The sequence below is a fragment of the Vanellus vanellus genome (assembly GCF_965231255.1).
Source record: "Vanellus vanellus genome assembly, chromosome: 1".
NCBI classification, from domain to species: Eukaryota; Metazoa; Chordata; class Aves; order Charadriiformes; family Charadriidae; genus Vanellus; species Vanellus vanellus.
The window spans coordinates 222,766,439-222,885,625 of NC_138905.1; the positions used below are offsets into that span (position 1 = coordinate 222,766,439).

General features: G+C 65.4%; 13 protein-coding genes across 19 annotated transcripts; 5 read left to right on the forward strand and 8 right to left on the reverse strand.

Moving 5' to 3' along the window:
• Positions 1–4,458: 4,458 nt before the first annotated feature.
• Positions 4,459–14,329, reverse strand: FHIP1B (FHF complex subunit HOOK interacting protein 1B). Its single transcript, XM_082492111.1, has 13 exons — positions 14,296–14,329; positions 13,865–13,908; positions 9,700–9,949; positions 9,000–9,602; positions 8,319–8,477; positions 8,160–8,246; positions 7,889–8,056; positions 7,590–7,669; positions 7,222–7,391; positions 6,120–7,130; positions 5,854–6,032; positions 5,605–5,767; positions 4,459–5,196 (listed from the first exon to the last, which is right to left on the reverse strand). Exons 3-13 carry the CDS (start codon positions 9,835–9,837, stop codon positions 4,901–4,903), a joined length of 3,054 nt encoding a protein of 1,017 aa, XP_082348237.1. The 5' UTR covers positions 9,838–9,949; positions 13,865–13,908; positions 14,296–14,329; the 3' UTR covers positions 4,459–4,900.
• On the forward strand, positions 13,824–18,708 carry CNGA4 (cyclic nucleotide gated channel subunit alpha 4; the record flags this gene model as incomplete). The annotated part of the gene is made up of 8 exons (XM_082498298.1): positions 13,824–14,140; positions 14,618–14,742; positions 15,203–15,611; positions 15,838–15,948; positions 16,049–16,155; positions 16,728–17,723; positions 17,804–18,134; positions 18,618–18,708. The coding sequence occupies 8 exons, from the start codon at positions 13,824–13,826 to the stop codon at positions 18,706–18,708; spliced, it is 2,487 nt and encodes an 828-aa protein (XP_082354424.1).
• A 1,639-nt stretch (positions 18,709–20,347) lies between these two features.
• On the forward strand, positions 20,348–23,226 carry CCKBR (cholecystokinin B receptor; the record flags this gene model as incomplete). Its single annotated transcript, XM_082496391.1, has 5 exons — positions 20,348–20,510; positions 21,625–21,876; positions 21,971–22,235; positions 22,368–22,495; positions 22,712–23,226. The coding sequence occupies 5 exons, from the start codon at positions 20,348–20,350 to the stop codon at positions 23,224–23,226; spliced, it is 1,323 nt and encodes a 440-aa protein (XP_082352517.1).
• Positions 23,227–26,663: 3,437 nt separating this feature from the next.
• SMPD1 (sphingomyelin phosphodiesterase 1) lies at positions 26,664–29,998 on the forward strand. The gene is made up of 6 exons (XM_082481109.1): positions 26,664–26,888; positions 27,473–28,236; positions 28,611–28,782; positions 28,862–28,938; positions 29,282–29,427; positions 29,510–29,998. The coding sequence occupies exons 1-6, from the start codon at positions 26,670–26,672 to the stop codon at positions 29,917–29,919; spliced, it is 1,788 nt and encodes a 595-aa protein (XP_082337235.1). The 5' UTR covers positions 26,664–26,669; the 3' UTR covers positions 29,920–29,998.
• Positions 29,999–30,082: 84 nt separating this feature from the next.
• On the reverse strand, positions 30,083–36,579 carry APBB1 (amyloid beta precursor protein binding family B member 1). Of its 3 annotated transcripts, none has more exons than XM_082481078.1 (13): positions 35,846–36,579; positions 34,113–34,303; positions 33,785–33,841; positions 33,617–33,702; positions 33,332–33,368; positions 32,943–33,071; positions 32,744–32,871; positions 31,857–31,971; positions 31,534–31,618; positions 31,216–31,299; positions 30,998–31,113; positions 30,743–30,919; positions 30,083–30,554 (listed from the first exon to the last, which is right to left on the reverse strand). In XM_082481078.1, exons 1-13 carry the CDS (start codon positions 36,435–36,437, stop codon positions 30,399–30,401), a joined length of 1,953 nt encoding a protein of 650 aa, XP_082337204.1. In that variant the 5' UTR covers positions 36,438–36,579; the 3' UTR covers positions 30,083–30,398. The 3 variants fall into 3 exon arrangements, with proteins under 3 accessions (XP_082337204.1, XP_082337203.1, XP_082337205.1); XM_082481077.1 differs by having other exon boundaries at positions 30,083–30,661; XM_082481079.1 differs by lacking the exon at positions 31,216–31,299 and having other exon boundaries at positions 30,083–30,661.
• Positions 36,580–37,695: 1,116 nt separating this feature from the next.
• HPX (hemopexin) lies at positions 37,696–41,156 on the reverse strand. The gene is made up of 10 exons (XM_082498279.1): positions 41,060–41,156; positions 40,743–40,831; positions 40,519–40,599; positions 39,828–39,982; positions 39,413–39,566; positions 39,109–39,321; positions 38,851–38,958; positions 38,626–38,756; positions 38,101–38,245; positions 37,696–38,021 (listed from the first exon to the last, which is right to left on the reverse strand). The coding sequence occupies exons 1-10, from the start codon at positions 41,122–41,124 to the stop codon at positions 37,795–37,797; spliced, it is 1,368 nt and encodes a 455-aa protein (XP_082354405.1). The 5' UTR covers positions 41,125–41,156; the 3' UTR covers positions 37,696–37,794.
• Positions 41,157–42,080: 924 nt separating this feature from the next.
• Positions 42,081–54,825, reverse strand: TRIM3 (tripartite motif containing 3). Of its 3 annotated transcripts, none has more exons than XM_082481813.1 (12): positions 54,790–54,825; positions 53,456–53,618; positions 50,835–51,072; positions 50,002–50,153; positions 49,738–49,918; positions 48,332–49,055; positions 47,373–47,476; positions 47,128–47,295; positions 46,888–47,056; positions 46,196–46,266; positions 45,923–46,063; positions 42,081–42,807 (listed from the first exon to the last, which is right to left on the reverse strand). In XM_082481813.1, exons 2-12 carry the CDS (start codon positions 53,584–53,586, stop codon positions 42,655–42,657), a joined length of 2,232 nt encoding a protein of 743 aa, XP_082337939.1. In that variant the 5' UTR covers positions 53,587–53,618; positions 54,790–54,825; the 3' UTR covers positions 42,081–42,654. The 3 variants fall into 3 exon arrangements, with proteins under 3 accessions (XP_082337939.1, XP_082337937.1, XP_082337938.1); XM_082481811.1 differs by having other exon boundaries at positions 46,876–47,056; XM_082481812.1 differs by lacking the exon at positions 54,790–54,825 and having other exon boundaries at positions 46,876–47,056; positions 53,456–53,739.
• An 8,381-nt stretch (positions 54,826–63,206) lies between these two features.
• On the reverse strand, positions 63,207–71,238 carry ARFIP2 (ARF interacting protein 2). The gene is made up of 8 exons (XM_082495813.1): positions 71,149–71,238; positions 69,092–69,199; positions 68,810–68,918; positions 66,095–66,210; positions 65,624–65,845; positions 65,163–65,320; positions 64,875–65,049; positions 63,207–64,549 (listed from the first exon to the last, which is right to left on the reverse strand). Exons 2-8 carry the CDS (start codon positions 69,188–69,190, stop codon positions 64,394–64,396), a joined length of 1,035 nt encoding a protein of 344 aa, XP_082351939.1. The 5' UTR covers positions 69,191–69,199; positions 71,149–71,238; the 3' UTR covers positions 63,207–64,393.
• A 74-nt stretch (positions 71,239–71,312) lies between these two features.
• Positions 71,313–72,504, forward strand: TIMM10B (translocase of inner mitochondrial membrane 10B). Its single transcript, XM_082498423.1, has 3 exons — positions 71,313–71,428; positions 71,654–71,749; positions 71,829–72,504. The coding sequence occupies exons 1-3, from the start codon at positions 71,390–71,392 to the stop codon at positions 72,072–72,074; spliced, it is 381 nt and encodes a 126-aa protein (XP_082354549.1). The 5' UTR covers positions 71,313–71,389; the 3' UTR covers positions 72,075–72,504.
• Positions 72,505–82,298: 9,794 nt separating this feature from the next.
• RRP8 (ribosomal RNA processing 8) lies at positions 82,299–97,891 on the reverse strand. Its single transcript, XM_082486580.1, has 18 exons — positions 97,719–97,891; positions 97,490–97,640; positions 96,975–97,401; positions 96,718–96,847; positions 96,293–96,399; positions 96,031–96,127; positions 92,960–93,130; positions 89,543–89,845; positions 88,143–88,225; positions 87,576–87,714; positions 86,990–87,124; positions 86,768–86,891; positions 86,468–86,604; positions 84,780–84,893; positions 84,080–84,261; positions 83,559–83,784; positions 82,984–83,194; positions 82,299–82,805 (listed from the first exon to the last, which is right to left on the reverse strand). The coding sequence occupies exons 1-18, from the start codon at positions 97,815–97,817 to the stop codon at positions 82,537–82,539; spliced, it is 3,105 nt and encodes a 1,034-aa protein (XP_082342706.1). The 5' UTR covers positions 97,818–97,891; the 3' UTR covers positions 82,299–82,536.
• A 314-nt stretch (positions 97,892–98,205) lies between these two features.
• On the forward strand, positions 98,206–105,410 carry ILK (integrin linked kinase). Of its 3 annotated transcripts, none has more exons than XM_082488780.1 (13): positions 98,206–98,264; positions 100,246–100,345; positions 101,572–101,737; positions 102,078–102,173; positions 102,334–102,430; positions 102,540–102,623; positions 102,881–102,966; positions 103,304–103,413; positions 103,625–103,752; positions 104,011–104,132; positions 104,219–104,318; positions 104,408–104,538; positions 104,725–105,410. In XM_082488780.1, the coding sequence occupies exons 2-13, from the start codon at positions 100,257–100,259 to the stop codon at positions 104,872–104,874; spliced, it is 1,359 nt and encodes a 452-aa protein (XP_082344906.1). In that variant the 5' UTR covers positions 98,206–98,264; positions 100,246–100,256; the 3' UTR covers positions 104,875–105,410. The 3 variants fall into 3 exon arrangements, with proteins under 3 accessions (XP_082344906.1, XP_082344904.1, XP_082344905.1); XM_082488778.1 differs by lacking the exon at positions 98,206–98,264 and adding an exon at positions 99,090–99,232; XM_082488779.1 differs by lacking the exons at positions 98,206–98,264; positions 100,246–100,345 and adding an exon at positions 100,402–100,523.
• Positions 105,411–105,854: 444 nt separating this feature from the next.
• TAF10 (TATA-box binding protein associated factor 10) lies at positions 105,855–107,762 on the reverse strand (the record flags this gene model as incomplete). The annotated part of the gene is made up of 5 exons (XM_082498558.1): positions 105,855–106,087; positions 106,750–106,864; positions 106,990–107,054; positions 107,135–107,292; positions 107,564–107,762. The coding sequence occupies 5 exons, from the start codon at positions 107,760–107,762 to the stop codon at positions 105,998–106,000; spliced, it is 627 nt and encodes a 208-aa protein (XP_082354684.1). The 3' UTR covers positions 105,855–105,997.
• A 136-nt stretch (positions 107,763–107,898) lies between these two features.
• Positions 107,899–115,048, reverse strand: TPP1 (tripeptidyl peptidase 1). The gene is made up of 13 exons (XM_082488894.1): positions 115,007–115,048; positions 114,623–114,712; positions 114,414–114,553; positions 114,182–114,332; positions 113,471–113,592; positions 112,500–112,699; positions 112,065–112,263; positions 110,652–110,840; positions 110,345–110,417; positions 109,898–110,018; positions 108,771–108,929; positions 108,560–108,697; positions 107,899–108,089 (listed from the first exon to the last, which is right to left on the reverse strand). Exons 1-13 carry the CDS (start codon positions 115,015–115,017, stop codon positions 107,940–107,942), a joined length of 1,743 nt encoding a protein of 580 aa, XP_082345020.1. The 5' UTR covers positions 115,018–115,048; the 3' UTR covers positions 107,899–107,939.
• Positions 115,049–119,187: the final 4,139 nt, after the last annotated feature.

A 119,187-nucleotide genomic window follows, 5' to 3' on the forward strand; every position in this document is an offset into this window, starting at 1 on the left:
GGTGGTGTGCCCACATGGAGAACAATGGGGAGATGTCTTGGAGCCCGCACTTGGGCAGCTCTCGGCTCTGCACGGGGTGCCGGGTATGCCTGCAGAACCCCTGACCATGCACAAAGCCACGGCGGTTCCTGCGCCCACACAGACCTCAGAACTGCATCTGAGTGGGACAAGGGCGGCTCCTGCTCTGCCCTCCTGCTTTGCCCCGGCACGGCCATCCTGCCTGGCATCCCCGCTGCCCCACAGGGGATGCGATGGACCAGCTCTCAGCAGCCCAACAGCGTCCTCCCTGCAAGGCCAAGCGGCTGCTGTACAGCAGCACCAACCGGATCAGGCAGGGGGTAAATGGCGCAAACTGCCCCCAAAGCTCTTGTTCCCCTGTGACCTCATGAAGTTCAACCAGGCCAAGTGCAGAGTCCTGCAGGTGGGTCGAGGCAATCCCAAAAGCAAACACAGGCTGAACAGAGAATGGATGGGGAGCAGCCCTGAGGAGAAGGGCTTGGGGGTGTTGGTGGGTGAGAAGCCCCCCAGGAGCCGGCAATGTGCGCTGGAGCCCAGCGAGCCCCCAGCATCCCGGGCTGCATCCCCCGCAGCGTGGCCAGCAGGGCCAGGGGGGGACTGTGCCCCTCTGCTGCGCTCTGCTCTGCTCTGCTCTGGGGAGACCCCCCCCAGTGCTGCCTCCAGCTCGGGGGCCTCAGCACAGGAGAGACATGGAGCTGGTGGAGCGGGGCCAGAGGGGGCCCCGGAGCTGCTGGGAGGGCTGGAGCCCCTCTGCTGGGAGGACAGGCTGGGAGAGGTAGGGGGGTCAGCGTGGAGAAGAGAAGGCTCTGGGAAGACCTTCCAGTCCCTAAAGAGGCTCCAGGAAAGCTGGAGAGGGACTTTTGATCCGGAAATTCTCTCCTGTGGGGGCGGTGAGCCCCTGGCACAGGGTGCCCAGAGAAGCTGTGGCTGCCCCATCCCTGGAGGTGTTCAAGGCCAGGTTGGACGGGGCTGGGAGCAACCTGGGCTGGGGGGAGGTGTCCCTGCCCAGGGCAGGGGGTGGCACTGGACGGCCTCTAAGGTCCCTTCTAACCCAAAGTATTCCATGATTCCCTCCCTGTCAGATGCACAGGGAACATTTTTCACCCAGAGCCAAGGCTCTCTGCTGCTCCGCTGTTACCAAACGTGTCCCTAAATCCTCTCCAGCTTTGAGATATTTGCAAATAATCACCCATCTTCCCACAGCCCGGCGAGACATCAGCGCTCCGTCTGACAGCTCACACACATGGCATGGAAAAAAAACATGCCTCCACCACGGCCCAGGAGGGCATTTATGAACTGTTTCTGCAAAATTTCTGCCGAGGTTCCCCCTTTGCCGGGGGCACATCTGCTGCCTGCGGGCACGTGGCTGAGCGGGGGCTGCGAGAGCCTTTCAGAAAGGGGGAGAGAAGAACAGTTTATATTTAGCAGTGGTTATTTATGAATTAGGAAAATGAATGCTTTCAGTGCTGGCTCTGGGGCGAGCAGGTGTGGTGGGTAACGCCTTTGCCAGCGCCGCAGGAGGAAGAGCCAAAGCCGGGAGATGCCGCCAACGTAGACAAAGGGCTGAGTATCGCTCAGAAATAACTGAGATGGTGGAGGGTGGATTAACTGGATTGAGATTAAATTTAACCATGTGTGGAACAAGGCCATGCTCTGCCAACTAATGGAAAGATGCTTTTCACTGCACCAGGCTCGTGCCGGCTGGAAATGGGTAGTACAGCTGCAAGAAGAGGGCAACAATTTCTCCAGGGTGGCTACTGCAGATTTCGTATTAGCTGAAGGCGGCGTTGGAACTGCTGCCGGGGGCGGTGGTGGGACTTCACCTGGACCGGCACCTGCTGTTCCCACATCCCAGGTACCAGAGAGGGTAACCCAAACCCCAGCGGCACCACAGAAATGCCGCCAAAACAGCAGGGGAAAGCGACTGCCCACTCCGGAGCCATGACATACTGCCCAGCCTGCACCGCTGCTGGTAGCTGCTGTGGAGAGTCAACGGGAGCAGAAACTGGGGGAAATGGGGAAAACATCATGCAGTTCAGCCAGGTGATCATCTCGGAGCAGAAATGAATGAGTTTAAATTGGTCACAAATCGATCCGAGCTGGAAATGAGAAAAAAAGGTCTGGGCACCAGGGATGCGAGGTGGGACACCTGGGGGGATGGGGGCAGAGACCCTCCTGGATTTCGGCCTGGGTGAGCTGGAGGTGGCAATGGACCTGAGGCCACCAGCTCCACCGCGGTGGCTGCATGGCCGGCGGATACCCGGGCCAGGCCGGCAGCATCGCCTTCAGCTGGATCAGGAGGTGCGGAGGGCAGAGGCGACAGTGTCCCTGCACAGGATGTCCTCGTCCCGGAGGAGGTGCGGGTGCAGCCAGACCCTCCCACGGCACGCGGTCCCAGAGCAGGAAGGAAGAGATGATTCCACGCTGGGATCCCATCCATGATGGAGAAGGCAGAGGCTTCCCAGCGTGGCCACGCTGTGGATCCCCACAGCTTTCTGAAACGTTCCTGTTTGGTCTGAACTTTGCCATCTCTGTCACGTTGCTTCCAGGCGGAAAATCAAGGGAAAGCCTGTTCAAATGTGTCCCAGAGAGGAAATCCTCATCTGCCCGCTACGTTTCTTGAAGAGACAACAGACTACTGCAATCTGGAAGCTGCTTTGCGAGGCCATTAACAAAGGGTTTTGTTGTGTCAGGCATCTAGGAAAGCCAAAGGCATAAATAAGCTAAAGAGGGATGAGTGAGTCCAATCAATGGTTTGCAAACGGCGCGTTCTGCACTCAGCCTCCAGCGCCGGCAGATGTGGGTTAGTGCCGCTCGTCCCCGCGCTGCAGAGCAGGAGCAGCGAGACACCACAGGTCAGGAGGGGACCGGGGACAGGGCGGGACATTGCACTCAAACCACGAAGAGCCTTTTGGGGAATGTCAGGACTGTGCCCTGTGTGCCACAGCCACTGCACCACCTCGGGGACTGTGTCCCTGTGCCAGCGGTGGTCGTGGGAGTCCCTGCGCAGCGAGGGATGGAGAGACACCCCCAGCCCAGGACACGCAGCACGAGTCTGGCAGCTCTGTGGTGGCAGCAGGGAAGGAGCAGGACCCCCACTGGCACCGGGGATGGCTCCGTGCCCCAACACACCACGGGCCGGTCTGAGACCCCCCAGCGGGGACACCATCCCGTACGGTCAACCTGTGTCAGCGCTCCTGACCATGGCGACATCAGGAGTAGCACGGTCTGGGCGATTTTCCCACCTCATCCATTGGGTTTGATTAGAGCTTTTCAGTGCCCGAGGCAGCCGGGCAGGCAGGATGAGCACCAAAACACTGCCAAAATCAGCTGGAGTGAGCGGGAACTTACAATGAAGGATTAAAGGATTGCAAAGATAGCGGACATCCATCGACACCACTGTGCAAAGAGCGGCTCTGACAGAGGTTTGGGTTGATGGATGCAACATGGATGCAACCTGTGCTGCCGGGGGGGGGGAGCCCTGCACAGTGTCACCAGGACATTACTGTGTCCCCCCACAACCTGATAAAACCTATTTCCATGTAGACCAGAGAAGAGATGGATCCCACGGGAAAAGCCGCTGGTGGCAAGGAGCCCGCTCCAGCGTGGCTTTCCTGGCCTGGAGTCATAGCCCGTCGGGGTCGTTGGCAGCATTTTAATTGCCCCAACAGGTCCCGTGGGTGCCCCCAGCCCGGCAGCAGCAGCGGGCAGCACAGGGTCTGGCACCCGCACTGCTGCCTGGGGATCCCACCGACCCCCCCCCGAGCCTCCCCTGGAGACTGCCCAGTTCCCCGGGAGCCTTTTCTGCGGCTGACAACCCTGTGCCCCCCCCATAGATATGTGTGGGGCCGGTGGCCAAGGGGCAGTGCCATGGGGTGGGCTCATGGCAGACCCCAGGCCAAGTAGGACAGGGGACGGCAGGGACGCAACCACCTGTGTCCACGGGCTGCCCATGGCGTGCAATTCAGCCATGAGAGCCCGGTGCAGCCCCATCCTGCCCCCCACAACCTGCGTCACCCCCTTGGACCCTCCCTGCACTCGCTTGTACCCCTCTGCAAGGTGCATCCCGCACCTTTGTGCGCTCCCCACACCCACATCACCTCCCACCATCCTTATGTCCCCCCTTGCACCCCCTGCACTGCTCAGCTGCACCCCTGACCCCCCCACATGCTCCCCATGACCCCACAACCCCACCAGCCCCCCCACTGCCCCTGGGACCCCTCAGCCCCTCCTGGGGCTGCCACACTCCCGCACCTCCCCGGCCCGGTGTCTGGCCCCCAGCCCATGCAGCGCTGGGCACCCCACCACAGCTGTGGCAGCACCATACCTGCATGATGCTGTCTGCACCTCAGGGAATGGGCCACACCGGGGGGAGATGACAGACCCCAACGTCCAGCCCAGCCCCCTTCCGCCCCAGCAGCAGTCAGCGATGCCCTCGACCAGACCCTTTATTACAGAAGGGCTTTTACACAGCACAGACACACGCAGCACCCCCCCCATGCACTGCCCCAGCCCCCCCAGCCCCACACCCCCGGGGCCCCACAGCATGGGTGGTGGGTGTTGCATAGAGAGCGGCTGGGTGGGCGAGGGCCGGCAGCAGGGCCGGGACCCCCCCCGCACCCCGGGGGGGGGGGGGGGGGGGCAAAGGGGGGGCAGAGCCAGCCCACCCCACACCCCTACCACCCCGCTGATACCCCTGGGGCCGCCCAGGGTCCTGCCCTGCCGCCCCGCCCCCTCCCCCCCTTGAGCCACAGGGGCAGTGGGCCGCCGGTCACTCCTGTACATATTGCAGCAAGTTCTCAGCCAAACATTCGTCCCCAATAAATTAAAAAGGTCCGTGTCCTGGGGGTGTTTAAAAAGGCGCCGGCCAGGGGTGGGGGGGTCACTCCTCGGGGGGCTCTGTCAGAAAGGGGGAGGTGACGGCGTGGGCCTGGGCGATGGCGGCCAGCTCCTTCAGGAACTCGCTGAAGATGACGGCGCAGTAGACGGCGTTCTTGACACGCAGCGCCTCACTCTGCCGCTCGGCCGAGCCACGGAAGATGGCGGCCCCCGCCAGCGCCTGCAGCACCGGCCCGTCCCGCACGTGCTGGAAGGCGAGCTGCGCCGCCTGGCGCGCCCGCGTCGGGCTGTTGGCGTGCCGCAGGATCAGCTCTCCAATGGACGGCTTGCGGCTCTTCACTGCGGGCACTGGGTCAGGCCTGCGCCCGCGGGATGGGGCAGGGGGACAGGCAGCCCCCACCGCTCTGTGCAACACCCCCGGACCCCCCATAGCACCCCCAGCCCCCCCATGTCTTGCCATGTGCAGCTCCCAGACCCCACATACCACCCCCAGCCCTCTACACACTCAATGTGTAGCCCCCCCACCCTCCATCCAATGCAACATGCAGCCCCCAGGGCCCCCATACCACCCCCAGCCCCTCCACGCCATGCAACGTGCAGCCCCCAGAACCCCCATACCATCCCCAACCCCCCCCATGCAATGGAAGGTGCAGCCCCCCACCCTCACTGCAGCACAACATACCATCCCCAGCCCTCTGCCCAACACCTGACCCCCCTGCGCAATGCACCCCCAGTGCCCCCTCTCACCCAGGGTCTCAGCGCGGCGCAGTGAGGGCACCGCGCTCGGCGTGTCCGACCAGTCCAGCTTCCCGCGGGCGATCAGGTACTTCTTGGCTTTGAAGAGCAGAGCTGGGAAGTCCTCCTGGCTGGCGGCGAAGCTTTCTATCTTGTTCTTCACCGAGCCCAGGACCTGAGGGGAGAAGGATGGCCATGAAGGAAGACACACACACCCCTCAGCACTGGGGGTCCCAGGGGTCGGAGGGTCCAGGGGGGTACCTGCAGCAGGGACTTGACACTGGGCTGGAAGACCATGTTGGTGTTGAGAAGGAAGGAGCGGAGCAGGGGCTGGGGGTAGCAGGCCAGCTGGGCCACCAGCCCCGTCAGGAGAAAGTTGACGTAGAGCGAGTTGTGCAGCATGTTCTCCAGCTTCCCAAAGAGCACTGAGACAAAGGGGCCTGTAGGGAGGGGGGACACATGCATGTCGGGCCAGGTCGGGGGCAGCTGGCACCATCCCCACCATGGCACCGTCCCCACGGCCCCACCTGTGAAGGGTTGGCTGGGTGGGGGTCCCACCGCCCGCGGTGGGCTGGCCACCAGCTGGGACAGGGGGTCTGGCAGCCGTGGCAGCGCCCGTCCCGTGGCATCCCCCCCCTCAGGCAGGGCAGCGAAGCTGGCGAAGGCCTCCTCTTCCTCACGGGACAGGGGCGGCTCGGAGGGCTCCGGGGGGGCTGGCGGGGCCCCACCACCACCGCCATTCTTCATCTCGGCCTCAATCTCCCGCAGCTCCTCGGTGAAGGCCTCAATGGTGACGCCGGCGCCGTTGGGCTCGGCTGGCGCCCGGGCCAGCAGCTCCTCAATCAGAGAGTCCACTGAGGGCAGCGGCTCCCAGCCTGGGGGCTGTGGCCGGGGGGCCGCAGCACCGTTCTGCGCCAGCACTGGCCGGTGCTCCCGCTCAGGGGGGCTCTCCGCACCATTGCCCTCACCATGGGGGCTCCGGCGCACCTTCTTCACTGCCACGTCCCCCTCTGGCCGCCCCGGCTCTGCCGGCCCATGCGCCCCGTTCACCAGTGTCCCCGAGTCCCGGGTCTCAGGGCCGGAACCCCCTGCGCTAGGCTCACCACACCCGCTGCCGGGGGGGCCCCCCTGCCCCTCCCTCACCCCCTCCTCCGGCAGCCCCCGCTTTTTAGTCCGCGGGGTGGGGGGTCCTGGGGGCCGTGGGGCATCAGGGGCAAGCGGGGGGCCGCCGTCGGCACTGGGCTCCTCGCCATCATAGGGTGCCGACCAGACGCGGCAGGCCCAGGCGCAGCGGTCGATGCTGCGCCGCGCGTCCCGCAGGTACTCCAGGTAATTCCGGTCCAGCTCCGACACCTCCTCCCACCGGCCGACACGGTGGCAGGGGCTGCCGGACGGCGTGCCGGGTGAGCGCGGTGTGGGGCTGGCCGCCTCGGGGGGTGCTGCACTCTGCTGCCGCATGAAGAAGGAGAGGCGGGAGGGAGTGGAGGGCTTCGGCACCGTCACCACCGATGAGGTGTCCACGTTGGGGCTGCCATGACCTGCGGGCAATGGCACAGAGCGGGCTCAGCGTGGGGCTGCGATGGAGGCGGCAGCCACACAGCAAGGGCGGCGGAGCCCCCGGCACTATACCCTTGGACCAGGTGGCGTGTTCCTCCTCCCGGTCGGGTGGCAGCAGGCTCTCGGGACGGCAGCACCGCGGGATGAGGGAGAGGAACTTGGCGGCCGTCTTGCCATAGATGTCCAGGTCCCTGACGGCACGCTTCTGGCTCAGCATGACGTGGCTGCAGGGCAGCAGGTACCTGGGGGGGCACGGGGGCTGCAGGCAGGGGGGGACGCACAACGGGGACGGGGATGCCTCGCTAGACCCCTCAGCAGCGGGGCAGATGATCCGGCTGCCCCACGTGGTGTGACACTGTGGGACACGTCCTGGAGGAGCCTCCCTGGAGCGGGGGCAGCCCAGGTCGGCCCCCCCGCACCAGCGGCACCGTGCCAGTTACCTGAGCACCAGCTGGAGCATGACATCCTCGCAATTGAGGCTGAGCAGCGTCCGGAAGAGGCTCAGGGACACCATGCAGAGCTGGGGACAGGTTGGAGGTGAGGGGGCAGCCATGGGGCAGGAGGGCAGTGCCATGGGGCAGTCCCATGGGGCAGCAGTAGGGCAGGAGGGCAGCAACAGAGGGCTGAAGTGGGGCAGGAGAGCAGTGCCATGGCTGGGCAGCTCTGTGGGGCAGCAGTGGGGCAGGAGGGCAGCCCCACAGCAGGGCAGGAGCTCAGGGGACAGCGGGGCACCTCTCACCCGTGAGTTGCTGTTGATACGCCCCACCAGGGTGTCGAGGATGGTGCTATTGTCGTGGCGGTGCAGCAGGACAAAGCGCAGGAAGGTTTTCAGCAGCGCCGTCTCGCTGACACTGCGCAGGAACAGGTCCAGGTAGGCTGTGCTGGCGATCATCTCCTCGATGGAGGTCTGCGGGCGGCAGCAGCTCAGCGTGGGGCTGGTCCATGGGGGCAGCCACGAGACCCCCGCTCGGCCCCATGGGCAGAGGCGCAGGCAGGAGACCCACCCTCACCTTGTGCAGTGCCGGCCCCATGACGGGCACCAGGAACCCGTTGTGGACGTAGTCCACCAGCTGCTTCTGCACCAGGGGGTGGGCGACCTGCAGAGCGGAGAAGGGGTCAGGGCCACGGCTGGCCCCGCGCAGGGCAGGCGGTGTCCCCCCCGGCCCTACCTGGATGACGGCGTTGCAGAATTCCAGCGAGTTCATGAAGAGGACAAGGGAGGAGACGCCAATCCAGTCCTCGCGGCGCAGGAAGTGCCAGTCGTCCCCCCGCACCTCGATCTTGCGGGGCAGAGAGGAGTAGAGAGCGCTCAGACCCGTGGCCAGGACCTGGGGGGAGGGGGACACAGGCACTCAGCTCCCCCCGTGCTGCCAGGAATGTGCCAGGAAGACACGCTGCTGCGACAGCCGCCGCAGTGCCCTGCTCAGCCGGGACGTGGCACTGGTGCTGCGCTTTACCGGAGCCGGGAGGGCGGCAGTGGGAGCAAAGCTGGTGCACATGCCACAGCACGCGCCATGGAGCCCCAGCATCAGCCCTGCCAGCCCCGTCCTCCCGCAGGCTCCGGCTCTTGTGCCACCGGACCCAACCATCCTCCACGCACCAGCCCCATGGGGAAACCCACCCTCCTCCATCCCAGTTCAGAGAGGGGCTTTGCTGCGCCCTACATCCCTCGCTGTCCCCAGGGCACCCATCCTTGTCCCCAGCCCACCTCCAACCCCTCCCTTCCTCCAGGGACAGCCGTGGCTCCTGCCCCAACAGCCAAACCCGTCCCTGTGCCGGCACCGATGCTCCCGGCCACCAGCACCCCTCCAGGGACCACACTGGGTCAGCCCAGCCACCCCAAGCCATACCGGGCAGAAGTAGGAGTTGTCGGTGATGGACTTGGCCACGGCATGGTTGCTGGCAGACATGGCCATGATGAGCAGCAGCGCGTCCCTGGCCTGCTGCCCCAGGACACCCTCGTGGTGGATGAAGGGGATGAGGAGGGAGAAGATGATGAGGTTGGCGGGGCCCTGGTCTGTGTGGCTGTGGAAGAAGAGCTCCAGGATGGAGGGCTCCTTGGCCACGGAGACGCAGAGCTGGTTGAGGAGCAGGACGAGGCTGTTCTCCAGCGGGGCGGAGGTGGGCTCGGCGCAGAGGCTGAGCAGCCGCAGCAGCGGCGTCAGCACCGGCTTGTGCCGCAGCAGGGGCTGCCGGGCCTGGCTGATGAGCATCTCATAGAGCTTCAGCTGCTCCACCTTGCGCTCCTCGGTGAAGTCACCCTGCAGGTGCCAGCACAGCAGCCGCTCCAGAAGGTTCTCGGAGGCCACGAAGTCCAGGATGGGCCCCCGTGCCGCCTCCCCCCGCGGCCGGTCCTCCGCCAGCAGGTTCAGCATCTGGTAGGTATTGTTGCGGACGGCGCTGAGGTCATCGGGGGCTGGTTTGCAGCCGCGCCGCTCCAGGATGCGCAGGACCTGCCGGGGAACATGGCGGCAGCACTGAGTGCCGGGCATGGCGCAGGGAGGGTCCCCATTGTCAGCCCCACCGCCAGCCCCCCACACTGCAGCTCACCTGGGACCAGTGGTTCTTGAAGACCATGAGGCAGGTCTCGGGGTCGGCAGTGACGGGGCTCTGCAGGCTGGCGCTGCGGGGGGCACGCTGCCCAGCCGCCCGCGGGTTCAGCTTGCTCAGCCAGCTCATCCTCTCCATCGGCACGGCCGGGGACGGTCACGGGCAGCGGCGGGGCGCCCCGCCGGATCCCAGTGCTGCCTGGCAGCGCTGCCGGGTCCCCCTCTCCATCCTGCTGCCGACCCGGGCTGGGCTGAGGGAGAGCGGCGGCTCAGAGCCTACATGGTGGCAGGGGGCAGCCGGTACCCCCGTGCCCAGGGGATGGGATGGGGTGGGGGAGGGCAGCTGGGTCCAGCAGAGCATCAACCACGCGGCTGGGATGCATGGCACGGTTTTGGATGCCCCTTGACACCCCCACAGCAAAGGCGCCAGCCCCATCCTGCCCGACCCCCTGCATCGCCCCCCACCACCAACACCCCCAGCAAGGCGGACCCGGTGCCCAGAGGTGCCAGGATGGCACTGTGGCAGGCAGCGATGCTGCTGCACCGTCGCATTTGTCCCAGCCAGGCGGCATGGCCGCGCTCCTGCCAGAGCAGCAGTGGGGAACGGACCCGGCCGGGACCAGGCCAGCCAGTGCCCTGCGGTGCCTGGGAGGGCAGTGCCGCGGTGCTGCCACACCATCCCGGAGCCAGAGCTGCCACAATGGCCACAGGACACGCAGGTGGAGAGCACAGGAGTGGAGTGGCTCGGGGATACCCCTCGCAGGGATGGGCAGCGACCACCATGCTGGCACTGCCGGCTCAGCCACAGCCACCAGCAGGGCAGGGCAGGTCACCACGGGAGGAGTGAGCCCTCGAGGGCTGATCAGTGTCGGGATGGCACACAGCCAGCACGGTGCCAGCCCCAGGCATCGGAGCAGAGGCCAGTGCAGCCACACAGCCGTGGCCCAGCACTACTGAGCAGGTCAGGGAGCACCGCAGCGAGCCAGGCAGCCAGGCTGGAGGAGGCGCGGAGCACGCGGAGGCAAAGTCGGTGCTGACACCGTCCCACAGCCCCACACTGGGCACAGCTCCCCGGGTCCCTCCCCACAGGGCAGCAGGACGGGATGGGTCACAGCAGAGCAGCCACGTCACCGAGCCTGGCCACAGTGCCACGCAGAGCCAGTAGCAGCATCGTGCCTGGCAGCTTTGCCCCAGGAGGTGCTGCCAGACCCACGGCAGCCCCAAAACGACGACGACACGGAAGGTGCCGGCTGCCGGGGAGGCTGACACCAGGCCCAGCAGGAGGAAGGAGCTCCGGAGAGCTGGGAGCTGAGCCGAGGAAGAGGAAGGGCGAGCATGCCGGGTCGGCACGGGCCGGGAAGACTCTGGCTGCTGGCCCTGCTTCCACACCCAGCTACGCACTTTGAACCCAGCAGACGGCTCAGCCCCGGTGTGCCGGGAGCACCCAGCACCCAATCGGGACAGCCACCCACCCCCACGGCTGGTGGGACGACGGCCTGGCAACAGCCAGCCTGGGGGGCATGGGGCCCCCAACAACTGCACCAGCGCCTGGCTGCCGTGGCAGTGATGGGGAGCAGCAGACACCCCCAGAACCCACGCGGGGCTGTCCCTGTCCCTCAGAGCTGGGATCCCCCGTCCCCAGCTGGAGCCACCGGCAGCCCTGCGGTGGGGACGCACCAACACTGACACCGACACCCGCACCCCCTGTCCCCCCAGCCCAGCCCAAAGCAAAATCCTCCGTGTCACAAACATGAGCTCGCCCAGCACAAGGGCCGACAGGCACTGCGGCACGAGGCAATGCTGCAAGTGGCACCGACCACACCAGGGCAGCGCGCAGGACGGGGCTCCCACAGGCCCCAATGCCACTGCCACCCAGGGATGGTGAACACCGGCAGCATCGGCCTTTAAAAACTGGTGGGGAAAAGCCCAGCCTGGCAGCTGTGGCACTGACAGCGCACCCACAGACAGTGCGGCACGACACCACTGCCGGGGAGCAGTGGGATATTTATAGGGCCCCACGCCCCAGCACTGCTCGGGCCCACCGCGGCACGGGACTAAGCCGGGCTGCCTGCTCCCACTGCCAGGTCCTGGGGGAGCCTGGGGGGGGTCTGGCCCCAGAGAAGCCATTGCAGCCCCACAGCGCCAGTCGGTGCTGGAGCGTGGCACCCCTGCGGGAGCCTGACAACCCCCTCAGCAGTGCGTGGAAAGAGCCACAGCGCAGAGCCGGTGCTTGCAGCCCCCGCACCATCAGCCCCCGCCAGAAATAACCTCCCTGGGCAGCACATGCCGCGGGGACAGCCGGAGCGGGACCGGGTGCCACACGTGCCAAGTGCGGCAGGCATGCCGGAGTGTGCCAGGGGCAGCGGGGCAGGCGCAGAGTCCTCCCCAGGGACAGCAGCCCGGCACAGGGGACACGGCCGGGAGCAGCCCTGCACCGCACCACAGCACAGCCCGTCACCACTGGCAGCACATGCACACCAGGGCCCGGCAAGAAGCCGGTACCCGGCACGTCACCAGGAGAAGGTGGGCCAAGGAGCTCCCAGGGCAGGAGGGAAATAAAAGCAGCCATTAAAGAAAACCCAAACCGCAGGAGGCAGAAAGGGGGAAGTGGCCAGCGGCCGGGCTGGAGCAGGCATAGCTGAAAGCCGACACAGGCAGCGCCCCAGCACCAGTGCTTTCTCAAAGCACATTAACGAGGGGGATGAAATGGTGCCACAGAGGAGGCAGGCAGAGGCCCCTCCTGCAGCTCGGGTGTATTTATACCATGGCACGACCGGCGTCCCGTTCCAGCACGGGTGAGGTCTGACTGTGGTTGCTAAAGTTAGACCTCGCTGGGGGCCGGCATGCTGCGGTGAGCCCTGTGCAGGGGCAGCACCCAACGTACCAGCACCGCAGCTCACGCCCCACGCCAGGCTGCGGCCAGGCTGCCCGGCATGGTGTCACCGCATGAGCTGGTGAGGCGGGGTGGGGGACCAGAGCAAAGTGCTCACTGAGGCCAGGACACGAAGGCCACGGCCAGCGGCACCCGCAGGGCATCAGAGAGCAGGGGACACCCCCAGCAGTGCAGCAGACACGAGGGCAGGCAGCCCCACAGCCGGGCTGGCAGGGGACCTGTCCACCATGCGGCAGAGCTGTGCTGGGGGGACACCGGCTCCTGCCACGCGACAGCCCCAAAAGCCGGGACTTGCCAGTTCCATCCCGCACCAGCTCCCTCCTCACCCCGGCCTTGGCTCCCGACCACGGCAGCTCCTGCTGCACGCAGAGGGGACCTGGCTGCCAGCTGAAAGCTACCGGAGCACAGTACGGTGCCACCAAGCCCACGCATGTTCCGGGAACCCGTCCCTCACCCACCAGCACCAGTCTCCCGGGACGGTGTGCAGTGAGGTGTCCCGGCTGCAGGAGAGCCCCCTCCCAACGGGCAGCGGGTGTCTGGTGGCAGGGGACACAGGGAGGCAGCCAGGGTGCCACCACAGTGAGGGCAGGGATGCCGAGGGTGTGGCCGCCTGCCTCAACCCCCGACCCAAGCACCAGGGGCCGAGCAGAGCGCCCTGCCTGTGCTGAGGGCTGCACACCAGGGAGCTGCCAGCACAGAGCCCGCTGCTGGGGCCTGGCTGCCTCCGACACCGTGGGGATGGGGACAACGTCCAGCACAGGGACAAGGGGTTCCCCGAGAGTCCCGGCAGTGGCGGCAGGGAGAGGGCAGAGGGGCGGCAGCTGCTACAGTGGAAGTGTTTCAGTCCATCTCTGTGCCCAGTGGGCACCGACCCCTCCGCTGCACCCCGGGAGGTGGGAGCACAGTGCAGGGGAATGGTAGTGGTGCTCCCGGCAAGGCCAAAGGCACCTGAGACACCAGACCAGCGGTGGGCTGGTGCCGCGGCATCGCACCCAAACCACTGTCCTGGTGCGGGGGCTGGTGACTGCAGCGCCCGGGAGCCGGGGGACCGGTGCGACCAGCACCGGGGAGCATGGGTGGGATGGCGAGTCTGGCCAGCCACGGCGGGACCCGCAGCCCCTCCAGCACAGAGCCCCACCGAGCCGGGATGCCCGGTGACACGGCACCCTGGGGGCACCCACCGCCGGGCCCGGGCCCGGGCCCGACCCCCCCCGGGCAGGGGTCACGGCGGCATGGGGAGGGCCCGGCCCCCGCCCGAGGCACAGCCGCCTACCTGGGGTCAAGGTCGCGGCGGGTCCCGTCCCGTCAGGGCCGCACCTGCAGAGAGAGAGGAGGCGTCGGACGCGGGGACCGAGACCGGCCCCCCAGGGCCGGCACAGGCCCCCCCCGCACCCACCGGCGCCCACAGCCGCCCCGCACCGAGGGCCCGGCCCAGGCACGCCCCGCCTCGCGCCGCCCACGCACCCCCGAGACCGGGGCACCCCCGGGGACCGGCCCGGGCCCGGCCCGGCACGGCCGCCCCCCGCCGCACGGGGACACGCCGGGACCGGTGGGCCCCGCACGGCCAAGGGCAGGCGGCGGCCCCGCTGCAGCCGGCGGGAGGGCACCCGGTGCAGCCCCGCCCCGCCCGGCGCTGCCCCCGCCGCTCCCGGTGCCCCCCCCGCTCCCGGTGTCCGCCCCCCCCGCTCCGCCCCCGCCGCTCACCGGCCGCCCCCGCTGCGGGCCCCGCGCTCCCGCCGCCATCTTCCCGCCGCCGCCCGACGCACCGGCCGCGCAGGCCCCGCCCCCGGCCCCGCCCGCCGCGCCTGAGGCCCCGCCCCGCCCGCCTCGGTGGGCGGGGTCCGCCGTGCCGCGGCTCGGCGGGGGCCGCGCGATCCGAGCGCTCATTGGCTGCGCCGCGCCCGGGGTGGGGCCTGGGGTGCCGAGGGGGCGGGGCGGGGCGGGGGGCGCGGGGGCGGCTCGGCCGCACGGGAACCGGGGAACCCCGAAACGGGGAACCCCCTACACCGGGCACCGCCCGCACCAGGGACCGCCCTATACCGGGCACCTCCTACACCGAGCATCGCCCACACCGGGGATCCCCCTACACCCAGCACCACCCTGCACCGGGCACCATCCGCACCGGGGACCCCCGCACCGGGCAGTGCTCTGGTACGGCAGTTACCGGGAGCTGCCACCACACCGTGCGGAGGGCACTGCCCGGCACCGGCCCGCCCAGGCAGGGGTCTTTGGGTATCAGCACTGAGGGAGTCCCGGGGCTCTGCCCCCATGCTAAGAACCGGGCACAGTCCCGGCACCGCCCTGGTCACGGTGTGCGGTGACCCCGCTGTGCCGCACACCAGGCCCAGCCGTCACCGGCACCATCCCCGGCACGCCGCGGGGTGTCCCGGTCCCCAGACCCGGGGCGGTTCTCCCAGTGCCACCCCCACGGGTGATCCGAGGTCCCCCAGCACGCACCGTCCCGGCGCTGGCACCAAGTCCCTGTGCCCATCTGGCCCTGCCACTGCGCAGCCGCAGCACCCCCAGCCCCGGTTGTCTCAGAGGGGCCACCCGTGCCCCCCACCCGCAGCATAGTCGGGGGCTGGCTCTGCCCATCTGCACCCACCCTCAGCCCAGGGGCTCCCGCAGCACATCACCGCTCCGGTCAGCCACGGCCCCCGGCAGAGCCAGGTGGTGGCTCTGCCGCCCCAGCGTGCCCAGCGTGGCCGCCTGCAGGCCTGCCATCCCGGGGGGCCGGTGTGCGCCCCGGGGAGCCCTGTGTTGCCAGGATGCACCCGGTGCTGGCAGAGCCACGTGGCCGAGTCCCGCCGAGGGACCGTGCTCAGTGTGGTGGTTGGGCTGCAGCACCCACAGGGTGCCGGGGAGGGGACGTGGGACCCTCACCCGTGCTGGTGGCACACAATGCACAGCCTCGGCTCCCTGCTGTCCCGCCGCTGGGTGCGGCCGCAGCCATGCATCACCACCGGGCTCATCGCCGCGACCGAGCCTGGCACCGGCACCAGCACCGGACATGCCTGGGGGTGAGCGTGGCGTGGCAGCCTGCCGCAGGGCCCGGGGTGGGAGCATGTGGTGGGGACCCCACGGTGCTGTGGGGGGTGGGGGCTGCGGGCTCAGAGCACCCTGTGCCGCGGCGGGAGTCCAGCTGAGCCAAGGAGCCGCCGGCAGCAGGGCCACGGTGTGGGGCTGGCGGGGCTGTGGGGGGGGCGGGCACAGCCATCCCTGAGGCCCCTCTGCTGCCCCTGGCAGTGCCGCCACCCCCTGGAGCTGGACCCTGGACCCCTCCGGAGACTGGTACTACTGGTGGATCAGCATCATGGTGCTGCCCATCCTCTACAACTGGATCCTCCTCGTCTGCAGGTGCCGGGGGGGCGCAGAGCGGGGGCCGGGGTGGGGGTGCAGGGCGTCCTGGTGGCCATTGGTATTGTCCTGGCCCCGGTGACACCACCCACGCTGCCAGGTCGTGCTTCCCAGCACTGCAGGAGCAGCACGCGGCACTGTGGCTGAGCCTGGACGCCATCAGCGACGCGCTCTACCTGATGGACATCGCTGTGCGCCTCCACACCGGTCAGTGCCCGCGTGCCGGCATGCCCCTGACACTCCCCAGCCATGTGTGCACTCACGGCTACGTGCAAACAGCCATGCACCGCGTGCACACGCGTGTGCATGCCCATGTCCACATGCACGGAGGGGCACGTGCACAACATGCACACAACCGCACAGCAGACCTTGGGTGCACACACACACACATGCACCCCCACACACCACACACCCCGCCTGGCACCCCCCCGAGCCCCTCAGCCCTACGGGCAGCAGAGGGGACCCCCAGCCCAAGGGACACCCATCCTGGCTCCCTTCCAGGAGAATCACGGACGCCCCCCCGCACCCCATCCTGCACAGCGGTCCACCACCAACCTCTTCCCGGCACGGCGGAGGGGACCCCACACCTGCCATCCCTCACCTCCGCCCCCTCTCTCGCTGGGACCCCCCCCATGCCAGCGTGCCCCCCACCAAGGAGCCCCGGTTGAGACTCCCTATCCCTTGTCCCCATCCCCACATCGTCCCTCCCGGGCGCAGCACTCCCCCTCTACCAGTGGCTCCCCCCGGTGCGGGGCTGAGCCCCGACCCACCGCCTGCAGCTTTCCGGCAGGACGGCATCCTAGTGCGGGACCGCGGCCAGATCCAGCGGCGCTACCTGCGCTCCTTGTCCTTCCCCTGGGATGTGGTGGCGGTGCTGCCCACCGACCTGCTCTACCTGCGCCTGGGGCTGGGGGTGCCGGCGGTGCGTGCCAACCGCTGCCTGCGGGTGCCGCGTCTCTTCGAGGCCTTCGACCGCCAGGAGACACGCACGGCACACCCCAACGCCTTCCGTGTCGCCAAGCTGATGCTCTACGTCTTCATCACCATCCACTGGTACGGCTGCCTCTATTTCGCCCTCTCGGCGCGGCTGGGGCTGGGCACCGACGCCTGGGTCTGCCCCAACGCCAGCCGCCCCGGCTTCGCCCGCCCGCTGCGGCAGTACCTCCATAGCTTCTACTTCTCCACCCTGGTCCTCGCCACCGTGGGCGACACGCCAGAGCCCCAGCGCGAGGAGGAGTTCCTCTTCGTCACGGCCGGCTTCCTGCTGGCTGTGATGGGCTTCGCCACCATCACGGGCAGCATCGGCTCCGTCATCTCCAACATGAACGCAGCCGATGCCGCCTTCTACCCCAACCCCGAGCCAGTGCAGCGCTACCTGCGGCTACAGGGCGCAGGGGGGCGGCTGGCGCGGCGGGTGGCCCACTGGCACCAGCACCTGCGGGCACAGCGGAAGCTGCCGGCAGAGCAGTCAGTCCTGCGGCACCTGCCGCGGGGGCTGCGGGCAGAGGTGGCGGCCAGTGTCCACCTCCCGGCCCTGCGCCGTGTCGGCCTCTTCCAGAGCTGGGAGTGCGGTGTGCTGCGGGAGCTGGTGCTGCGCCTGCAGCCTCAGGTCTTCAGCCCCGGTGAGTTCGTCTGCCGCCGGGGCGACGTGGGGCGCGAGATGTACTTCGTGCGCGAGGGGCGGCTGGCCGTGGTGGCGGAGGACGGCATCACGCAGCTCGCCATCCTGGGAGAGGGGCTCTACTTTGGGGAGATCAGCCTCATCAACATCAGAGGTGAGCCCCCACCCCACCCCACTGCAGCCCCCAACGGGTCACCCCCCATGCTGGCCTCACCGCTGCCCCCGCCTCCCCAGGGAACACCTCTGGGAACCGGCGCACGGCCAACATCATGAGCATCGGCCACTCTGATCTCTTCTGCCTCTCCAAGGAGGACCTGGCGGAGGTGCTGGCTGAGTTCCCCAGCGCCCGGGCCACGATGGAGGCCAAGGGCCGCCAGCTCCTGCTGCGCATGGGCAAGCTGGACGTGCACGCCGAGGCGGCGGCGGTGGCGGCGGCAGAGGAGGCCGAATGCCGGGTGCAGGCGCTGGAGACAGCCCTGGAGGGGCTGCAGACGCAGGCGGCCAGGCTGCTGGCCCAGCTGGAGTCCAGTGCCTTCAAGCTGGCGCTGCGTGTCGAGCGCCTCGAGTGCCGGCTCCGGCGGCAGCGGTGGCCTGCCAGGGGAATGGGTCCTGCCAGGGCGCAGGGTCCCAGCGGGGTGCCAGGTCCCCCCACAGCGCAGGGCCCCGGTGGGGCACAGGGTCCCACAACACCACGGGGTCCTGCCCAGGGACGAGGTCCTGCTGGAGGATGGGCTCCCACCGAGACGCAGGGTCCCCCTGGGGTTCAGGGTCCCATTGGGGCACAGGGTCCCCGTGGGACACAGCGTCCCCGTGGGACACAGCGTCCCCCCAGGGCACAGGGTCCCATCAGGGCACAGGGTCCCCCCAAGGCTCAGGGTCCCAGTGGTGTGCAGGGTCCCCCAATGCCACGGGGTCCTGCCCAGGGACAAGGTCCTGCTGGAGGATGGGGTCCCACTGAGGTGCAGGGTCCCCCCAGGGCACAGGGTCCCATCAGGGCACGGGGTCCCCACGGGGCGCAGGGTCCCAGTGGGGTGCGGGGTCCCCCCAGGGCATGGGGTCCCAGTGGGGCGCAGGGTGCCATCGGGGTGCAGGGTCCCACGGGGGTGCAGGGTGCAGGGGGTCCAGGCCCCCGGCGCTGAGGGTTACCTGGGGGTGGGACAGCAGTGACAACAGCCGATGGGTGACCGTGACAACTGTTGCTACGTAACACTGACAGCTGTTGCTAAGTAACGACGAGTTGTTCGTGAGATGGGACAGCGCTGTACCTGCAATGGGATGGGATGGGGAGGGGGTCATCAAACCATAGAAGGGTTTGAGTGGGAAGGGATCTTAAAGACGACCTCGATCCACCCCCTGCCCTGGGCAGGGACACCTCCCACCAGCCCAGGTTGCTCCAAGCCCTGACCAACCTAGCCTTGGACACCTCCAGGGATGGGACAGCCACAGATTCTTGGGGCAACCTGCGCCAGGGGCTCACCACCCGCACAGGCAACAATTTCTTCCCAATATCATCTCAATCTCCCCGCTGTCAGTGTCAAACCATTCCCCCTCATCCCACGGCTCCCCTCCCTGACCCAGAGTCCCTCCCCAGCTCTCCTGGAGCCCCTTTAGGCACTGGAAGGGGCTCGGAGGTGTCCCCGGAGCCTTCTCTTCTCCAGGCTGACCCCCCCACCTCTCCCAGCCTGTCCTCCCAGCAGAGGGGCTCCAGCCCTCCCAGCATCTCCAGGGCCCCCTCTGGCCCCGCTCCACCAGCCCCATGTCTCTCCTGTGCTGAGGCCCCCGAGCTGGAGGCAGCACTGGGGGGGGTCTCCCCAGAGCAGAGCAGAGCAGAGCAGAGCGCAGCAGAGGGGCACAGTCCCCCCCTCGCCCTGCTGGCCACGCTGCGGGGGATGCAGCCCGGGATGCTGGGGGCTCGCTGGGCTCCAGCGCACATTGCCGGCTCATGTTGAGCTTCTCATCAGCAAACACCCCCAAGTCCTCCTCAGGGCTGCTCCCCATCCCTCCATCCCCCGCCTGGAGTTGTCTGCCCATTCATGGATGGGGCAGGGAAGGACAGGGACAGGGACAGGGACAGGGACAGGACAAGGAGAAGGGGAAGGGGCAGGGCCGGGCAGGGTGAGGGTGAGGGTGGGCAGAGGTGGGCACGGGGCTGTGCCGGGGCGGGGGCAACGCGGGGGGGGTCTGGGGGCTGCCGGAAAAGCGGCCGCGGGAACCGGGCGGGGGCCGGGAGCGGGGCCGGAGGGCAGCTCGGGTCCCCCATCCCCGGGGTCCCCCATCCCCGGGGTCCCCCGGTCCCGGTGCCGCCCGCAGGGAGCAGCCGCGGGGGCCGCCACCGCCGCCCAGTGACAGCCGACACAGTGAGAACCGACACGAAGAGAACCGACGCTGTGAGAACGGACACGGTGACGGCCGCCGGTGGCTCAGGACCGGTCCGCGATCTCCGTGCGAGCCCTCCGCGAGGCACCCACCCTCCCCGAGCCGCCCAACCCCGCCGGCTCCGATCGCCGACCGGTGCCCCCCCCCCGCCCCGCTCCCGCTGCGCCCGGTGCCCTCCGCCCCCGCCAGCCCCGTCCGCCGCGTCCCCCGCTCCCGCCGCATCCCCCGGCGGACTCCCCCCCCGCTCCCCCCGCCCCCGGCCCGCCCCGCGACGGGCGCCGCCCCCGCTCACTCTCCCGGCGGCTCCGGAGCGGAGCGGAGCTGCGCCTTCTCCCGGTGCCGCCGCCGGTGCCGCCGCCGGTGTCGCCGCGATGGGCGCGGGGGGGCTCTGACGGCGGCGCCATGGACCCCCGGCGCCTCAACGAGTCGCTGCAGGAGCTGCTGTGCCGCCCCGGGAACGGCTCCGGCTCCGCCACCGGCACCGGCACCGGCACCGGCTCCGCCGGGAACGGCTCCGCCTGCGACCTCCTCCGCAGGGGCCTCCGCGGGCCCCCGGCGCCCAAAGGTGAGACCGGGTAGGGGGGGACGGACGGGAGGGACCCCGCTGTGCGCCCCCCGAGCCCCCCGCCCGCCCGCCCCGCCTCGTCCCGCGGTGCCTCCCGGTGCGCCCTGCCGTGTCGACCGTACCCCGGGCGCCGGCACCGGGACCGCCGGGCAGCGCCGGTTCCCCTCGCCGTGCCCCCCGGCGCCCCGGCTTGCCCGGTGCCCTCCGGCGCTCCCCTGATCCTCCCGCCCTGCGGCCCCGGTGCAGCCCACAGCACCCGCCGTGCGCCCCGTCCCGCCGCACCGGCACCGGCACCGTCCCGCCCCCCCCCGGCCGCCCTCCCCACCCCCGGTGCCCGCTCCCGGCCCCGCACAGACGCGCTCCGGGCTGGCGGCGCGGCGGGACGGGCGCTGCCCGCCGCTCCCGGTTCCAGCACGGCGGGGGCGCCCGGCGTCCGACCGGGGCTCAGCCCGGGGGGGAACACGCGGCGCTGCCCGGGGGCAGCGGGAGGGCGGAGGGGACCCCGGGGAGGGGGGAAAGGACCCCCACCGCGCCCGGCCGAGGCTCCGCGGGCAGCGGGATGCAGCACCGGCACTGGAGGTTGTTCGGCTCCCAGTGATGAACGGCCATGGCCACGTCCCGGCGCGGTGGGGGTGCCGGGGCTCGGGCACCGGGATCCCGCTGCACGGGGAGGGCAGAGGCCCGGGGGTGGCCGCAGGTAGCCACGTCTTGTTGGCATGGCCGAGGGCTCAGCCGGCGACACGCAGGATGGGGCGGCACCACAGCTCCAACACCAGCCCCAGCCTGGCTTGGGGTGTCCCGGTGCTGGAGCGCAGCCCGACCAGTGGCGTGTCCAGGGAGCAGCGCCAGGGGCAGCCAGCACATCCCGGCCCCACTCCCGCCGCAGTGGCAGCCACATGGAGGGAACCGGGGCGGCCAGCTCCCAGCTGCCCAAGCCTACGGACACGGCTGGAGCCCACCAGAGCCTAGTGCCCACACCACGCTCGGCCACACTGTATGCTCATGCCAGGGTACCCATGGGCTGCCGGGGGGCATCTCCTCGGCCACACTGCCCTCCCGTGCCCGGGTGCCACCGGGGTGCCGGCGTGGCATCCCGTGACCCTGCTGCCCGCAGACCTGGACCTGACAGTGCGTGTCCTGCTGTACACGCTGATCTTCGTTCTGAGCGTCTGCGGGAATGCCCTGGTCGTGGCCGTGCTGCTCCTGAACCGCCGCCTGCGCACCGTCACCAACTCCTTCCTGCTCTCCCTGGCGCTCAGCGACCTGATGCTGGCGCTCTGCTGCATGCCCTTCACCCTCGTTCCCAACCTCATGGGCACCTTCGTCTTCGGAGAGGCTGTCTGCAAGCTCATGGCCTACCTCATGGGTATGCGGGGGCGGCAGGCGGGGGCCAGGGGAGGGCCATGCTGCGCCGCACGGTGCTGCGCCGTGCCGTGGGCGCTGACCCTCGCTGCCCGCAGGCGTCTCCGTGTCAGTCTCCACCTTCAGCCTGGTGGCCATCGCCATCGAGCGCTACAGTGCCATCTGCAACCCCCTGCAGTCCCGCGTCTGGCAGACGCGCTCGCACGCCTGCCGGGTCATCGCCAGCACCTGGCTCTTCTCGGCGCTGCTCATGCTGCCTTACGCTGTCTACAGCACCACACGTGCCGTGCCCGCCCACGGCGCCCGCCCGCCCATCAGCCAGTGCACCCATGACTGGCCCAGTGAGCACGTCCGGCAGGCCTGGTGAGTCCGGCCCCGGGACCCCTGCCCACCCCTGGGACCCCAGCACGAGGGGGCACACGGTCTGGCTGCCGGCCTCGCTGCTGTGGACGCGCTGGCGAGGGGCCGCCAAGCGACGAGCACCGCATCTTCCAGGTATGTCCTGCTGCTCCTCATCCTCTTCTTCATCCCGGGCGTGGTGATGATCGTGGCTTATGGGCTCATCTCCCGCGAGCTCTACCGCGGCATCCGCTTCGAGCTGGACATCAAGGGGGAGGCTGGAGGTGAGGGGTTGGTCTGGCATGCGGCAGGGCTGGGGGCTGGCCGACCCCCGACCTGGGTCCCCACATCTGCGGGGGTTCCCTGGGGACCCCTCCTTGCACAGGGTCCCGTGCCATGTCCCGTCCCGACACCACACTGCGTCCCAGCAGAGGATGCACTCGGGGCGACGCGGGTCCCCATGGTCCCACGGCCGTGACGGCATCCCCTCCACCCCACAGCTCAGCGCAACGGCAGCAGGGAGCCGGCGCCCGCCTGCGACGAAGGGGATGGCTGCTACCTGCAGCTCTCCCGGCCAGGCGGCGCACTGGAGCTGCGGGCGCTGGGTGCAGCGGGGGCACAGCAGGACCGGGCGCGCATCAACAGCTCAGAGGCGAAGCTGGTGGCCAAGCGCCGCGTCATCCGCATGCTGGTGGTCATCGTGGCCATGTTCTTCCTCTGCTGGCTGCCCATCTTCACTGCCAACACTTGGCGCGCCTTCGCCCCGCGGGCAGCCCAGCGAGCGCTCTCGGGGACACCCATCTCCTTCATACACCTCCTCTCCTACACCTCTGCCTGCGCCAACCCCCTCATCTACTGCTTCATGAACCGCCGCTTCCGCAAAGCCTTCCTGACCACCTGCGCCGGCTGCCGCCGCGCCTGCCCGCGCCGGCCGCTGGAGGAAGAGGTGGCCAATGCAAATGCTTCGCTCTCCAAGTTCAGCTACACCACCGTCAGCAGCCTCGGACCCCCCTGAGCCCCCCAACACTGCCCCCTGGGCTCTGCCTGCGCCCCCCCGTCCCCCCCCACCCCGGCACCCTCCCTCTGCACCCCCCATGCCCAGTGTACCCCCCAGCCTACAGGAACCCCTACGACCCCCCCACGCCTCCGCCCTGGGGTCTCGCCAGCCCCCACACAGCCCCGGCACCCCTGGTGCCCCCCAGCTCCAGGCGCTGCCATGCCCTGGCGGGGCTGCGGGCGAGGACCCGCTGCAGGGGCTCCCCAGGGACCCTCAGGGCTGGGCAGGACGGGACGGGGAGGTCGCGGTGCCCCCATCCCAGCCCAGGGTCTCCCCGTGCCACTCCCCAGCTCCGGCTGCAATAAACTCTCCCTGCGCCTGCCTGCCGCGCTGCTTCCCACCACACTCGGCCTGACCTGGCACCGGGGGTCTGTGGGGCCAGAGCTGGGCTGGATGGGGCGCCACACATCTTTTGGGGCTCAGGGGGTCTGGGCCCCTCCACTGCAGGAATTCCTGGACCCCCGGGCAAGGGGCCAGTGCAGCCGACGGGAGTGGGGACAGTCCTGCCCGGGACACCACACCGCGCTCCGCACCAGCATGGCACTGGCACAGCATGGCGCGGCAACACCGGCACTGCCACGGCACCATGCAGCTGGTGGTTCCCAGGCAGTGGGTGTACCCGGTGTCCCGACTCTCCCCGGGGGAGTTCTCCTGCACCATGCCCACCAGGACGGGACAGACACGTGCACGTGCACACACACGTGGATGCACACACCTGCACGTGCATGTCCATGCCGAGCTGCACCAAACACACGTGCACACACCCCTGAACCCAAAGGCAGCTCCCCACGGGCAGTGGGTGCAGGGACACAATGCGGGTGTAGTGATGCCACATGCAGCGGGGGTGGAAACCCCAACGGGACTCCATCTCCCACAGTGCCCCAAAAGGACTCCATCTCCCACAGTGCCCCAACGGGACTCCATCTCCCACAGTGCCCCAAAAGGACTCCATCTCCCACAGTGCCCCAATGGGGACTCCATCTCCCACAGTGCCCCAATGGAATGCCATCTCCCACAGTTCCCCACAGGGACTCCATCTCCCATAATGACCCAACAAGGACTCCATCTCCCACAGTGCCCCAATAGGACGCCATCTCCCACAGCTCCCAACAAGGACTCCATCTCCCATAATGACCCAGTGGAACTCCATCTCCCACAGTGCTCAATGGGACTCCATCTCCCACAGTGCCCAAAGGGACTCCATCTATGATCCTATTGGCTATGATCTTATGGGGCATCATGGAGACATGGTGGGAAGGATCCTATGGCTGCAGTGTTGCAACTGCAACAGGCGGGCACTCGCTCTTCGGGGGGGGAGGGGAGGGGGGGGAAGACGAGGAGGGGGTGTCGCCCTCTATGTCAATGACCAGCTGGAACACACGGAGCTCCGTTGGGATGGATGAGGAGCCGACCGAGAGTTTATGGGTCAGGATTAATGGGAGGGCATGGACAGGTGATGGTACAGCGGGGATCTGCTCCAGGCCACCGGACCAGGAAGACCGAGCAGATGAGGCCCTCTATAGACAGATAGGAGATAGGAGCAGCCTCACGTTCACAAGGACTGGTCCTCACGGGGGACTTCAACCACCCCAATATCTGTGTGAGGGACAGCACAGCAGGGCATAAGCAATCCAGGCAGTTCCTGGAATACGTCAATGATAACTGCCTTTTCCAAGTGACAGAGGAGCCAACAAGGAGACGGTGTCATGCTGGACCTTGTTCTCAGCAACAAGGAGAGGGTGGTGGGGAATGTCACACTCAAGGGCAGCCTTGACTGCAGTTACCATGAACTGGTAGACATCAAGATCCTTAGGCCGGCGAGGAGGGCGCACAGCAAGCTCACTGCCCTGGACTTCAGGAGAGACAACTTTGGCCTCTTCAGGGACCTGCTTGCCGGAGTACTGTGGGATAAAGTCCTGGAAGGAAGAGGGGCCCAAGAAACCTGGTTGGTATTCAAAGACCACCTCCTCCAAGCCAGCATACTGACAAAGAGGAAGACAATGCCAGGAGGCCGGCATGGATGAACAAGGAGCTCCTGGACAATCTCAAAGAGGAAAAGGAGGCCTACGGAGGGTGGAAGCGAGGACAGGTGGCCTGGGAGGAATACAGAGAAATTCTCTGAGCAGGCAGGGATCAGATTAGGAAAGCGAAAGCCCAGATGGAGTTAAATCTGGACAGGGGCATCAAGGGGCAACAAGAAAACCTTCTGTAGATATATCAGTGACAAAAGGAAGATGAGGGAAAACGTGGGCCCACTCAGGAAGGAATCGGGAGACCTGGTCACCCGGGACACGGACAAGGCTGTGGTACTAAAGGACTTTTTTGCCTCGGTCTTCACTGGTAAAAGCTCTAACCACACCGCCCAAGTTACAGAAGGCAAAGGCAGGGACTGGGAGAATGAGGAACAGCCCGCTGTGGGAGAAGACCAGGTTTGAGGCCATCTGAGGAAGCTGGACGTGCACAAGTCCATGGGACCTGATAGGCAATGCCAAGCACAGGCTGGGCAGAGAACATATGGGGAGCAGCCCTGAGGAGAAGGGCTTGGGGGTGTTGGTGGGTAAGAAGCTCCCCATGAGCTGGCAATGTGCGTTGGCAGCCCAGCGAGCCCCCGGCACCCCGGGCTGCATCCCCCGCAGCGTGGCCAGCAGGGCGAGGGGGGGACTGTGCCCCTCTGCTGCGCTCTGCTCTGCTCTGCTCTGGGGAGACCCCCCTGCAGTGCTGCCTCCAGCTCGGGGGCCTCAGCGCAGGAGAGACATGGGGCTGGTGGAGCGGGGCCAGAGGGGGCCCCGGAGCTGCTGTGAGGGCTGGAGCCCCTCTGCTGGGAGGACAGGCTGGGAGAGGTGGGGGGGTTCAGCCTGGAGAAGAGAAGGCTCTGGGGAGACCTCCGAGCCCCTTCCAGTGCCTAAAGGGGCTCCAGGAGAGCTGGGGAGGGACTCTGGGTCAGGGAGGGGAGCCGTGGGACGAGGGGGAGCGGTTTGACACTGAAAGAGAGGACATTTGGATCAGGTATCAGGAAGCAATTCTCGGCTGTGCGGGCGGTGAGCCCCTGGCGCAGGGTGCCTCGAGAAGCTGTGGCTGCCCCATCCCTGGGGGTGCTCAAGGCCGGGTTGGACGGGGCTGGGAGCACCCTGGGCTGGGGGGAGGTGTCCCTGCCCAGGGGAGGGGGTGGCACGGGATGTCCGGTCCGGTCCGGTCCGGTCCGGTCCGGTCCGTCCCACCGAAGCGCTCCGGTGACCCCACGCTCTCCCGCTGTGCGCCCCCCACCCCCCATCGCCATAATTTAAAGTCGCTGACTCCGCCCACCCCGGCTGTTCCCGCCCACTCCCGCTGAGAGCTCCGCCCACCCGCTGTCTTAGCCACGCCCCCTCCTGGCTCCGCCCCCGGCGGCGCGTCCTTCGGCCATGGCGGCGCGGGCTGAGGGCGCGGGCCCGGCCCCGCCGCTGCCGCTGTCGCTGATCCTATCGCTGTCGCTGTTGCTGTCGCTGTTGCTGTCGCTGTCGGCGGCGCCGCCGCCTGCCGGGGCGGAGGCGCTGCTGGAGGCGGCCCCGCGGTGGGGCTGGCGGAACGTGTCGTGCCCGGCGTGTCGGCTGCTCTTTGGGGCGCTGGACCTGGCGCTGCAGGTGGGGACGGGGACGGGGACACCGCAGGGGGACGGGGGGACACCGGGAGGGGACGGGGATGGGATAGGGGGGACACCGGGAGGAGGACTGGGAGAGCGGATCTGGGGTGAGCAGAGGACAGGGACAGCGACAGGGAGGGGCTGTCATGGGACACGGTCAGGGTCAGGACGGGAACAGGACGGGGACAGTCGGGACAGGGTCAGGGTCGCGGTGGTGGCGGGGCAGGGATGGGGATGGCGGCAGGAACTGGGCCAGGACCTTGTGACAGGGATGGGGACGGGGCAGGCTGTGGCACGTCGTGGCTTGTGACGGGCACGGGACGGGGACGGGGACGGGCAGGGATGGGCCAGCGGCTCCACTGGGAGGGAGAGGGAGGGGTGGGCGGGGGTGGTTTGGGTGCTCCCCCAGAAGGGGAACGGGGCTGTGCCTGGGGGGGTGGAGGGAGACAGGCAGGTGCTGGTCCCCCTGGCCGCTGGCTCCAAGCCGAGGGGTCGGGGTGGCCATGGTGGCCACTGGGTGACGATGGTGATGGGTGGCAATGGTGGCGGCGTGGCCGTGTCAGCCCGGCCATCCCCGTCCCGCAGCTGGAGCCCAACGTGGCGCGCGTGGGGCGTGTGGCGTCCCGGCTGTGCCAGGACCTGCGGCTGGCGCGCCCCGAGGTGTGCCGGCAGGCTGTCCAGCTCTTCCAGCGCGACGTGGTGTCGGCCTGGGCCCGCTCGGTGCTGCGGCCCGGCGAGGCCTGCGGGCTGCTGCTGGGACGGGGCTGCGGACGCTGGGACATCTTCGGTGCCTGGAACGTCTCGCTGCCCGCCACCCCCAAACCGCCGGTGCGGCCCCCGGTGCCCCCCCCACCCGGCGCCCCCACCGCCCGCATCCTCTTCCTTACCGACCTGCACTGGGACCGCCACTACGTGCCGGGCAGCGAGGTCACCTGCCCCGACCCCCTCTGCTGCCGCGGTGCTGCCAGCCATGGCCCTGGCGGCGCCGGCTTCTGGGGCGAGTATGGCAAGTGCGACCTGCCGCTGCACACCATTGAGGCGCTGCTGGCCCAGCTCCCTGGCCCACACGTCTTCGCCGCTGTGTACTGGACCGGTGACATCCCAGCGCACGACGTCTGGCAGCAGAGCCGGCAGGACCAGCTCCTGGCCCTGCGCACCGTCACCGGGCTGCTGCGCCAGCACCTGGGCGACCTGCCTGTCTACCCAGCCGTGGGCAACCACGAGGCCACCCCGGTCAACGCCTTCCCCCCACCATACGTGCAGGGCAACCAGTCCTCCGCCTGGCTCTACGATGCCATGGCACAGGCCTGGCAGGACTGGCTGCCCCCCTCAGCGCTGCGGACCCTCCGGTGGGGGCAACTGCTGGCAGGGGGGCTTTGGGCAGGGCTGGGAGGACACAGAGTGGTCTCCATACTGGGGGGGGGGGGGGGCAAAGGGGGGAACCCTGGGCTAGCAGGGGTGATGAGGGCTCAGGACTGGGAGGGGGGCACGGAGCAGTCCCAGTACTGGTGGGGTAAAGGGGGGGGCCTGGGCTAGTTGGGGAGGGGGGGGCTCAGGGCTGGGAGGGTGCAGGTGTGGGTTACTGGGGTGAGGGGGGGTCTCCATTCCTGGAGGTGCAAAGGGGGGGGTCACGGCTGGTAGGGGTGCAGGGTGCTCTGGGTGAGCAGGGACTGGGGTGGGATGCAGGCAGCACTGACCCCCCCGTCCCGTCCCATCCCCACAGCGCTGCCGGGTTCTACACAGCGCAGGTCTGGCCGGGGCTGCGTCTCGTTTCCCTCAACATGAACTTCTGCTCCCAGGCCAACTTCTGGCTCCTCATCAACTCCACCGACCCTGCGGGGCAGCTCCAGTGGCTGGTGGGGGTCCTGGCGGCTGCCGAGCAGGCAGGGGAGAAGGTGAGGGCTCAGGGGGGGGTCACCAGCCCCACACACGGGGGGTCCCGGGCACCCCCCAGACTCCCATCCTGCCTCCTAGGTACACATCATCGGGCACATCCCCCCAGCCCACTGCCTGCGTAGCTGGAGCTGGAACTACTACCGCATCGTCAGCAGGTCAGACCCTGCGCTAGACCCCACCACAACGCCCAGGACAGCGTGGCACAGAGGGGATGGGGGGGACAGTGCCGTGCTGGATCAGGAGCCCAAAGCCGCCTCTGCCGGGCAGGGGCGGGGTGGGAGACAGCGCCGGCGGACGCAGCCTGGACACACAGTGTCGGCTGAGCCTGGCGTGACAGTGGGGCTGTGGGTCACGGGACTGGCTGCACTGTGCCAAGTGCTGCGCAGCACCGCAGGGACAGGCCTGGCTGCACCACGACAGCTGCCGGGCAGAATTGGCGGGGCTGCGGCAGAGGTCTGGGCACTGACAGCCCTCACCCACCACCCCTTCCCGGTGCAGGTTTGAGGGCACCATTGCAGCGCAGTTCTTTGGCCACACACACGTGGACGAGTTCGAGATGTTCTACGATGAGGAGACACTGACACGCCCTGTGTCCATTGCCTTCGTGGCCCCCAGTGTCACCACCTACATCAACCTCAACCCTGGTGCGCCCCAATCCCACCGCCCCACCGCAGTCCCCCGGCTCCAGCCACGGTGCCATCACTGACTCCCCCCACCCCACTGCAGGCTACCGTGTGTACGAGGTGGATGGTGCGTACCCTGGCAGCTCCCACGCTGTGCTGGACCACGAGACCTTCATCCTCAACCTCACCGAGGCCAACGCACCGGGGGCAGAGCCACGCTGGCAGCGCCTCTACCGTGCCCGCGACGCCTACGGGCTGCCCAGCGCCTTCCCCACTGACTGGGACCAGCTCATCCGCCGCTTCCAGGACGACGAGCGGCTCTTCCAGCGCTTCTGGTTCCACTTCCACAAGGGCCACCCGCCCCGCCAGCCCTGCCTGGCTGCCTGCAAGGCAGCACTGCTCTGTGCCCTGCGCACCGGCCGCTCTGCTGACCCCAGCCTCTGCCAGCCCCTGCGCCCGGCGCTGCCCTTCCCACGCATACAGGCGATATGGCGGCAGCGGCGGCTCTGCTGAGGGGCACCGGGACCGGCACTGGCACTGCACTCCCGCGGCACAATAAAGGTGTGACGGACCCAGCGGCTCCCACCGAGTCTGCACCAGGAGGGCAGGCAGCCACAGTCCTCCTCATCCTCACCCTGCTCCGGGCGGGTGCCGCAGGGAGGGGGGCAGGCCGGGCTGGTGGAATGGGTTTATTAATTACTTAGTACGACACAGATCTTCGTTACAGCAGGAGTGGCGGTTCCGGAGCCGGCGGCCCCAGGGAGCCCCACACCGCAGGTTAGACCACATGCATCGGGGCAGGGTGGGCCCTGCGCCCCCCACCACGCCGTCCCCATGGAGCGGTGAGGGGCTCGCCCCGGCCTGTGGGGCAGGACCCCCAACCCGCCGCCGCAGGGCGCAGTGCTCGGCATGCAGCCCCAGTGCAAGCATGTGCCCCGCGGCTCCGTGCACGGGGACGCTCACACACACACATGACACCCCTCGCCGTGGGCTCACCCGCTGCTGGCGCCCGGCACCACCGCCCCCTCCGTCCTGTCCCCCCGGCGGCAGATGGGGAAGGGGTCTCGTTTGCTCCCCCCATCCCAGCTCACGGCGTCTGGGCCCCGAGGCGCTTGGGCTTCAGGCTGCCCAGGAGGGTCTGCACACCCCTGCGGACCGAGGAGCCCACCCGGCGGGCCACTGAGTCAGCCGGTGGGGCGGGCAGGCAGGAGCTGGAGGCCTGGGGCCGGGCGTCCAGGCACTTCTGGTAGCGAAGCTGGGGAGAGCGGGGGGTCAGCAGTGGTGGGGAGGGGGCTGCATGGGCACAGGGGGTCGGGGGACACACAGGGACACTCACCATGCAGGCGGCCTGCAGCGCCTCACTCAGCCCCGCGGCATTGGGCTCACACCACACCATGTGGCAGCGGAAGGCGCCAGGGGCACTGGCCATGATGAAGGCGAAGGAGCGCACGTCGCGGCCCACCCCCATGAAGGACAGGAACCGCACACGGCACTCGCACAGCACAGCCTCCGTCTGCGGGCAGGGGGACGGGCGTCACCACCGTGCGCCGCCAGCATGGGGACAGGGACGCCGACGCAGCGCCGGACCCACCTGCTCGTGGGTGATGGTGAGGGTGGCGGGTGCCACGTTGACAACGATGGGGGTCCAGTGTTCCTTGGTGCCAGTGGCCAGCGCCGCCTCCAGTGCCGCGTTGATGATGTCCATGCCTGGGACGGGCAGGGGGGGCTCAGGGGTGCCCCAGGCGCCCGCCCCACGGGGCGCAAGAGCCCCCCACCACCCCCCAAGTGCCGCCCGCACTCCGTGCTCACCCACGGGCTTGGCGACGGGCACGCAGCCCAGGTAGCACACTGGGAACTTCTGCACCACCTCACTCTTGGGCGCCGGGAACTCCACTGTGGCACATGGAGGGTTGGCACCGCGGCACCCCACACCCACCACCGTGGCACCCCAGCCATCACTGCCCCTCCAGCACCCCCAAAACCATCACCCCACATCCATCCTGCCCCCCATCACCCCACATCACATCCCTGCCTCCCAGCTGCCTCCCCCCACCCCAGCCATGTAGCCCCCCCGCTCCTCCCAGCACACACGGCCCCCCACCGTGCGACCCCCATGGCCCCCCGTACCCTGGAAGGGGATGTCCACCAGCCTGGTGGGGTCCACTGAGAGGCCATTAGCCAGCGCCCGGGCACTTCGCCGCTCCACCATGATCTGGGGAGAGCACAGGGGCACCAGCCCCCCCGGCCATCACACCATGGCCCCCACTCCACACGTGGGGCCACAATGATGCAGGGACGGGGTTACGGACATCGGGGCAGGGAGGCTCCCCCCGGGAACTGACCTCAGAGATGGCTGGGGGGCCTGGGGGGGGTTCACCTAGGGTTGGGGGTCCTGGGGAGGTTCAGCCAGGGCTGGGGGTTCCAGGGGGTGCTCACCCAGGGCGGCTCACCTGCGAGCAGACCTCATGCAGGCTGGTGGCAATGTTCTTGGCGGGGCTCTCGCAGCGGAAGACGTGGCACTTGAGCATCTGCGTCAGCTGGTCCCGGGCCACGTAGGCAAAGTCCCTGTGGGGAGGGGCTGTGCTCAGGACCCCCCCTTGGCCACCCCACCTCCCCTGAGCTGCCCACCCCCACCCTGGGTGCCTCCATCACCGGCCCAGCGAGGGCCAGAACTGGGAGGACTGGGAGGACTGGTGCGGGGCCAGGCTGCCGTACCTCTCCCTGCGTCCCCAGCAGCGCAGCAGGAGAGAGCCAGAGAGTGGAGTTAGGGGGGTCGGGGCGCATATCCCCCATCACCCCCCCAGCATGGGTCCCCCTGTGCCCCATGGGGCCCTGCCCAGCCCATGAGACCCCCCCCCAACTCAGCACCCATGGCATGGGCATCAGCCTCGGGACCCCACATGTTCGTGTGCCCGAAGTGCACAGGACCCCACAGCCCCACACGCACCCACATCCCCACACTCCCCGTGCACACGGCCCCCCCACAGCCCCACACACACCCACACCCCTGCCCCCCACGTGCATGGGACCCCATAGCCCCACACCCCACACGCGTAAGGCCCCCACAGCCCCGCAACCCACATGCACGCGACCCCACAGCCCCACGCACACCCGGACCCACGCACCCACCGGCACCAGACATCCCCCATCCCGTCCCCAAGACCTGCGGCGGGGGGGGACCCACCACCCGCCCACCCCTCTGTGCACAGACCCCACCTAACATCTGCACTCCCGTGGCCTCACCCCCCACAGAGTCCCCTGCAGCCCCCCTACCCCACGTGTGGACACCCCCATCTCACACACCCCCAGCACATCCCCGTCCCCCCGCGCCCCCCACCTGCCACTGTCGCGCCCCACACCCCACACGCGGATGGCAGCCACAGGCTGCGCGTGCAGCAGGGACTGATCCTGGGGGTCCACCAGTTTCAGCGTCTGGTTCTCCAGCAGCAGCAGCATCGCCCGGCCCTGGGGGGAGCTGCATCAGGAAGGGGTCCCGGGGGGGCTGCTGTGGGGGGCAGTGCAGGGGGGGCACTCACCTCACCGGGGGGGCCACGCTGGTGCAGGGAGAGCTGGCGGATGCAGTTGTTGACAGCAACACTGCTGCGGCCGGGCGCCAGCTCGTCCTCGCTCATCTCCACCCAACCCAGCGAGCGAACAGCGAAGCGCTGCGGGGGACGTGTGGGGCAGGGACGTGTGGGGCAGGGACAGACACCCCACACACACCCCTGATCCTCGGGGCAGGGCAGACCCCGCAGCAGGGGCACTGCGCACCCCAGACCCGGCTGAGCCCCCTCCCACAGCAGTGACGGCGCCGTGGCAGCATGAGGCTGCACCCCCGGGGTGGGGGTCCCAGCAGAGCAGTGGGGAAGGGGCCAGCAGAGCTGGGGGGGCCCCACAGTGTGAGGGGCACGAGCCCCATGCCTACCTTGGCACCCGGCTTGTCCTCCTCGGCCAGGGCAGTGCTGCAAGAGCAAGGGGCTGTCACTGGCTGCTGCTCCCTGGGACTGGAGGGGGACCCCGGCCCCCTGGTTCTGCCCCACAGCGCCCAGCACAGGGCCCCCCTCCAACCCCACACACCCCCTCCTGCTGCCCATCCCCCAGGGTCCCACCTCCCCATGAGATCCCACAGCCCCCACGCACCCCCCACTCCCTCTGCAGCCCCCCCACACTCCCCACAGCACCCCCACACCCCCATAGTCCCCCCACACACCCCATGCCCAGCGAGGCCAGGCCAGGCGATGGGGGTTCCTCCTCCTGTGCTCCAGGCTCCTCATCCGCCTCCTCCGCCGCAGGGTCCTGGGGAGGGAGCGGGGGGCTGGCAGGGGCCAGGCGCCATGGGGGGCTGTCCCCCCCCAGCTGCCCCACAGCCCCCTCTCACCTTCCAGAAATCCCCCTCGCTGAAGCGCTCAGATGGGGCGAAGCCTGTCCAGGCAAGCTGTGGGGAGAGTGGGACAGGCTCAGGGTGCGTGCTGTGGGGCAGCCCCACAGCCCCGACACCCAGGGGAGGCAGCCCCACACCCCGGGGGCCCCCACTTCCCCATACCCCAGGGGGGCAGCCCCACAGCCCTGTACCTTGTAGGTCAGCCCCACGACCCCGCACCCCAAGGGTACCCACAGCCCCATATACCAGGATGGCCCCACTGCCCCACACCCCGGGGTGTGGCCTTATGGCCCCCCGCCCCGCGGGTCCCCAGGGCCGGACTCACCGGCGGCTCCTCGGAGGGGGTGCTGCCTGGGGAGCCGGCGGCCGAGCCGCGGGGCAGCCCCGAGGGGGGCTCCCACTGCGTGGTGCCGGTGGGGATGTGCCAGTAGTAGGTGCCCGAGGTGTCCTGCACCCGCATCCATCCCGCAGGCAGGTCCGAGTCCGTTTCGAAGGAGTTGCGGGTCCAGAAGGAATCTGGGGGAGCCGGGGGGGGAGCAGTCAGGGTCCCTCCAGGCAGCCCCGGCAGGGCACAGCCCCACACCCAGCCCCACAAACCACACACCTGACCCAGTACCCAGCAAGTTGGGGACCCCCCCAGAGAAGGCTCTGGGCCCCCCATCACCACGAGGATGGGGCCCTGTGGCCAGGCAGGGCCCAGCACCCCCCGCTGATGTAAGAAAGGGAGTCCCACATCACCACAAGGACGGGGGACCCCATCAGGACAGGGGTCCCAGGCCGGGCCCCATGGCCAGTGGTGCCGCAGGCCCTCCCGCGCCTCCCAGGCCCTACCTGGGTGCGTGTCCAGCAGGACGATGGCCGCGACGTCCGCGCTGCACACGGTGCCACCGCCCCGCGCTGGGCGTCATGCCGGCTGCCGGCCAGAGCGCAGCCTGCAGCCCCCGCGGCCCCAGCCGTGGGGTGCCGTGGGGCCTCTCTGCCCGCACCCCCAGCCCCGCCACCCACCGTGGGGCGCAGACCCCCCCCCGGCACCGCCCCACCCGCAGCCCCATGGTGGGCCCCACATGGGGCCCCACGGCAGCCCCAGCCCCCCGGCAGGCTGTGGGGCAGCCCGGTCCCCGTCCCGGTCCCCATCCCGTGTCGCGGTCCCCGGCAGCGCTCACCTGCGCCGGGCTGGACCAGGCGTTTCCCCGGCAACCGCTGACGGCAGCACCGGGATGCGGGGGGGGGGGGGGAGGGAGGGAGGGAGGGAGGGGGGGGGGCGGGAGGCGGGGACGGACGGCGGGAGGGCAGGATGGGGAGCGGGGACGGGGGAGACACAGGGGACAGGAGGGCCAGGGTGTCCAAGGACAGGGGGGACAGGGATGGTGGCAGGGGGGGACATGGACAGCACAGGACAGGCAAGACACCGTGGGGCCATGCGGGGCAGAGGGGACAGGGAGGTGACACCGCCGGGTGTAGGGATGGGGATACGGGGGGGGAGCTGCAGCCCAGGGAGGGCGTGGGGGGCACAGGGGGCTGGATCCCCGGGGGGAAGTTGACGGCACAGCAGGGACAGCGCCATGGGGCACAGTGGGGACGTGCCACCAGTGCAGGGGGGGAACAAGGGGGGTGGGAGGCACAGAGTGAGGGCCCACGGAGCCAACGTGGGGTGGGGGGTAGCAGCTGCACCCACAGGGACGAGGGGGGCACAGGCAGCCATGGGGGGGCTGGGGACGGTGTAGGGCCAGGGGATGGGGGGGGGGGGGGGGGGGGGAGAAGTGGGGCTGAGAGGGCCAGGCTAGGCACAGTGGGATGGGGGCGGGCAGGGGCTGCCGTGAGGGGATCAGGGCAGGTGTAGGGCAGACAGAGGGGATCAGGGAAGTCGTGGGGCAGCCGTGGGGGGATCAGGGCAGCCGTGGGGCAGCCGTGGGGGGATCAGGGCAGCCGTGGGGCAGGCAAGGGCCACTGCAGGATGGTCAGGAGAAGCCGTGGGGCAACCAGGGGCAGGCAGAGCAAGCAGGGGCAGCGGTGGGGCAGTCATAGGCCTCCATGGGGCCAGGGCGCGCGGGTGCCCACCTGCATCGTCGGGGGAGCTGCCGGCGGGGCTGCCCTGGCTGAGGGTGGCCCAGCTGGAGTCCTCGTCGCTGGCGGTGCCGCTGCGCACCCCGAAGAGGCGGCTGGCGCTGCGGGGGGGCTCCCGGGGCGCCCGCTCCCCACTGGCCTCCGACTCGGCCGTGGCGGGGTCGCTCTGCACCGGCGTGGAGTCCCCGTCGCCTTCGTCCTCCTCCTCCTCCTCCTCGTCCTCCTCCTCCTCCTCGTCCTCCTCCTCCTCGTCCTCCCGGGCGCCCCGCAGGTCGATGAGCAGCCCCAGGGCCCCCCCGCCGGCGTTGCGGGCGTTGCGGGCCGAGACCCCCAGCTCCTCCTCGGGGGGGGGCCCCAGCTCGTTGCGGTTCTGGTCGCGCTCTGCCGCCCGGCGCTGCTGGTTCTGCCCGTCCTTCACCCATTTGGCGTTGGCCGGTTCCTCGGGCGGCCCCCCGGTGCCCCCGGGCGGGGGGGGGCGCTGGGGGGAGCCGGGGGGGCCCTTGGCGGGGCCCTGCAGCCCCAGGCTCAGCCCCAGGCAGCGGTTGTCGTTGGCCAGGTCGCCGCGCTTGCTCAGGGACCCCGACATGGCGGGGGGGGGGGGCGCGGGGGGTGCAGGTGGCAGCGGGGGTCGCGGCGGGGGCCCCCCTGGAGGAGCCCCCCCTCACCTGCCGCTGGCGGCGGCTCCTACAGCCCCCGGTGCGCCGTCTCCGCCGCGTCCATCGGGCCTGCGGGGGGAGCGGGGGCAGACACGGCACCGACCGCGCGGAGCCCCCCGAGACACCCCCCACCTCCCCGGGGCTCCGCGGCCCCCCCCCGCAGCGCGGAGCCCCCCCGGCCCCGGCCCCCCCCCCGGGGGACGCGTCCCCGCCGGGCCCGGCCGGTACCTGCGGCGGCTCCGCGGGCGGGGGGCGGGGGCGGGGCGCGCTTCCGCTTCCGGGGCGGGGCCAGCGCCGGGCCACGCCCCCGCCGGTACGCAGCGGAGCGGAGCGGTCGGTGCGTCCCGGCACGGACGGCGGGGAGCAGCCGGGCACAGCCGCACGCACACCCCCCTACACCGGCACACATGCCGCGATATGGCGCGATATGGCGCAACACGGCTCGGCCCCGAGGGGTGGGCGCAGGCGGGGCGGGGCGGGGACACACGCGCTGCCGTGGCACGGTCACGCGCGGCACATAATCATCATCATCAACCATCTTCATCGTCATCATCATCATCGCGATACGGCCATACGCGGCGCGGCGTCACCCCCAGGGCCGGCGGGACTCCCACTCCCGTGGCCGTGGCTGCAGACCGACACCCCCCGCCGCGATCCCCCAGGACCCCTCTGGGACCCCCCGGCCCCGGCTCGTACCGGGGAGTGGGCGCCGGGCCCGGCGCGGCACCGTACAGCACTGTGGGGTGCGGGGTGGTGCGGCACTGTACGGCACGGTGTGGTATGGTACAGTATGGTATGGCACAGTATGGCGTGGTGTGATTTGGTACAGTACGGTACGACACAGTGCCGCGGGTCACGGCACAGCGCGGCACACCGTGACACGTTACAGCACGACACGTGTCAGCCGTCACCGTACGGTGTGGCCCAGCACTGTGCAGAGCTGTGTGGCGCAGCATGGCACAGCACAGCCCAGTACAGCCCAGTTCAGACCAGTTCAGCCATGGGCTGTCCCCCCACCCCAGTACCGCATCCCCTGGTGACACCCCCACAACCCCCCGGTTCCTGCCCCACTGCCTGTGCTGCAGCCACCGGGGGCGGCACCGGGACAGGGACTGCACCACACTGCCCCCACAGCCACTGCATCCCCCCCGCACCGCCCCCCCCAAAAAAGAGGGGTCTCTCGGGGTCTCCCGGTGTTTATTGTGTCCCACGCATGAGCAGCCCAGCGCCAGCAGAGCCCTGGCACCGGCAGCACCGCAGGGGCCCGAGTGCCATCACCATCGCCGCTCACTGCGGACAGTGGAAGAAGTGTGAGGCGATGCTCTGGGGGGGCGCAGGCTGCCGGGCCCCCATCAGCTGGGCCACGCCACGGTACTGGTGATAGTCGGCACCACGGAAGAGGAAGACGCCATCGTGGGTGCACATGGCGCCGTCCACATGGTCGTGGGGCAACGGCACCGGCTTGCCCGCCTGTCGCGGCGTCTGCGTCAGGTCCACCGGCCAAAGGCGGTCGCCTGCCGGCACAGCACCCATCAGCCCCCGCACCAGCGCAGACCCCCGGCACCCCGAGGCCGCGGCGTGGTGGCTGCCCACCTGTGATGAGATAGAGTTGCGCGGAGCCGGGGCAGGTGAAGGCGGCATCGGCGCTGGGGACCCCCAGCTCCTCCTGCAGCGCCCGTGGGTACCCCTCCACCGGCCGGTGGCCCTGCGCCGAGAGGAAGACGGAGACCTGCGAGCCCTGGGGAGAGCGGCGGGCGGTGTGGGGCACAGGATGGCACAGGGGGGATGGGGTCACCAGGGGAACAGGGGGCATGGGGGACACAGGGGGGACAGGAATGATGTGGGGCACGGGGGGGGGGGGTATGATGGGGGGCACGGGGGCATGGGGGACGCAGGGGGGACAGGGATGTGGGGGGGGGGACGACGATGAGGGGTACGGGGCAGGTGGGGGAAGGGGTGTTAGGGAGTGGCGGGGGCTCTCTGGGGTGGATCCCACAGGGGATGAGGGCACACAACACTTGGGGGCACCACCATGCGCTGTGTCCCCAGGGTACCCCAGGGGGTGATGTCCCGCGGCAGCGAGCCGGGGTGGGGGTGGGGGCAGCCCCCAGGTCAGACCTGTACAAGGTATGTGCGTCCGTCCCAGGCGAAGGCGGCGTCCACCTGTCCCTCCAGCCCCGGCCACGTCTGCTCCAGGGGCCACGCGTGGTGCCCGTCCCGGTGCGAGTCCAGGCGGAAGGACAGACCCCCTGCAGGCTGCGTCAGCGGCTCTGCCCCACGGCTCTGCCCCCCGACCACAGCCCCCTCCCCACGCCCCCCGCCACGGCCGCGGCCGCCCCTCACCGCGGAAGGCGTAGACACGTCCGTCATCATCGGAGAGAAGAGCCTGGAAGGGCGCTCCGCTGCAGCGGTCACCGGCGTCCCCCCACGAGGCATTGCCGTGCCCGTGCCCTGCCGGCAGCACGGGCGGTGGGGCCGGGGTGCCGCGAGAACCCCGGGCAGCCACGGCGCTGGGAGTCCCTCCGCCACCATGGGGTGGGGGGTCCCCAGGAGGGTCCCCAGGAGGGTGCACAGGGTGCCCACGGGGCAGCGGGTGCTCACCTCGGCCCGGGCAGGGTATGAAGTAGTCGCGGAGGTCGCGGGGGTATGTGGGGGGCACGTCACCGGTAAGGGGGTGGAAGCGCTGGAAGAGGGTCCCCCGCAGGCAATAGTACCGCTCCAGCCAGCGCAGCGCAGCATCGCAGGGGCCCAGCCGCGGCCACACGCGATGCTTCGTCACCCGCAGCGCCAGATCGAAGGCATATACCGCGTCCCCTGCACGTGACAACGGCGGCGCTGGCGCGGCTCCCGCGACCCACAGCCGTTACCCCACGGCCGTCACCCCACGGCCGTCACCCCTGCTCACCTTTGAAGAAGAGGACGGTCTCGCCCCCGCACTCCTCGGGGTGGCACTCGACGGCGGCATCCAGCCCCCCCGGGACCCCCGGGAACTCGTCCCCCACGCGCCGCGGGAAGCCGGGACGCAGCTGCCCCCCGGCGTAGGCCCAGACCCGCTCCCCCTGCGGGCACCCCCTGGGCTGAGACCCACGGCACCACCCCGGCACCCCCGCGGGGCCGGGCACGGGGGGGACCCCCAGGACAGATGCCCCCGCCAGACCCGACCCCCCGAGAACCCCCCCACGGACCCGCTCGGGGATCCGGGCAGAGGGGGAGACCCCCACCCCCGAGCAGCCCACCTGGGCCCCACGGCGGTGTGTGGGGCGGCCCGGCCCGGGAACCCCCCCGCCGCCTCCCCCGCCGCCCCCTGCCCGCGGCCGTGCCTGGAAGAGGTAGAGGTTCTGGTGCTCCGCCGGGTGCTGCCGCCGGTGCAGCCGCAGCGCTGCATCCACGGGCCCCCCCAGCTCGGGCCAGGACGCGGCGAGGGGGCGGCGGTGGGGACGGGGCCCCCCCCGGGAGGTCTCCCACACCTCCTCGCCTGGGCAGGGACAGCGGTAGCCCACGGCGGGCAGCGGGGGGGCCACAGCGCTGCCCCCCCCACACTCCTACAGCCCCCCGGGCACCCCACTGTCCCCCCCCATCCCCCATCTTCCACCCACTCCACGTTTATCCCCACCCTCATTCCCCGACCCCCATCGCGATCTGCCCCCACGGACCCCCATCTTCCCCCCGAGGTCCTCCCCACCCCTCCAGACCCCATTCTCCCCCATCCCACCCCACCCCCCAACCTCGCAGCGCCAGACTCATCATCCCCCACTTCCCACAGACCCACCCCCCCAGTCCTCCCAGCCCCACAAACTCCACTCCCCTGATCCCCTATATCCCATTCCCCCTCACCATTTCCCCCAGACCCCTTTTTCCTTTGATGTTCCCCCCAGCCCCATGTGCCCCCCAGCCCCACATCCCCCCGTGCCCCCAGTTCCCCCCAGCCCCACGTGCCCCCGTCCCAGTGCCCCCCAGCTCTGCGTCCCCGTCCCCCCCCGCCCCCCCAGCACCACGTCCCCCCGTGCCCACCTCTGAAGAAGAGCATGGTGCCGTTCTCGCTGAGTGTGGCGGCGTCGAAGCCGCTCTCGTCCGCGCAGAGCTGGGCCAGGTCTGGGGCGAGGGGGGATCAGGATGGTGCGGACCCCCGAGACAGACCCCCCCCCTCCCATCCCACACACTGCCCCACACCTCCTCTGTGCCCCACAGGCGGCTCTGCCCCCCCCCGCCCCCGTCCCCGTCCCGCGGGCTCTCACCAGTGTCGTTGCTGGGGGGCTCAGCCCCATGGTGGGACTCGGCCCCGTGGGGGGGTCCCCCTCCGGCTGCCTCCGGTTTGCTGTGTGTCCTGGGGACAGGCGGCACCGGGGGGGTCACGGCACAGCCCCCCCCGGACAGCCACGGACGGGCCCCACAGTGGCACGCAGCCCCCGGCCCCACATACCCCCCACCCCCCACATACATACCCCCACACCCCACATATCCCCCTATCCCGCACAGCCCTCTGCAGAGCCCCCCCCCCCAACTCCCCTGCCCCAATACCCCGCGCCCCGCAACCCCGTGCCCCCCCGCTCACAGGGGGTGGGCGCAGCCCAGGGCCAGTGCCCATGCCAGGCAGAGGGCGGCGGTGGGGACCCCCATGGCTGTGCCCGCGGCCGCCGCCGCCCCGGCCCTATATGGGGCAGGAGGGGCCGTTGCACAACCGCCCGCCCCATTGCTCAACCCGGACCGCCCCACGCAACCTTCGTCCGTGCGGGGGGGGGACACGGGGACAGGGACACCCCCGCTCCCCCCCCGCCGTCACCCCCCAACCCGGGGGGGGCCAGCGCCGGCTGCCCCGGGGGGGACACACGGGGGTCAGACCCCCATGGGGCGATGGGGGGGACTCGGCCCTCCCCCGCGTGGGGCTGGAGGGGGGGTCAGGCCCCCGTGGGTCTGTGGGTGCAGCGGTGGGGCTCGGGAGGGGTCTCCCCCCCGCAGGGTGCCCGGGGGTGCAGCGAGGGGGGGGCTGGGGGGATCTGGCGCCGTCCCAGCCCCTTCCCAGCAGCCCCCCCCCGCCCGGTGCTGGGAAGGGCTGTGCCCCCCCCCCGCGCTGTTTGCTTTGGCCGCGGTCCGCGCGGGGGCGGCTCCGTGCGGGGGAGGGGGGGGGTGATGCCCCCCCATGGGGAGGTGTACGGCCCGGGGGGTGGGGGTGGGGGCACAGCCCTCCGTGGGGGGCACATCCCTCACCTGCCTCTCCCATAGCATGGGGGGGACACCCTTGTGTGGGGGCAAACCCACCGTTGGAAGGGGGGGAGCACAGACACCACCACTCCCAGTACGGACAAGTCCAACCCAGTGCCGTGGGTCAGTGCCAGGACGGTGCCCAAAGGTGCCAGGGAGCTGTGGGCACTGCCATGGACTGGAGGTACCGGCATGGCCTGGGGGGTCCCACAGCCCCATGGGGTGCCCGGGGGGTCTCCAGCAGCACAGCAGCGGCCGGGGCCCCCCTGCCCCCCACCCCCATCCCCCCACCCCCGCCCCGGCTTCGCCCCGTGACCCCCAGTGAACGCGGTGCCATGTGGGTCTGTGGAGCAGTGCCGGGGGGGGACACAGAGTACTTCCAGAATACTTTTATTTTGTACATACAGTTTGTCAGCGTGCGGCAGCAGCCCCACACAGCCCCGCCGTGGGGCAGGCAGGCACACGCGGTCACCCCATGGCCAAGGCTTGAGCCAGGGGAGCAGGGCCGCAGTGCAGGGGCAGTGGGCCAGCGTGGGGCAGCCCACAGGCTCTGGGGCCCACCGCCCCACGGCCGCCCCACGGCCGCCCCTTGCAAATGGCCAGCGGCTCCCCCTGCCCCATGCACCCCCACGTGCCTCAGGGACCCCAGGCAGCCGCGGCAGTGGGGCTGCTGGCCCCGCTGTGGGGCAGGGGAAGAGTCCACGGCCCCCCAGGCAGCCCCGGCCACGGCCAGACCCGTCCTCGCCCCGGCTCGGGGCCCGGCCGCCCCCCGCGATAAAGTGCACATGAAGGCCGGGCGGCGCTCGGGGGGCAGCGATGGCCGTGGGGCAGACGGCGCTTGGGGCATACTGCCGCGGGCGCTCTCGGGGGGGCCGCGGGCACCCTCCTGGCACGGCACCAGCACTGGCAGTGTCCCCGTCCCCATCCCCGTCCCCGTCCCCATGGTGGCTACTGCAGGTAGCGATAGGCCTTGAAGCAATGGTTGCCGGAGTCGGCCACCACCACGTGTCCATCGGAGGTAAGGGCCAGGCCCTGCGGCCCGTACAGGGGGTCAGCGGCCGTGTTGATGTAGGAGAGGAAGGACCCCGAGCTGTCGAAGACCTGCAGGGAGGGGAAGAGACATGCTGTCCCCAGCGCTTCCTCCCACCCCGATGGCCCCTGGTGTGCCAGGACCCTGACACCCCCTGCCCTGACCGTGCCCACAGCCCCCTACCCGCGCCCAGGCTGTGGCCAGACCCGCTGCTGGCAGTGGGGTGGGATGGGGACAGGATGGGGATGGGATGGGGACAGGGACAGGATCATATCATAGAATCACAGAACAGTTTAGGTTGGAAAGGACCTTGAAGATCTTCAAGTTCCAACCCCCCTGCCACAGGCAGGGACACCTCCCACTAGACCAGGTTGCCCAAGGCCACGTCCAGCCTGGCCTTGAACACCTCCAGGGATGAGGCCTCAACAGCCTCTCTGGGCAACCTGTTCCAGTGCCTCACCACCCTCACAGGGAAAAACTTCTTCCTAATGTTCAAGCTGAACCTGCCCTCTTCCACTTTAAAGCCATTCCCCCTCGTCCTATCGCTACATGCCCCAGTAAAAAGTCCTTCCCCAGCTCTCCTGTAGGCCCCCTTTAGGGACTGGAAGGCTGCAATAAGATCTCCCCAGAGCCTTCTCCAGGCTGAACAGCCCCAACTCTCTCAGCCTCTCCTCATAGGAGAGGTGCTCCAGCCCTCGCATCATCCTCGTGGCTCCCCTCTGGACACGCTCCAGCAGGTCCATGTCCTTCTTATGTTGGGGACTCCAGAGCTGGATGCAGTGTTCCAGGTGGGGTCTCACGAGAGTGGAGTAGAGGGGCAGAATCACCTCCTTTGACCTGCTGGCCACACTTCTTTGGATGCAGCCCAGGATACGGTTGGCCTTCTGGGCTGCAATTGCACATTGCTGGCTCATGTTGAGCTTCTTGTCAATCAGCACCCCCAGGTCCTTCTCCTCAGGGCTACTCTCCAGCCATTCCCCACCGAGCCTGTATTTGTGCTTGGGATTGCCCCAACCCAGATGTAAGACCTTGCACTTGGCCTTGTTGAACTGCATGAGGTTGGCTTGGGCCCACCTCTCCAGCCTGTCCAGGTCCCTCTGGATGCCATCCCTCCCCTCCAGCATGTCTACCTCACCAAACAGCTTGGTATCATCGGCAAACTTGCTGAGGGTGCACTCAACCCCACTGTCCGTGTTGCCGACAAAGATGTTGAACAGTACAGGCCCCAGTACCGACCCCTGAGGAACACCACTTGTCACTGCTCTCCACTTGGATATCGAGCCGTTGACCGCAACTCTTTGAGTGCAACTGTCCAGCCAGTTCTTTATCCACCGAGTGGTCCATTTGTCGAATCCATGTCTCTTCAATTTCGAGACCAGGATATCGTGTGGGACAGTGTCAAAACGCTTTGCACAAGTCCAAGTAGATGACATCAGTTGGTCTTCCCTTGTCCACTGCCGCTGTAACCCCTTCATAGAAGGCCACCAAATTTGTCAGGCATGACTTGCCCTTGGTGAACCATGCTGGCTGTCACCAATCACCTCCTTGTTTTCTATGTGCCTCAGCAGAGTTTCCAGGAGGATCTGCTCCATGATCTTGCCAGGCACAGAGGTGAGACTGACTGGCCGGTAGTTCCCTGGGTCTTCCTTGTTTCCCTTTTTGAAAATAAGGGTTATGTTTCCCCTTTTCCAGTCAGCAGGAACCTCGCCAGACCGCCACGACTTCTCAAATATGATGGCTAGTGGCTTAGCGACCTCATCTGCTAGCTCCCTCAGGACCCGTGGATGTATCTCATCAGGTCCCATGGACTTGTGCACCTTCAGATTCCTCAGGTGGTCTCGTACTTGATCTTCATCTACAGTGGGCGGTTCTCCATTTTCCCAATCCTCGTTTTTGCATTCTGCTTCAAGGGTAGTGTGGCTGCATCTTTTGTCCTTGCCAGTGAAGACTGAGGCAAAAAAAGTCATTGAGTACCTCAGCTCTGTCTCTGTCCTGGGTAACCGGTTCTTGCGTTTCCTTCGGGAGAGGGCCCACAGTTTCCCTAGTCTTTCTTTTCTCGCTGACATACTTAAAGAAGGATTTGTTGTTTGTCTTAATGTCCCTGGCCAGATTTAGTTCTATCTGGGCTTTAGCTTGTCTAACCCAATCCCTGGCTGCTCGAACTATTCCTCTGTATACCTCCCAGGCTACCCGCCCCTGTTTCCACTCCCTATAGGCCTCCTTTGTCCTTTTGGTCATGTCCAGGAGCTCCTTGTTCATCCATGCAGGCCTCCTGCCTTTTCTGCCTGCCTTCCTCTTTGTAGGGATGCATTGTTCCTGAGCTTGGAGGAGGTGGTCCTTGAATATTAACCAACTTTTTTGGACCCCCTTTCCCTCCAGTGCTTCATCCCATGGCACCACACCAAGCAGATTCTTCAAGAGGCCAAAGTCAGCTCTCCCAAAGTCAAGGGTGGTCAGCCTGCTGCGCGCCTTCCTCACTGCCTCGAGGATCTCAAACTCAACCATTTCATGGTCACTACAGCCCAGGCTACCCTTGAGTTTGACACTGTCTACCAGCCCCTCCTTGTTGGTAAGAACAAGGTCCAGCATAGCTCCTCTCCTCGTTGACTCCTCAACCGCTTGGAGAAGTGGTCAGGGACAGGATGGGGTTGGAACAAGGACAGGATCATTACAGGGATGGGAATGGGACCAAGGATGGGATGGGGAGGGGATGGAATGGGGACAGGGATGGGATGCGGAAAGGGACAGGATGGGGGTGGGATGGGGACAGGACAGGGACGGGATGGGAACAGGGACAGGATGGGGATGGCATGGGGATGGGGACAGGGTGGGAACAGGGAAAGGATGGGGACAGGGATGGGATGGGGACAGGATGGACACAGGGATGGGATAGGGTTGGGGCGAGGATAGGATCATTACAGGGATGGGATGGGGACAGGACAGGAATGGGATGGGGACAGGGATGGGATGGGGTGGGGATAGGATGGGGATGGGATGGGATGTGGACAGGGACAGGGACAGGATGGAACTGGGGATGGGATAGGGACAGGATGGGACCAGGGATGGGGTGGGGAGGGGATGGTGCTGCCCCAGCGCCCCTGGGGCCGGGGTAGGGTGGGGGGCAGAGGGGCTGCAGGGTTGGTACCCCCCTGGGGCAGCGCGGGGCTGTGGTGCCAGTGCCGGTACCTGGATGCGGCTGTTGCCCCAGTCAGCGACGATGATGTTGCCGTTGGCGTCAACGGCCACTCCGGTGGGGGCGTTGAACTGCCCGTTCCCCTCCCCGTGGGACCCGAACTTGAAGAGGAACTCGCCGTCCGCGTTGTACACCTGGGGACAGCGGGTCACCGCCGGCTGCCACTGCACACGGCACCACCGCCAGCAGGGAGGGCACGTGGAGTGGGGACGGTGCAGCACTGGGGACGCTGGAGGCCACCCACTGCCTGCTGCGGCGGCACTCACCTTCACCGAGTGGTTGTGGAAGTCGGTCACCACAATCTCGTTCTTGTTGTTGACCGCCACAAAGTGTGGCCCTGGGGAGGGGAGGGGGCTCAGCCCTGGACGGGGACGGGGTCCCGGCCCGGCACAGCACCTGCGCTGCGGGGACAGGGGTCGCCCCCCAGTCCCGCAGCGGGGAGGGGGTCCCGGCCCCAGTGCCCGGTTAGTGTGGTTAGTGCCGCGTGAGCAGCCGGTGAGGCAGCACCAGGGGGGTCAGCGCGGGCGGTGCCCTGCCCCACAGCAGGACCGAGACCCCACAGCCCCGACCCACAGAGAGAGAGCCCACTGCCAGAACCAGAGCTGGAACCACAGCCCAGAACCCAGAACCACAGCCTGGAACCTGAATCCAGAACCCAAACCCAGAGCTGGAACCCAGAACCTCAACCTAGACCCAGACCCCCAGCCTAGAACCCAGAACCAGCACTGGAACCCAGAACTGGAACCTAGAACCAGAGCCCAAGTCTAGAACCCAGAACCAGAGCCCAGCCCCCAGCCCCCATCACAGCCCAGCTGTCCCGGTGCCGGCTGTGCCCCAGCCGCCGTCGGCGAGGCGTGCGGTACTCACCATCCCGGCCCGGCCCCGGCGCAGCGGGAAGCCAAAGGCATGCAGTAAGGAAGAGGGGACTTGCCAGTCGGTGTATTACCATCGAGTGTACCTGCAAACTGCCGCTCGGCCGTGCCGCGGCTCCCAAACTTGGTGACCAGCTTGCCGTTGGACTGGAAGATGAAGACGCAGCAGGCCTTGTTGTCCACCACGATGATGTGGCCGTTGCGGTCCACGGCGACGCCTTTGGGGCCCATCAGCCGCCCGGCGCCGATCTTGGTCTGCGGCGGGGAGGGGGGTCAGTGCCGGGAGCGGAGCTGCAGCCCCCCCGGCCCCACCACTGCCCCCTCACCTTGAACTTGCCCTCGGGGGAGAAGATGCTGACCCAGCGGTTGTCGTAGTCAGCAATGATGATGTCCCCGTTCATGTCAACCGTGACGCCGGTGGGGCGCTGGAGCTGGCCGGGGGAGCGGCCCCGCACCCCGAACCGCAGCCGGAACTGCCCCTCGTTGGAGAACACCTGGGGGGGCAGTGGGGGGGTCAGCCGGGTGCGGGGGACGGACAGGGTCGGGGCCGGGGCTGGGGCCGCGGTCCTACCTGCACGCACTGGTTATTGCTGTCGGCCACCACGATGCGGCCACTGCTGGAGGTGGAGATGCCCTGGAGGTTGGTGAACTCCCCCTTCTCCCGGCCACGGCTTCCTGCGGCAGAGAGGGGTCACGGGATGGGATAGGGGATAGCATAGCATAGGACATAGGATGGGATAGGATATAGGATATAGGATAGGATGGGATATAGGACAGGACAAGATATAGGATATAGGACAGCATATAAAATAGGATAGGATAGGATGGGATAGGATATAGGATACAACAGGATATAGGACATAGGATAGGATAGGATAGGATAGGATAGGATAGGATAGGATAGGATAGGATAGGATAGGATAGGATAGGATAGGATAGGATAGGATAGGATAGGATGCTTTGCTTTGCTTTGCTTTGCTTTGCTTTGGAAGGGACCTTAAAGACCACCCAGTGCCACCCCCTGCCCTGGGCAGGGACACCCCCCCCCCCAGCCCAGGTTGCTCCAAGCCCCGTCCAACCTGGCCTTGAACACCTCCAGGGATGGGGCAGCCACAGCTTCTCGGGGCACCCTGCCCCAGGGGCTCACTGCCCCCACAGCCAAGAATTGCTTCCTCAGATCTCATCTCAATCTCCCCTCTTCCAGTCTGAAGCCATTCCCCCTTCTCGTAATGCTCCCCTCCCTGACCCAGAGTCCCTCCCCAGCTCTCCTGGAGCCCCTTTAGGCACTGGAAGGGGCTCGGAGGTCCCCACGGAGCCTTCTCTTCTCCAGGCTGACCCCCCCACCTCTCCCAGCCTGTCCTCCCAGCAGAGGGGCTCCAGCCCTCCCAGCAGCTCCGGGGCCCCCTCTGGCCCCGCTCCACCAGCTCCATGTCTCTCCTGCGCTGAGGCCCCCAAGCTGGAGGCAGCACTGCAGGGGGTCAGGGGGTCCTCACCATCCCAGGAACCCCCAAGGACCCCCCACTGCCTCACCCACGCGGAAGATGAGCTCGTCCTCAATGGGGTTCTCCTTCTTCTTGCCGCTGCTGTACATGCTGGAGGGGCGCCGGACAGCCTTCTGACGGATGTGCCCGCTGCTGGGCGACTTGACGCGGCGCTTGACGTCGTCAGGAGAGGGGGGCACGTCGGAGGCCTTGACGGCACGGACACGGAAGGGGCTGCCGCGGATGGGCTGCCCGTAGAGCAGGATGGAGAGGAGGAAGTCACCCTCGGCGCGGGGGGTGTAGAGCAGCTCATAGGTGCCGTTCTTGTTGTCCTGCACCTCCGCCTCGGCCGCCGCGCCGTCCGGCGCCGTCACCTGGAAGCGCAGGCTGGCACTGCCACTGCGCACCAGCTCCCCGTCCTTGTCCTTGGTGGTGACACTGAGTGAGGAGGGCTGCCCCACCACGGCGTGCCGCAGCCCCTCGCCCGTGGCCACCGTCTTGTGCGCCGTGGCGCTGGTGGTGATGAGCACGCCCAGGTTGAGGATGGACTTGCGGACACCCTCAGTCTCCACCACGTAGTCGAGCTGGGCGTTCTCGTGGGGGTGCTCGGGGAACTCCTGGCTGGCCAGCTCGCTCAGCCGCTCGCTCATCTGCTTCTTCACCAGCAGCACCTCGGTGGCGGTGCCGTGGTGCAGCGCCTGCTCGGTGAAGGCGCAGCTGCTGAGGATGCTCTCCTGGCCCTGGCGCAGGGCGTCCAGCTGTGCCTGCAGCACCTGCCGGGACGGGGCAGGTCACCCTCACCGCCGGGACGGGACCCTCGCCGGCACCCAGACCCGGACGGACCCCGCGGCACTGCACCTGGCACACGGCTGCCTGTGCCCGCAGGGCTGGACGGTGCCGTCAGCACGGCCGGGGCATGGCCGCCTTGTCGGGAACAGCCGCGCAGGGGCACACGGGGAGACGGTGGGGCACGAGCACAGCAGCATGGGGACATGGGGGCATGGGGTCACGATGACATGGGGACATGGCAGCATGACGATATGGTGACATGGGGACATGGTAGCACAGGGACACAGCAACATGTGGACCTGGGGGCACAATGGCATGGGAGCACAGTGACACGGAGACCGGCAGCATGGGGACATGGTGACACAGGGACATGGCAGCATGGGGATATGGTGGCACGGCAGCATGGTGGCATGGGAACATGGCAGCATGGCAACATGGTGGCATTGGGGCACTGCAGCATGAGGGCCATAGTGGCACAGGGGCGTGGCAGCATGGGGACATGGTGGCACGGTAGCATGCTGGCATGGGGACATGGTGGCATGGCAACATGGGGACATAGCGGCATGGGGACGTGGTGGCTCAGGGTCATGGTGGCATGGGGTCACAGTAGCATGGGTACATGGTGGCACAGAGCTATGGTGGCACATGGTGCGTCATCTTCGTCACCTTCTGCTTGGCCCCGCAGGTGGCCTCCAGGTCCCGCACCAGCAGCCCCTTGCGCTGCCGCAGCGCCGTCTCCAGCTCCTCGAAGGTGCTGCCGATCTCCGACACCGCCTCGTTCTTCCGCTCCACCAGCTGCTGGCCGATCTCCGACACCAGCCCGATGGCCGCCGCCAGCTGCGGGAGCCTGCCGAGGGCCGCTGCTGCGTGGGCACCGCCGGGGCAGCCCCCAGCGCAGCCCCAGACCCCCCTGGGACCCCGTCCCTGTACCTGCTCCGGACAGCGTCCAGCTGCTGCTGCAGGGCTGCCTTGTGCTGCTCCACCACGTCGCGCAGCGGCACCGTGACGTGCTCCCGGTGCTCCCCCTCCGTGCACTCCCGGCACATGGCCGTCTCACAGGGCTCGCAGTAGAACTCCATCACCTGCGCACGGCACTCGGGGCTGCCGCGACGGTCCCCAGACCCCCGAGACCCCCAGACCTCCCAGACCCTGCAGAACCCCCAGTCCTTGCAGACCCTCAGATCCTGCAGACCCCCCAGACCCCATAGACCCCCCAGTCCCTGCACCCTGCAGCCCACCCGACCCTGCAGCCCCCTGGACCCCGCACCCCCCTGGAAACTGTACCTTGCAGCCCTCCTGGACCCTGCAGACCCCCTGCACCCCTGCAACCCCCCAGCCCCCCAGTCCTCCACAGCACCCCAAGACGCCTGCAGACGCCCCAGACACTGCAGCCCTCCTCGACCCCCATAGCAACCCCACACCCCTACAGCTCCCCACACTCCCCACAGCGCCCCCCATCCCTGCAGACCCCCGGGACCCTACAGCCCACCCAGACCCTGCACCCCCCCAGCCCATGGACCTTGCAGCCCCCTGTGCCCTCGCAGTCCCCCCAGACCCCCTCAGACCCTGCAGCCCTCCCAGTCCCTGCAGCCCCCCCCAACCCTGCAGCACCCCCACACCCCCACAGCCCCCTCAGACCCTGCAGCCCCCTGGACCCTGCAGCCCCCTGGACCCTGCAGCACCCCCTGACCCCAATAGCCCCCCCAAGCCCACAGTTCCCCCCCCCGCCCCTGCGGCCCCACCCACCCACCGGGGCGACCCACCTTGCCCTCGTGGTTGGGGCAGGAGAGGGGCTGTCCAGTGACGGCACTGACAGGGTCCAGGCCGCGGCCGGGGTGGGGGCCGCAGCTGTCGGGGTCGCGCTGCAGCACCTCCATCAGGTTGGTGATGAAGAAGTTGTTCTGGAGGGCGGCGACGCCGCGCTCGGGCAGGATGGAGGTCTGGCGGCAGACGGGGCAGGAGAGGGTCAGGCTCTGGGGCGGGATATAGTTCTGGAGACACCTGGGGCGAACGGGGACAACCAGAGGGTCAGGACCCGCGTGCAGCGGGGACGGGGGGACGGACAGCAGGGTTGGGGTGCGGGGCAGGAGCAGAGGGATGGGGCTGGAGGGGCAGATGGACAATGGGGCAGACAGATGGACAAGAGGGATTGGGGTGTGCAGGAGAGGAGCTGAGAGATGGGGCTGGAGGGGCAGATGGAGGGACAGACAGACGGACAGGACTGCTGCACCATGGCACACTGGGGCACAGGGGCAAGGGACGGGGCTGGCAGGACAGACAGACCGACCATGGGACAGACAGAAGAGAGATCAGGGTGCGTGCGGCAGGAGCAGAGGGAGGGGGCCGGAGGGGCAGATAGACAATGGGATGGACGGATGGACAGGAGGGATCCATTGGGGCACACTGGGGTGTGTGGGGCAGGAGCAGAGGGATGGGGCTGGCAGGATGGATGGACAGTGGGATGGACAGACAGACAGACAGGAGGGCAGCACATCAGGGTGTGTGGGCAGGAGAGAGGGAGGGGGCTGGCAGGATGGACGGACAGCAGGATGGACAGACAGACAGACAGGAGGGCTATGCTGTGGCACAGCGGGGTGCAGGAGCGCGGGTAGGGGCTGGAGGGGCAGACAGACGGCAGGACAGATGGACAGGAGGGCTGCGCCGCAGTGCCCCTGAGGAGCCGCCAGAGCCCTGAGGGGCAGACAGACAGACGGACAGGAGGGGATAGGACAGGCAGGGCCGGGCTGGGGCAGAGCCAGGGGGGGCGAGGGGGTCTCTGGGGGGCACAGAGAGAGCAGACATCAGTACAGAGCCCCCCCGACGCCCACTGCGACCGCAGTGCCCCACCCCCCCACTGCCCCACCCCCTCCACGCCGGTGGGTGCCTGTGCCATGGGGCAGGATCAGCCCCACTGCCGCGGCCCATGGGGGCGAGTGGGGTGGGGGGCACAGGGACGTGCCACGCAGCCCTCATGGAGAAGTGGGGGGTCCTGCCCCCCCCCCCGTGCATGGGTGTGGGGGAAGGCGGCCGTGCGGTGCAGGGGGTCCCATCCCATCGCCCCCGGGGCCAGGGGGGCCCGGCCCCATCTCTCACTGGGGGTGTGGGGCACCGGCTCAGCCCCGGGGCAGGGGCGCAGGGGGGGCTCTGGCTGCCCCACGGCGGGTGTCAGGGGACACGTGGGGAGGGCGCGCTGAGGGGGCGGCTCCGCTCTCGCTGCGGGTTTGGGGACGCAGTGGGACACAGCAGGGGTGCAGTGGGGATGCAGCGCAGTGCCATGGGGGTGCAGTGGGGGTGCAGTGGGTCCCAGAGCCCCAGCAGGGATGCTGTGGGGATGCAGCACAGTGCCACAGGGGTGCAGTGGGGATGCAACTGGGGTGCAGCAGCGTGCAGCTGGGGTGCAGTGAAGATGCAGTGCAGATGCAGCTGGGGTGCAGTGGGGATGCAGCGGGGATGCAGCGGGAATGAAGTGGGGATGCAGTTGGGGTGCAGTGGGGATGCAGCGGGGCACAGCAGCCCCAGCTCATCTCCTGCAGGAGGTACAGGCAGGGAATGCAGGGGGGATGCAGCTAGTTGCAGTGGACCGCAGCAGGGGTGCAGTGCAAATGCTGGGGGGTGCATGGATGCCAGCTCCCCTCTGCAGGAGCTGCATGAGAGTGCTGAGGGGTGCAGTGGGACGCAGCAGGGGGGCACAACGGGGTCCGGGGTGCAGTGGAAGGGCACAATCTGGGGGACACAGTGGGATGCAGCAATGCATAGCAGGACACAGTGGGGCTGGGGGCTCAGGGGGTGCAGTGGGGATGCAGTGAGGCCCAGGGGCACAGCAGGGATGCTGTGGGGATGCAGCGCAGTGCTGTGTGGGTGCGATGTGGGTGCAGCAGGGATGCAGTGGGGATGCAGCATTGACCAGGGACACAGCAGGGCACAGGAGGGAGGACATGGTGAGGCCCAGGGTCATGGTGGGGATGCAGGGGGGGTGAAGCGGGGCGCAGTCAGGATGCAATGGGGCCCAGGGATGCACCATGGCAGAGCAGGGATGCAGTGGGGACACAGTGAGGACACAGTGAAGCCCAGGGGCCCAGCAGGGATGCAGCGGGGGTGCAGCGGGGATGCAGCAGGAATGCCACAGGGATGCAGCTGGGGTGCAGTGGGAATGCAGCTGGGATGCAGCGGGGATGCAGTCAGGACATGGCGAGGCCCAGGGGCCCAGCAGGGATGCAGCGGGGATGCAGTGGGGATGCAGCGGTGGCCAGGGACACAGTGGGGCACTGGAGGGACGCACCAGGGACACAGTGGGGAGGCAGCAATGATGCAGTGTGGCCTGGGGGCACAAAGGGGACGCAGTTGGGCTGGGGGCGCAGCAGGGCGCTGCGGGGCCGGGTCTCACCTCTCACAGAAGGTGTGCAGGCAGGGCAGCACCTTGGGGTTGCGGTAGCGGTCGAGGCAGATGCTGCACACCAGGAACTGTTTGTCAATCTGCCGCACCACCGGGCTGGCGCTGGCCTCCCGCTTGGCCATGGCGGCGTCCCCGCGGCCCCGCAGCGCTCAGCCTGGGGACGGGGACCGGTCAGCGGGGGCCGGGGCAGCCCCACGGCACCCCACAGCTCCACGGGATCACACCCCCCACCTGCCCCACACGCTGGGCACGCAGGAGACCTCACAGCCCTTGGCCCCACATGCTCTGGGGTGCACAAGGGAGTGTCCCCCACTCATAACCACCCCCACAGTCCCTGGATGCCCCACGCCTGCCCCACGCGAGATTGCTCACCCCACGGAGGCACCCACAGCCCTCAGCCCCACATGTTCTGGGGCGCACAGGGGGGGTCCCCCACTCCTGACCACCCCCCAGTCCCTGGGCGCCCAGCGCCAGCCCCCACGCCAGCCCCACACACCGCCACGACCCACAGCTCCGCCCCTCACCCCACAGCGATGGACCCCCGACTGCCCCACGGCACCCACCCCCCCCGCCCCACGGGGGACGCGCCGCCTGCCCTCCCCCTCCCCCCCGCCCCACAGGCCATGGGTCCGGATGAGGAGGATGGCGGGTCCCCACGGCGTCCCCACGGCGTCCCCACGGCCCCGCTCACGGTGCTGCGGCGGCTCCGCGCTCCAGGCCGCGGCCGCCATTGTGCGGCACCGCCCGCCCCGACGGCGCCGCCCCCGCACCGGGACCGGGCGGCGCGGGGGGGGACAGCGGGACAGCGCCGGGGGGGACACGGACACCCACCGGGACAGCGCCGGGAGGGGGGGGGGGACACGGCGGGACACAGCGGGACACGGCGGGCAGCGCCGGCCCGGGGCGGCGTGTCCCAGCCGCGATGCTGCGGGCCCCACATCCCGCCCCCTCTTGTCCCTCCGTGTGTGTCCCCCACCCCCTGTGTCGCCCCCTCATTCCTCCTTCTCGCTGCCCCCCCCATCCCGTCCCTGTCCCCCCCCCCCCCGTGTCCTTGTCCCCAAAGCCCTGTCCCCCCCCGTCCCTCCTATCCCCAGCCCCCCCTTGTCCCTCTCCCCCATCCTTCCTCTCCCTGCCCCCCCTTTTCCCTGTGCCCCCCCCCCCCCCCACTCGCGACAAACACCCCCCCCTTTTCTCCCCCATATTACCCACCGGGGGCCGACCCCACCTCACCGCCCCCATCCCCACGCGTGCCACCCCCCTTCCCCCGTGCAACCCCCATCCCCACGCGTGTGTGTGACCCCCCCATCCCATCTTACCCCACTCACCCCTCACGCAGCCCCCTCCTCGCTTCAGCATCCTCGGCCCGGCCCGGACTGCGCCAGGGATGGGCAGAGAAGGCGCTGCCAGACCGGACCGCACCACGGCGAGCTGGGAGGGGGGGTCACTCTCTTCTCACCCACTCCGAACTGCGTGGGACCCCCCTCCGGGGACACCCCACTCGGGAACGGCGACGCGTTGCTCCGCGACGCGTCGCCGTTCCCGAGTGGGGTGTCCCCGGGGGGGGTCCCGTGGGGGAGTTGGGGGAGGGGGGTGGACCACGACTTAACCCCCCCCATCACGAATGGTCGGGTCCGGGCTGTGGCTCTGCAGTAGGGGGGCTCCGGGCGCGCCCCCCTGCATCCCTGGGGTACCCGGCTGTCGCCATGGCAACCGCATCCCACCCCGTGTCTCAGCCCCCCATCAAAGTGGGGTGTAGGTTATTTTTTTTTGGGGGGGGGGGTGGCAGACCCGCCAAAGTGGGTGTCCCCACCCCTCTGCATGGACACGGGTGGGGTGGGATGGGGGGGAGCACCCCCTCACCACACCAATATGGGGGGGGGGTGTCCACGAGTGGGCGCTGCCCGTGAGTGTCTGTGTGGGTGCGGTGGCCCTCGGGTTGGGGGGCTGTCCCCAACCGGCTGGAGGAACTGGCTTGGTGACATTCCCGCCGCTGCCACCCTGCACGCGGCACTGCCGCGAGGTCACAGGGGCAAAAGCACCCCAAGCATTGCGGTGGCAGGTGACAGCGGCCGTGACCCTCACAGGGGGTTTTGGCACCTTCTCCCACCGTTCTTGTGTCCGAGAGGTTACGGTTCGGAGGGGTGGACAACCGGGTGGGTGGAAAAGCTCGGTGAAAAAGTTGGACAAGCTGGAGAGGTGGGTCCGTGTGAGCATCGTGAGGGTCAACAAAGCCAAATGTGGGGTCTGGTGCCCAGGTGAGGGCAAACCCTGGTATCAGCACAGGCTGGGGATGGAGGGATGGAGAGCAGCCCTGAGGAGAAGGGCTTGGGGGTGTTGGTGGGTGAGAAGCCCCCCAGGAGCCGGCAGTGTGCGCTGGAGCCCAGCGAGCCCCCGGCACCCCGGGCTGCATCCCCCGCAGCGTGGCCAGCAGGGCCAGGGGGGGCTGTGCCCCTCTGCTGCGCTCTGCTCTGCTCTGCTCTGGGGAGACCCCCCCCAGTGCTGCCTCCAGCTCGGGGGCCTCAGCACAGGAGAGACATGGGGCTGGTGGAGCGGGGCCAGAAGAGGCCCCGGAGCTGCTGGGAGGGCTGGAGCCCCTCTGCTGGGAGGACAGGCTGGGAGAGGTGGGGGGGTCAGCCTGGAGAAGAGAAGGCTCCGGGGACACCTCCGAGCTCCTTCCAGTGCCTAAAGGGGCTCCAGGAGAGCTGGGGAGGGACTCTGGGTCAGGGAGGGGAGCTGTGGGATGAGGGGGAACGGTTTGACACTGAAAGAGTGGAGACTGAGATGAGATCTGTGGAAGAAATTGTTGCCTGTGCGGGCGGTGAGCCCCTGGAGCAGGTTGCCCTGAGAAGCTATGGCTGCCCCATCCCTGGAGGGGTTCAGGTCCAGGTTGGACGGGGCTTGGAGCAACTGGATGGTCTTCAAGGTGCCTTTCAACCCAAACTCCTCCAGGTTGAAGGACTAGGCTCAGAGGGTGGTGGTTGATGAGCTGTGCTCTGCCTGGGGACAGGTGCCAAGTGGAGCACCACAGGGACCAGCCCAGGGACCTCTCCTGCTGAACGTCTTCAGCGATGACCCAGTGCAGGCACAGAGTGCACGCTCCTTAAGGCCACAAATGACCCCAACCAGGGATGGGGAGCAGCTGACACGCCAGCAGGCAGGATGGCACCCCAAGGGCTGGCAGTGACCACATAAACCCCAGCCACATCCTGCCCAGGCCGGGGACAGGCCTGGGTCTGGCCAGGCGCGAGCCGGACAGGAGTCGCAGTGCGCCTGCAGCAGGAGCAGCCGCTGCCCCGTGAGAGCCGGGCACAGCCCACGGGCTGAGGATAGGGATTGCCTTCCCCTTGGCGCAGCCCTTGGACACAGGGCCAGCACCGCGCCAGGACGGTGGCAGGGGACGGCCAGCTCACAGCCATGCTCCACAGGGGGATGAGGGACCCCTGGCTCGGCCTGAACTGTGAATGGCCATGGGGACACAGGGGCAGGTTTTCTCCCCACACACACAGTCCAGTGCCGGCGGCGGCGCCTGGGGGAGGCTGAACAGCCTCCGCCCCTGGGGGTTGTCAGGATGGTACTGGAGGGGCTGTGACCACTCTGGTGTGACCCCCGGGGATGGAGGGGACCCCCAATGTCTCCCTGAACCTGGCTGTGGGACGGGGGGACCAGTACCCGGGGGTCCCGGGGCTGTGCCAGTGCTGGCCGTGCCGTGGGGCCAGGAGGGCAGGAGCAAGGTGCATGGAGCGGCCAGGGCAGGGGGTGGCCATGCCGGACACAGCCCCCGCAGGGGACAGTCCCTGTGCCACCCACTGCCTGGCACCGGCAGCACCGGCTGACAACAAAGGGCACAGTGATGGGAGGGGGGAGGCAGCTTGGCGGGGACACGGCCACTGGCCAGCCCTGGGGCAGCACCAGGCATGGGACATGGCTGCGGTGGCGGCAGTGCCGGGCGCTGCAGCATGGCCATGGAGCTGCGATGTGGTGGCAGTGCCCGCACTGTGCTGTGCCGTGCCCAAGGGAGGCAGCCGGGTGCCGCCATGGCCTCGAGCGACAGCGGCGCAGGGCAGCAGACAGGGCCATGGCGTAGCTGCCGCCAGGAGCGGGAGGCCAGGGAGATCCTCAGCGTTTATTATCACAGAAAAGTGGAGGGGGGAAGGAGGGGTGTGGGGAAGGATAAAAGCAGAGCCGTCCCGGCGGCGCCTGCAGCCCCTCAGCTGGGGGGGGCCCTGTGCCCCACGCCCCCTGCCAGGCGCCGGAGGAAGCCGAGCAGGGCCGAGCCCTCGGGGGGGGCGGCCAGGGGCGGCCGGGGGCACCCCGGCTCCTTGCGAGCCCCGCGCCGCTGGAAGAGGCTGCCCAGGCTGAAGAAGGGCAGGGGGCTGCCAGGGGCTGAGGCATCGGACAGGGGCAGTGGCTCGAGGCCGGGCTGGTCGCAGCCCCCCACCTCGGGCAGTGCCGGCAGCGCCGGGGCTGTGTGCCGCCGCAGCGGGGCCAGGGGGGTGGTGGGGGGCAGAAGGGGGCTGCCGCAGCGCGGAGGGCTGGGGGGGCCAGGGGAGTCATCCCGGCCGGGGGTGGCCAGGCGGGGCTCAGAGCCGGGGCGTGGGGGGCGCAGGCCGTGCCGGCCGGGCTGCGGTGTGAGTGGGAAGGGGGTGTCCATCCCAGCGTCCCGGGGGGCTGCGTCCCGCGCTGAGCACGTGGCGATGGAGCGACGCTTCAGCCGCTCCTGCTCCAGTTGCTGTCGCCGGTGCTGCGCCTGCTCCCGCGCACGGTTCTCCTGCGGGGCAGAGGCATGTCGGCGATGGTGGGGTGCGGGCAGCAGAGCCGACACCAGCCCCAGAGCTGGCACCGGCCCCAGGCAGAACATGGCGTGGGGGCCGGTACCTGGGCAGCGGCGAGGAGCCGGCCAGCGAAGGCGTGCAGGATGGCGCACAGCTCCTGCAGGCCGCCAGGCGCCGCGTCCTCGCAGAAGAAGTCAAGCGTGGCTGCAGCAGCATGGTGCATGTGCTCCAGCGTGTCCCACACCCCGCGCAGCTCCGCCTCGGCCGCGCGGACGAAGGGCTGCAGCTGTGGCCCCAGCCCCTCGGCGCCCGCCGCCCGCGCCCCCTCCAGCTGCCCCGACAGCCGCCGCAGCTCCCCCTCCACCTCCAACACCTCGATCCTGCCGGGACACACGGGTCACCCGTCACCCCCACCCCACCGTGCCCCCCGCAGATGGGACCCCTCCTGCCCCTCTGCTCCCGCCCTGCCCCAGCAGGCGCCACCCCGGGGTCAGGGTCCCCGCTCGGTGCTGGGACGCGGGGACGTCCTTACCGTGAGGCTGGGCCCACGTGCCGCAGCTTGCTGGGGAAGTCCAGCAGCTCCTTCTCCGCCCTGGCTGCCTCCTGTGGGCGAGAGGGGCACTCAGCAGCCCCGGGGGGACGGGAGCATCCCCAGGGCGCAGCAGACACCGAGCTCGGGGCAACGGCAGAGGTGCCCCCGATCTGCCTGAGACAGCCTGGGGCATGTGTCCCCACGTCCCCATGTCCCCATATTCCCATGTGTCCCCCCATCCCCAGCCAGACGTGCTGCAGGGATGCTGCGGGAGTCACCTGAACCAACCCCACATTGACCAGGAAGGACAAAAACATCCTGGAAGGCACGTGGGGCTTCGGGGGGACTACAGCAGCGGTGACTGGAGGGTCCAGATGTGGCTGAGGAGGGACAGGATAGCGCCAAGGGCAGGAGGGGGAGGATGGAGCGGGCGCAGATGGCAGCGCTGGCTCCCCGTGGGCAGAGAGGGGGTGAGCATGGGAAAAGCCACGACGGAGCTCAGGGAAAACATCCTCCTCCACAGGCACATCCCTGCTGGGGCGGCACAGGCAGTGACCTTGCACAGGACAGGGGGGAGCGCGGTCCTGCCGGGGGCACGCAGCTGCCCGCAGCCATGGGGATGCACCGGCGAGCCCCACTCCAGTGGCACCCCACAGCTCCCGGGCAGCAGGGGAGAACCGGGGATGGGCCAGTGGTGGCACACTGGTGCAGGGGAACAGGCGCGCGTGGCCAGTGCCACAGCCCGGGACAGAGCCAGGCACCTGAGTGGCAGCCACTGCCCAGAAGGGCCGCGGGTACAGAGGCTGCTGCTGCTGGGAGGGTGGGCAGGAGAGCAGGACACGGTTGTGCCCATGGCCACCACCTCTGGAGCAGCCCCGAGGGCCAGGGAGGGGAGTGAGGGGGTACATGAGGACCGCGTACAGTTTAGGACCCCCATAAGTGAAAAGCCCACTGTGGGCATGGAGCCAAGAACACCCCCCCCCCCCGGTAAATCTGGTGCTGGCAGCGCATGGAGGCCGGGTGCTGTGGCCCCACCGGTGCTCACCATGGCCACGAAGTGCAGCAGGTCCATGCCCGGCTCATTGGCCTTGGTGTCTGGCAGCTTCAGCAGCGAGGCGAGGCGGAAGCCAGCGGCGCTGCCGGCGTAGCCACCCTGGGAGCAGAGCAGGGGAGTCACGACGGCCCCGCCATGCCAGGGGGAGTGGGCAGCAGCCCCCCGCACCGCAGGCTCACCGAGTTAAGGTGGTTGCCAGCGCTGAGGATGAGGTGGAGGATGGCGTGCAGCTCCTCGCACTCCAGCAGCTCTGGGGAGCGGCCGAGGGGTGAGCGGGCACAGGGAAGGTGCCCCCCCACCCCCCGCACCCACAGTCCCAGGGCACCCCACAGTGCCGCTCACCGGCGGCAGCAGCTGTCAGGGTCTGGATGGAGCCGCGCAGGGCGCTGAGCCGGGGAAAGAACTCCTCCTTCAGCACCAGCAGCTCCAGGCGCCGGGCGTAGCTGGGGGAGTGAGGGGTGAGCGGGTGGGGGCGCGGGACCCCCCTGCACACGGGACCCACACCCACACGACCCCCCGTCTCCCACCTGGGCACCTCGGTGAGCAGTAGCATGAAGAGCTCGGGGTCGGGGAGCTGGCGGGGGCTGCCGGGGAAGGAGCGCAGCCGGGACACCTGCAGGCAAAGAGGGGCGTCAGAGGGGGCCGCCGTGTCCGTGTCCCCCCCCCCCCCCCAGCCCTCACCTCTGCGGCGCCGGGCAGCAGCCGGGAGAGCTCCAGCAGCTTCTCGGCCCCGTAGGGCTCCCCGACGCCCTCCTGGATGTCCCGCACGATCTGGCGGACGGGCCTGGGGGGGGATGTGTCAGGCACAGGTGACACCCCGGCCGGGCACCCCCCGGCGGCCAACAGACCCCCCCCATCCCTTCTGGGGAGGGACAGACACCCACCCGACACCCCGCAGCGGGTACAGTGGGGTGCAGGAACCCCCCATGTCCATCCCTGTGTGCACAGGGCAGCAGGAGCCCCCACTCCCCACCCGGGGAGGTGGCAGATCCTGGCATGTGTCCCCCACGCGGGGACCCCTGGGGACAGGTCTCATTCTGCCTCCCCGGGGGGGGGACACACATGGGTGTCTTCCCCCATCCCTCTGTGACCCGGGGGTCAGTCCCCTGGGGGGTGCAGGTGTGGAGGGGTCTCCCTGGGGGGGTGGGACTGAGCCCCAGGGGTGGGTGTCTTAGGGGAGTGTCTGGGGATGTGCACCAGGGGTGGTGTCCCAGAGGGGTGTCCCGGAGGGGATACCGCGGGGGTGAACTGCCGGGGGGGTGTCCCGGGGGGGCAGCTCCGCTCACCGCTTGACCTGCTTGAGGAAGACGCCGAGGGCGATGCTCCGTTTGGGCTCCAGCAGCGCGGCCTGGGGGGGTCAGGGAGCGGTCAGGGCGGCGGGGGACCGCGGGGGAACCCGGGGGGGACCCGGCGGGGGACCCGGCGGGGGCGGGGAGGTTGTCTCACGGCGGGCGGCGGGCGCTGCCCCGGGGAGGCCCCGCGGGGCTCTCGGAAGAGCAGCCGGAGCCGCGGCAGGTCCAGCGGGGGGGGCGGGGGGGTCCGCGGAGCCCAGACCGAGCGGCGGCCGCGCACCCGCGCCGCGGGCACCGGGTCCCAGTGCAGCGCCCGCAGCCGTCCCCCCGGTGCAGCCATCGGCGGGGACGGCAGCGCCGGGGGGGGCGGCGGCGGCGGGGGCGGCGGCGGGGTGGGGCGGCGGGGTGAGCCCATGGCCGCGGCGACGGGACGGGACGGGACGGGACGGGACGGGGCGGGGCGGGGCGGGGCGGGATGGGGCGGGATGGGGGGCACCGGCCGCCCCGCGGCTCCTGAGGCTCCACCCGTCCCGTCCCCGCCCCGGGCTGGCGGCCGGGGGAGCCGGGGGGAGCCGGACCCGCTCGGTGCCCGTCCCGGTGCCCTCCTCGGGGCCACAGCGCCCGACCGGAGCCGTACCCGCGGCTGTGGCCCGTCCGTGGGACACCCCGGTGCTGTGGTGACAGACTGCACCGAGACCCCCCGGGAGCAGCAGACGTCCTGTCTGCCCCTAGGAACGTGCCCCACCGAGCCCCCCCCGCCCCCCCCATGGGGTCCATCCCCAGTGTCCCCATTCCCTCCCCGGGAGGGATTTGCCCCCACAGCCACATCTCAAGTCCCGACGGTGCTTCGGGCAGGTGAGAAGGGTGTGGGGGATAAAAGCAAAGGGCCATCACCCCGCGACTGTGACGGCAAATGGCAGCAGATGCCCAGGGAAGACTAGGATGATTCTGCCCTTCTGCTGCTCTCTGCTCTGGGGAGACCCCCCTGCAGTGCTGCCTCCAGCTCGGAGGCCTCAGCACAGGAGAGACATGGACCTGGTGGAGCGGGGCCAGAGGAGGCCCCGGAGATGCTGGGAGGGCTGGAGCCCCTCTGCTGGGAGGACAGGCTGGAAGGGGGGGGGGGGGGGGGAGTCAGCCTGGAGAAGAGAAGGCTCCGTGGAGACCTCAGAGCCCCTTCCAGTGCCTAAAGGGGCTCCAGGAGAGCTGGGGAGGGACTCTGGGTCGGGGGGGGAGCCATGGGACAAGGAGGAATGATTTGACACTGACAGAGGGGAGCTTGAGATGAGATATGAGGAGGAAATTCTTTGCTGTGCGGGTGGTGAGCCCCTGGCGCGGGTTGCCCCAAGAAGCTGTGGCTGCCCCATCCCTGGAGGTGTTCAAGGACAGGTTGGACAGGGTTTGGAGCAACCTGGGCTGGCGGGAGGTGAAACGAGATGATGCTCAAGGTCCCTTCCAACCCAAACCGTTCTGTGATTCCACAAGCAGGAGTGTCCCCCAGAGTCCTCTCCCACCCTTCTGACCAGAGGCATCACAGCATATTTCTCTAGAGCACTCACCCAGTTCCCTTTCAAGCTGTGGCACCCCCAGCCTAGCACTGCACCCCTGCGACAGCACTTTGAAGCATCTGCTCTCTGTCTAAAACTGGTACCTGCCCACATCACAGTATGTCCCCGGTGGTTTTGGGGGCAGTTTGGCGCTTGTCTCACTGTCTGCTGCCGGCCCCAGGCAGCCCTGTCCTCCCTGTGGGGCTGGCAGAGCCCTGAGCTCCCCAAGACATGCTCCTGTGTGGGCACTTGTCAGGGCGAGGCCATGCACAAGCCATGCGGCCACTGCGCAATCCTCCAGCGACAGCTCTGAGCGCAGAGCGGGCAGGGGGAAGTGGGGGGGGAGGCACCGCCCCTGCAGCTGGGAGGGCATAGCTCCCCCCTGCCCCCCCCAGACCCTTCTGGTGCAAGTCCTGGGGGGCAGCAGGATGGGGGAAGGCCAGCCTCACCCCCCTTCCACCCTGCCCCCCCAAGGCCATCCCCACCTTCCCCCCATTAGCCCCCAGCCGGGGGGGGGGGGGGTAGACCCCCACCTCTGCACACACAAGTGATCCGTACCATTTTATTCTGGAGTCTTACAGAAGTTGGGAGGGAAGAGGGGATCAGACCTTCACGGGGAAAGGGGGGGGTGTCAGATCCAGACATTAAATTACCAGGGATTAAATTAGCAAGAAAAACAAACTGTTTTGTCTCAGGAGAAAGTGCCCAAGTGCTGCAAGGGGCCAGGGCTGGAAGCAACACTCCGCTGGAGCCGGACAGAGCTCTGGCGCATGGGACGCCAGCCCCGCCATGCATGGCACCCGTGCCCTCACGCACGCAGACATGCACATGCACCGGACCGGGACACGGCCAGCGTTTGGTCCCTGGGTCGAGTCCCCACCACTGCTGGTGGCCGCCCCAGGTCCCAGTGTTGGGGCAGTGAGGGGACGTGGCCTGGCCAGAACCCACCCCCCACCCCTCGCTAGCAGCAGTGCACAGGGCCCCCCAGCCCCAGTGGCCACCCCGCCGCAGACCGGACAAGCACGGCCCTGGCCCAAGGAGGGGACAGGCACACCCTGGCCCAGGAGAGAGCCGGCACAGGCCACCTGCGCCGGGAAGTGTAGTGTGAGGCTGGGGGGCCCCCGGGTCGGCAGGGAGGGGAGTGCAAGAGCAGCTGCCTGGGGACACCAGGGTCAGCCAGGAGGGAGATGCAACAACCCCAAAGCTGGGAGAGACGGCAGGAACCACAGCCCCCCCTGGGAACCCTGGGGATAGGGAGGGGCCCCTGCCGTCCTGGTGCTGCCCCCCAGGGCTTTGTCTTCATTTGGAAATCCACAGGGCAGGGGTACCCCGGGCCGGGGGGGGGGGTATGCTCCTGTCCTGCCCCCCGGGGAGGCAGAGGGAGAGCTGTGGAGTGTCTCCCCCCCACCCCAAGGTATGTGGTGGGGTCTGGGGTGTGCGGCCCAGCGAGGGAGGCAGGGAGGGCTCCAGGGCTCTGTGCCGAGGGCAGGGCAGGGCAGAGCAGGGCTGGGCTCTGCGCCAAGGGGAAACGGGGGGCCAGGGAGCCTCATCCCCTCCGGGCTCCTCTCCCCGGGCAGCACCAGGGCCCTGCTCGCAGCCGCCCACTCCCACCCAAACCAGGGCCCCCCCAGCTGCAGCAGGGCCCAGGCCACGTCCCCCACGAGCACACGGCCAGAGGTCAGAATTCAGGTCCATGGTGCCCCCGGCCAGAGCACGCGGGGGCGGCAGGGGCGGCTCACTGCTCCTCCAGCCAGGAGGGCTTCTCAGCACCAGGGGTCTTCAGCTTGATGTTGAACTGCTTGAGGGTCTGCTCCAACTGCTGCTGGTTTCCAGCGAAGTAGGCAGAGATGGCGTTGTGGAAGAGCAGTAGCTGCTTGTGCATCACCTTGATCTGGGAAGAGCAGGAGGGGTCACAGCCCACAACAAAGCGGCCCTGCCACCCACACCCAGGGAAGGGGCAAGGAGCAGGGATGTGGCACAGGAGGGGGACGTCGGGGCTGCTGCCGGCAGCTCCCAAAAGCTAGCCCGAAAAGCTGAGAGAAGGCAGGCAGAGACAGGCGTCCCCTGCCCATCCCTGCTGGTCTCACAGCTGCTACCCACCCAAACACAGACCTTGGGCAGGCAGCCGCAAGGCAGCATGGCCAAGGGACACGAGTGCATGGCAGACCCCTGCTCTGTGCCCCGTGGCCCCTTCCCAGCCCCACGTCCCTCCCCACCTTGTTCTCCTCCAAGAACTTGAGCTTGATGGCCACATCAGCACGCAGCTTTTCGTACTTGTCCTTGTGGCTCTGGAACTGGCTCTGGGCTGCGTCCAGCCGGCACAGGGTGCTGGCGTCCCGAGGGCCCATGCTCAGCTCCTCCAGGTCGGTGCGGTATGCATCATACTCCAGCCTGTGCAGGGACAGCGCTGTCAGAGCTACACTGCAGCCCCACAATTCCCTCCGGGTAGGCCCAGCACCCATGTGGAACCCACCCCTGCTCAGCGCGCCACGCCGCCCTTCTACCTGGCTGTCTCGTACTGCTTGACCGTCATGAGCGTGTCCTCCATGGTCTTGTTAACCAGTGTGTTGATGCTGGAGACGAAGAAGTTGACAGCCCCCAGTAGTGTTTCTCCATTCTTGCAGAGCAGTTTCTGCGTTTCCGCATTGTAACCAAACTCCTCCTGGGGGAGGAGGACATGTCAGGGTCCGCATCAGCAAGGCCCCTTTCTCCTCCCACATGCTCAGAACCAACCCAGCCATGGGGGTCCCAAGGAGGTGCTGGGACATGGCCCTTCACACTCTCCCCTACCCCACCGATTTCACAGAGCACCATTATCCCCAACCTCCTCCTGCTTCTCCTCATGCAGCCAGGCTGCTGTGCTGCAGAGCCCGAGGCTGATTTGGGTCTCCAGCTCTCCTCCCCAGGCACAGGGGGCTGCAGCACAGGCAGAGGCCAGGCACGCACCGCTCCCCAGTGGGCATACCTGCAGCTCAGGAGACTTCTGGCTGAGGTCCGCAAAGGCATCCCCCAGGGCGTGCTGCGTCTGCACCAGGCTGTAGAAGTGGTTGGTGAGAGCCCGCGCGAGCTGCAGCACACACTCGTACTTGCGCTTTGTCTCCCGGAGCAGCTCAATCTGCGTCTCCAGCTCCAGGTCCACAGTGCGGGAGCCCCGGCCAAACCGCTCTGAGATCAGCTGCTTGGTACACTGCAGGGCGAGGGAGATGGCATCAGGGGCCCTGGGTCCCCAGCTGACGGGAAGGAAGCACTCCTTGCTGCTGCGGGCAGCGGGGAGCTGCAGAGCTGTCCCCACGAATCCTGCGGGGACATCCCTGGACGTGTCCTATACCTCCCGCTGCTCCTTTACCCCTGGTGCAGGCGCTGGTCCAACCATCAGCCTGCCGCACAGCCCCAGCAGCAAGCCAGGCCATCCCCATGGCCCCAGGAAGCAGCTCACCTTGTACGTGTTGATACCCCATTTCTTGACGATGTCGAACTTCTCCACGGCAATGCCACGGACAACCTCCTCTCCTCCAACGGCCGGGCTGGGGTGGGGCTGGTGTAGCCCGGAGCCTGCAACAGACACAGCCCCACATGGCACCAGCTCAGCAGTGCCCGCAGCGGGCACAGACCAGGCTGCTCCCCCTAAAGCAACAATGCCTGTGCAGCGGGGTGCTGCAGCTGTGCCCAGCGGGCTCAGGGCACTGCCAGGAGCACAGGACTCCCACAGGGCTGTATCAGGGCTCGACAAAGCCCACGCACAACAGACGCACGGTCTGGGCAGCACCCACCCCTGCCCAGCTCTGCCCTGCCTGGGAAGCTGCCACCGTGCCCACTGCAGCACAGTGCCGGGCACGTCACGGCTCAGGCCAGAGCAGCTCTCCCCTGCAGCAGTGAGGGTACGAGCCAGCAGCGTCAAGGGCCGGCCCTTGACGGCTAACCAGCTTGCAGGCGTCGTGACCCGACGCCCTGTGCATGCAGCAGGGAACCTGCTCCTGCGAGCCCTTCCAGAAGGGTCCCACACAGGACCCTGGCAGCGGAGGCAGCTGACCCCACAGAAGAAGGCACTGAGCCCAGCCTGCCCACAGGAGCTGGCAGGGACTGGCCCTGGGTCTGCCTCCTCACTGGCCCAGACACCCCGCTCTCGCCGATGGGATCCCAGTGCCCCCTGTGCTGCACTGCGCTCCTCGCAGCCCTGAGCAGTGTCCTCACTGAGCGGGCCACAGAAGGTGACAGGCAGCACCCAGGGGAGGCACACGCATGGGCTCCTCACTGCAGGAATGATCTCCCACAGCTGGGCACCACTGGGGTCTCACTTTCGAGCCGCCTGGGGCCCTGGTAGCACCGTCCTCTCCCCCAGCACCAGGACCAAGACCCTGCTGCAGCTGCCTGGGGAGGTGAGTTCCGGGAAGTTCTCCCTCCTGCCGCAGCAGGCTCGCCAGCCTGCACGCCGGTGGCCATGTAGGGCTGCAGCCACTGCTCCGTGGAGGTGCTCCAAGGGACCCCAGCACTAACCAGATGCCCTAATCTGGGGTGAGGGGCCCAAGCCCGGGCCAGGGGGCCGTGGAGCCCGGGGGGTGGGCAGCCACAGTACCTGCTGAAGCACCACCAGCCTGGTTGGCCATCCTGCTGGCAGCAGATGCACTGGGGGAGACGGATGGTCCTCGGGGTGGGTGAGGTTGGACAAGACAGCCTGGAAATGGAGGGGCTGGCAGGCATTGAGCAGAGAGGGGCAAGAGGAGATGGGGCGGTGGGACAGGCACAGGGGGTGGAATGGCCAGGACAAAGGATGAGTGTGCGGGCAGGGTGGCAGCAGGGGAGAGCAACGGGAGCAGATGAGCGTGACATGAAATCAGAAGACACGGCTGGCTGCCAGACAGACAACTCCGGCACCAGGCGCTCCCTCCCCGTTCCCTCTCTTCCATCAGATGGGGTCACCGTGCCCCATGAGCCGAGAGCTGGACAGACCCGGTGTGACAGAGATATGGGGATGGCAACCGCGGCACACACCTCCTTCTGTCACCCACTCGTGCTGCTCTTCAGAACAGCAGGCGGGGAGCAAATTCGCCCGTCCCCTTTGCCTGTGCAAATCCACTCGCTCGAGCCTAGTGCAGCATGGAGCGGCTGGGGTGAAGCAGCTGTCTGCTGTGGGGGCGAGAGTCGGGGGACAGAGACTTGCGTGACACAGAACCATGAGGGACGCGAGAGCTGCAGCAGTGTTGGCTTGGCCCAGCCCAGCACCACTGACTCATGGCAGATCCGGTGGGCCACCACTGCCCCGTGCCCAGGCAGAGTTCCTGGGGGGTGCAGGGACCAGGAGTGTTCCGGGGCTGCGGCATGCCTGCTCGCACTGCTGCCCGGCAGGCAGGATGCTGGCAGGCGTGCCCTGCCATCACTGCACCCGCAACCCCAGTACCAGCCTGAGCAATGCATAGAGAAAATAAATGGAGAGCGTGGGCCTCACAGATCCCCTGCCCCGTCCCCCTGTGGGCAGGACATCACCGGTCCTTGTGGCACAACCACTGGCACCAGCACATCCCCAGAGCTTCCCAGGACTAGAGAAGAGGTGGGACACTGGAGTCTTTCCCTGCCACTGGAGGAATGACCCGAGAGTTGCTGCTGCACCTCAGCACGGTGCAAAGCCCTGGCACATCGAGGTGCCCCACACGACCAGCCAAGCTCTCCACAGCGGGAGGTCCCTGACTGCAAGAGAGGGGAGTGCCCATGGCCCACTGCCTCTGCAGCCTCCACACGAGTTACTGCATACAGAAAGCACCGGAGGACTGAGTGCTCCCTGCCAGCCTGGCTCGACCAGCCCATCAGCCCACCAGAAGCACCTTGTGCTTCCCTGTCCCAAGAAGGAGATGCTGCACCCAGTGGTCTAGGCTTGAAACAGAGCTTCTGCCCACACACAGGACCCTCTGCGAGGCCTGGCCTGGAGCCAGCACTCCAGCCTCAGCAGAGGGACCGGGCTCCCAGGCCCTGCAGTTTGAGCAGCACGCTTCCTTCCCCAAAGGCTCCTGCAGCCCAGCGGGGAGCAGGAGGTCAGCAAGGCAAGCTGTGCCCTCCTTCCCATGACAGAGCCTCTTGTTCCCACCTCTGCCATCGCACAAGGAGCAGCACTGCGCTCGGCAGGCAGCCCCAGCCCCATCCGCACCACGGCCCGGCCTACCTTTGATGGTGCTGGTGGGGATGATGCCTTCAGCCGTGCCCCCGTAGCCACCGGAGACGATGCTGGTTTCATTGAGGTTGGGCCCCGACACCATCACCTGCTGCAGGTCCTGGAGCGGAGGGAGGAACGCAGGCAGCTGAGGCGCAGGGCCGGGGTGCACGGCTGAGGACAGCATGGCCCCAAGGCAGAGGGCCTGGGGCAGAGCAGCACGGCCTGCCCCACACAGCCAACAGAACAACACTCAGGGGTCCGGCACATGCCCACCTGGCCCCAGCCACAAACCTGCTCCAAGCCATCGTCCTCCGGCAGGCTGCCCGTGTCCCCGTTGCTACTGATGGGGATCTCCATGGTGGCGGCTTTGCTCATGATCCCGTCCGACATCCTCAGGGCCTGCAAGGACACAGATGCGCTGCTGGAGCCCAGGGACCAGGCAGGGATGGAGACCACCCCCCTGCAGCCAAGGTCCTGGGGCTTCACCCAGCTGGGGAATGCTGGGCTTCCTGAGCCAGGCCAAGGCCTGGGCTGAGCTCCCAACAGCCATGGAGTAGGCAGAGGAGCTGGTCCCATCTGTCCCAGGGCCTCCTGCAGACATTGCCCACCACAGCACAGCATGGCATGGCACAGTACAGCATTATCATAGAATCACAGGATCACTTAGGTTGGAAGAGACCTTTAAGATCATCAAGTCCAACCGTTAACACAGCATTACCAAGTTATCACTAAACCATGTCCCTCAGCACTACATCTACACTCTGCCACTTCCCTGGGGAGCCTGTTCCAATGCTTGACAGCCCTTTCGGTGAAAAACCTTTCCTAATATTCAATCTAAACCTCCCCTGGTGCAACCTGAGGCCGTTTCCTCTTGTCCTCCTGTTCCTTGGGAGAAGAGACCAACCTCCCCCTTGCTACACCCTCCTTTCAGGGAGCTGTAGAGAGTGAGAAGGTCTCCCCTCAGCCTCCTTTTCTCCAGGCTGAACACCCCCAGGTCCCTCAGCTGCTCTGCACAGGACTTGTACTCCAGACCCTTCACCAGCTCCATTGCCCTTCTCTGGACATGCTCCAGCCCCTCAATGTCTTTCTTGTGAGCGGCCCAAAACTGAACACAGCACTCAAGGTGGGGCCTCACCAGTGCCGAGTACAGGGGGACAATCACTTCTCTGGTCCTGCCGGCCACGCTGCTCCTGATACAGGCCAGGATGCTGTTGGCCTTCTTGGCCACCTGGGCACAATGCTGGCTCACATTCAGCCAGCTGTTGACCAAGACCCCCAGGGTGTTTTCTGCCAGGCAGCTTTCCAGCCACTCTGCCCCAAGCCTGTAGCATCCATGGGGTTTCGACCCCAGTTCAGGATGTGGCACTTGGCCTGGCCGAACCTCATACCGTTGGCCTCGGCCCATTGATCCAGCCTGTCCAGACACCTCTGTAGAGCCATCCTACCCTTCAGCAGATGAACACTCCCACCCAACTTGGTGTCATCTGCGAACTTACTGAGGGTGGACTCGATCCCCTCGTCCAGGTTGTTGATAAAGATATCAAAGCATTCTTTTGCAACATGCTGCCCTGGCCCTGCCCACAGCCTCCTGGCTCCCAGAAAGCTCCCAGGGGAGCCACATGTCCCAGAGCAGCAGCCCCAGCCCCACTCCTGCTCACAACCCTGGAGTGCAGCCGACACATTCCCTCCTGCCCTCTTGGCCCAGGGCGCGCAGTTTGGAATGAGAGACTGCTTCCCTGCCCCCCACGAATGTCGGGGTGCAGGAGTGGCCCGCCTGCCCCGGCTGGGCGGCAGAACCTCCCGGGACAACCCGGGCTTTGAAGCAGAGCAGATCCTGGCCCAGAGCCCAGGAGAAGGGAGCCAAGAGCCACGTCTGCAGCCCGGCCGCGCAGCGAAGCGGGGGGGCGGCGGGGGCCCCGCTGCGCCCAGACCGGTCCGAGCACATTCCAGTGGCCGGATCCAGCCCTGCTCCGTTAGCCGCGGGGACGCGGCCCCGGTGACCGTCCCCTCTCCTGAGGCTGCGGCCGGGGAGGGACCGCAGAGCCCGACGCCGCCTGCCGCGAGCCCGCCGGGTGAGGGGGCCGGCTCCCCGCAGCCCCGGCCCAGCAGGGAAACGGGGCCGGCCGCGTCCCCCGCCCGCCCCACGGCGACGCCGGGGACCGGCAGTCCCGGGCAGGCCCCGCCACGGCCCCGGGCTGCGGCCCCGGGACAGAGCGCCCGGCCCCGGCCCCGGCCCCAGCCCTACGGCGGGGGCGGCTGCCCCGCATGCTGGGATCACCCTGCCCGAGCCACTCCCCGGCCCCGGCGCCCCCCCGCTCCCCGCTCCCCGCTCCCCGTTCCCCGCCGACCTTCGCCGCCCGGCACCGCCGGGCCCCCCCGCCCGGCGCTCGGCAGCCCCGCAACCCCGCTCCGCCTCGGCCCGCGACACGCCGGAAGCGCGTCACGCCACCAGCGAGGGCCGCCGGGAGACGCGGCCGGACGTGGCATCACCGACGGCGCCGGACGGAAGTGACCTTTCCGCCCGGAAGTGCCGTCTCAGAGCGCGGGCGGCCCCGCGGAGGCCGGCAGGACCAGGCCGGGCCCCGCGGGATGGAGCCGGCGGCCGAGCACCAGCAGCAGCTCCGCAGCGTGAGGGAGGCCGGGTTGGGTCGGGGTGGGGCGTCGGGCCCGGGCAACGGCGGGGCAGGTGTCAGGGGGTGCCGGTTGCCGGGGAGTCCTGATGCGTGCTGAGTGTCGGGGGGTCCCTGGGGCTTCTGGGGAGTGCCGGGGAGTCCCGGATGCCGGGGAGTATCGGGGGGTCCCGGTGCCGCGGCGGGAGCCGGGGTGAGCGTCCACCATCTCCGCCTCTTCCAGCTGCGGGACTTCCTGCTGGTCTACAACCGGATGACCGAGCTCTGCTTCCGTCACTGCGTCTCCAACCTCAACTACCGGCTGCTCACCGGGAGCGAGGTGAGGCTCGGGATGCCGGACCCCCTGGTCTGGGAGGGCCCGGGGCGCCCCTGGGCGCACTGACCCTCCCATCCCACAGGAGAAGTGCCTGGACAGCTGCGCCGGGAAGCTGGTCCATGCCAACCACCGCCTGATGCGTGCCTATGTGGCACTGATGCCCTCCATCATGCAACGCCGTGTCGCCGACTATGAGGCCAGTGCAGCTCTGGCATCACAGGGATCACCCCCGGAGGGGTCGGCGGCAGTGATCGCTCCGCCAGGGAATGGGGGAGCCAGAGCCACTCCCAACCCACCAGCTCCAGGGGCTCCAGGTGCTGGCACGTAGTGCGACTGAACCCGTCATCCTGAGGCTTCCGACAGCAGTGGCGGGCCAGGTAGCTGCAGGACGTAGTCAGCCCCACGTTACTAGCGGGAGAAGGAACGTCTTGGTGCTGCACTGCAGCCTGGGACCCTGCACGCTGCCGGCAGTCCTGGTCTGGAGCAGCAGATCCCCTCTGCACCAAGGCACAGCCTTGCAGGTCTGTGTCCTCTGGTGCGTCGGTGTCGAGAGCCTCCCGGCAGTGGCCAAGTCTGTTCGCGCCTGGCAGGGTGGGGGGCACTAAGGCAGAAATTGCAGTGCCTGCCCTTCTGGACGGAGAGTTCCCGCCTGAACTCTGTCCTGACAGCTCCAGCGCTTGGCTTTCCTGCCTCAGACTGAGGGTGCTTGTATTTCTAGGAAACGTTTTCCTAGTGCTAATAAAACATCTCTTCATTAACGTCTTGCTGCTAACACGCTGTGAAGGTGAGTAGAGCCACAGTCCCTGTCGGTGCACCCCACAGGTGCACAGGCCGCTCTTCCTGGGGCTGAGCGTTGGCGTTGCTGGTTCTGGGAGCCCTTTTCTCCCCACTTGTGGCTTTTGGCACCAGAAGAGGCTGTGGGTCACAGGTCTTGGGGACAAGCCCTTCCTCGGGGAGTGGAACCATCCCTGTGGAGCACAGCCAGGCCTGGCCCTGGGCATGGCAGGGGGGTGGAAATTCCGTTCAAATACACGGAAAAACTTCTTTACGGTGAGGGTGACAGAGCACTGGAACAGGCTGCCCAGGGAGGTTGTGGAACAGGCTGCCCAGGGAGGTTGTGGAGTCCCCTTCCCTGGAGATTTTCAAGACCCGCCTGGATGCAGTCCTGAGTAATGTGCTCTGGGCAATCCTGCTTTAGCAGGGGAGTTGGACTAGATGATCTCTAGGGGTCCCTTCCAACTCTGAAAATTCTGTGATTCTGTGGTGGAGGTGGCTGAACGTGATGAGCTTGGGAGAGGACTCGATTGCTCCGGGCTGTGTGACAGATGCAAGGCTGCAGCGGTTTGGGCTTGCCAGGTCCAGCCACCAAGGCGGAGCGCATCCCCGGCTAGTGCGTGGCACACAGGCAGCGTTGGTGACAGGCACCGAGTGTGTGGGGCAGTGCCTCTGCCAGCAAGCATGTAAGCGCCCAGCACTTGCCAGGACTGACCGGCACAGGCTGCTGCCTCCAGCTCCTTTCTCTCTGGTGAGGACTGATGTGTGCCGGTGGAGTGCGGGCGCTGGGTGTTTGCACTGGTGCTCTGCCCAGGAGGCGCACCAGACCCTGCGCTGCTCCAGCCCCACGTATGGGCTTGCAGGCTGCTGGGGCTGGAAGCCGGAATGCAGACAGTGGTCAGGGGGATATGACTGGGGAAGCAGGTAGGGATGGGACAGCACAAGGAGCCCAGTGCCCTGAAGGGAGGGCGAGGAGAGCCCAGCCTGCTGCAGGCCACAAGGATGGCATCCCCAAACACAGAGTCCTGGCAGGCTCCCGCAATCACATCTTCCAAATGCAGCAATTTGGACTGTGGTATTTCCTGAAAAGCTCCTTTACTGGATGGGGCTCTGGGAAAGGTAAAAATGCAGATGACATTCTCCTTTCTGCTTCTCCCTCAAGCTTTTCGAAGCCCTGAGGAAGAGGGACCTGAGTAGAGATCGTCTCCTTTCTCCCTCAGCTAAGACCTCCATCAGCCCAGACCTTCTCCTTAGTGACAAGGACCCGATGAGCAGTACGGAGTCACCTGAGAAAAGTGTCCAGGTGCCGCCAGGTACAGACCCCAGCCTGGAACAGAAGCCCCTGGCAGGAATACGAACCCTGTCCAAGATCCCGCTGGCCCCTGCTCCCTCCCCATGCTGAGGGACAGACCCCAGCGCGCAGCCAGAGCAGGCAGGTGGTGCCGTTTGCAGGCTGCCCTGTGTGTACACCGATGCTCAGACGTTAAAAAGCTGCCACAAAGTGTGGAGTCTGTGTGGGGCTGGCGGCCACAGCTGCTCTCCGATGCAGATCTCTGGGTCAGGTTGCCCGGCGTGGCTGGTCCTGGTGACCAAGGGCGAAGCTGGCCACTGCGTGCCCAGTGGGATGTGCGCAGGCTCCCCACGTTCGTCCGTTTTGGCACATGAGGTGCCTGGCAAGACCACCCTCAGATGGCAAATCCGGCTGTGTCGTGGCAGTGGCCAGCTGTGAGCAGTGCTGTCAGCAAGGTTCAGCCTTGCTGCTGGCACAGAGTCTGGAGAGGGTCCCGAAGCAGCTGGGCGGCGTAGGCAGGGGGTGGCTGGCAGACTGCATGGCCTTGGCAAGGTCCCTCAGCAAAGGCTGCCGAGGAGACACAGGTACTGCGGAGAGGAGGGCAGGACCATGGCTGGGATGTGTGGGGAGAAGGGTGGTTTTCCCTGTGGAAGGAGGTCGCCAGGGGAGGCCCCAGAGACCCTTGAGGGTTTCACTGCTGCTCAGCCTGGGCACGAGTGATCTGGCACAGCAGCAGAGTGAGGCAAAAGTCTGTTAACAGCCCTGCGTTAACTAATGCAGCTGATTAGGCTCTGAGGAGCTGCAGTAGGACATGGCAGTACCGTGTGATACAGGGCCAGGATCAACCCAGTGTAAATAAATGGAAAGGCACACACATTTCATGTTTTCTGTGTGAAACGGTGAGTGCTGAAACTGCCACTGCCACTCGACTGGTAGAGCTCCAGGGGATGATCGCTATTTCTGTGCCAGTGGCAGTTCAGTGCTTGGGGGGTCAAATAGCAAATCAAGTGCTAGGAAAAGGAACAAAGGCAGCACTGGGGGACAAACCAGAGCACCCTTACAGTCCCCTCAGCACATGTGGCCAAAGGGCTGCAGCGAGGGTGCAGGTGGCGTGTCCTTGGCAGGAGAAGGTGCTCGTGCCATCCCTGGGTCCTGGTCTGAGCAAGAGCAGTTGCTGAGCAGGGCAGTGGTTGCTCTTTTGGCCTGTATCAGATTATGGCTGTGACAAAAACTGCTTTGTGCAATGCAAGTCATTGACATCTGTTGATTTCAAAGAAGTGTTAGGTTCTAACAAACACTTAACATCCTTCTAAATTTCTTATCCTTCCTTGCTTGCCAAGAACTGACAACTTCACAGTGGAAGAAACTGAAGAAAATCTCACAAGTTCCTTCTGTCTGAAAAATTTCCTCCTGATTAAGTTTAACGTGGGTTTCCTCAACTGTGGGAAATGAATCTTGTGCAGTATCAGCTACAGCCGTCACCGGCTGCAGCTGTCCCCTGCTCACTGGTGTGGGACACAGCAGAGCAAAGCTGCTGGCCCCACGGCTGCCTGTGGTCAGGCAGTCTTGCTCAAAGATTTATCTGCAGCACCTTTTGTGCTAACATTTATGGGTTAAAATGTGCCAGGCACTGCAGCGATGACTTATTCTGGGCTACCCAGCGGCTCCAGCATGCATCTCCCAGACTGCATCTCCCCATTGTCAGACAGCTTTTCTCCCACATGTTGCAGCTGGTGCTTGTAGCAAATGCCCAGGTCTCTTCCTTGAGGCACGTGGTCCGGGACACCTCTGACAGAAGAGTGGTGCCGGCTGTAAAAGAAACGCTGCTGTCATTAATAGCAGTTGCATCATTTTCCTCACACATACGTGCTTATTTTAATCCAAGTTACTGCTCCTAATCAGATTATAGACAAAAGTCTTGGCGGGCCCATCTGTGTGCATCGGCAGGTGAGCGTGAAGCTGCGCAACAGGAGAGGAATTTGAGAGCCCTTGCTGTAACCTGGTGGCTCAGTGCCTGGCAGCGACAGAGCCAGGTGCACCATCACGGGTCAGAGCTGCTGTCAGTGCCAATGCTCAGCACTGCTTTTCTGCCAGCTGCTTTTCCCCTCCGCCACCCCAGCGCCTGCAGCCTGAGCCACCCCGAGCGCAGCAGTTCCCACCACAGCCGAGCTGCATCTCCCGTGCTGTCCCCTCCTGTGGCACAGCCGGTGTCACAGGCACTGCCCGTGGCCTGGCGTCCTGCTGGGCAGCCTTGTGCCCCACTGCCAGGACACGGCTACGAGGATCTCAGCGGTGTTGGACCTGATTCATAGCGTGCCCCAGCACTGATTCCGCTCTGAGACATGACGTTGCAGTCGGGGACCTGCAAAGCTGCCAGCATGGGTCCTCTTGTCCCTGCTGGGTGCTCTGCCCAGTGCTACACATCTCATGTCACTTTTGCCTGAGAGTAAAACTTTTTAGGGCCATGTTTATTGGCTGTGTTACTGGAGATGTTGCTCTGTCAGAATAGAAGTGTATAGATCAGGACTCCTACACAAGGGGCGTAGCTTACCAGTTGTATGGACCATTCATCATATGGATAACCAGGTGTTCTTCCAGGGAGCGCTGAAGAGGGTTCCTAATTCCTTCCATATATAACAAAATATCTACATAAGTGATCTGGATGATGGGATCAAGTGTGCCCTGATGAAGTTTGCTGATGACGTCAAACTGAGTGGGGAAGTGGACACTTGGGAAGGGAGAGCCACCCTGCAGGAAGACCTGGACAGGCTGGAAGAGTGGGACAAGAAGAACCTTATGAAGTTCAACAAGGACAAGCATAAGGTGTTGCCCCTGGAAAACATAACCCAGGAGTGCGGCACAGGCTGGGATGCACCCGGCTGGGGAGCAGCTCCGTGGAAAGGGTCCTGGGGGACAACAAGCTCAATACAAGTGAGCAGTCTGCTGCCACGGCAGAGAAAGCCAACGGGGTGCTGGGCTGCATCACCGCGGGCACCACCAGCAGAGAAAAATCAGTCATTGTCCCACTCTGCTCATTGTTGGTCAGGCCACACCTGAAACACTGTGTGCGGTTTTGGTCCCTGCTATGAAAAAGCAGTGGCCAGGCAGGAGAGGGTCCAGGGAAGGGCCACCAAGATGGTGCAAGGCTGGGGAAGCTGCCATGTGAGGAAAGGCTGAGAGAACGGGGTTTGCTCAGCCTTGAGAAAAGAAGGCTCAGGGGAGACCTTCTCACCACGTTCCAGTATTTAAAGGGTGGCTACAAAGGTGATGGAGACTCTCTTTTTACAAGAGGTCACATGGAAAAGACAAGGGGTTATGGGTACAAGTTACTTCTGGGGAGATTCCGATTGGAGACAAGAGGAAAATGTGTCATAATGAGACAAATTAGCCATTGGAATAATCTCCCCAGGGAAGTGGTGGACTCCCCAGCATTGGACACTTTTAAGATCCAGCTGGACAGGGTGCTGGGTCATCTTGCCTAGACCACGCTTTGACAAGAAAGGTTGGACCAGACGAGCCTTGAGGTCACTTCCAAGCTGGGATTCCGTGATTCTATGAAAAAGAGAAGTCTGTGCCCTTGCAGAGGTCTCGATCAAACTCCTCCACTGGGAGGAGGATTCTCCACTGGGAAAGATACATTTTGCCCATAAACAAATGTCACAGAAAATTCAACAAAGAACAACAGCATCTGCCTCAGCTTTCAAAAAGATAACATACGTGTGGGACGAGAACTAAGATTCTTTTCTTGAACTCTATTCCTCCGTCACTGATGTTTTGCAGCTGTCTTTGAAGAAGCGAAATAATTCAGAACAGTTTAAAATAGGGCCCTGGTGATTTATATTATTTTTGGGAAATAATTTATCCTAAAGGCAAATGGGCAGATTTGTTTGGCCAATTGCTGCCAAATTGCTTACTGTAACAAGTGGGGCACAGGCAGTGTACAGCAACTGATGACACAGCTTTGTGCACGGCAGCGTGCACAACTGCCTGCGGGTTTTTGCAGCTGATCAGTGCAAGAGAAGCCCATGAGTGTCAGCAGACGCTGAGGGCACAGATGGTGATGGCTTATTATGGCAATTCCGAACTTGTGACCTACCCAGAGATGCCAGCGCTCATCCTGCTGTGCGGACCAGCGGGTTTCTTGGCGAGGCTGTCTGCTCTGTCTTCCAGCTCTCAAACAGGGAATCGGGGAGAGCGTACCCCATTTCGTGAGATGGTAACTACCACCCGAGCCGCACAGTTGGCTTGTCTGAGAGCAAACCACTATATCGCGTACATGTGTAAACCTGCGAAAGGTAAAGCTGAGCCAATGCCTGCCGGCTCATGCTCCTGCCTCACCCGTCTTCCCTTGCCACAACCCTACCTGCTCCTGCTGCCTGCAGCACTGCCCAGCATGCCCGAAGTGCCAGACTGCGGCGCTGCTGACATCCCTTTGGTACCCACTGATTGGTCTGGACCTTCCCTGGGTGGAGTTTTAACTGTCTGTATGTGCAGCTTTGCTGCGCGTCTGCAGCCAGGCACCCCTGACTGCAGCATTTCGCTGCACCGATGTCCATCATGTCACACTAAACTCTCCTCTCCCTTTGCATTTGTATTGCCTTACGAAAGTGTGGGGGCATGCCCTTGCTGCTTACAGCACTTGCTCCTGTGGTAGATGCTTTTTACAGCCACCTTCTTCTCCCACCCCCTCCATGCCCGATGAAGGGCTTCTTTTTGTATTGCTGAAGGCCTGTCTATAATGCACACAGACATGGACACACATTTACAGACTTCACTGTGTTTTTATAGACCGCTCTACATTTTCTGAGAGACAGCCATCATCTTTACTGCCCAGGCTGCTTGCCAGCCTGCTGGCCCATGGCGGAGGCAGCAGCACAGAACCCCAGAATGGCTGCAGTTGGTGGGGGCCTCTGGAGACCATACAATCCCATCCCTCCTCCAGCAGCGTCAGCCGGAGATGATTGCCTGGGACCATGTCCAGTTGGGTTTTGAAAATCTCCACGGAGGGAGAGTTGAGAGTCCACACCCTCTCTGGGTAACCTGCACCAGTGCTTGACCATATTCACAATAAAAATGTTTTTGAAAGGGAACTTCTTATATTTCTTTTTTTTTTTTTTTGTGCCCATTGCTTCCTGTGCTTTCACTGGTTGCTGCTGAGAAGAGTCTGACTCTACTGTACACCTTCCCTTCTGCTATTCGTATAAATAGATGTGAACACCTTGAGCCTTCTCTTCTCCGGGCTGAACAGTCTCAGCTCTCTCAGCCTTTCCTTACAGGAGAGTTGCTCCAGTACCTTCATCATCTTAGTGGCCCTTCAATGGACTCTCTCCAGTACGTCCATCTCTCTCCTGTACTGGGGAGCCCAGCACTCCAGCTGTTCTCTCATCAGTGCTGAGTAGAGGGGCAGGATCACCTCCCTCAACCTGCTGGCAACAATCCTGCTCCTGCAGCCGAGGGTACCATTTGCCACCCTTGCAGCAAGGGCACATTGCTGTCTCATCTTCAATTTGGTGTCCACCAGGACCCCTAGGTCCTTTTCTGCCAAGCAGCTTTCCAGCTGGGTGGTCCTCATCGTATATTTGTGCACTTGATTTTTCCTCCCCAGGTGCAGGACTTTGCACTTCCCTTTGTTGAACTTCATGAAATTCCTGTCAGTCCATTTCTCCATCTCTGGATGGCAGCACAACCCTCTGGCCTATCAGCCACTCCTCCCAGTTTTGTATCATCTGCAAAAATCCAGTCTCTGGCAGTGGAGTTTCTTCAGTCTCCACCACAGTGCTGGCATCCTTCGCCGGACAAACAATGCGCTCACGGGAAAATGGGACGTGGCCTTTTTGCACTTCGGTCTTGGTCATTCCTGTGAAGAGCACAAAGCTGGAACCTTGAAGGCATCACTGTAGAGGGGCACAAGTTCACCCCCCCAGTGTCCCCAGTGGTTCCATGAGCCTGTGCAGGTCTGCACACACGGGTTTACGTGTGTCTGTGGGTGTGCAAGTGCACACACACAATGCATTTTACTGCCAGCAGAGCGATACGGGCAGAGCCCTGGCTGTACCCACGTCGCTGCATTTCCAGATCTGCCAATAGGCTGTTTTACTCACCCTGAACCTACTGCCCTAAGTGCCCCTCACCCGCTCATGGCCCACAGTCTGCCATTCCACTCACGCTTTCTTGATTTCTTTGGGTGTGTTTGCTGGTTTATGCCAGCAGAGAGCCCCCGGGGCTTTCTGCATTCCACAGGCAGTTGGACGGTGTTTGTGCGAAATGCTGAAAGGCTTTTGGGGGTGTGCTGGAGAGGTAAAACATCTCTCCTGCCCCTGTCCCCTATTGGCCCCACAGAACCAGGGCTTGTTGGCTGGAAGGAACTGGGCAGAAGGGGCAAACCCTGGCTTTGTATGGGTGGTGCACAGTGTGTACATGAAATGGTCCCATGGGTACATTTTCTGGACAGCAGGGCTTTGCGTAAAGGTACAGATGACCAGCTGTACAGACACATCTGAAACAACAGCAGGTCCAGGTAGGCTTGCTCTCCGTGCCAGGCGGCCACGCGTGCCTTGGTTCATACCTCACCAGCGGCTTCTACTGCAGAGGCTTGGAGGAACAACAGGTGAAGCAAACCCACCGGCATGGTTTGCGTGGAGGCTGACCCAGCTCATGCCCGCAGGCTGCCACCCAAACCACTCAGGGGACGGTCTCACGGGACAGTCTTGGTGACACTGGGACTGCTGGGGCCCGAGGGTTCACCTTCTCAAGGGGGGAAAGGTATGTTTGCTCATGACTTAGAAGAGCTTCAAACTAGCTGCAAAGTGGGGCGAAGGGATAAAATCAAGCTTACTGTGGTGGGAAGACTGGGCCAGGATGGAACAAACCCGTTGGACTGGCCACAGCCCCTTTGTCAGGGTCCATTCTTTATGGAGGCCACATTCTGGATGGAGACGCAGCAGCCACGCAGCACCTGGCTCGGCAGCGCCTGGACCCTGCAGTCCAGCTTCCCTCGGAATCCCAGAGCATCCTTATCCCTCTCAGGGGCTGCCTCAACACAGGTGGGAACGAGCACTTACCGAGAGAAGCCAGGCAGCAGTGATGGCCCTTCACCACAGTGTGCCAGCGCGCCATCCTCCGCAGGCCGGAGGGAAGCACAGGACTGCAGACCTGCGCCCACCTGCCTCCAGTGGCTTCAGAGACCCAGACGTGCATGCAGCAGCTCCGCAGCTTAGCATAGCCACCCTCCTCCACAGCAGCCCAGGGCTGGCAGGAAGAGCTGCCAGCAGCCCAGAGCTGCACCATGCTCCCCCATCTCCTATGTTTCCAGCGCGCCTGGCAGCCCCGACAGTCCCTGGTCAGCCAGCACCAGCAGCCCTGAGGCTTCTAGCAGAACGGGGCCTTGCGCTGCTATCAGGGCTGCGGCAGGACCTAGCGACACAGGAACAGGAGGCAGAAGCCATATCCCACGTGGACAATCTTGGCCCAAACCCTGGCCCTTGCATCAGCTCCTGCTGGAAGAGCGTGGAATCTTCCTGGCTCCACTGCACCAAGTGGAAAAGGTCCTCAGCTGTCTGCAGGATGGCCTGAAGGGACAAGTCCTGCCAGTCACCTGCTGCTCTGCTGTCCTGTGAGCACTGCAGCAAGGAGCACAGATGCCTGCCGCAGCTGTGGCTGCCCTGTACCTCGTCCGTAGGGCCACAGGTCCCAAGGAAGTGGCTGGAAATGCTACAGCCACTGCCAGCTGGTATGCCCCTGCCCCTGTGCCATGGCAGGGCAGCCTGTGCTGCCTTCCCACCTCTGCCTTCCAGCTGCCATGCCGCCTCCCACTGGCACTGCTCCTGGGGGCACAAGAGCTGGGGCAGGACCGGTTGGGGCAGCAGGCAGTGCCACCCTCCCCACCACGGACAAAACTCCCACTGCAGCAGAGCTCAGACCCTGTCTCATCTCCCTGTGGTCTCCTCCCAGGTGCTGCCCAGTGCATTGCTGCCTGCTGCACCATCTCTCACTCTGCTCAGCCCTGCCTGCTTCCCTCTGGCTGGACTGGAGCACTGCAGGAGAAAGAAGCATGTCTGCTCACAGCACTGCTCCCTCTCGGGCACAGTATTGGGTCTACAACCTCTTAGGACAGCTTCATGAGCCTACATGCCTGGCTAGCCATCAGGCTGTGCTACCTGTGGTACTGCCCTGCAAGACCTCCCCAACGCCGGGTGCTCAGTGCCTCACGTGCACTGCCAACCCGCTGCCGTGCTGAACATAAAGCAGCTGGAGTCCACCCACTATGGGACTCCAGGCAGAGCGCACTCCACCAGCCAAGCACATGTGTGTGTACAGGTGGAGAGCTAGACTCCGAGGTCAGTGATTCTAAGGAAAGCCTACACCCCCCCCTACCTGTGCCTGGAATCAAACAGGGCAGGCTGCAGGCACCAACTGCTCCCCCAGAAGAGACAAGCTCCAGGAAGGGAGGGCTCAGGGGACAGCAGGGGTGGAGAAGGAGGCCCCAGGTACAGAAATAAATCGATATATTAGTGTGTACAAAACATGCTGCTTCCTCTGTACAGTGCCCCCACTGGGCGCAGGCTCCCCACAGGGAGTTCACACATATATAAATAAGGCCCAGACAGCTGCAAACAGTATTTACAGCCCGCGGGGGGGCTCACACCTGCTCTGGGGCCAGCCCCACCAAGACCAGCTGCTACGCCCAGCCCACGGGATCCTCCACCCCATCCTGGACTGGCCAGGTTCATTTCAGGTCCACATCAAAGTCCAGCACCAGCAGCTTGGTCTCCTCTGTGCCATTGCGGCTGCCCACCGCACACACGAGCTTGGTGTTGGAGGCGCGGATGCGCCACACTACGCCCCCACTGCCCCCGCTCTCCAGTGCAACCAGGTTGCGCACAAACTCGCCCGTCTTGAGGTCCCAGAGCTTGACGGTACCATCATCTGAGCTGGTCACCACAAACTTGGAGCTGAACTGCAGGCAGGTGACGGCACTCTGGTGCTTGCTGGGCCCTGGAAGCAGAGGGTATCTGTTAGTCCTCCCGTGCTCCCACCTCCAGTCCCAGGCTCTCCAGGAGCACCCACTGTTGGCAACATCTGCCCTGCCCCTGCCACGTCTGGCAGCTACGAGCAACAGGACCCCTCTCCAATGCCCCTAGTGAGGGGAGCTCTTCCATCCTCTGGCACTCACCCTGCAGCGTTTGCAGGCACTGGCCCGTCTTGATGTCCCAGATCTTGACTGTGGAGTCAGCATTGCCAGATACAAGGATGTTGTCACGTAACTCCATGCCACTCGTGAGCGACTGGTGCCCCATCAGGGTGTGTAGGCAGTTCCCACTCTCTACATCCCACACTCGAATCGATGTGTCCAGAGAGCCACTCACAATGTGCGTCCCATCAAACTGCCCAGAGAGACACAGATCAGCACAGCCTGCCCAGGAAGGGGAGGAGTGCTCTTTGCAGTCTGGGGCACAGCAGATTAATTGATATGCTCATGCACCCTTTGGCTAACCAGGGTGCACTTGTGTTTTGCAGCTTCTTCCCTCCAGGAAACAGACATGGGCTGTGTGTGTTCCTGCAGTGCATGCGTGTGTGGGGGTCAGGGTGGAGGGGCAGAGAGTGTCTCACCTGCAGGGAACAGACATGGCCTGTGTGTCCCTGCAGCACCTGCATGGGGTCGGGAGACGGCTTTGGACTTGCCAAAACAGGCATGGCTCGTGTCCCTGCGGCACATGAGCGGGAGCGAAGGGGGAGCCAGGGTCCTACCTGCAAGGAGTAGACACGGTTCGTGTGTCCCTGCAGCGTGTGCGTGCAGCTCTCGCTCTCGGGGTCCCACACTTTCACTGTGTAGTCGTACGCACCGCTTACCACCTTATGCCCGTCGTACTGCACGCAGCGCACGGCAGCTACGTGCCCCATCAGCACATGCAGACATTGCCCAGTCTCGATGTCCCAGAGGCGCAGAGTGGCGTCCCGTGAGCCACTGACAACCCTGTGGGCAGGGATGCACTTGGAGCCCGACCATGTTGACGCTGGGCCTCACCCAGCTGAGATCACCCCGGACACACAAGCTTCCCCGAGGGGCAGCCCCGGCTTATCCTCCCCAGGGATGCCTCCTCCCATGCAGCATCTTTCCACTACAGAACAGCCCATGCCCCATCCACCTCTGCACTTTCACCAGCCCTATATCCCACGCCACAGACTGGCCCAGGCCCCAAACGCTTCTACACCTTCACCTGCCCCATTCCAGAGATCAGATCAGGCCCCAAACACTGTCGCACTCATACCTGTTCCCATGCAAGTGCATGCAGCGTACTGTGGACGTGTGCCCATACAACGTGTGTACGCATTCGCCTGTGTCTGCATTCCACACTTTGAGCGTCCGGTCTGTGGAGCCACTGATGACAATGCTGTCCCTCATCTGGGAAGACCACACACCCCCTGTGTGGCCAACCAGCGTCTGCACACACTGCAAAGAACAAGATGAGAGATACTGGTTTGGGCAAGGCTGAACACAGCAAAAAGGAAAAGTGAAGCACAGGACTTCCTCCAGGCAAGGGATCGGTAAGGCTCCTCGGGTCAGCAATCCACTCCCCTGCACACAGACTCAGGCCCCCACCATGTCCTCTCCGTGACAATAACCACTTGCTGTTCTCAACACAGTTGAGTTCCTTGCCCTTCCTGGATCTCCGGGAGGGTGGTCCGCACTTGCTGACTGCCAGTGAAAACACATGTGGCCAACTCTTGCTCATTTCTTACTGCATCAACAGACTTATAGCTTAAGACAACTCTTCCCACTGCTCCTGCAGCCACAGGATCTATCAAATCCCCTCCCCGGCTACACTTTGCCAGAGAAAAGACAAACCCACCCAGAAGGCCACTATGCCTCCCACGCCTCCACCCACTCCTGCAGCAAGGCAGGGATCAGCACGGCTCTCCACGTGCCAGCGGAGTAGCCCTGTGACGCGACTGTGGAGAACAGCTCACCTCCCCGGTGACAGCTGACCACACTTTGAGCGTATTGTCATCTGAGCCACTGACGATCCGGTTGCCACAGAACTGCAGGCAGGTGATGACATGGTCATCATGTCCCTTCAGCACCTGCACGGAGAACAACATGAGTAAGAAGAGAAGCGAGGGCAGCTCAGAGCCCCGGAGTCTGCAGAACCTTGGGCATCAAAAGCAGCCTTTGAGAATGGCAGTGGAGCAGTCAGCGCTGAGGGGCAGAATAACAGACAGGTCCCTGTAACGCCTTCCTGCTGCTCCTCTGTGGGGCAGCAGCTACAGTAGGAGCTGGTGGGGGGCATGTGGTGGCTACTGCTGGGGGACAGCAGGCTACTGGGGACTCCAAAACACGGAGGCACCCTTGAGGCTATTAAGGCCGCACAAGCTATCAAGCTCAGAGCTGACATTCTGTCCTGGATCAAAAAGCGGTGGCCATCAGCCACACCACACGTGGGACTACCAGCTCCATTCCCCACATGGTGGAAGGCTGTGCACCAGCTGCCACCTCCCCAATATGGCGATGTGTGATGAGGGCAGCAAAGGTGGGCAACGACCGAGCAACATCTGTGGGCAGGCAGAGCTCAGGCAGGACCCCAGGGAATGAGGAGGCACATCAGACAGGCCTGGCCAAGCCACGGGCATCAGCAGCATGAGGGCAAGCAGCACCTCGCTGTGAAAACAAGCCCAGAGCCGCCCTTTGCAGGGAACGCATTAAACTTCCCCTCAGCTGGGGGAAGGTACAGGGCAGACATTCCTGCCAGCAGACGTCCCTGTGGGCAGCGCCCTGGAGAGCTCTGCTCACAGTGGGTGCAGAGACCAGGGTGTTGGGGGTCTTGGGAAAGGGCTGCCTGGTGCCCATTTGCTGCCAGGGGTGCAGTCCCTGCAGCGATGGCACTGTGCAGAGCACTGCTGCTCACCTTGGGCACCACTGAGGCAGGGGCTTGGAGAAGGGGCTGGGAACAGCATGGGCCTGGACAAAGTCTCCGGAGGTGGAGAGCAGCAAGACTGAGACTGTCACCTGAGAGACTGAGAGAAGGGGCAGCTGGGGCTCCCTGCATCCTGGACAGGGACAAGGGGCAGGCAGGGACCTTAGCAGGGAGAGACAAAACCAACACTCAAGTGTTTGGGAACCTTGTAGCAGGGACAAGGCTTGGTTGAGCCCCAGAAGAGCCGTACCATGCCCTGGATGCTATGGTTGGCTACAGCCCTGCCACAGGTGCTCAGAGAAGGACCAAGGGGATGGAAACCACCTTCTCTGGGGTCCAGGGAGACCCTTTTTCTGCTGGCAGAACTGCAGCCCAGTACCACCCACGGTGGCAATCCCTGAGATCAGCTGTGCTGCCAGCCAGAGCACACAGGAAAGCTCCAAGCAAGCTGTGCTCTGTATCTGCTCTCTCCAAGGCAGGGTCAGGAGTTGCAGGAAGCAGGCAGGACCTACAGCTTCAAAGACCTTCAAATTAAAATATTTCCAGGTGAATGCCTCTGGCCTGTGCCTCCTGAAGACAGGCCAGACTTGTGACTCTTTTCCTGAGGCAGTTTTAAAATTCTTAGTGTCGTTCTCATCCTATTGGTCATGGACATTACTCTGCTACTTCCTTCCTGTAACAGCTTCCTACACGTCAAAGCTCTATAGAATGTGGTTCTCAGCAAGGACTCCTGAAAGCACTCACCTTGGGGGCTTTAAGCTCCCCGCTGCGCCAATTCATGTCAATTTTGTGCTGCCGCATGAAGGCAAATTTCCAGGGGCTGTACATGAATCCAGGGCTCAGCAGGCGCCGCTTCCGCAGGTTCAAGGGCTCCTCGATGCCTGCAGGAGGAGAACACAGCGGGATGCCTCACACTACAACAGTGGGCCATGCCCTCACCCTACCGGGGGGCTAAGATGGTGTACATCCGTGGGCGTTGGGGGCTACCCCACTGCAGATCCCAGCCACAATGTGCCACAAGCCATATGGAGGAGGGGTCTTTACCTTCTTCCCGGCACTTCTCCCTCCAGAGCAGGTTATCTTCAGCCAAGACCCTCCAGTAGCGACAGGTCTGGGCAGCACGGAGCAGGTCCCGAGGCTCCAGGAATGAGAGGACATAGAGTGCCAGCTGCAGGAGTGGAAGCCGAGTCACAAGGGCACAGTGGGCTCCGCGGCTGGTAACTGGTGCCCAGCACCAGGGCCAGCCCGTCCCTTGCCTCAACTCACCTCCTTGGGCAGCAGGGAAATGAAGTCTCTCTGGAACTGGGGTTCAATGACCTGCATCATGTACTTGATTTGGGAGGGCTCGCAGCGATCGATGAGCTCATCCAGAGCAAGCAGCTTCTCTGGGCCACTCCACCGCTGAGGAGAGCAACATCAGTCACGGTGCCTGCACACATGGCAGCCCTCACAGGCACCCCTGTGGCTACATCCCCACCCCAACCCTAGCAGAGACACCAACCCACACGGGCAAGACAGGCTGGCTGGCCCTCTGGAGCAGGCCAGGGCTCTGCCATCTAGATGCCAAGATAGAGGAGCCACAGAGGCGGGGCTGGGAGCTCCATGAGTCGGGTAAGATGGAACACGGGTGCTGTGTGATGGCAGACAAAGCAACACCACTCCAGGACAAAAGGAAGCAAGACGGGGGCTAACACCACTTCTGTGCCCCTTTACCCGAGGCAAAAACTTACTAAAAATCCACTGTGGGACCCAACCCCCTGCCTGTGGTGGCTTTCACGCAGACCGGGTCCCCAGGACCTGGCTCTCCTCCTGCCTGCCCATCAGTGCCCTCCAAGGCGAGCCCCCAGCCTACCTGGAAGGTGCGGAGCCAGTCCTGCAGCTCGGGAGGGGGGGCAACCGAGGGGATGCGGCGTCGGCGTCCATGGCCTGCTTTGGCGTTGCGCAGGTCCCCAAAGGTGGTGGTAGGACTGGGCATGCATGGACCCAGTGTCCTGGACCAGAGACGGGGAGAGACCAAAGCAAAGGTGAGACATGCCAGTGTTACTCTGGGCCACACCGTGCAAACAGTTCTCAGAACAGAGGTCCCCATAAACCATCAGCCATGAGCCTCCCGCCAAGCTAACCCCCTTCCTCATCACTTCCACCAGGACCTCAGCTTCGCATGCAGTCCCCTCAGCCCAGCCTGCTCTACAGAGTGACAGTATCACGGACTGGTTGAGGCTGGACGCACCTCCAGAGGCCGTCTGGTCCAACCCCCTGCTCAAGCAGGGCCACCCAGATGGCTTTTGTATCTCTCCAAGGATTGAGACTCCACAACCTCAGCAGGACACCCAGATGACTGAGAGATGGGACTGGTAGAAGGAGGTCTTCCCACCCCTCAGGTCAACTCGTTGCTCAGCACGCAGAGCGCTCATCTTACCTGCTGTACTCGGAGCCCTTGCACAGCTTTTTACCGGGGGAAAGGGCCCGGCCATCCAGGCCATTCTCTGACTTCCGCTTCATCTGCAAGGAGAAGGCAAGTTAAAGCAGGATGGAGCAGAGCTCCTTGTGCGCATTGTGGGTTACTGATTTTCTGCCAAAAGTGACAGAGTAGGAGACGCAGCCTGCAAGTCTTCCGAGCCCATGCTCACACTGGGGACCTGCAGAGGGAAGCTGAAGGCCACCTGAGCTCTAGAGCTGGCAGAAGAGTTAACTTCTGTGGGAGAAATGGATCTTGGTCCTTCCAAGGGGAGTATCAGACCTGATGGGGTTAAGTCAGCAAAAAGCTGCACTGGGACAAAAACAGTGGCTGAGAAAACCTGTTGGTATACCTGCTTGGCCCTACTCTAGGTACAGTTCCACACGGGACAGGCAGACCTGCAGCACGAGCAGGGAACTTGGCACACTGAAGCCTCCTGGCAGACCAGCCCCACATCCAGTCCCGAGAGCTCAGCACAGCCCGCTACACTCAGCAGCTACAGGGAGAGCTGTGCTGGGATGTGTGGCAGACCCTACACTGACGTGGGTGTATCAAAGGGAATCTACATCCTTCCAGGTCCATACAAGAGGCGCAGGGTTAAGAGGAAAGGTGGGGACAGTGGGGTGGCTACCAGACAGCGCTGGCAGCCACCAGACAGTCAGCACAGGGACCCCCAGCCCAGGTAGGAAGCTGGGGGCTCCTTCCCTCCAGTAACTGACCTGGGCACCAGCTGCAGCCCTGCACTCAGGGCTGGCCAGGGCATCTCACCACATCACCCACATCCCACAGAAACCTCCCCGAGGCCTTTGCCTGACACCCCCCCACCCCCTCCCCCTTCCCCAGCAGAATCCTGCTGCCCCAGTTCAGGCTCTGCACTGTGGTGGAGCCACAGTGGGTGGCTCCACTGGGGATAGCATGGCTGGGGACTGCCGGCAGAGCTCAGGCAGACTGGGACGGTGCCTCCTTCTCCCGGCCCTAACAGCCAGGCAGGCCAACAGCAACTGCTGAGTACACCGTGCGCTGCAGAGCTCCCGGCCCAGCCAGCAGCTGGCTGACAGCCCTGAGCTCCCCAGCTGGCCCGCAGTGCCCCGGCGTGTCCTGGGGGTCTGCAGCAGTAATAACAGCCAGACACGCAGCCCGTGCAGCGGGAGCTTGACGTGCTACAGCAGCCCGTGGCCCGTTCTGGCACCACTGCCACGGCAAGCAGTGGGTGCCCATAGGCTCTGAGGCCACCAGCTGCCAGGACAGGAACACAGGCAACATGCCAGTGTCAGCTCCTGCCAGGGAGCCACCAACTGCATGGGCAGCCCCACTTTTTGGGGCAAAGCCCTTGTCTGGGGGCACACTCCCCGCAGGGTTACCTTGGGCCGCACGTGACGGAGGAGACCACTGTCCTCTGTCCGCTGCAGGTAGTCTATCCAGCGTTCTCCGATGGTGTAATAGAAGTAGACATTGCTGCCATCCTCCCCTTCCTCACTGTAGCAACTCCCCTCTTCCTCTTCTTCTTCCTCCTCCTCCTCCTGCTCCCCACAGACAGTGGAGTTGACTGTCTCCTGAGCTCCTCGCCCGCTGGAGCCATCAGCCTCCGGTCCTGACCCAGGGCTTCCTTTCCCAGACCGCTCCGGCTCCCAGGGGCCTGAAATGTCCTCCTCCTCAGCCACCACCTACAAGACAGGGAGAGGCAGGGTCAGGTCTGTCTGCTGCTGCTCTGAGCACCAGCTCTCAGGGTGCCCTGGGCCCAGGCAGGTAGCTCGCTGGGGTGCTGAGGGGGCTACCAGTCAGAGACACGGCCCAAGGAACGCAAGGGCTTCCCCCTGCAGTACAGAGGGGGCGACGAGCTAAGCAGAGCCAAAGACAGGAAGAGAGGAGCAGACTACTGAGCCAAGGTGGTCCCTGGGGTCACAGGGCAGCTGCAGCCAAGCATGGTCTGGAGATAGGTCACTTCCCAGCCCCACGGGGAAGCACAGCTGCAACGTGACTGCATTACGTGGCAGCCAGCAACTTTGGCTGAGCAGAAAACACAAACACTGCAGCAGCATCAGTGGCGCCAAACAATACCAAACCTGTGAGCAGCCGCTCCACCTCTGCGCAGCGAGCCATCTCCCTGGAGCTGGGAACAGCCCTCTGCCCTCTCTCTGCCAAAGCAGGGTGCAGAGCTGGTGCACGCCTGGCAGCACCAGCAACAGAATGGAGGCGCATGCTGCGTTTCTGCCCTCAGCACTGTGCGGAGGTCCCTTCGCCCTCCAGCTAATCTGACCAGGAGCAACAATTACTCGAGAGGTCATGAGTAGCGTGTGTCCATCTAATGCCACCTGCGCCCTTCCTCCCCCAAGAAAGCAGCACTGTGAATACCACCACAAAAAAAAAAACAAACCAAACCCAGAATTATTCCGTAGTTACTTAGAGGAATCATAATGCCACCCCTGTATCACATGGGAATGAGGAACTGTTTTCCAATACACCAATAAAACACTTCAATCAGCAGCCCAGGATAATTTGCACCTCAGGGCCCTAGGGAGTAGTACAAGAGATCACTGGCCCACAGCAATTATGTTTGGTAAATCTTGGAATACAGGTGAAATTGCAAAGACCAGAAGAGCACGAAAGTTGTGCTAAAACTGATAAAGGCAGGAGAAAAATAAGTCTTTACATAGCCTCTCTATCTGGCAATAGAGAGGCTGGTGCAGGATTCAACGAGTAAAAGATAAATGACAGGGACATGCTTTGTACCAGCTGATGAGACTTCATGAAAATAGGTCTTTTCAATTAAAATTGAGTTTATTCCCTTTAGCGTTACATTTTGGTTAAAAAAAGCAATTATATGAATCACATTGATGAGACGCACCCATACACTTCTAAGCATCTGGCTGGGGCACAGGCTTCTCATGAAAACACCGGCGTGCCACAGCCTCCAAATGGCTGTTGGATGAGATGGCTTAGATCAAGAAAGAGCCAGTCAACAGATCTCAAAACACACTTGTTAATGGGAAACTGCACATTTTCTGCTGACAGGCCTAGTGCAGACCCATAAGGGATGTGTGTGTGTATGCACATGGGGAAAACCACAGTAGTCAATATTTGTTTTATTCATAATATGGAAGTTGATAAAATCTTTCCTGATTACATTTTAAGACTGACACTTGGATAGGTAGCAAGGACAGGACAGTCACACGGTATGATCTGCATGACTTGGTAAGCTGGGCTTACCCAAATTAAATGCATTTCCATACACCCAGAGGCAATGTTCTCCATGCAAAGACAGGGAGAGCAGGGCCAGCCAGGCACCAGGGACTGCGCATCCTGTAAAGCAACCGCTGAAGAGGATTGAGGGATCCCACTGAGCACAAGCTTCAGGCTCAAAAATCTGAACAGGGAAGAAGTGCAAGCGGGAAAGCAGTATTACCCTCTGTGCTGCCCTAGACGCTCAAGTCCTGCATGCCCAATCCACATTTTTAAACAGAATGCTTAAAACTTGAAGATACTGCTCAACCTCCTCCTCCAAGTGATTCAAAATCTGGAGAAAATATTTTGTAGGAGGAGAAAAGAAACGCAGAGGTGATTTGGTCACAACACAAAAATACACCTGGGGAAGGAAAAACCCAGCTGCTCTACAGGGCTCCTACCAAGCACAGCAAAGTTTATTGCGGTTAGGGCTGGGCTTATTTACATTTAGAGATTAGGCCTCAGTGCACACATGGTTAAGCGCCCAGCCCTGGACAGCCTCCCCAGGTCAGAGGCAGATCGGTCATCTCTTCACACTGCCCAGTCAGACTGGACCTCGTTTGGCAGGTGAGCCCAGAGCGGGGTTGGACTCCCAGGCAGGGAGGCAGCGGCTGGATGCGCAGCACCACACCACAGCCCATCTGGGCACACCTTTCCAGGAGGAAGCACTGAGCTCAGGTTTCTCAAGCCTTTCCTCTGGCATCTAGAACTGGGGGTGGCATCCAGGTCTTGGATGATAACAGACCCCGGGACGATGCTCCTGGGGCAGAACAGTCGCTGACATCTCCCCAGCAGTAATGCCTTCCAACAACCATCCTCCTCGCTCGAAAGCTTGGCAGGGCACAGCTGCTCTGAGGCGAGTGAATTTCCTCAGCCCCACAGACAGTACCACAGAAAGACGCGCTCCTGAAAAAGTCCCCAGAGGCAAGCTGGGTGCATGCCAGCCCAAGCAGGCAGCGCGCTGGCTGCCGCTCTCCACAGACAAGGCAGGGTAGAGAGCTTGGCAAGAGACATGGGCTCTGACCTCCTCAGCCATTGGTCCAGGGGAAGAATCTCTCTCCACACCCAGCTTTGACCTCCAGCGATGAACAATTAGTGGAACTTAACAACTGTCTGCAGGAGACCTATGGATGGCTAGCTGCTCTGGGGCAGGGGGGGGCAGCAGGAAGCCACGAGTGTCCACTGGGATCAGAGCATTGTTTCTATCAGGGACCTTAGGGCCAACGCATCACTGCGACCAGAGCAGCTCCTGGCAAGTCTCTGTGCTCAGGGGCCACTGCAGCCTCCGCCAGGACACCGCAAAGCCGGCTGGGCGCAGAGTACTGTGTCCTCCCATCAGGATGCTCCCCAAAGCGAGCTGCCACCTTACAGGGAGACTGCAGGGAGACCACTTGGCTGTTTGAAAGGGCGCAGCATCCCCTGGGCCCCCCTCTTCCAGTGCCCAGAGCAGATAAGTCTCCTCCCTCTACCAGTGCCCACCTCTCTCAGCACAAGATACCCCTCCCTAATTCCTGCCCCACTGGGCAGGCAGGAGAACGGTACCTTTCTTTTCCTACCTGAGGCACAGGAGCTTTACTGTCCCCCTGCAGACCAGGGCTCACCCTCGCAGCTTCCTCACTGCTTGGCCTCCTCCTGCAAGTCATCCGCTGACTGTTCAGCTCCAAGATGCGGGTAGTGATGCCCTTGACATGCAGAAGATCATCGAGCGAGTTGAAGCCCTTCAGTTCCTGTGAGAAGAGAAGTAAGACTCAATACGGAGCCGAGAAACCCAGGGACCAGCCTCAAAGCAGGACAAAGCTCAGACAGTCCAGACCTACCAGCTTGCACCTTGCTTACCACCAGCTCCCTTTAGGCCTTCATGGAAAAAAGGGTTGGGGTGCCACAGCAGGGCAATAGCTTTGTAGTGCAAGTCCTTGCTCCTGCTCCCACCCGAGGGAAGCCACAGTCTTCTGCCCAAAACAGCCGTTCCCATCCAATCCCTCCTGTTGCCACAAACTTTTCCTGCCCTGAGTGACAACGGCAATGCCTGCAAGGAACAGGCAATAGCACCAGAGCTGCGGCAAGCAAGGGAAGTAGGGGCCCAAAAGCAAAGGCTAAAAGCTCAGGGAAGGGGAATTGTGTGTTCCAGCTGACTAGTACCATGACTGGGAGCGTTCCCTGGCACAGGCAGCCAACCTCCCTTCTCTGCAGCTCCAGGGAATGGGAACAGCCCCTGCCTCCTGCCAAGCACAGGCACAGACACGCATGTGTGCAGAGCACCCACCGCTCTGCAAAATGCCAGGTTGAGTCCTGCCCAGCCCTGCTCGCAGAACCCAGCATCACCACCGACCGGACCCCAACCAGCTTCTGCCACAAGCCCAAAGGGCTTAAACCCAACAGGGACAGCTTGGCTGTTACCAGGGGGCAGGATCCCCAGGTGGAAAGCACCCATGCTTCCTGGCTGACACAGACATCAGGGCCCAGACAAGGTTACGATCACCCTTTCAAATTTGCCATACATCATTTTATGGCATTTCCGCTGCTTCTCCCCTGTAAAAAGTTTTATCCAAAAGCACTGCTTTAGTGCTAAACCTCATTTCTGTAAATCCACCTTCACCTGTTCTCATACCAGCAATCCTTTTGTTTAAGTGGCTCTTGCTCTTCCGCCTCCACGGTGTTTACATTCCTGCTGTATTTATAGCTGCTGACCCTGCCCTTCTCAGCCTCCTCTTTTCCAGCCCAAAAAAAGTCAAGCTCTTCTAGCCTCGCCTTGCCAAGCCAGCCTCCCCTTTCCCCAATTTCTCCTGCCTCGCTGCTCTGACTGATTCAACACAGACGCCGTATTCCAGCCGCTATCTCACCAGCTGTTTGTAGCACTAATGGCAAAAAGGTGGCATTAATCTTCCTGCTTCTGCTAAAAGCGCCACGGCAGACACAGCCCCAGACCACGCTTACCTTTCCCGTGGCTGTGTCACCCCGGCAGTGACTACCACTCGCCGGCTTTTTTCCTGCTCTGTCATTTCCAAATGACAGAGCCGAGCAGACACTGGCGGGGGAGCAGCAGGGCTCCCAGCCCACGGTGACCACACCAGACCGGCCTCTGCCCCTTCCTGCTCCCTCCCGTTCCACCCAGGAACTCATTTTTTTCTGCGTGCAACGTCACCTGCCGCCAGCCCCGCGGCTCTGCCCCAGGCCCCGCCGCTCGCAGATCCGAGCCGGACCGGGCTGCCGGCAAGGGGCAGCGCTCCGCCCGAGCTGGAGGCGCCGGGCCGGGCCGCGGCTCACGGAGCTCTTCGGGGCGGGGGCACAGCGGGCCCCTACGCCCGAGCGAGGCCCGCAGGTCCCCGCCGCCGGACCCGGAGGCGGCGCGAGCCCCGTGAGAAGGCCCAGAACGGCGGCACGGCCGGAACACCGCGGACAAACCGCGCCGCAGCCCCCCGGAACAGCTCCCCGCACACCGCCGGGCCCCGCCGCCGTCCCCGCCCAGGCCCGGGCCCGGCCGCCGCACCGGGCCACCCCCGCCCGCACCTCTCTCTTCCGCACGATGCCGCGGGCGCGGCGGCGGCCGATGCCGCTAAGCGCTCCCTCCAGCTCGGCCACGCCAGCACGGTTGATGTCCAGCTTCCCCCCGCCGGGGCCCGGCCCGCCCGGCCCCGACATCCCCGGCAGGAACCGCTGCCGCGCCGCCCAGGCCTCGCGCCCACTGCGCAGGTGCCTCCGCGCCGCGCCCCGCCCTCGCCCCGCCCCCGGAATGCCGAGGCGTTGCGGAAACAGCAGCTTTATTGGGAACTGCGCGGGGCGGGGATGCCCCGCCCCCGCCCTCAGCGGCGCTTGTAGAGGCACGGCCGCAGGCGCAGGCCGAGCGCGGGGCGGCGGCGGGGGGGACCGGTCTTGGAGAACTCCAGGAGGTGGAAGAAGGCGCTGGAGAGGTCCTGTGGCAGCGCCGTCTCAGTGCCTGTACCCCCGCAGGACGCCCGACACCATCGCCGCCGCCCCCCCCCCCCCTCACCCTCCCAGACCCCCCATCACCATCAACCCCAACCGCCTCTTAGACCCCATCCGTGCAGGACCCCTCAACCTCAGCATCCCCAGCTGCCCGCCATGCAGGCCCCGGGACCCCAAACACCACACCATGTCTCTGGGGGCCCCAGGACCACCAACCCGCTCCCAGACTCCAACACCGCCTCCCACAACATCCCTCCCCAGTGTGCCCTGGCTGCCCCTTACCCCATCCCAGACACCGATACCAGCACCATGACCCCTGGCCCCAGATCCCCCTAAACCCCCCTACCACAACCCCCATGGGCCCCAGACCCCCCAGACCCTGTTTCAGACCCTAGGGGGCCCCAGGTCTCCTAAAACCACGTTCCCAGCACCACAGCCCTTAAGTCCCCCAAACCTCCTCTCAGACCCCAGCACAACACCTGTGGGTCCTGGGTCCCCCAGACCCCAGGTCCCCCATGCACTGTCACCACCCCCCAGCCCGCTCCCTGCTGGCACCAGGCTGGGCTGTGCTGCCCTGCCCTGCTGTCAGAGCAGGAAGGGTGGTGTCCAGCTGCCAGGGACCACAGGCACCTTCTCAGGGCTCCCTGGTTCTCAGGGGCCCAGAGCACCCAGCGCCCAGCACAGGGAGTACCTGAGGACACACCTTGGAGACACTTTTGAAGCCCAGCTGAGCCATGCCATTCATGAAGGCTCGGATGTCCTCGAAGCGGCTGGCCACCTCTGCCACCATAAGGGTTCCCCTGTGAAACATCTCAGCCCTGAGCAGCAGCAGCAGCGGTGGCACCTCCCAGGGCACAGCCCAGTGCCTCCGCTCCTTGCCGCCTGCCCAAAGGCCACCCCGCGCCTCCCGGCTCACCCTGATGCCTCCTGCCCCACACCAGCCCAGCACGCATGTCTCTGCCTACCCCGGTTTCAGCACGCGGTTGGCCTCTTCCAGGATCTCCTGCAGGTTGGTGCCCATCAGCGCCAGGCAGAACACTGCGATGTCCACCGACTCATCTGCCAATGGCACCTGCCAGATGCAGACCAGGACGCCGACCCCAGGAGGAGGAGGAGAATGGCGATGGGGGGCTGGAACAGCCCTTCCGTGCTTTGCTGCTCCCCAGGCTCTCGGACTCAGCTGAGCATCTTCTCTGGGGAGCCCATAGACAGGGGTGTCCCAGTTTTCCAAACAGGCATGTGCTGCCTCACGTGCACAGGACCCCCAGGAGCCCTGACCACCCTCTCACCCTGCAATTGCCACCCCAACCCATAAAGCCCACAGCCCCCCCACTGCCCCCCTCACCCACTGCGCCACTGCCGTCCCTCACCCTATCCCTGTCCTCCCTACCTTGGCCATGTCGCAGACGGTGACCAGTGGGCTGAGAGGCACGAGGTCAAAGCAGTGAACCTTGTTCCTGATGCTGCTCGCAATCTTACAGTCACCACAGCCAAAATCTGCCACTACCAGCGAGGCCGGCCTGGGGGGGGGGGGGGGGGAGGGGGGGGGGGGGAGGAGATGAGTGGTGCTGAGGACGCCCTGGCTCCCTCACCCCACCACCCCGGCGGGTCCCCACGCTCGGCAGCAGCCCCGTCCTGCCTGCTCACCGCCGCCGGAGGTAGCGGATGATGCGCTGGATGGGGTTCTCGGGCCAGCGCCCCACTTGCTGGGTGAAGCCGCGGTGGTAGATCTGGAAGGCCTCGGGGTCGCTCTGGAAGAGCTGAGCCGCCTCCTGGCTGGTGGAGGTGTAGAGCTGCTGGTTGATGTACCGGAATCGGGCAGACAACAGCCGCTCCTCCATCCGCGCCCGCAGAGCCGCCGACCGCCCCGCAGGGGCCGAGTCCGGGCTGGGCGGCTCCAGGGCGCCCTGTCCCGGTCCCCGCTCCCCTCCGGGTCCCGTCGGCAGCTCGCTCTTCTGACACCGGTCGTTCTTCTGCTTTTTCCGCCGCCGCCTCCTGCTCAGGGCCCGCGCTGCCCTCCCCAGCTCCGGCGCACCGGGCTCCGCGCTCGGCCGGGGCCGCTCAGCTGCCGCGTCTGGGGGCACCGGGAGGGACGTCAGGGCGGCCCCGGCGCCCCGCCAGGCCCCCGGCGCCCCGGGAGCAGCCCCGCCGAGCGATGGTACCTCTGTCTGAGCGCTGCCCGCTCTGCTGCGGCTCCCCGGGGTCGGCCGGCCGCTCCTCCGCCGCGGCCTGCCGCCGCCCCCCGGCCCGCTTCCGCGCGGGCTCGCCGTCCCGGTCCCCCAACTGCCGCCGCCGCCGCTTCCCCGCGGGGGCCTGCGGAGAGCGAGGGGCCGGTCACCCCTCCCGCGCCCAGGGACCGGCCCGCCGCCGCCCCGCGCGCGTACCGCTTACCGGCTGGCCCGGGCCCTCAGGGGCGCCGCGGAGCCCCGGCCGAGCCTGGGCGCGGGCCCGGCCCTCCGCCCCGTCGTTCCACTCCTCCTCCGCGAACATGGCCCGGCGGCCGCGGGACCTGCCCGGGCCGGGAACGGGGGACAGCTCTGCGCTCCGGGCCGGGAACTACACCGGTACCCACGTGCGGCCCGCCGAGTTGTGAGCGCGCAGGGCCCAGAGCGGCCCCGGTAGAGCCCGCAGAAACAGCGCGCCCCGGCGGCCGGGAGGCCGAGCAGCGCGGTTCGCCCCGCCCCCCTGTGCCGTGCGCCCCGCCCCCCGCCCGGTTCGCCCCCGCCGGTGCCCCCCGCCCCGCCCCCTCCACGCCCCGCGCCGCCCCCGCTCCGCTCTGCCGCTGCCCGGGGCCCGGGGCCCGCCGCCCGTGGCACGGAGCCCGGAGCCGGCGCGGCGGCCGGCCGGCAGGGGGCGCTGTTGGCGGGCGGACCGGGGCGGAGCCCTCCCGCTGCCCCGCGCCCGCCGAGCCGCCGCCCTGCGCCGCCGCCGGAGCCGGTAAGGGCGGCCGGGCCGGGCTGGGCCGCGCCCCGCGGGGCCGCGCCCTCGGCGGCTGGAGGCTGGGCCGGGCCGGGGCGGCGGGTTGGGTCGGATCGGGCCGGGCCGGGGTCGGGGTCGGGGCCGGGCTGGGCCGCGCCGCGGTGGGGGCGGGATCGGGACGGGACGGGACGGGACGGGTTGGGCGGGGGTCGGGCCGGGCTGGGCTGGGAGCAGGGTCGGTGTCGGGGGCGGCTGGGCCCGGTGCGGCCGGGCTGGGACGGGGCTGGGGTCGGGCGGGGGCTGGGACACGGAAAAGGGGGTTCGGGGTCGCGGGGCTGTGCGGGGGAAGGCGCCGGCGGCCGCCGCGTTGGGAGTCCCTGAGGCGGGACAGGCAGGGACCCGCAGGCGGCCGGCGGGCCGGGACCGAACTCGGGGCCCGCGGCCGGTGGAGCCCCGGGGGCGGGAGGGGCTGGGGCTGGGGCTGCGCTGGACAGGGGTGGGGGTGCAGGGGATGGGGGGTTCTCGCAGCGGGTCTCGGGGAAGGGTCCTGGGTCAGTGCTGAGGAACTGGGGGGTCTTCGCATGGTGGGGCCACAGCCGGGGCGGTGGGGAAAGGGGCCGCAGGGGCTCAGCAGGGCCGACCTGGGCACTCGGCACTGGGGGAGTTGAGGGACCCTCACTCCAGGCAAGGGGAGCCCTGCAGGCCACCGGGACCGAGGCAGGGGCTGGGGTCCTGACAGGAGCATGGCCGAAACATGGCTGGGGGAGGCGAGGTGGCAGTGACAGCGGGGTGTGAGGGCTGAGATGGGGATGGGGTGTTGCTGGGGTGCCCCTTCCATGGTTCTGTCCCAGATGGGTGGGTGAAGAATACAGTGTGTGGGCAGTGCCATCAGCCCTGGGGCTGGCAAGACCCGCAGGACGTCGGGCCAGGGTGCAGCACCGGCTCATTGCAGCTCATGGGCAGGACTGCTCCGTATGCCATAGCCGGTGAGCTGGGAGCAGGGCTGGCGCTGCCCTGGAAGTGCCAGAGCCAATTCTGGTGGCTGTGAGGCCCCTTCAGGGGTCCGAGCTGTGAGGCTGGTCTCCTCTGTCCCTCGCCTGGAGCCTGGGACACAGGCAGAGTAGCTGTCCTGGGGAGCGTGCCAGGGCCTGTCCTCCCTGTGCAGAGCGAGTGGGGGTCCCGCTGCAGCTGGGCGAGTACCAGGTTAAAGCCCTCACAAGTGTATGTCGGGGACATCGTGCTCAGTCAGTCCCTGCACCGGCACTGCGGGACTCACCAAGGGCAGCCCCGCGTCCCGGCTTGATGCTGCAGACCCCCAGGCAGGAAAGTACCTGCCAGGCATGGCTCTGCGCTGCTGGGGATCTCGGGTCAGCACAGCCCGGCGTCTCAGTGAGGCTGTTGCTGTCAAGGGATTGCAAATGGAACCAAGACACTCGCTCTTTGCCTAGCTCTGGGATGGAGTATCTGTTGGTTGAAGTGGAGAGGGGGAGCGTGGGGACCTTTGGGGTCCCAGTTTCTCGAGCGTGATGCTGTGCCAAGTTCAGCCAAGCCTGGGTCGGAGTTGGGGATCGGGAGGTCTATGGAGCTATGAGATCCCATGCAGGGTGGTGCTGGGCCTTCTGCAGCTCTGCCCCCTGACGCTGCTCCCCTCCCAGGAGGTGCACCCGGGCCTGGCTGGGCCTGCAGATAAGCCTGTGGGTGCCGAATCTGCTTCCTGCGTGCTGCTGCAGGCACCCGTGACACCGGAGTCAGCTGTGAACTTCCCCTTCTGCTGCGAGTCCAGCTCTGTTCCCAGCCTTCGGCAGTCAATCCCTGCGGTTTTCCGCAGGGCTGCTGAGGAGGGGGACCCGAGGGTCCTGTCCTCGCTCCCCCAGGGAGACACCCTGGCTGAGGGGCTGCTAGGAGAACAGGGGCTGTGGGAGGAGACGTCGAGGTCTCAGGGCTGCATGTGGGAAAGGCGGGCAAGGAGCCTCGTGTCCTTATCCATCCCTCCCCACAGCAAGAGCCGCGATGGATGACATCTTCACACAGTGCCGAGAGGGTAACGCAGTGGCTGTGCGCCTCTGGCTGGACAACACTGAGAACGACCTCAACCAGGGGTGAGCAGAAAGGGACCAGGCCCAGGTTGGACCTGCCGGGGTGCCGGCACCAGCTCAGCTGCACCATGGGCCGAGGGTACTGGACTGCGGCTGGGGCTGGTTTCCGCTCTGCTCTGTGTCCTGGGGAGGTGGTGGGATTCGGCTCCTCCCCGCTGGAGGAAGTTACCGCATCACTGAGGTATGAGGGCTGCACATCCTCCAGCCGCTTCCTCAGCTGCCGCTGCTGCCGGCCACGGATGGGACACGTCTCGGCCAGGGGTTGGGCTGGAGGTGCTGGGGAGAATCTCCTCGTCCCCAGGGGGGGCTGGTGTGTGTCTGGGTGATCCTGTCCCCTCTCCTGGGAGCACTGCAGCCAACCTGTGGAAGCACAGCTGGGGTCTAAGAGGAGGGCTGGGGACCGCCCCGGGGCCAGGAGCTGTGCAGGGCCGATCAGCACCCAGATCTTGTCCCCACAGCACATCCCCTGCTCCGGCAGCTCCCGCAGGACCATACCATCCAACATGCTGCCCGCCCACCTTTCCAGGAGCATTGTTCAGCCAAGGCACAGGGTTTAAAGCAGACACCTCCACTGCCAGTGGGCAGGCACAGCCTTCTGCCCACACAGCAAAGATCCCTTCTCAGGCCACAGCAGCATTTTTGCTGAACTCATTCTGGATGAGGGGTCTGCCCTTGGCCATGTCTTTCAGTCCCTCCTGGGGATCCCATTCCCACGGGTCAAGCCTGAGGGACTGGGGGCCAGCTGGCACTCGCTGGGGCATTTTGGTCCCGGGTGCCTGTGCCAGGGTGCCGCTGCTTTCAGGGGCAGATGGGGTCTGCTGTGCTGGGGAGCTGGGGATGCAGTGGCCCCCGCCTGCCGGGCCTTAGTCTCCTTTTAAGGCCTGGCTGGTCTCCTCCTCCCTTACTTGGCCAGGCACTGCCAAGCTGAGGGGGATGGGGGAGGGGATCCGGCTCTTGCCAGCATCTCTATGATTCAGCCCTGGAGAAGATGGGATTTGGCCAGGGCCTCCGGGGCCCTGGTGGGGATGGGAGAGAGCAGGAGAGCTGCTCAGCCTGTCCCCTTCGCCTCCACTGCCCATGTGTGGGCGCACAGGGCAATACCTGCCTGGCTAGAGTGCAGCCAGCAGTGCCCCGGCCGCACTCGGCCCTTCTCTCCCTGCCTGGGCTGGGGGAGGACGCAGTGGGTGGGCTCCAGCCACTCAGCAGAGCTGTCCTTGCTGTCTCCGCAGGGATGACCACGGCTTCAGCCCCTTGCACTGGGCCTGCCGCGAGGGCCGCTCCAACGTGGTCGACATGCTCATCATGCGGGGAGCACGCATCAACGTCATGAACCGCGGTGACGACACCCCACTGCACCTGGCTGCCAGCCATGGCCACCGCGACATTGTGCAGAAGGTACCAGGCTCCTGCAGCCAGCAGCACCCTGCCCCTTCCCCTCCACCTTCCGGGCACCCACCCGTGCCTTGCGCAGCCCCGTGGCAAACTGCCAAGCAGGACCCTGCCCAGCCCTCCATCCTGTTCATCCAGGACTCACTCTTATTGTCACCCACTGGCTTCCTTGCTGTCAGCATACTGCATCCCCACAGCGGTGCCTCTGTGCACCTCCACCTTCCCTACAGAAGCCCTGCATCCAGCCTCGTCCCCCTCCCAATAGCAGACCATGCCAGCACCAGGTCAAGGTATTGGGGGTGGGGGACCTGCTCTAGATTTACAGGGATTGTCCTCTTGCCCCCAGCTGATCCAGTTCAAAGCAGACATCAATGCTGTGAACGAGCATGGGAACACGCCTCTGCACTACGCCTGCTTCTGGGGCCATGACCAGGTGGCGGAGGTGAGTGGAAGCACTTGGACACAGGTGGGAGCTCAGGGCAAGGGAGGGGGCTTAGGGGGTCCGGGGAAGGGAGAGGAGGGACGAGGCAGGAGGCTGGGTGTGTGTGAAGAGGTTGAGAAGAGGGCAGCAAACTGCAGATGCTCACTTTCCCCTCCCTCAGGACCTGGTGGGCAATGGGGCCTTGGTCAGCATTGCTAACAAATACGGTGAGACGCCCATTGACAAAGCCAAGACACCCCTGCGAGAGCTCTTGAAAGGTAGGATGTTTTCATCCTGATCTGCAGCCTGCCTCTGGCTCCTGCTGCAGATGCGCTCAGCATCAGCAAGGTCTCTGCTTGTGCTGCCAAACTCCTTGTCCCTCTCCAGAGCGTGCTGAGAAGCTGGGCCAGAGCCTCACCAAGATCCCCTACAAGGATACCTTCTGGAAGGGCACGACCCGCACACGTCCCAGTAAGGACAGAGCCTTCTCCCATGGGGATGCCTTTGCAGGGGAGAGCACAGCTCTCCTGAGCAGTGGGGCAGGCTGCTGGGGAGGGGGGTCAGTCCGCACTGCAAAGGGCTTGTTTGGGAGATGGAAATCCCCTCACTGAAGGTTGTTCCTCATGGGCGTGAGGCACTCACTGGTGCTGCCTCCCTCTGCAGTCCCAGGTGGGTGTCAGGAGGAAGGTCTGTGCAGCCACAGGCTGCATCTCCTTCTTTTCATGCAGGAAATGGGACTCTCAACAAACTTGCTGGAATAGACTTCAAACAGCTGAGCTTGAGCCAAAAACTCAATGAGAACCAGTCAGGAGAGGTACGTAGGCCTGTTGCCCCCCTGGGACAGGGTAGCTGCCGCCATGCCACCACTGCTGTCTGCCCAGCCCCGGGCTGGCTGCGGGGTGCAGAACTGGGGCACAACTGCTCAGTGGGTTTCTCCGTCCAGGCGTGGGGCCAGCCCATGCAGAGAGGGGTGCCTGCCCAGGACTGAAAGGCCAGGGCTCACTCATGCTGTGTCATAGTCGCTCCACGTCGCTGTGGACCTGTTGGTCCCGTGGGCTCCATGGGCCCCACAGCCCTGCACGAGGGGCTGGGAGGTGCTTGGGTACTGCGTGTCCCTCTCACAGCGACTGTCCCTACCTGGCTCCCCACAGCTGTGGAAGGGGCGCTGGCAAGGGAATGACATTGTCATCAAAATGCTGAAAATCCGTGACTGGACAACTCGGAAGAGCCGAGACTTCAACGAGGAATACCCAAAGCTGCGGTGAGTGCCGACGTTGCTCCCCAGGGGAGTCGTGGCTCTGGAGGGCAGGAGCCAAGCAGGTCTGCAGGGTCAGGTGGGAGTGCTGCGGAGCAGGCCCCAGGGATGGGAGGATGCCCCAGCAGGATGGCACACTGGCCATGGGGCAGAGGCAGGGGGTGTGAGGGGGTGTGGGCAGCACCCACTGTTCTCAGGGCTGTCCCTTCTCTTGCAGGATCTTCTCTCACCCCAACGTGCTACCAGTGCTGGGTGCCTGCCAGTCCCCCCCAGCACCCCACCCCATCGTCATCAGCCACTGGATGCCCTACGGCTCCCTCTACAACGTGTTACATGAGGGGACAAGTGAGTGCTGGTGGGGGTGACGGAGCCAGGGCAGAGGCTCGTCTCCCCATCCTCCAGAAGCTGCTTCTCCATGTGTTCGGGGGGTGGCAGGGGGCCCCTCCAGCTGCAACACCAGGGTGGGCCCAGGGTGAGCTCGGCCTCTGGTCTGCACACCTTCCCCACACCCTGTGTGCCATGTGTCTGCCAACACCGCCGCCTTCCCCTGCACACGGCAAGTGACGTGGAGCTCTTACCCCCATGCCACCTCCCTCCCTGCAGACTTTGTGGTGGACCAGATGCAGGCAGTGAAATTCGCCTTTGACATTGCCCGGGGCATGGCCTTCCTGCACACGCTGGAGCCCCTCATTCCACGCCACCACCTCAACAGCCGCAGCATCATGGTGAGTGTCGGTGTCACGCGGCCAGGCTCTTCCCCCTGCAGCCTGGGGCAGGGCAGGTTCCCTGCTGACCGCCCCTCTCTCTCCAGATTGATGAGGACATGACGGCACGGATCAGCATGGCCGACGTGAAGTTCTCCTTCCAGTGCCCAGGGAGGATGTATGCGCCAGCCTGGGTGGCACCAGAAGGTGAGCGGCCAGTAGCCAGGCCCATCCTGCTGCTCGGCCCCTTCCTCACCCCCAGCCCCATTCAGCCCCCTGTGGTGCATTCCCTACAGCCTTGCAGAAGAAGCCAGAGGAAATCAACAGGCGATCGGCTGACATGTGGAGCTTCGCTGTGCTGCTGTGGGAGCTGGTGACCCGTGAGGTGCCCTTCGCAGACTTGTCCAACATGGAGATAGGCATGAAGGTGAGGGGAGGGCTGGGCAAAGCGCACCAGTCCAGCACAGCGGGGCCCAGGCAGCTGGCAGGGAGGGGAGGCAGGGCCCACTGCAGGAGAGCCCACAGCCACCCCTCCCCAAGGTACGGGCTCTGCCTGTCACACGCAGGGCTGGGTCCACATTTCTGATGCTGCCCTGCTCTCCCATGCTCCCAGGTGGCACTGGAGGGGCTACGTCCAACCATCCCACCCGGCATATCCCCACATATCTGCAAGCTGATGAAGATCTGCATGAACGAGGACCCAGCCAAGCGCCCCAAGTTCGACATGATCGTGCCCATCCTGGAGAAAATGCAGGAGAAGTAGAGGGAGGCGCCTCCCAACCAGCTGACGCTGCCATGCTTCCCTCCCCGCCACCCCCAAGTGCCTTCTTTAGCCCCGGAGCCAAGGGGGAGCAGGGAATACCCCCTCACCCTGAGCCAGCCACGGACACACGGTACAGACAACGCTGCCTTCCCTGGAGCTGCTCTGCAGGCTTCAGACGCTGCAGCACCACACCTAGGGCAGCACCTCCATCCTCCCTGGCAGCTACAGGCAGAGACTGAGCAGGAGGCCTGGCCCACAACGCTGCGCATGGCTGGGCTCTGCCACCCGTGAAGCTGGGACAGGGCTGCAGAGCCCCCCTGTCCCTCTCGTCCCCAGGCCCAGAGCAGCTCACCCACTTTAACGGTCTCACGTCAGGCATTGCCCCATCCTGGTGTTCTTCCCTACTAAGGACAGTGGGGTGAAGCTTGCCTGTTGCGCCCAGCACCACCCCAGCTTTGCGCTTCACTCTTTTGTTTCCATCCAGGCCATGTGGAAAAGCCGCCAGCATCTGAAATAAACATTTGTTACAAAAACTGGCTGCTGGTGGAGGGGTGTGTGAATGCACAAGGTGTTGTCTGCAGAAAGGGGTAAAGACTGCCATGGGGGCTGCCCAACAGTCCGCAGGGTCCTAGGCTCTGGATCTGCGCCTGTACCAACCCTCCTCCGGTGACTGGAGCAAGGGAAGTGGGTGAGCTAATGGCACCCGCCTCTCGAGAGAAGGGCCCGGGCTGTCCATGCAGGCCCCCAAGCATTCCTCTTGAGAGACGACAGGTATGCTTGGGAGGAAGACATGAAGACGAGTATTGGGCAGTCCTGTTCCCACTATGCTCACCTTCCTTCAGCTTCTCGGGCAGGGCTGAGCCCTCCTGGGAATGGCAGAAGGGTTGTGAGCCCCACAACGAACCCCTCTGAACCGGCCCTTCAAAGGCACAGAACCAGCTGTATCGTTGCTGGTGTAGGGAGAGGAGAAGCACAGCAGGGCAGCTCACGTGCTGTTTTACTTGTAGGCAGGGCGTTAGCACATGGGCAGGAGACAAGATGCCTTTCCACAAAACAAACTACCCAGCTGTTTAATGGCACAGAAACAACCCTAAAAAAGTTCCCACTGACAATCCCCCAGTCTTTATGTGAAGTAATGTGGCTTTTTCACGTTGATGCCATATTCTGCAAGTGCTGGCGTCAGGTCTTCCATGGTCAGCGTGTACTTCTTATCCTGAAGGGACAAGGAGTAGCGTCAGTCACAGCAAGGACAATCTAAGCTGGCAGGCATTCCTCAAAACCTTGTGGGTTTAGGACTTTCCCCCCTAAAAGCTGTGATGACCTGTGCGTGTGTATTTCCCAGAAGCAGCTGCAGACCAGTGTTTGGGGCATTAACCAGCTCTTAAGTACTGCACGTTTCATTTGCTCTGTGCCCTCAGCTGCTCAACGGACAGAAACACGCTGAGCATTACTCAACACTATAAAGATAAATTACATTGCCCTCATGAGGCCCACGAACCACAAACAGATGACAACTGGGAGAATTCCCAGAAACTACAGCCACACACTTGCTCCCCCTTCATGTCTTTCCCCAGGCATCTGTTTTAGCTGCTGTCAGAGGGAAGACGCAGGGTTAGATGGCCCTCAGTCTGATGAGGTGCCGCTACTCGCACGTTCCTGTGAAGCGACCAAAGCATATTCCACAAATTCCACTGCCCACCTTGTTTTCCTGCCAGCAGAGCCCTAGCTTGTGAGTACACGTGTTGCTCTTTCAGGAGCACAATGGGTTCAAGACTTTGTACAACCCACATCCCTCAGTGGTGGCAGTTTAGCCGGCTACAGCCCCAGGAGAGGACGGCTCCCCCGGTCCGAGCAGCCATTCTGCCCTTCTCTCACCTTGCTCTTATTGCGGGAGCTGCCCGAGGCTGTTCCCTTCATCTTGCAGTGCTGCAGTGCATCATTGGCAATGTCAGAAATAAATTTCTGCGCAGCCAGAGAGATCAAGCGAATGCTGCCCAGCAGAGAAAGAGCGGAGGTAATTACAGACAAAGCACAGTGACCAAGGGATTCCTGTCTGCTGCCAGACCCTGCACGGGGTCCCCGGGGCCATGCTCTGCCCCACCTGCTGCCACTTACATGCGTGGATCAGAGGCCTCGAATCCTGCCCTGTTGAGGTAATACCCTGTGACGGCATCCGGGATCTGCGCGAAAGAGAAGCTGGAGCAGCTCCGCGTGCCCGCGGCAGCCGTCCTGCCGTGCTGCAGCCGGCCCCCCCGCCTACCGTGGGGGTGTAATCCTCCAGCTGCATCAGGAAGTCCACCAGCGGCGTGGTGGAGACCACCGGCTTCACGTCCCCGTTGGCTGCGCTGGGTGGCACGTAGACGCCGTTGGACATGGCCCCCTCGGGGGGGGCTGCGGCCACCGCTGCCGAGACGGGCGCTGCGGGCACAGGCGACTCAGTGGGCCGCCGTCTCCGCGCTGCCCTTCCCCCCCCCATCCCACCTCCCCGCGTCGGAACCCCGGTTCCTACGGCCCCCGCCTCGGGACGCCGCCGTCATGGCGCCCGCACCCCCCGCCGGACGGGCTCGGTGCCCGCGCTCGGCCCACGACCCCCGCGGGACGCCCCCCGCGCCGGCCCTGGCCTCCGCGCCCGCGCCCCGCCCCCCCCGGCTCCCACCGCCCCGTATGGCCCACCCCCCCCCGCGCTCACCGGCCCCCCTCCCGCCAGCCGCGCCGCCCTCGGCTCCCCGCGCCGCACCGCCCACCGCGCCCGGCGGCGCCCCGGGGACGCCGCTGCCGCCCGCCGCCGGGCTGGGCTTGTTGTCGGCGGCGGGGGCGGGCGCGGGGGCGGGCGGCGCCGGGGCGGCCGGAGCCGCGGGCGCGGGGTCGGCCTCGCCGCTGCCGCTCATCGCCCGCCGCCGCGCGACACCGGGCGCCGCCTCCCCCGCGCCTGCGCGCGCCGCGCCACCTCATTGGCCCCGCCGGGCCCCGCCCCGCGCGCCCCCACGCGGCGCCGCGCGGCACAGAAGCAGACAAGAGCGGCGGAACCACACCGTTTTATTGGCCCCGGCCCCGCCCCTCGGCAGTCATGGCGGCGGCGGCGGCAGCAGCGCCTGTAGCAGGCGGGGGAAGTTGGGGGTGCCCCAGCCGGTGACCGGGTCCCAGGCGGGGCCGGCGCAGAAGCCCTGTCCCTGCACGGTGCCGTCAAGGCAGGAGAGGTGGCAGCCCTCTGTCACCTGCGGGGACAGGCCTCAGCGTGGGGGGGGGCCCTGCCGCGGGGCTCCCCCTGCCCACACCCCCCGGAATGCCCAGCGGGGGAACGGGACCCCCACCGCAGCCCTCGATGGGACGGTGGGACAGGAACCCCAGTGAGCCTTCCCCGGGAATGCACAGGACACCCCCCCAGGGCAAGGGCCACCCCCTCCCCAGGCCCTCCAAAACACCCCCAGCAATAAGGGGACACCCCCACCCCGGCCAAGGAAACACCACAGGGACGCCCCTGGACACCCCTCCTTGTGGGAAAGCCGTGGGGACCCCCTTGACACACCCCCCTCACCCCCCAGCAGTGAGCCTGTCCCTGCCCTGAGCAGGAGACCCATGCTTCCCCACCAGCACCCATCCGTGACCACCCAGCTGCTCTGGGCCACCCAGGATGGGAGCCCTAGCCCTGTGGCAGCCCCGGCCCCCCGCCCACAGCCCAGCTCACATCATAGAGCGCGGTGCTGTGCCCCTGCTCCTGCAGCTGGTAGAGCGCAGGGTTGAGGAAGCCCAGGGGTGCCAGCCCCCGCTGCAGGCGCTGGTCATTGATGAGTGCCACCATGCCCCCCACCACAGGGGTAGATGCCTGCGGGAGACACGAGCACCTCAGCACCCGGCCGCTTGGCCACTGCAGGCCAGCATAGGGCTGTCCTCCTCACCGATGTCCCCGACACCCAGGGCAGCGGGATGCGGTTTGTCACCACCCAGTAGTTGTCAGAGAGGGCGGACAGGTCAGGGTAGGCACGGCCACTGCTGTTGTAATAGGAGCTGGGAGGCAGCTTCAAGGCCAACTGGAAGAAACGCTGCACTGCAGCAGCCTGGGGAGAGACAAGATCATCAAATTGCAGCATGGTTTGGGTTGGAAGGGAACTTAAAGGCCATTTAGTCCAACACCCTGCCATAGGCAGGGACACCTTCAACTAGATCAGGCTGCTCAGAGCCCCGTTCTGCCTGACCTGGAACGTTTCCAGGGATGGGGCATCCACCACCTCTCCAGGCAACCTGGGCCAGGGGCTCACCACCCTTAGTGTAAAACATTTCCTCTTTATATCTAATCTGAATCTCCCCTCTCTTAGTTAAAAGCCATTTATCGCAACAGGCCCTGCTAAAAAGTCTGTCCCCATCTTTCTTATGAGCTTCCTTTGAGTACTGAAAGGCCGCAATAAGGTCTTCCTGGAGCCTTCTCTTCTCCAGGCTGAACACCTCCAACTCTCTCAGCCTGTCCTCTCAGCAGAGGGGCCCCAGCCCTCACAGCATCTCGGTGGCCTCCTCTGGCCCCGCTCCACCAGGTCCATGTCTCTCCTGTGCTGAGGCCCCCGAGATGGAGGCAGCACTGCAGGGGGGTCTCCCCAGAGCAGAGCACAGCAGAGGGGCACAATCCCCTCCCTCGCCCTGCTGGCCACGCTGCGGGGGATGCAGCCCGGGATGCCGGGGGCTCACTGGGCTGCCAGCGCACATTGACAGCTCATGGCCAGCTTTTCCCCTCCCAGCACCCCCAAGCCCTTCTCAGGGCTGCTCTCCATCCCCAGACTGTGTCGGTACCGGAGGTTGCCCCCACCCAGGACAATGCACTTGGCCTTGTTGAACCTCATGAGGTTCACATGGACCCATAAGTAACAGGACATCTGGCAGTGGGACCCTGTCCCTGCTCACTTCCAGCCCTGGCCTGCAGCCCAGCCCTGGGGCTGCCTGTGCCCACCACAGCCCATCGTCACCCCCACCAAGCGCCACACAGCCCCCGACCCAGCTGCAGCCCCAGGGTCTGGCAGCACAGGCACCTCCTCACCTGGTAACTGGGCATGGGGAAGACATTGCTGAAGCCTCCCCCGCTAATGTAGTCCGTCACCTCTGCGGTCACCAGGAAGGGGTTCTTGAAGGACGTTCCACCCACAGTGGTGACGTAGGGACTGGGGGGACAGGAGGGCACTGCGGGTGGGCACACAACTGCCTGGGGCCACAGCAGCACCCCACACACCAGCCCCCTCCCGAGGAGCTGCACAGGTCCCCCCAGCTCCGAGGTCTGCAAACATCTCCAAGCACACTGGAGGGGCTGATCCTCAGGAGTCCCCCAGAGGGGCTCAAAACCCACTCGAGGCAGCAGCCGGCCATGGGCTGGGGCTCCAAGTGCCAGCAGCAGCGCTCAGCTGGTGCTGGCTGCGGGTGTGCCACAGCAGCCAGCTCTGCGCAGAGCCTCACATCTCCACCACACCCAGGTTTACCTCCCCACATCTACCTTGAGGCTGGAAAGCTAGGCCGGAAAGTGTGGTTCCCACCAGGCACCCTTCTGCACCCAGCGCCATCGTCACCTGCCGACAGAAACAGACTGGGTAATCTGGCAGCATCTGAGCAGCCTCTCCACCACCGAACGTTCCCGGGAGTAACCTGGGGGAGGACTCTTTCCACCTCCCAGTCTGGGATTCCCCTGCAGGGGCTCCGGGCTGCCCAGAGGTGGAGCGGCCCCATTTGGTGTTCAGCACGGAGGTTCCCCATTGTGCTGGGACCCTCAGACGCACCCGCACCGTGACAGCTACAGCACCCACCTGAGGCAAACAGGATGGTCAAGCCCCGGGCAGCTGCCTTCATGAACTCCACGTTCACACGCTCCATGTAGGCTAGTGACAGGCTATCCTCATCATCCCCATAGCTCACAGAGTGCACCCATGGCAGCGCCGACATGTTGCTGAGCAGCAGCAGCCAGGCCAGGAAGGGCTCCTGGCTCTCGTGCCTTCCTGCAGAGACAGAGCGGCGGCAGGTTCAGCTCCTCCTAGGACACCAGGCCTGAGGGAAAGCAGGAGACAGCACAGGAAACCGTGCCTCAGCAGGACCACTGAAGGTCCTCCAGCTCCTGCCCTGCCTACAGAGAGCAGATCCACAGCACAGCTGGCTGGGAGCTCTCTCATGAGCTCTTGCTGGCAGCACAGCTGATCCTGGGGATTGCCACAGTGGATGGCACCAGGCTCCAGCTCTGCCAGCATGTCTGGTGAAAGGTTGCCCTGAACCCCAGAGCAGGGGGTCTACACTCATCCACACCTTCTCTGAGCATGTCACAGGGCTGTAGCCACTCTTGGCATCCATGCTGCCCTTCCGAGAGCCAGCCAAGCCCTGGCCCCTCTACCCATAACAGTGGGTCCCAGAGTGGTTTGATGGACATTCCACCTCCATCTGCCAAGGTCCCTTCCTGCCCCTCATCCCGCTCCATGAGGTGGGGAGAGCAGAGCCCCAGCCACCCTTCTTCCTCTCAGTTGTTCAAGTGACTGCACCCTCTCCACATCACTAACTGCACAGAGGAGGTGCAAGTTAACGCAGAGCTGTGCCTGCCTTCACCATCAGGAAGACGGAGCTGCTCCGTCTCCTGTTCAGCCAGTTTCTGATCTGGCACAGATGACACTTTGTCCTACAGAACCATAGCCATGTTTGTGCAGGCTGTTTTGCAACCTTGTTTTCTCAAATTGCCTTACTCTCCTTTATTCACTCTACTGGCAGATTCATGGATGAGAAATTAGCTTCAACCTCAAAGAAGCAGGCAAAAAATAGAAAGACACAGTTGCTGTGCTCTTCCTCCGTGGAAAGGCAGCAGAGTGGGGTGACTGCTTTACATTGTGCAGTCAAGGTGTGGAAGTCTCTGTTCCAGGATACTCTGGATGCTGAAAGTTCACATGGGTTCAAAAGCAACTACACAAATCAGTGGAAGATGATTTCCCTATGAGCATTTAGAAACCAGCATCAGCTCCAATTTTGGAATCCCACAAGGTATGTGCCCACAGTAGCTGGGACAGCATTCTGGGGATCATACATGATGGGGCGTTCCCCTTTGACAGACAGCAGATAGACTCAGTACAGCCATTTTTTGCAGAGAGCAAGCATTTCCCTAAACAGCAGGCAGGTGTGTGGGTGCTACAGCAAGTGGGATGCACAGAAACAGCCACAGGGCAACTCTGGAGGGGGATCAGTACCTGCATTGCTGAAGACCCACGTGGAGATGTTGGCACCCGTGCTCATGATGTATTCCACGTCCAGACTGGCCTCCAGCCCAGCCTTGCCCTTGCCCTGGTGCCCGACCACGTGGTCAACCTGAGAGCGGTGGGCAAAGCTGCTGCCAAAGAGCTGCATAAACTCAGCCAGGTCAGCCTGGTGGAAATACTGTTCCAAGAACTGGGAGGACAAGGAATGGACAAGTTTTTTTCTCATTTTCTCTTGAAAAAACAAGGTCAGTTTTTTCTTCTGACTTAGATAGTTGGCCCAGCATGGGTCTGCGAAATGCTAGCCCACCAGCCACCAAGGAATCCCCACCACTGGGACCACCAGAGCAGCAAGGTGCTAGAGAAGCACCAGTGTGTGGAATTCCCACGGCCTAAGGGCTTCTGACCTGGACCGGCTCTGCTGGTTACCTGGGCACAGGCCTGGCTGTTGTTTGGTAGTAGCCCGATGTCTCCTCCTGTCATGTTGTATCTCTTACGAATGATGGAGGGTGTCACGCCCAGGTGGAAAGCCGCTCTCCCTCCATAGTGCTGCCTTGACTCCACTTCCTTCTTGGCCCAGGCTCTGCTGACCACCTTCCTCTCTGCGGGGAACCGATGCAGACCACCCACTGGCACGCAAGGAAGCAGGGAAAGCAGCTGTTAGGGCCCAGTACCCTGGGAGGACAGCGTTATAGCCCCTTGGCTCCCCCTTCACCTTCCTAACTCAGGCTTCATGTCCGAGGGCTGGCCTGCAGCGGGGCTTGGGGGAGCCCATCACCTGTAGCACATGCTCCGAGTGCTGCACAGGAGGTGGGGAAGTGCTCCCTTGGCTTCCTCGCCAGCCCTCACTGACACTCACAGGCTGCACAGCTGCTTCCCCACTGCCTGGCCACTAGTGCAGCTTGGCGCCCCTCTGCTCTCCTCGTGGGACCTCACACAAAAGGGACTCATGGGAGGGAGTTTTTCTACCTCAGAAGCAGCTGCACATCCACAGAGACAGGCTGCACCTGAACTCTCCCCCCTGAGCATCCAGGACCAAGAGCATCAGTAAGAAACACTTACTTTGGGTGCTGCCTGTCCACATCATAGAATCATGGAATAGTTTGGGTGGGAAGGGACCTTTAAAGGCCACCTAGTCCAACCCTGTCATGGGCAGTGACATCTTCAACTAGAACAGGTTGCCCAGAGCCCCGTCCAACCTGACCTTGCAATTTTCAGGGATGTGGTGCCTACATCCTCAGGGGGGAATAAGGGCAGCCGGGATCATAGCTGGAGGATCTGCCACACTGTCCTCCGGGGCACCGAGATGGCCAGTCCTGGCTACAAAATGGTTAACCCCCCACCCACACCCCAGGCACTCAGGGCTCTGGGCAGTCTCAGCTCCCTGGTGTAGGACATACCAAAGTCAACATGCTCAGCCAGTTCCTCGGGGACAGCGTAGGGCAGCGGGGAGCGCACAACACTGCGCTGGCCTTTCACATAGCGGTGGAACTCAGCTCCTGGCAAGAGGTGCTCAGCCGTGCTGCAGCACATGGACAGCCACAGCATGAGGATTCCTGCCGCCAGGACAGCTGTCAGCAGCCCGTCCAGCAGCATGCCTGTTCTCTGCCCTGCCTCCCACACCCTTTCCACCCCGCTTGCTGCTGGCAGGAGTCAGGGACGAGCTCTACTTCTCACCAGCACAGCTGACCTAGTAAGCAAAGAACGCCTTCCATACTTGACCAATTCCCACTACCACACTGAACCAGAGCTCTGATGCTGCAGGGTCCCCTGCAACTCTATCCCCAGTCCCCCAGTGAGGACTCTGCGGCCCCACAGAAGGCAAGAGGAGGTGCGGGGCTGGCCCAAGCACCTCATGGACACACACGCCTTGTTTCCAGTACTCCAGACCACCGGCTGTGACTCCCTGCAGCACTGGGAGCAGACACACAGGCAGCCAGCTCTGGGTTGCGGAGCCCTCACAGCCTGGGCAGAAACATGGCTCAGCCTGGCCTGCACCGCAGAGCCCTGGGGATGGGAAGGCACAGCAAGCAGGGTCAGGGTCTGGCTTCTCCTGTCTGTGGGACTGGCACGGCCACCACAGCAGGGCCCAGCCCCCCCCCAGGGCTCACCTTGCTGGCATGTGGCACTCCAGGAAATCGAGGGTGGTCACGCTCCTGCAGTTCTCAACACCATGGCCTTGTAGCCACTTCAGCACTGCCATGAGTGTAGCTGGGGACGGCTGGACAAGGTCCCGCACCTGCTCCAGGGACAGGTACTTGCCTGCGAGTCACAGAGAGGGTCAGAGCACCCTGTCTGGAGGGCCTGATGGGACCTGGCAGGGCTCAGGTGCACAGGCGTTACCGTATCGTGGCGAGTGGGGGTCCGAGACAGCATCGACGAGCTGGGCAAGGCGCCCCGTGCCTGGCTGCCGCAGGGCGAAGGTCAGCCGCACTTCGTGGTCGGGTTTCACGCGGCCAGCATGGGTCCAGCCGGGGGGCACGCTGCAGGGAGGCTGTGAGCAGCAGGCGGGCACCAGCGCCCCGTCCTGTCCTGCCCACGCCGGCACCTACCGGAACGGCTGGTCCCGCTCCAGGGCCAGGCCCGCGGCGCAGCTCCAGGCGGCCGCACACAGCGCCAGCACGGCGGGGATCCCCCGACACCTGCAACAGCGGTCAGGGGGAGCGCGCACCGGCGCGGCCCCGCGACCCCCGGCCGCACCAGGCCAAACCCGGGGGCTGCCAGGTGCCCGCCTGACCCCCCCGAGACCCGGGCCGGGAAACCCCCCCGGCCCCTCAGCATCCCGGGCCCCGGAACCCCCCGGCCCCCCAAGCCCTCGCCACCCCCGGCCCCGGGAGCTCCGCCTGACCCCCTGAGCCCCGGGCCGGGGAGCCCCCCCCGAGCCCCTGTCACCCCCAGGCCGGGCAGCCCCGCCTGACCCCCCCAGTCCCCGTTACCCCCGCGCCATCCCGCCGCCTCCCGCCGCAGCGCCCCGATCACGTGTGTGGGCGCATGATTCCCGGTCACGTGAGGAGGCCGAAGCTACGGTCACGTGGTGGGCAGGACCCTATACCCGCCAGTCCCATAGCTCCGGATGTTGGGGTTATTGGGGGTTGTCGGCTCTGGCTCATCCTGTCCTCAGCCTCCCAGCAACTCGCTAATGGGGCCGCGCTGCCAGGCCCGAGGTGGGCTCTGGTGCTGGGCCCGGCGGGAAGCGCCGCTTGCCGGAGGCCCGGAGAGTGCACGGCACCGGCGCGGTCCGGTCCGGTCTATGCTGCCTCGCCACCGATCTGCCCCGCCCGCCTCCCAGAGCGTAGCAGAGCCGTTACCGCGGCAGCGCGGTGGGACGGCCCGGACAGGAGATGGAGCCGCGGCTGCTGCCCAGGCAGGGGGTCCGTGTAGGGGGTCCTGGGCAGCGGGCGAGGTCCGTTTAGGGCCGGGGGTCCCGTGCAGGTCCTGGGCATGCGTCGGGGTTCTGTGGGGACTGGGCTGAGGAGCCCAGGCTGGGGGCCAGATGGGGAGGGGCAGGGGCAGGGTCCTGCGCAGCACCCCCGGCAGGGATGGGATGTTTGCTGGAGGAAGCTGGTGCTGGTGACGGAGGGGTGCTCGGGGCCTGCAACAGAGGGCAGGGCTGGAGGCCTCTGTTCCACGAGGCTGCAGCTTGCTGGAGCCTTGCTTGGAGGGGCGGCCGCAGGGCAGTGACTGGAAGGTGCAAGCTCCCTTTGGCGCCTGCTCCTCTGTGCCTAGCCAGGCTTCCGGGCAGCAAGCTGTAGGAGCAGGCTGCAGCCCGGGGTGTGAGTGCCCAGGCTGTCCTCTGTGCCCAGAGCATGGGCAGCATGAGCGAGTCCAGCAAGAGCCAGGAGGGATGGAGTCGGTGGCAGGACATGTCTGCTTACCCTGCATGTCTAGGGCTGCCATTGCCTGGCCCTGCTGGTGTTGCCACCGCAGCCACTTGGGGCTGCGTGCAGGGACGTGGGGAAGCTGTGGGAACAGGGAGTCTTGCTCAATCAGGAGGACAGGGGTGCAGGGGGGGCTCAGGGGACTACGAGCACATGTTCTCACTTGGTCATGGGAGTGGGCTGCAAGGTGGTGATGGGCCATGTGGCAGGAGTCATGTCCTCTCTGTGTCGCTGAGCAACCAGTGCTGCCCGCTGTCCAGCTGGCGCTGTCACAGGCAGCCACTTGGCTCTCAGAGCTGCTGAGCTCCAGCTCTCAGCTTCCTGTGCTGCTTCTCTTGGATATTCGTTCCCACACTAGGAGCTCTCCTAATTAGAATCACAAAAGTGGTATTATGATACTTTCAGATCTCAGGGTTGTGGAAAGTTCAAACAATTTTTGCCATTGCTGAAAGGAGCTCTGGAAATGGTGCCTCAGATGCCATGGAGCTCGTCCCCCTGCCCACAAGCCCAAGGGGGTACTGGAGGGGGTGTTTCGGAGGTGGCTGGCGAGGCAGAGGGTGCTGTGACCCCATCTGCCCCAGGCCAGTTTGGCTCAGCTAGTCTAGTCCTTGTCCCAGCCTGGTCACATGCACAGACATGCCGCATACCATGGCTCCAGCAGTTCCCAGTTGCTTTCCTGCTTCTGTAGAGTGGATTCCAAGCCAGGAAGAGACAGACAATGGGAAAACCACCTGCCTGGCCCACACTGCCATGTCTCCCACGCCAGAGCTGCGCTGTGGTCGTCCAGAGCGGCAGCTGCCAGGGAGAGAGAGGCCCAGAGGGTCTCTCTTGCCTCAATAGTAGCACGAGGCATCGCTAAAGTGGGCTGATGCTTAGATTGTTGCAGAATAGGTGAAGTTCCTTTCCAAGGAAAGGCCAGGGCTGTAGCAATCCTGCTGGTCTCCTTCCTGCTTTGGGCTCTGCTGTGCTGGCAGCACTTTTCCAGCTGTGACATGCATGCACAGCAGTGGAGATACCACGGGCACAGGTGGGCTGTGCCTGCTGCAGACCTTTGTCCCTGCTCCCTTTGGGTGAAGGGGGGCAGCCAGGACACCCATTGGGGATTAACCAGCATCCTTCCTGTTCACAGAACACCACTCAGCATCTGACTGATGCTGGGACCCAGCCCATGTTCCTCAGGCTCACCCAAGCCCCTGTCTGGCCTCCAAGGTACTTCCCCTGCCACTTTGAGGGTAGTTCTTGTGTATCCTAGGAACCCACTGCTCCATCCCCATTCCTTGCGGGGCGCCACCACTCCTTGGTGGGTGCTGCCCATAGCGTGAGTGTCTGTGTGAAGCCCGAGGGCACTTCTGGCCCCTGCAATTGGAAGCACATGTAGAGTTTCCATGCATGCAGTGCTGTGTGGTTTGCAGCAGCTGGAGCTGGTTGCCTGCCTGAGGCTGTGCAGTCGCACCCTGCGGGGCCGGGGGGGGTGAACAGGGGAGCTGGGGGGGGTGTGTGAGCCAATGGCCAGGGAACACAGGGGAAAGGACTGGGCATGGTGGGTGCAGGGCAGCCGTTGGGGGCAGGGGGCCAGGGGACACGGGGCCTAGTGCAGCACAGAAGGTTTAGAGAGAACAGCCCAGCATCCCCTCACACCTAGCCAAGCCCTGGCCTCACTGGTGGGAAGAGCTTTCCGCTGTGCCACTGGAAGGCTCCTGAGCCACGCAGAGGTATCTGCCTGCCAGGGCTGGGGGTCACCTGCCCTATGTGCAAGAGTGGTGCCAAAGCATCGGTGTGCCCAGCTGGAGGTGGCCCTGGGTGCTGTCCCTGCCCCAGGACCCTGTGAGGAAACAAAGACTTGGGATGTGCAGGGAGGCATGTGGGGCCCTAACGGCACCAGAATGAGCAGCTGCAGGGCAGAGTGCCGTCCCTGCACGCAGGCCACCTCTGGCTGTTCCTAGTCTGCTGCACTGTGCTCTGAGCCACGCAGCCCTGGCTGCTTCCTCGCCCTGCACCCGGGCACGCAGCCCTTCCCGTGTCCCAGCCCTCACCCTGTCCCACCGTGTATGGGGTGGCCCACCTTCCCATTCCCGGTTCCCTGTGGCCTTGTTCCCAGCCGGCCGCCCCAGCCTGCGTGGCACCGACCCAGCAGCTGCAGCTGCAGCCTGGAGGGACTTGCCGCTGCTCAGCCTTGATGCACGTCAGCTGGGGGCCTGGGGTGCCGGGCAGTGTGCGCTGCCAGAGTGTTGCAGCCCACCCAGCTGTCCAGCTGGTTACAGCTTTGGGCGGGACTTTAAGTGGGATGAGATTTGCAGGAGATTATTTCCTGGAGCTGTCTGGCCAGCAAAGATTAGATTGCCCTGACAGAGCTAATTACTCTAACAAGCATCTGCTGCTAGTCTGACTAGCTGGTCTGCAGCAAGCCGGGGACAAGAGAGCCTGAGCCAGTGAAGCTGCCAAGGTGTCCTGAGTGGAGCTCTGCTTGCCTGGGGTATGCCTGTGTGCTGTTCCTGCAGATGGAGGCAAGTGTGCCCCCTCCTCTGGACAGTTGGGATTACCCAAGGTCAGGCAATGCCAGGGGAGAACAGTATCACCAAGGTCCTTCCAGCTGGCCAAAGACCCCCGTGGTCTCAGCCACAGAGCAGCAAGCGTGCCCAGCATGCACTGGCATTGCTCCTGCTACTGGTCAGGGAGCTGGAAGGTGTTAGGTTATGTGATAAAGTAGCACAGAGCAACAGTGGCAGGCAGAGGAAGCCCAATAACCCGTTCAGAGAAGGGGATGCCCTTCCCCAGCTCTGCCCAGGCTGTCACCGGCCCGTGGTCCAATGGTGGCACCCACTAGAATGAGTGAATGGGAGCTGGTCTCCCAGTCATGCCACAGGCTGAAGGGGCACTGCCTAGGAGTATGGGACATGTTGTGAGATGCAAAATGCAGAGCATTTTAGGATTGTGCAAGACATTATGGGATGTTTAGCAGAGGAACTAAAAGGTGAGGAAAGAGGGATCAAGGTGGTTTGGTGAGGAACAAAAAATGGGAAAACAGGGAAAAAGGGATAAAAGTGGCTGGTCACATGTAAATGGATTGATGGTCAGTACAGTTGTCTGGCCATGTCCTGCATCTGATGACTGCACAGCCTGTCCTGTCATCTTCTTAAACTCAATTTCTAACTATTTTCCTGGGTCGGGGGGACTCTATTCTGTGTGCATGTGTGTGCATCAGATGTGTGTGAAGTCAGATCACGGATCACAGGGCCAGC

Excerpts from the sequence above, each read along its gene's own strand:
- FHIP1B (XM_082492111.1), bottom strand. The coding sequence starts at position 9,837 with ATGGAGAGGATGAGCTGGCTGAGCAAGCTGAACCCGCGGGCGGCTGGG. Across the intron at positions 8,478-8,999 it reads ACAACTCCTACTTCTGCCCG|GTCCTGGCCACGGGTCTGAG; the intron begins GTATGGCTTGGG and ends CCCTCCCCCCAG. Across the intron at positions 5,768-5,853 it reads GTGTCAAGTCCCTGCTGCAG|GTCCTGGGCTCGGTGAAGAA; the intron begins GTACCCCCCTGG and ends TTCTCCCCTCAG.
- SMPD1 (XM_082481109.1), top strand. The coding sequence starts at position 26,670 with ATGGCGGCGCGGGCTGAGGGCGCGGGCCCGGCCCCGCCGCTGCCGCTG. Across the intron at positions 28,939-29,281 it reads TACTACCGCATCGTCAGCAG|GTTTGAGGGCACCATTGCAG; the intron begins GTCAGACCCTGC and ends TTCCCGGTGCAG. Across the intron at positions 29,428-29,509 it reads CTACATCAACCTCAACCCTG|GCTACCGTGTGTACGAGGTG; the intron begins GTGCGCCCCAAT and ends ACCCCACTGCAG.
- APBB1 (XM_082481077.1), bottom strand. The coding sequence starts at position 36,437 with ATGTCGGGGTCCCTGAGCAAGCGCGGCGACCTGGCCAACGACAACCGC. Across the intron at positions 31,300-31,533 it reads GGTGGACATCCCCTTCCAGG|TGGAGTTCCCGGCGCCCAAG; the intron begins GTACGGGGGGCC and ends CATGTGCCACAG. Across the intron at positions 31,114-31,215 it reads GCCCGTCGCCAAGCCCGTGG|GCATGGACATCATCAACGCG; the intron begins GTGAGCACGGAG and ends TGCCCGTCCCAG.
- HPX (XM_082498279.1), bottom strand. The coding sequence starts at position 41,124 with ATGGGGGTCCCCACCGCCGCCCTCTGCCTGGCATGGGCACTGGCCCTG. Across the intron at positions 39,567-39,827 it reads AGAACCTCTACCTCTTCCAG|GGGGAGCGGGTCTGGGCCTA; the intron begins GCACGGCCGCGG and ends GGGTGCCCGCAG. Across the intron at positions 38,959-39,108 it reads CATACCCTGCCCGGGCCGAG|GGCACGGGCACGGCAATGCC; the intron begins GTGAGCACCCGC and ends TGCTGCCGGCAG.
- TRIM3 (XM_082481811.1), bottom strand. The coding sequence starts at position 53,586 with ATGGCCAAGCGGGAGGCCAGCGCCAGCCCGGTGGTGCGGCAGATTGAC. Across the intron at positions 47,296-47,372 it reads GCAATAACCAGTGCGTGCAG|GTGTTCTCCAACGAGGGGCA; the intron begins GTAGGACCGCGG and ends CTGCCCCCCCAG. Across the intron at positions 47,057-47,127 it reads CCCCCGAGGGCAAGTTCAAG|ACCAAGATCGGCGCCGGGCG; the intron begins GTGAGGGGGCAG and ends TCCCCGCCGCAG.
- ARFIP2 (XM_082495813.1), bottom strand. The coding sequence starts at position 69,190 with ATGTCGGACGGGATCATGAGCAAAGCCGCCACCATGGAGATCCCCATC. Across the intron at positions 65,846-66,094 it reads GGGGTATCAACACGTACAAG|TGTACCAAGCAGCTGATCTC; the intron begins GTGAGCTGCTTC and ends CTCGCCCTGCAG. Across the intron at positions 65,050-65,162 it reads AAGCAGTACGAGACAGCCAG|GCTGGAGTATGATGCATACC; the intron begins GTAGAAGGGCGG and ends GTCCCTGCACAG.
- TIMM10B (XM_082498423.1), top strand. The coding sequence starts at position 71,390 with ATGGAGCCGGCGGCCGAGCACCAGCAGCAGCTCCGCAGC. Across the intron at positions 71,429-71,653 it reads ACCAGCAGCAGCTCCGCAGC|CTGCGGGACTTCCTGCTGGT; the intron begins GTGAGGGAGGCC and ends CGCCTCTTCCAG. Across the intron at positions 71,750-71,828 it reads GGCTGCTCACCGGGAGCGAG|GAGAAGTGCCTGGACAGCTG; the intron begins GTGAGGCTCGGG and ends CCCATCCCACAG.
- RRP8 (XM_082486580.1), bottom strand. The coding sequence starts at position 97,817 with ATGTTCGCGGAGGAGGAGTGGAACGACGGGGCGGAGGGCCGGGCCCGC. Across the intron at positions 96,848-96,974 it reads ATCCGCTACCTCCGGCGGCG|GCCGGCCTCGCTGGTAGTGG; the intron begins GTGAGCAGGCAG and ends CCCCCCCCCCAG. Across the intron at positions 86,605-86,767 it reads GGAGAAGTGCCGGGAAGAAG|GCATCGAGGAGCCCTTGAAC; the intron begins GTAAAGACCCCT and ends CTCCTCCTGCAG.
- ILK (XM_082488778.1), top strand. The coding sequence starts at position 99,202 with ATGGGCAGGACTGCTCCGTATGCCATAGCCG. Across the intron at positions 102,624-102,880 it reads CACGACCCGCACACGTCCCA|GAAATGGGACTCTCAACAAA; the intron begins GTAAGGACAGAG and ends CTTTTCATGCAG. Across the intron at positions 103,414-103,624 it reads GAGGAATACCCAAAGCTGCG|GATCTTCTCTCACCCCAACG; the intron begins GTGAGTGCCGAC and ends CTTCTCTTGCAG.
- TPP1 (XM_082488894.1), bottom strand. Across the intron at positions 110,841-112,064 it reads GTGGGTCTTCAGCAATGCAG|GAAGGCACGAGAGCCAGGAG; the intron begins GTACTGATCCCC and ends CTGTCTCTGCAG. Across the intron at positions 108,930-109,897 it reads TCCCCATGCCCAGTTACCAG|GCTGCTGCAGTGCAGCGTTT; the intron begins GTGAGGAGGTGC and ends GTCTCTCCCCAG.